We start from the raw sequence: 142823 nt of genomic DNA, 5'->3' as shown, positions 1-142823 counted from the left end.
CGCCATTTTTCATTTTCAGTGTGACAATCGTACGGAACGGATGTGCGTCAGTGAGTGCGCATAGAAAAGCTCAGTTCCAGCGGGATTCGCCATCAAAGTCAGTTTGCAGAATAACCACATATTGGCCATTCTTGTCCAGCAATAATTATCTGTTGCCAGATATTAACATTTAGAAGACGAGTTACTGTATGAAGCGTGGAAGTCATTTGCATTCCCTCAAATTGAGTAAGTCAATCAGCCAGCTGGAGCGAAGAGTGTAAAGCGAACTACTAAAAAGTCTCCACATCGCTTTCAGGATCGCTAAGTATCAAAATTCGATACATCGATAGCATCGCATTGATTGCTGATACACTTGGTAAGTGTTCTAGTCAAGGAAAAGCTAATTACAACGACGGGACTTTCGGGTTTCGGCTTAGCTAAGGTGGCGTCGGATCTGCTTGTGTTAAGTGGAACACGGTCCGGACCTGCATGTGAGGCGTGGGTTTGCCAATTTGGTTTCAACGCATTTGTTGGAGGATTCCTACGAGAGCCCTTACCTATGTGTTTCGCGGCAATAGGATCGTATATCTGTTTTCAGTTCTGCGTTCTTGTGGTATAACCTCAAACTGGTTGCTGCCGTAAGCTGGTGCTTTAGGGCGGCTGGAGGCTCGATGCTCAACCGCCATCTTGTTTTCAGCGCTTACTTCTTTGCCGTTATTGCTCTTGGCGATTGCGTCCATTGTTGCCGGCATAGCCAACGCTGTGATAATTTTGTCGAAATGAAAATATTCGTAATCTCTCTCTCTCTCTCTTCAAGAAAATACCTTTTTTGCTTCAACAATCAATTGTCGAATCAATCAATTTACTTTGCCAAGGATTAAACAAGTATATTTAGTTACTTTAAGTTTATGGAAAAGCGCAAAAGCGTCTACATTTTTTTTCATAAATTACATAAACCTCGTTTGTTGGGCCATTTTGTTTTGTTCCGCAAGTCATCGTTCCTGCGTTAGTTCCTTTGCAAAAAAGGAACTAATACGTTTCGATCCACAAGTTCCTGGCAGCCTATTAGCTCTACCCCTTCATTCGAAGTGTTTTATGCGACCGTTCGCCGTTCGCCGTTCTATGCGACCTATGTTTGAAAGTAATGTTGTAATGTCCTCCAAAAAGAAGGTTTTTTTTCATTTTACAGTGAATCTACTACAATTTACAGTTGCCAAAGAGTTGCCCTATTGACGGACCTATAAAAACTCTCGTCGTACACGATGGTGGTAGACGAGAAGAACGAAAAAACCACCGCCCCAAAGGTCAGTACAACATTGTTATAACAGAATCTAGTTTTCAACGACACACTACTGATCTGGCTTTCTTTTCCGATAACATGCCTTCGATAGAGCGAAACAAGTAAGGCATATACGAATGGTAAACCTACTTACGGTCAAAAGTACTACAATCGTTCCGAACGCCACGAACGCCACGAAACAGGACATGTTATCAGCAAGGACCGCGACACAATCACGGTAAAAACCAACGTAAACGGTGTAATTATTCTCGAACGCGACCAAACACACATTACGTTCGCCCCGGAACTCGGTGACTACGTAACCCTCTTTTGCGGCCTACCAGGCAGTGCTTTGGACGATCGGAAAGGCCATGTGTTAAACATCAGAGCAGTCAAGCCCTTGCGCATGATGTCAGGCATCGGCAAAGTGATGGTAGGTTCCGGGAATATTGGTGAAATTGACGACGACGAATTGAAAGACGAATTGTACTACAATGCTTCGTTGGTCGCAAACTTTAACCCAAAAGATGGCGACATTGTGCAGTATCAGGCCGTCGAAAACGGATATGTTTCACGCCGTTGCATTAGCGTGAAACTTGCTGTGCCATCCGTTCAATGCAAAAACGGAAAAACGGCAAGTGCTCAAAAGAAGATTCCAAGCGAACTCTTGAAGTGCAAGCCGGCCGCTTTGAATAGTCAGCGCAAGAATGCCTTCTTCGCTCCCACAATGTTGAAAACTATTGCCACCATAGCCATTCCCGAGTATGATGTGCCTAGTGAACTGTTTAAGCTGGTTAGTGATACGAAAGATGTCTTAGTCATCAAGAATTGTCTCTATGCACCACCATATAGCTTGAAAGATCAACTGACGCCTGCAAATTATTATCAACAGTTCCACACGTTCCTCTATCTCGAAGAGATTCAGGAACAAATCGAGTTTACCGGAAGCAAGTATAACCGGGAGAATGCTAAGTTTGCATGCCACAAAGAGTTTCTGACTTTGTCTCTGGCAGGTCTGCACAAGTCAGGGAACTCGTTGCCCGTCGGGACCATGGCGTACGCGAATCGAACCGGCTATAAAGACACTGCTTTTCAAGGCTCTATAAAAAAAATAGAGCAGGACAAGGTGTACCTTTTATTCGATCGCAAATTTCATGACAACTATAAAGGGGAAACTTATCAAGTTCGTTTTGTTTTGGATGAAGGGATGAAAGAGGTGTTCCGTAGGCAGCATCATGCACTGGAAAAGATAGTCCAGGTGATGGGTCCCGGTTACTTGTTCCCACAGCGTATCAAATTTAACGAACCGAAGCTGGATGTGCATCTGAACGAGCGAGAAGAGTTGGTGTTAAAACTCGGATATGGTAAGAGGATCCTTCCATGGTGCAACGCAAAACTGAACGTGTACCAGAAGGCGGCCATCGCGAACGTGCTACGTGCCGAAGCTCGCCCTTTTCCGTACATTATCGTTGGACCGCCCGGAACGGGTAAGACGATCACAATAATTGAGCTTATCAGTCAGCTAGTGATCAACATACCGGACTGCAGGCTTATTGTCGCCACGCCTTCAAACAGTGCTGCATATCTTATTACGGATCGCCTTGTCCGAACTGGTTTGCTACCGCCAGGAGAGCTCATACGCCTCGTCAGCAACAGTCAGGTAACCCAGAGACGAATTCCTCCTAACCTCACCGACTACTGCGCCACAGTTAGTATCAGATATTTGAAAAAGAAGGCTGGAAAGAAGATAACCATCACCCAGAGAGAATTGCAGGAGGCGGAGTTCGTTGGTTATAATCGGGTAACGATCAGCACCTGCTGCTCCATCGGTACGCTGTTAAAGCTAAAATTTCCCTCAAACCACTTCACGCACATTATCATCGACGAGGCTGGAATGTGCCTAGAGCCGGAATCGCTCATCCCGATCTGTTTGAGCAATCGCACCTATGGCACAGTGGTACTGGTTGGCGATCCCCAGCAGCTCGGAGCGGTCACCACGAATCGCTATGCGACGCCTCTACACTTGAAAACATCGCTTCTCGAACGCTTACTCGAGTCCATACCTATGTACGCTGAAGATAAACTTCGCTTCCCCGAGACGGGTGGTTATGATTCGCGGTTGGTCAGCATGTTGCGCATCAACTATCGCTCAATTCCCTCAGTGTTGTCCCTGTACAACGAGCTATTCTACGGTGGCAAGCTGATCCCCTTCCTCTCGGAGCACAATGAATCGCAATTGAAGCTTCTGAGCATCCTGCATCTTCACCTGGACGTGAAACGTGGAACACCCGACTGCGGCGTCTTTTTCCACGCTGTCGATGGACTCAATAGTCGGTCAGATGGTAGCACCTCGTGGTACAATCTTGAAGAAGCGAAAACCGTATGCTGGCTGGTACTGAAACTGCTAGTAAAGGGCTATAAACCGCAAGATATCGGCGTCATTACGCCGTACAAGTTGCAGATACATCATATCCAGCGCAGGTTTCAGCTAGTCCAGTTGGACGACGCACCTGAAGTCGGCACTGTGGAACTGTTTCAGGGTCAAGAGCGTAACGTTATGATAATGTCGACAGTTCGCTCACCTTCGTCCTGGAGTGTACAGAACAAGCAGCAGGCACTAGGCTTCGTGGCGGACGAAAAGCGAATCAACGTGGCTATTTCACGTGCCAAGGTCGCTTTGATTATTGTCGGCAATCCGAAGCTGCTGTCCCTTGACCCGATTTGGAAGCAGATCATCGACCGTGCCATAAAAAACGAAACCTACACCGGAAGTGCGTTCGGTGCCACGGCAACGCTCTAAGATGAAAGATGATTCACGTGAAGATCGGTAAGAACGGTACCAATAATTTGAAACATTCCTGACCTCGCTGTGAAGACTTGCGTTTGAATAATTTTTCCTCTGAAATGTGAAATAAAACGTGGTTGGTTGGATTAATCATTTGTCTTTTACTGTATTGCATTGTGTGATTTGAAGATGCAGGGCGTATGCAGGAAAATGTGTTGGCCTAATTTGCAGAACAAAGTACAAGTTTTGATTCGAATAACAACACATTTTACATCACTTGACGGTGTGGGTACACATCGGATCGTACATATAGAGTTAGCTATTCCCGGTGTGCGTTCCCACGCCTCATTTCTCGATGATCCGCCGTTTCAGGAGATCGGACTTTCTGATGTCGATTTATTATTATTATTATTAATTTATTATTATTATTTATTTATTTTATTATTTATTTATTATTTATTATTTCTTATCCGATCAGCTTCCCTCGTTGACGGTTATTCACCACGCCATGTGTTCACCAGATGCTTATTTTGCGATGTAAATTTTATTACAAATACATTAGCTGATTATTATTACTTACACAGCAATTATCTATTATCCCCTACATAGCTGGATCGCATGCTCGCTCAACGTATTTCGTGTCCACATATCGGTTGTAATTCGTAGGAACGGATGTCGCGAGTTCTTGTTCATATCAAAATTGGTTAAAGGGAATCATTAATTTCTTTTAGGCTTATAAAATAATAACGATATGTATATTTTGCATTCATATAGCTCTGGAAGATTGAATTTATTTCGCAACGTTCGTTGTTCACTCTGAAACAGAAACATAATTCGGTATACACCGCAAAAAGCCGTCCTTCATCATCCGCAGCTTTTGTGGAACTTCGCTTTTGTCATTTTTGGGCTGGTTTTTTTTCTAAGTTACGTCACAATTCAGCCTATTACATTATTGTAAGGACGGTAACAACCCAACGATTTTATTTAAATGAATAAGCACATCAAATGTCATCCAAAACGCCGGTTCAATTGGCATGTCTACAAGATGGTTGCCAACACCTATTCTCACATTGCTTGGCTTTGAGAATACTTTTTGCACACTTTCGATCATTTTGTTTGTTTGCATCTTTTTCATATTTATGGTATTTTTAGATTATAAAATGCTGCTTTGCCGTTCGTTTATATTGCATGTGGAGCTAACATTAAAGTCGGATTAAGGCTTTACGGGCTTTGCGAAAAAATTACAACCGCCACTGCACGAGGGAGAAGACAATAACGCTAATCAAAGGTCAACTACTGTTTCTAACATGCCCCGTTTACGTGCGCCGTCGTCGTCAAGACAGACCCGTTCACTTTCGGAGAACCGCTTTTCTTGCCCTTCTCTGGACTGCTGGTCGAACCATGCTGTGATGCGCTTTTGCTATTAACTCGCATCCGGCCTTGCTGTTGTAGATCATCATCGCTGGAGCTCTCGCATGCCAGTAGCTGGTGGTGGTTTTGATTGTGAAGCTGCTGAATCTTGTACTGACCCGTCGCTAGATAGTTGTCAAGCTTGCCAACCGCTGCCAAAATTAGCCCAAGGAATGCCGGTGCTGGTTTCAGGGGGCGCGAAAGATACTCCGGGTGAAACTGGGTGGCCACGTAGTAAGGATGGCCCTCGAGCTCGATGATCTCCATGCGTTGCTTCTCCGAGTCGTGGCCAACGAATCGCATACCGTTATCTTCGAGAACGGTAACATATTCAGGATTCACCTCGTACCGGTGACGATGCCGTTCGTCGATCTGGTCCACGTTATTGTACAGTTTACCTGCGCACAAAGATCCTTAGCGTGACACGTACGCGAAAAATAATTCGGATAACTTACGAATTTTACTGTCGCCTTTGAAGATGGTGGTCCGCGTTCCAAGGCGCATCGTGCCACCAAACACCCCGGTGTGATGTTCCGGCATGTCGATCACCAGAGGATGGGACGTACTTTCATCGTTTTCAGTCGAGTCGGCGTCCTGTGCACAGCAGATAAAACTCGTATGAAATTATGAAACTGTCTATTTATACTCGCTAACGGCAAATTTTGCGAAAGTTACTCAAATCACTCTCAAATCTTCCACACAATGATGAATGCATTCCTTCAACTCACCTCAATTTTCAGTACGTTTCGTGCGAACTCTATCACGGCCGCCTGCAGTCCTAGGCAGATTCCCAGAAATGGCTTGTTGTTTTCACGACTCCACTGACACGCCCGTATCTTGCCCTCCACACCACGTGTACCGAACCCACCCGGAACGACAACGCCGCTGGACAGAAAAACAAAACAAAATCAGCAACAAAATCGACATTGGCTATCGGTCGAAGGATTGCAGTGTGTGCGATACTTACTGGCTGTTGGTTAACGAATGCCACGCTTCGTAGTAGAGGTGTGGATTTTCGCGTTTCGCGTCACGCTCCAAATGACACGCCTCGATAAACTTTAACTCCAGCTTATAACCGACGGCAATGGACGAGTGAATCAAAGCCTTCGAAACCGACGCATAGGCATCCTCTAGTCGCGTGTACTTACCCACCAGTGCGATGTTCACCTTTTTGTACACATTCTCAACCCGCTCAGCCAGATCGCGCCACGAAAGCATGAACCCGGCCGGCCGCGGAATCTGCAGGTTAAGCTGCAACCGTTCGTTAAGGATATCGACCACACCCGCCTGCTCCATCAGCAACGGCACGTGATAGATCGACGACAGGTCCGGTATGGTGATCACCTGCTCCGGCGCAACGTGGCAAAAGTTACTAATCTTCTCCTTCACCTCATCACCGATCGGGTTCTCTGAGCGACACACGATCAAATCTGGACTCAGGCCCAGCCCTCGCAACTCTCGCACGCTCGCTTGCGTCGGTTTCGTCTTCGGTTCCCCGGTAGACCGCGGCGAAGGTACAAGTGAGACATGGGCGACGCAAAAGTTTTCTTTCCGCACGCGGAATTGAAACTGACGGAATGCTTCGACGAAGGGCATTCCCTCGATGTCTCCGATCGTACCGCCCAGCTCGACGATGCACACCTCTGGCTGGATATCCGCCTTGACGGGTGTTTTCGCCACCCTTTCGACCCACTCCTGGATCGCATCCGTAATGTGTGGCACGACTGCAAGGCAGAGTAGGTGATCGGTACCAAGTGTAACGGGCATATTGCCTCTCACTGTCTTACCTTGAACAGTTTTTCCCAAATAGTCACCGATCCGCTCCCGATCGATCACCATTTTGTACACCTTGCCGGTGGTTATGTTATTGTCCCGGTGAAGAACCACGTCCAGGAACCGCTCGTAGTTGCCAAGATCCAGATCGACCTCACCGCCATCGTCGAGCACGAACACTTCACCTGCGGAACAACAGTTGGTAAACAAGTAACGGCCAGGATAGAGTCGCGTGGTAATGAGGCTGCGCGCCACGGGGTGTGATTTAAAAATATACTATCTCTGTCGCTGCAAGTATGACGCGCTTTTGTTTTGTTCGGGTCTGTTTATACGTCGTTTTGATGTGTTTGTATGTGATTTTCTATCAACTTTTGTTTTCCTTTGTCAGCTAGTCCTATTCCTTGCTTCCCAGAAGGAACCTTTGCTTACCGTGTTCGTATGGTGAAAACGTTCCGGCATCGATGTTGATGTAAGGATCGATTTTGATGCACGTTATCGGTATGTTGCACGCGCTCAACAGTGTCCCGAAGGAGCTGGCTATCACACCTTTACCCACGCCACTAATAACGCCACCAGTGACCAGTATGTACTTCATGGCCGTCGTTTAAGGACTTCTTCTCCCCGATACAGTATTTTGAGTCACAAAAGTAAATTATGTGCGCGTCACACTGGAAATGGCCAACAAATGAATCGTAACTAGAACAATGTTTGAATAGAGGCACACTCAGAGCGGGGCAGATACCTTTGCGTGAGGCGTCGTTCGTCCTTCGCTTTGCGATTTCTCGTGTTCTTGTAGATGTTCGGTTTGTAAACAACACGGCACCGAACTGTACCACGTTCCCCGCGGTCACTTCAAACACTTTTTAATGGGAAGAGCGTGTTGCTGATAGATAAGTTGAAGGCGCAAGGCGGATTCGAAGCTGCTGCGTAGGGAGAGAAATGTGCTCGCAGGAACAGTCCCTCGCAGTCACCAATCACACCTGTTCAGACGGCAAAATAGCGCTTACGAAAGAAGTACACTGTTGCGAAAGCCCGGATCGTAATATGCACGCGAAGAATCACTGTTTTAGTGCATAACAATTAAAAATATTGGGCCAGTGCAACGGCACGCGGTTTGGAACGGCGGCACGCGGAATTCGAGCATTGGTGACGTTTGACGGCCAAGGAACTGTCACGTGGTGGTAAGAAGAATCTTTTTCACCGGACTTACTACGCAGCGAGAGGAAAGACATTTGATTCGGCCGAGCTTGCTTGAAATATTTTTCATAGCAGACTCCATATTGAACTGTTTTTGTCCAAACTAATTATTCTGTTCACAAATCTGCTAATCTGTAAATCGAAGGTTTTATTCAAATGTTTAGTTTTGGTGTGCCGCCGAAATTGCATACTGGGAGGCCACACGAAGCGTAAAATAAATTTGCAATGCCAAATCGTTTACGCTTCGTGAGGCACAACAAGAAAACTTAACGGTGATACTATCCTTTTACTGAAATGACTGAATAACAGATTTTAACAATTAAAACGCGCGACAAAACTTTGCTTCATTCGCAGCGACGATTGCTATTATGTTGTTATGTTATGTCAGTCGGCTTTGGCGCTTTTCTTCATTCATCGAAAACATCGAAAACATCGATCATCGGCAAGCGATTAAATAAATGGAAGATTTGAACAAATTAAAAAAAAATTAATAATGAGAAATAAAAAAATTGTTCAAATGCTCAAAAACAGGTGTTGTTAAAACTTTGACCAAACATATTTCATTAAAAAAATATAAAAACGAAATGTCAAACGTGTTTACATTCGTGTTTTTGGTCCGAGAAAACAGAAATAGAAGAGAAACAAATTGATTTCTGAATATTTTTTTCGGTTTTTTCGATTTTCTTGCTATACAAGCAAATACGAACTTAAATTATCCTCTGTTTGTAAACAAAGCATTTGCTAACAGTGTTTACGGTCGGATGCGCGGTCGGCCAAATTATTTGACGCTAGTTTTTACGCTTCGTGTGGCCTCCACAAACAATTTCCTTGATCAGCACGTATAGCAATCCGAACTTTTGAACACGTCGTAATAAACAGAGCTCAATCGCGTGCTCGCAAATGACAGCTCGTTTCATGTTCAGAACAAAGTTTCCAAAGTTTTAACAAGTTTCTGGTATAGTTCTTTTATCGCGATTATAGCGGGGTTCAACGCAAATTTATCTCCATTCGGTGCGGCCAAGAATCACGCCCAACGATTCTCTGTGAGCCGAGAAAACGACAATGTCCGGAATAAACGTGACACGCAACGAGGTGGTGCAGCTCGTGGTCCGCATCTCCCTCGTTTCCATCGTGACCTATTACTCGGCGAAATGGTTGATGAAAAATCTCGATCCCACGAACAAGAACAAAAAGAAAGCCATCGAACATGCGGAGGATATTTTGAGGAGGTAAGCGGAAGCAGCCGAGGAAAATGCGCCTTGCATTGCTGCGGATGAATCGTGGCGCCACTTTGCGCCGCTCTAAACCTGGTTCTACCTACGGTTTACAGTAGTCACGATTGCTATTTTCTGCGACCGGCCTTTAGACCGTGTCTGCAGTTACATAACCCGTGGCTGCACGCTGCCGATGGCATGACCCTTTGGCGCCATTCCTTTGGGAGAACCGAATCGCAACAACCCATTGACCCTTGTTTGACAGCCGGTTCTGGCATGAACGATCTAACTGCTACGATTGTTGATACACTGATCGATGACTTGCTTTATTTCCGCAGGTTGGGCCCAAATATAAAGAAAGCGGCGGTCCAGAGTCTAAATGACTACGAAATGGTGATCGCGTCGCATTTAGTCGTTCCGGATAACATCACGGTCAGTTGGGAAAGCGTCGCTGGGTTGGATCACGTGTGCCAGGAGATCAAGGAGAGTCTCGTCTTCCCCGTGTGCCACCGGGATATGTTTGCCGGATCGGCCCTTTACCAAGCGCCCAAGGGTGTGCTGCTCTATGGCCCTCCGGGTAAGTGGCGATTGCACCGACTCGCTTTACTCGGGCACTCGAATGAGACGAGCGTTTCCACCGATTGAATTTCGTTGCAGGTTGCGGTAAAACTTTGATCGCCAAGGCAACAGCCAAGGAGGCGGGAATGCGCTTCATCAATCTGGACGTGGCCATGTTGACCGACAAGTGGTACGGTGAGTCTCAGAAGCTGGCTTCGGCCGTGTTTTCGCTCGCGGTCAAGATACAGCCGTGTATCATCTTCATCGATGAGATCGATTCATTCCTGCGCGCCCGCAACTCCTCCGATCACGAAGCTACGGCCATGATGAAGACGCAATTCATGATGCTATGGGACGGACTGAACACCGAGTCCGACTCGACAGTGATCGTCATGGGAGCCACTAACAGGCCGCAAGATCTCGACAAAGCTATCCTGCGTCGTATGCCCGCTCAGTTCCATATCGGGATGCCTAGTGAAGAGCAGCGGCACAAGATTCTAGAACTTATTCTTAAGCGGGAAAAGCTGGCACCCGGAGTTGACCTGGTACGGTTGGCTGGGATGACGAATGGGTATTCAGGTTCAGATTTGCGAGAAATCTGCCGTACAGCTTCGGTGCACCGCGTTCGGAAGGTTATGCGTGAGAAAAACAAGGAAGTGGCAGCCGCGGTGCAGGCCGCGAAGGCCAATGGGTCGGCGATGGTAGCCAATGGCGGGAATGGTTTGGTACCAGGAGCAACTCTGCTTGACGAAACACCCGCAATCACGATGGACGATTTGACTGAATCGCTGCGCAGCATGAAGCATTCGAAGTACACCACGGGTGTGTTGAACGATGCGCGGATCGATTTGGATTAGACGGGCGACAAACTGAGAATTTTGTTTGCTAAAGTCAAATCTGATATCTTGCTTGTGAATGTGTGAACGGTAGGTGGAACGGCCAAAGGCCAGCGTGTGCTTGTTCTTGTTCGTAGTTTGTGATTCTAAATTGGAGCAAAAGCGGCACACAACGAGAAAGTAAACGATGTTTTGTTATCGTTATTTTCTATCGTTAATTAACCCTTCGTACAGCTAACAGCAAACACATATAGAATAAGAGGTGAGTTGAGGGACGGGAGTCGTTGAGACAAAATAGTAAAACACGAATAGTAGAACGTTAAAACCAAAAGAACTAGCACTGATCAGGACAAAACAATAGTCATTAGAAACAAACGATTCGTTTAAGAGTTTGCAAATCCAGCACCACAATTAGAGCCGAGAAGCTTAGCTGTTAATGCTACTGAACGATATTTATAGGATTGTTGGCGGAATTCAATTTGCAGGAATACTTGGATCGTACGTAAAATCTGTAAATTGCTCGTTCGAAATAGTTGTAGATATGGTAGCTCTGATGGTGATAATTTCAGTGGGCAAATAATTATCCTCAAAATAAAGACAAATATTTAAAACAGAAGATTGTCTTCGTTAAAGGTTGACCCGGGCAGTTGCGGTTTTCACAATCACTCTGTCTAATCCTATCAAAAGTAGTTCCATGCTTCAAAAGTAGTTATCGTTGGTACATAATATGTGGCATGGTATACAGTTTACAAAATCAAGAAAAAAAAATAAAACGTGTCAATCACCCCCTTCAACTTTCGGGTGCAGAAAGATTCCGAAAAGAACAACTTTTAGTTTTCCAAGTTGTTGGTATCATTTACCTTAAGTAATTAATTCCGTTTTTAAATCGGTAAGGATTCCACAACCGGCTAGCGGTAGTACACGACAACCCCGAAAAATGCAGGAATCACTTCTTATTATTTTATGCTGGTGGGATTTAAAATTTCATAGTTCATACTATCTTCGTGAACCACCGTGCGCCTCCATCCAAGAGGAACGAATATATTCTGGACATGGGTAAAGCTCTGTGTAGTTCTGAATACACGCAGTTGTGTATTCAGTGTAGTTCATAGGATTCGAAATGTAGTCCCTTTATTTCGTATGCAGCGCCCTTTATTTCGAAGGAAACACAAATAGACTAAGAGCTATATCTGTTATCCGACCTCCGGAAAACTTACCGATAGGAGTTCCGGTAAGTAACAATCAGTAACAATTTGATTTAAAAAACACGATGCACTAACGTACGCGTGCACAGGAATAGCTGCCTCAGAGGTCAAAGAATGTTTCCCGGTGACACCTCGAAGGGGATTACGGTGACTTAAAAAAATTATAATAAGGAGTACAATTTAGGGAACATAGAAAAAAATGAAAACACGCAAACTTACACGCGCTTGCTGCCGAGAGGGAAAGCTTTTGGAGATCGGCTCTCTCTCTGGAGCCCGAGCCTGAAGCATCCCTTTGGCTTCGGTAGCGTTCGCCACCGGGAACCGAAATCAGGGGACAGCCGGACCAAAAGTCCTTGCCGAGCAGCACACGAACACCAGAACGCGTTCGGTATCGCTAGCGTGTGGTTGTTCGATTCAGCCGTTTCTGGCACATCGAAGCTTCAACGGTTCGTCAGTGCTCCTTTTTTTTGTTGGGTTGTCCAAGTGTTCCAGAACTGTGGAATAAGGATCGAGCGGTTCAAATTTGGGATCTGGGTTTTCGGTTGCCTTTTCGCTCTAGTTCTTCCGTTTCCATTGCATAGCGAGTGGCCCAATCAAATTGTTTCATTTACGGAGACCCTCTGGTGTTGACCTCTTCCATCCATCTCGTCCTTGGCCGCATCTGTAGATTGGCGATTATGCGCGCCATTTTCCCGAGTTCATCACATCTTCAATCCTGTCAGAGACTACTGCTCTGCTGGCGGCTGCTTCTGTCAGGACGAAGAGAGAATACAGGCACCAAACCAACTCATCCAGCCAATGCCAAGCGACGTTCCTCCGAGCTGGTTCTTCGGCCGCCGTGTGTAACTCTGTGTGTATCCGTGAAAAACCGCTTCGGCTTTGTACATGTATTAAAAAAGCTAGTGCATGGCTGTGTGTGCGAGTGTCTAATACAAGAATTTGCAAACAGCAGGACGAAGCCGACGGGTTGCGTGTATGTATGTGTGCGTGCCGTCGTCCTAGTCACCGTTTTGCAGTCATTTTTCCGAGGCATGCCGACGCTCCGAGCTTCCGTACTATATCCGTCATGCCGTCGCGGCTGCTAGGGTCTCCGGTGTGGCGAGGTGCTTTTGGCGCCTCGAAGAGTGTTTTATGGTGGCACGTGTGTATGCGTGCGAGCGTGTTTGTAATTTTGCACTCCTTGCTGCCGCGTTCACCTTCACAAAGTGTTTCCGTCCGAAAGGGCACAGAGCACGCATATCTCGGGCGACACTTTACGGACACTGTTCCGTAGATTTCGTCCGTCCGTTTCGCAGAAGCTTGGCGTCGAGGCCTCACAACGCACAAACGCATAAGGCCTTTTGCAGCATCATTTACTGACGGCACAACGACGCAGATGTGGCCGCAGCCGTAGCACGAGACGTTTGGCGTGCCGCATTTCATGGGCGCCAAGTCGTTTGTCTTTTTGTTCCCCACCCCAACACGTTTGGGGATGAATTTCTGGCCGGGGTGTGAAATGTTCCAAATTTTCGGCCGGTCGCTAAGGCAGTTAATTAAACTAACTACACCGAGTGGTGGACGCTCGGCACGGGGCGACAGAAATTAATTTAAATCTACCGATTTCGATAGAAGTGATTTAGATAGATTGATGAATTTATGGATGGATGGATGGCGTTGAATATTTAGTTTTGCTGTTTGATTTGAACGAAGAGTTTGTCTTTTTAATTTTTTTCATTAAACGCTGCTTGTTTTAAAAGATTGAAACAAATATCACAAACATTGAATGCTGAGCAGGCTTTGAGTAAGAACGTTAGCTGTACACCGTTTGCACTTACAGCCACTAGGCAACGACCTTTGTCGATACTCCCAGGATCGATGTATGGCGTAGTAGGTGAATGTCACTTTTGCCGCATTTTGATGCAGAAACCCGATTGTAGTAAGCGGAGTGCTGCGCCATGCTACGTACTGTTACGTGCACCAGCTATGGCTAGGTATTTATGGGATGGGACGATATGGACTGCACGTTGTTCCGTTCCATCAGATGTTGGCAAAGGTTTTTGCTTTGGTCCAGCCAGGCAACATAGGAATGAACAAAAAAATCGGTATATACCAGAGAATGTTCCGATTGTGACACAGAAGATGGAATTATAATCTTTTCCAGTAGAACAACCAATCGCCTCACTTGTTCACGCTAACATACGTAGCAAAACTCACAACCCTCACTTTCAAGCCACTCACTGACTGGTGGAAAACGTAATTATTGTCTAGCCCAAACTTCTGGTTTGTTTTGGGGTTGTTTTCGTATCATGGATTCCGAAAGCCGATGGTTTGAGGGGATTCTCCATTATTCGATTTGAACCGTTGCCATGACGAATGATGTGGGTTGTCAGATTTTTCTCAGTTAGTCCACTAGATTGAGTAGACATTTCCACGTATCAGTAGGCATCTGCAGACGTCAAACCTCGAATCACTTTTAACTATCCTTGGGAGGGTTCTAACTTTTTGTGGGGTGTGAAACGGAAGCGAAATCCAATTAAAAATGGTGCATAAAACTAGACCCAAAACTTGCAGTAGCGAGTCGAATTAAATTTCGGTCTATTTCATCACGCAGCCCCGTGTTCAGGTGTTTTACGGTGTGTTCTGCAGATTATTGGTGAGCCAATTTGATGGCCATCAAAACGAAGTGAAACGAGTCATATTGTTGGACCGTTCGGTGCTGTGCAGCAGCCGTGATTTTGTTTTCGGTGGACCGAGCGAGAAGAAAAACCGGCCAAACACGTGTGTATCTGAAGAGCAACGTAAACGGCAGGCGTAAAAAAACACCTGGTAAGTAGTGTGGCCGATGGAAAAACTTTCCGTGCACTGCTGTTTAAAGAAAGAAGGAGAATGAACCGAAGTAAATTGGTCTTATCCGCGTACCAGCTGCAGAGGCTGCAAATCGACCGCTTTTCCTTCCCCAGGAGCGACGGCATAATGCACACAACGGTTTATGTTGCCCTTGGCGCTGATTTGACCCTACCCAACGAGCTCTAGCTCTCCCAGTGGGTAGGTGCATCTTGGTGGAGGTGATCGTTTAAGTTTACGCTCACGATGGTGCCACTTCCCGTAAGGTACTCGGCGAGGACTGCGAGCTAAACGAAGCCTGCCGGTCGACCTCGCTCGCACAGTAACTAACGTTGATTGCAGATTGCAACTGCAGTTACGGACAAATTATGTGCCTCGAAGGGGGAGCGGACGTAGAAAAAGATTCCGAACCGAGAACTTTTCTGTCAACGTCCCTAAACACACAGCTGACCCATCGTGGGCGCCTGAAGAAGTTTCTTGCTCAAGATATTTCGACCATATACTTGAGGCCTTCGGGACAATGTTTCTTTTCGTCAATCACCCTGGCAGGGGTCGTAACGATTTATTTAAGTTTCTGTGTCTCAGGGCACCAGCTTTTATGTGCAAAACAAAATGAATGGTCCCGTTTTATTGACACCAGTGAAGGTACTGTTCAGTCGGTAATAGCAGGTTCGGGATGGAAAAACTTTGAAATGAGTATGGGTTCTGTTCTTCTGTTAGGCACACTTACATTGTGGTGTTTTAAGATTTTATGAACCAAAATTAGTTAAAAAAGCATAGTAAGTTTCAAAGCTCCACAGAAAATCTATCATAACTTCTTTTGTTTCTAGCGCTTACAAATTGCATCGGACTGTTCAACTAATGTTGTGTTTCCTTCGATATCGATATGATTATCAATTTAATCAACAAAAGGATTCCATAGGAAAGCTATTGAACGTTTGAAAACTCCAAATTAACCGGTCCTGTGGTGTAGAGACTTGACCCCAGCTTCAATTTGAACCATTTTCTCCCCTCGGATGAACGTGTCGGTGTGATGCGGCGCGCCAAGTGACATTGATTAAATTTTGAATATGCTGACAACATGCAGCTCCGGATGCAGTGAGTTGCATCACCCTCATCATCAGCATCATGGACAACCCACGCTTCATTTACCGGGTGAAACGATGACACGTTGATATCATCAGCACATTTATCGTCTTTACCCAGCGTCTGCTCACGTTCCGGCGGTATCTTTCGAACCGCGTGCCTCGTCCCGGAATGCATCGCAACGTGTTATTTAACCTTTTACTGCCATTTCTGCTTCGCCTCACATCGGCAAAGGATTATCGATGGCAGTGCAGTCCAACCGCCAGGTGCGATAAATGGCCAGACACTATCCCTCTTTAGTTCGTAAAGATCGTATCGTGCCATAATTTGTTTTTAAATGCAAATCAGTTACAATACTGAAGACTATGATGGAATGTTCTGTAGAGTTTCATTCATAACTTTGCTCTACATTAGGTGCTTTAGATGGTTCAAATGCTATGTTGATTAAATTATGTAATAAGATCTTCATTAACAAAAGATGCCAAATCGAGATAAACAGCTTCAGCAGCCAATACATCGGGATATTTCCAAGGCTCTACATTGAAGGGTTAATGGAAATTCGGAACCCCTGCCGCTGCTAACCACGTTTGGCCACCCGGGCGCACTTCCCGATCACCATAAAAGCACGTCTATAAAATCGTTCCCTGATCAGCGCTCGGCGTCGCGATGCTTGTCACCGGCGGTTTCATCCGTGGCCAAAGATAAAATGCAACGTGGTTTAGTGGTGCATAATTTATCGGCAATAATGGAACCGGGCAATAAAATACTACTCGCAGCTCGTTGCGAGAAATGTGCAGCTGCAGAAAGTGGCACAAAAAAGACAGACGAGGCGTGAGTTCGTGCTGAGATCGTTCGTGCTCCTGAAATGTGCTTTAAAGCAGCCCAATGTCCTTTGTAGGAAGGGCGAGAGAATGAAGTAAACTACCGCATAACTAACTTAGTTGATGAGCGTTCAAAAGTTACCTTATTATAGGGCGAGAGGCAACGCTTCAAAAAAACCACTCAACGTAGTGGTTTATTGTAAAAACTCAGCCACAGCCACAGCCGTCGGTGGAGCGCACAATGGGCCCTCGAGGCATTACAAACCAGTTGATTTGATGTCGGAAACAGGAAGCGAGAGCAGCTCCCAAAACGACAGCACCACTTTCGAAAACCCGCCCTAATAGCTGTCGTTAAAATTTAATTATGATTCGAACCACACGGTGTTGCACTTGCATCGTGCTAGTTTTATTGAATTACCCTTGGCTTGGGTGAATTACCCGGTACCGGTTCGGTCCTGCGGCCCATCGGGCCATGGTACTCTATCCACTCGGTTTGATTTAACATGGTTTGAGGTTATGCATTTATGGAGGCTGTTCAAGTGATTTGTGTGCTCAGAATGGTCACTTGTTTCAGATTGCCGTACTTTCCACTGTCGCTGCCAAAAATTGGTAAAGGGTGTGACTGAAATCCAATTTTAAACATTCAATTCTGTGTTGTGCTTTTATATAGGACTTGATACGACTGAAAACCTATCGTTATAAAATGAAACTATCGATTCTGAATCCTTTTATTTATTTATTGGCGAACTTGTTGCCTGATTCTTAAAAGTAAATTAAGCCGCAGTCAGCCAGGCTAGGCCAAAGACACTTATAAGCGATTAGTGTAGTCTTTACTTAACTTCTATAGTGTTGTACTCATAATAGCAGTGCTGCTTTGTGAGCGATTTCTTCTACGATTCGTTTCGTTTGATTGTTCTGATGGACTGTCCGTGGACCGAAATAATTACGAAACCATCGTGCCTTCAACCGCTTACAGTACTTTTAATACCATTACTTACTCTTACGAGTTATTTCATCAGTCGATTGATGCAAAGTTTGCATTAGACAATGTTTCCCTGCTCTAAATTAGGAGCAAAGTCATATTTAGAATATTTACAATTACAATATCACAATCTCAATGTCTTATTACAAGAACCTCTTAGCATACAAACGATCAAGCTATTGGTTTGTCGTCCTGGAATGTTCCATATGAGTTATTCCTATCAATGATATCGCAAATATTCGGTTTGTTCGCGAGCACATTGTTCACTGAATTGTTTTCGAATGGTCTTTTCAATTTTTAATTATATTTTACTGGTTCCATTCTACTCGTGGTGACACTAATTGTAAATCGGTTTTTATCTTGAACCAATGATTGATAACGCACTTGACCTGGCTTTTGATGGACCACTTTGCGTGCAGCCGTCGGTGGTTCGATAAACTGGCGCATAATTAATGACGTCAGTAATCGAGGACGACTGATTGTGAAACGATAGCTTTCCGCGGCCGCGTTTAATTGAAGGGCGCGTTTTCTTCCTGAAACACCTTGCATGACTTGATGTCAGCGATAAAAGGTGTTAATCGATATGTCAAAAGGGCGAAAATGTTTGTCTCGCTCGTCAATAGAGTTGCTTTTCCCCCCGTTCGGCTTCCATTGGCATCGTACTGGAAGTCCGGTTGAAAATTCCACTGGGAAATAACTCACGTTAGCGGTCAGTCTTCGTGATTGAACAACCTATGATTCCAGGATCCAGGATACGGGTTATGCTTCGGAACTACCATGCCCGCACACGGGTTCAACACGTGTCATGTGAGTGTACAATCGTTCTCGTGAATGGATCAACTTTGGTTGCAGTGATTTGGATGGCGTGCATCACGCCATCCCGCCGGCTCACGAACACCGTACACTTGGCTGTACCTGGTATCTTCCTCAAGTACACCGATGTACTCTGTTTCAACGGAAGGGATAACGGATGTTAAACATTTACACCTTTCGTACCGGACAGGTCCCAAGCTTAAACATCCGCTTCACCGATGGAGGCGCCCGCTGGTGTCTGTAACAAGCTGCCATGCTGGGGATTTGGGAGTTACGGTAGTGAAACGAGTGAGCTTTTCTTTATCTAGGATTTGTCGCGTGGCGCCTTAATCAACGATAGTACAAGCTGCATTACTCTAATGGCGTATTATTAGTGAGACCTATACCAATGCTTAAGCCCAAGATAATGGAAGAGATTTCTGGCTACTAATACGCTTAAATTCGGTACAGTCTTGATGTGTTACTGTTGTGTAAACTCTTTGCAATTTCATTTTAAATATATTCAATCGAGGTGTGGTTTTTGTAACAAAAATGTAGTTGAAATGTACATATTAATAATCCATTTTATTATTTTGTTGACAAATTTGTCTCTGCATTGACTGGAGCTATTCAGATTAATCAACCGTTCTTTTCGCAGAAAACAATTTCCAATACAGACCACACTCTATCAAATTAAGCTGGTGTTCACACCGGTTGAAGCGGCTGTTGTGGGAATTGTTTATTTTTTCTATTTGAGCACCGCATTGAGCCTTGATTGTGCAACGCCAAAAGCAAATAATAAGAATGCCAGCCTATTAGCCACGGAAATCAAGAACACCTTAGCTAGAAAGGAAGAAGTAGGTCCCGGCTCCATCAATGACGAAAGGAACACAAACAATAAAAATGCTCGACAAACTCGAGTACACTCTGTGGCTTACGGAATCCGCCGTCATCGTCGTCCTTATTGTGGAGCATTCCTTTGGTGTTTCTCGATACTTCGAACTCTGTTGGCATGCAAAAAAGGAACGTATTCCCAAAAGTGGTGCCTCGACCGCATGATGGTACTACCTCCTGATGGTGGTGCGCCGGTGTATCGTGTTACGTTATTGATTGGGAGTTCCATCGGATGGGGCGCTACAAAGCACACTGGTGGGTGTGTAGAAAATTGCTAAAGAAGAAAACCCGCTAATGAAAATAATGGATTATTCGAAATGAACAGCGCGCTCTCCTAATGCACTGCTGCTGATTCAAGGAAAACGGAACAGAATGGAAAAATGATTTCATACGGAACCCTATTTGTAACATCGATTTACAGTCCAAGTAATAGAGAATCCGTAAAAAGCCAACGATCACAGTTCAAAGTGACCTTTTCCCTGGGTTATGTAGGGTCAATGATCACTAAATAACAGAGTAGTGCTTTTGAGCTAAAGAAAAGAAAAATTATTTATTTTTAAAACTTCTACTTAATGAATTTATTGAAATGGTTTTATTGAATTCGAATATGTTTTTACGAGCTTTTTATAACGACTTAGTAAGCAGTTTTGTAACTAAGAAGTCATTTATATAAAAATTGAAAAGACTCGACTAATTCTAAAAACATTTTCACAGCGGTTCTTGGAATACATTCGGAAGCAATTGATAGTTTTAGTTAGTTATCTTTTGCTGCTATATCTAAAATATTTTCACCAGAATCTGATAAAAAAGCTTTCTCAGGACTTTTCCTTAAGACAACGTAAAATGTTGGATTTTAAACATTTCACATATATTTGCCCTTCATTGCGTACCTCATCAGCGTAAGAACGTTTAATTTGTTTTTTTTTCATTGGTTTCGTTCATTTTTTACCTTTTCAGTTAGGTTGCAACATATTATCTATTAACCAATTGGTGTAGTTTGAATATAAAGTTGCTAAAAAAATTGGGTTTAGTTATGCACAAAAGACGCAGAATGCCACATTAAAATCTGTGCATTTTCGTTCCAAATGCATTAGATTTTGAATCCTTTCCTGCTCGCTTCCTTCCTTGAAGAAGGGTTCCGTCTCAGAAGAAATCGTCCAACAGATGTAAGCGTTTTATATACGCGTGTGATGCAGCGAAAAGGACACGGAAATAATCTATCCCGGTCGCAATCGTGTAGTAAGTGAAGCGATAGATTGTTGGCCCATTCTCCAAGCCACCCGGCACTTAAGTGTATGATAAATGGCATCGGTACGAGCCCGGGACCTTTGTTACCTTCCCGGGAGTCGCACTGCTATTGCGTAAGTCGGGTGTCAACCCACGCTTTGCCGGTGTGTTTGTGTGTGTGGGTCGGTTTGCATATCAATCATAATAAAGCTGGTTCTCTTTTTTGTCGGAACTTTGGTTTCATCCTTTTTTTTCTTGATGTTCTGACGCCATTACGTGGTGATTTATTTTCAGCTTCCGGTCCCGGTCTTTCAAAGTCAGGGCATACTCTCAAATGAGTGTCACTTTCAGCTTCACGTGCCAAACGTGGAGCTTGATACACATTTTGCAAGTCACCACAGGGTAAAGGATGATGGAATTTAAATTCTTTTAAACTGAAAATAATCGATGCTCGATGATGTCGATGTTGTCATCGCCCTTTTTTGTTTGCATCGGGAGTGCCGAAGGGTTCAAGTTTTAGAACCTTCTCTCAAATTACTAACGATATAACAAACAAAACAAAATATAAATCACTTTTAGTGAGTGATATTTGCAGAATTCAAACATTTTTTTCTTCCTATAGCCTGTACCCGTCTTTCAATCGTATACGATATCTCCAGAAGCCTACGGACGTAGAAAAAGTATTCACGGAATGCTTCTCTTTCCAGTGCCTCTAACAATTCCCGCCAAAAATGATAAACGTTTACGGTCCACTTACATCTGTACAAACATCGGGAGGCTTAGCATTTCCGTGGTTACTCCATATGCATTTCAATCTAACATGGAAGCTCTTTGCCGTGTGGTTTTCAACGGCTCTCAAGCTGCAGCCACTGAGCAGCCCCGTGTGGGAACTGGGAACCCGTGTTCCCCAGAGAATGCCTAGAGGAGGCATTCTCCTACTCTTCGTGCGTTCGCTTATTTGGGGCACGTTCAGGTCGTGAAATTTGCTTCCCGAAACGCAAGCTGCATTGCAAATGTCGGCAGCGGCCACGTATGTTTACTATTGTCAGAAGCGCACTGTTGGGAAGAAAGTTGGGCAAAAAGATAAAACTTGAGCTCCTTAAACATAAGAAGAATGATTGCTTCTTCTCTCAGCAATTTTTAACGCTCTGTCAAAATCTTAATCGCATCAAAATAAAAAAGTCATCGAAAGGATAAATTTTAATTTGATAGGCAATCAATTAAGGATTTACTTTTATTTAAAGTGTTAACGAAGTGTTTGTTATCGAAATTTATTATACCAAGAAAAATATGTTTTCTTCAATGTTTGTTTTACATTTTCATTTATATTGTTATTCTGGGCCACACACGTCACATCATCTAATCATCGTAAGAATGTTCAAGTTAGTCTTATTTCGGTATTGTATAAACCTAAAACTTCGTCCGTGGATTAACCGTCTGCACCACGAAAGACACGACGTCAAAATCATCGTTACTGAGTTTTGATGCCATGATCAAGTAAATGCTGCTTTTTATAAACTCATGCATTTTTACCTAATACATTAGAATTGTCCTAATAATACAAATATACTCAAAATCGTCACCGCTTAAACAACAATTTGTGGACAGAGCTCTTTGCGAATAGATATTCCACTGTCCCTTGGTGCTGCTCGAAAGTGCATTTCGCCATAGTCTAGAGGCCAAATATTGCAACCACTTACAGCATTGCTAAAGTGGTATTCATGCTCTTATGTCTCAAGCCATGCAATGGCAGGAATTTTACGGAACTTATTTTTCATGCTAGTTTTTTTTTGTAGCGTACATGAGCCTCCTGTTTGGTCTAACGGCGCAACGACCCCCTGAACTGCAACCCACTTATGCAACTGGCGACTGCCGCTGTCGAGCAGCAGGAGAATGTAAAGCAATGGTCCAACCCGCTACACGCTATGCCTGCATATTCCGTGCTGCTGGAAAAGGGCCACTGCTTGAGACACACTCCCCTGCACTCGGCGGGCAATTTTACGTTCTTGAAGGAGCGATGGGATCGTTCCCCTGCCCGGGCCAAATAAGCCGAACCACGGAACGACGTTGTCACTGCCGCAGAGGTTTACGACGGCGACGACGACGACGACAACGTTGCAGTTGCCGGGAACGGGGAATTGGTTGTAGGAAATTGAGCTGTTCGATTTTGATGGCAAAATAGTGCTACTTCCCATCGAAACACGCGAGCGTCGTCGTCTGGAAGGCCGCCGGTCACACGGCCAATCGAAGCTATTCATATTTTTCGTAGATCATAAAGTCGCGGAAACATTTTACTCCCCACGGTTCAGGCCGCCTTCCGCAGTGTGTTGCCTTTTGATGGCCGTGGAGGCCACCGTTTCGCGAAATAACGATTCAAGCGGTGCCGGTATCATAGACACAGTAAGTTATCCACAAGTTTAACTGTTTCCGTTCCGTTTGCTTGATATTGGGTCGCATCGTCTGCCTGATCCGAAGCCGCAAAGTTTCGCAAAAGTATTCTAACACCTAGATCTTTATGGCGTCGCTATCATCGACGGCCCCGCGGACGTTGCATTAAAACGTGAAAATTCGCTAAGAAAACAGAACGGGAAGTAGTTAGGCAAACTATTCCGCCCAAGAAGGTATGCCGCCCCATATTCCGAAGCGTGTAGCAAAAGTTTTACTTTCATCACGCGTTGACCTGTTGAAAGGTGGTAATAGATTTCTTGGCGGATAGCCCCATTACATCAGGGTTTGGGAGAGTTTTGCAAAGAAAGTCATGCCCGAATTCTGTCCCATTTTTTTTGTGTCCGGCGCAGAATGAACGAAACGGAGCTAACAAAAGAGTTACGGTAATTTGGGCAATTCACTTAGCACCGGTTTTGTTGCGGTTCTCAATGGCAACCCGAACCCGGTGCTGCAAACCCGTGCACCAAATAAATTAAAGTTTAATATCATTATCCTGCATAAATTATTGCCCATTAATTCGCGTTAGCTGGCTACTTTAGCTTCCAATCAGGGGGGACGGTAGTTATGTGTATGTGCATTGGAGCATATTTTCCAAACCATTAATCTCGACATCAATTCATAATCCGCCGGCATCCCGGCATGCTCGGCCAGCCGGGGCCAGCCAAATGGTGTCAGAAAGCTAAAACGATTTGGCTCGTGCTGAGTGGTTGAGATTTTCAACATTTGGAGCCACTTTTCTAAACTACAGTTTGTGGTCCCGCAACTATTGGAGAGAAATAAATCCAAAACATTATACAAATAAAAAATCGGAATGTCCGTTTATCCGACGTGATCGAAGCTGATAGGCCGCCCGAAAAGGCTTAATGTCCGCTGGGGCGTCAATATTGGGCCGAAGCTGGAGCCACACTGCTGACCTTCAGTTTTGCTCGTGTGCTCGGATCTGGTTTCCTTTTATTGCGTTTTATGTTCGTTCGTTTTTTGGTGCGTGTTTTGGGGCCGGAATGAGGAAAACAGTGGGCGACAAATCCAGTTAAAGCACCGAAACCACTAAACCGATTTTAGATCAAAACTTTTACCCCGTACCCCGGTCATAGCTAGAAAAGAATGTTCAGCAAATGGGACCGTTCGGACGAACGAATTGGCTAGGATTTATACGCCCGAATGCGGTGCGGCTCGTTGGGAGAAAGTATCCCCGGAAAACCCCCCATAAAAAGATGTACCTAGCTACCTTGGCAAGGCCTAGCGGTTTCGGAGCAGCAAAAGCCATGCGGAGTACGGGATTGGGACGGCTTAGCTGTTCCGTGCCAGAAAATGAATTAACTGGAGCTCTTCCCTGGACAAGGCCATAACTCATGTGCGAAAAGTGCAACCGAACATAATCTCGATCAGGGGCGAGACTAGTATCTCGCCCGGTACCGAGTACTTACCGTTGAGAGGCGTTCGAATCGCTTTCGGGTCCCGACGCTGCCACCGGAGTTCTTTTGGCAGCCTTTTTATTTTTGGCTTCCAAAAGTTGTGCAAACTGTCCCGTCCTAACTCGGAGATTCTTAAGCACAGCACAGTTACAGCCTGGGGAGTGCCCTGCTTACTGTCAGGAAATTTAAATCATTACCACCGTCCTCGCGATGTTGCTGCCGTAATTATTTAATCCGCTCTATATTTTCCGCACCACGCTTCGGCAAGCACGAGCGGGCGTATAAATTATTAAAGGTTCCCCGAGACCTTTGTCGAGTCGAGCGTGGGACGATATTTAAGTGCGAAATTATAAAAGTGGCCAATTTAGTACCCGACGGCAGAGGAACTTGAATCCTTTGAACCGGTTCGAGCTGTTATCCAACATTGAGTTGGTGTAAGCAGAACAGCAGAAGACTGTCTATTTCAAAGCGTTCAACGAAATTTTCTTTTATGCTTCAGTTCTTCGTAATACTAGTTTTTACAAAGGGCTGACTTATTGGTTTAAGCGGAAATTGGATTTGCTCTCAAGTAGAATAGATTATAACAAGAAGCGGTATCTCCTTATAAAGGACCGGTTTTTGGGTTGAATTGGCGTATGCCTTCACTTGTTTATAATCTTTATGATATAAATATAAAGTAAACTGTTTTGTCACATTTATTTTCCAATAACATTATTGCAGTGATCTGACCAAGTTACGTGGGCTTATGCAGCTGTATTCCTATAAAAGTATGTTTTGGTTTAAAATGTACGAAAAATATCATTTTAAATCCCGAAATTTGGAACCATTTAATAGCAAACAGAATAATGGTGACCCTACACGCGAAAGTGTTGTGTGAGCAGTCTCCAGACTTTGTTTGTGAAACCGTATACAGGGAGCATGAAAACTCATTTGGCCGAAGTGCACGTCGGCACGTGCCCTTAACTGTTTCTAAAATGTCCGTGTTTGCCGTATAAATTTCAATCAATCTCACGAGCCGACCCGTTTTCTGGGCCGCCAACTGATGGCACACGCTCGGCTCGGCGTAGTAATTGAGTTTGTAGCTGCAATACGCTGCACTCTGCCAGTGCACGGAGAATAAGCCTGTGTGCTGGTGTCCGGTCGGGCACCATCCAGCTGTTGGGACAAGTAAATTAATTTATTTTGCACGCATCCCATTGAAGAAGCCATTAGCTTGATTGAGCATCGAGTGCAGCGTGTAACGAGCGAGATACCCTGAGATAATTTGTGTGCCGCTAAGAAAGACAGACAGAAAGAGAGAGAGAGAGAAAGAGAGTGTGGGAGGAAGAAGGAGGTGTAGGTGACGAGGTTTCTAGGAGTCTGGCTAACCACGAGTCGGCTTTCAGTCCACTCGCGAAAGCCTCCCACCGATTGCCTAGCATTGTTGTTACGGCGAACAATGAGCTTCTGACGGTGGCATAACCTTCCTCCGGTTTCTGTGATGAGCTTATCCGAACCATACCGGTTCGCACCCGCTCCCGTCGTGGTGAGAGTGGCGTGCGCAATCAATCACGAAGGATAATGGAGCGATTCCATCGGCGAGGGATCACGAGTTGCGCGAAACGCTGCGAGTTGCGACGCTGCTCTGGCCAAGCGCCATCGCCGTGTCCTAGCACGCACCGGCCAAGCCTAGGAGGTCATTCTTGGAGTGTGTTTTCAGATCGACCCCCGAGATCCCCGCAGCATAGCATTGAGATACGAAACGAAAAGGACACACATCGCTCAATGTTTTTTTTTCTTCGTTTTTCCCGTTACGCCATCAATGGCAGGACCAGATCGATGCGGCCGCAGCCCAACCGAAAGACTACGGAGGACTTTCGGAGAGAGTATTAATAGATGAGGCGTAGTACAAACATTTATTCAGGCATCTATCTCGGGGCGGAATCTGAAAGCAATCACTATGTCACGCCGTGTGGTCAATCGATAGCTCGTCGTCCCCGCGGTGGTTCCATCGGCGAGCCACTCACAAGCGCACATCTGGCATCTGGTCGTTTTTGCTGTGTGTTAAGGAAATGCAATTTCATAACATCGTGGAACACGCCGTGATAACGTGAAGGAAAATCTAAGATTAAAAAAGTCGGAAAAGTCCATTGACTAGTTATATTGATTAGCATAATTGATTATCATTTTTAGTTATCATTTTTGAGTTTTAATTATTATAAAATCATAAATTGAACGTGTCTTTAAATCATGGCCAGATGTTAGCCATCTTTCTAGTAACGGGTAATGGCCGCATTCAAAGTCTGCCACCTAAATGTTTGAAGGTAGCCGGTGACCATTTTAGCCGAGCTTGTCCGGGATTTCATTCCTTAGGAAGTTTTGTAGGAAATGGCCCTCTCTAGCTATTGTTAATTTTAAGCTTAGAGTTAACTGTTCTTGTTGAACAAATACGGCCGTTTGTACGTTTTCTTAACCAAGCGAGACACTTTTCACTCCCAGTGTGCCTCATTTTGATATCCGGTTGGCCTTAGAAATTGATAGCAAATGTCAGGCCCTCCAGCTCCAGCTATATTGACGGGCTCCTCTGAGGAACCGTGTGTGTATGATTTAGTGCCGTTAACACGCCCATTCCAGTGGCGATGAATTGACGGTCTCCATAGCTCACTGTCCTCGCTAATGGATCGGGTGTCATATTGCCCTGGGAGTTCCTCAAACCGCGCCCGGCACGGCACAGAACCGGCTCTGGCTCGGTAGCTAAGATATACCTACTCGACGGGAGATCCACTTCCCACGTGCCGGGAAAGCGCACGCAACGAATGGAACGCAAGGCCCCAAGACATCGCAGCGGGTTTCAAGGATCTAGAATTACGCAGCATTTCTTTTTCCCTTCTACACCATGTCGCCATTTCAGAATCCTATCGCCCACGATCTCATTGCACAACGTGTCGATGATGGTTAACCTCCCATCGAGTCACATTCGCTACCGTGGCCGTCCCTTGGCTGCCGAGTGGGGACCCTACAACCCATTAAATATTATTGACGAGCAAACAGCATCGTATCGATGTCGGACCAGGCCTTGCCAAAGCCCCTCACGAGCACGGAGCGGCCCGGAGAGGCTTGGGGCCGCTGATAAAACCGACATCAAGCACACATGAGCTCGCATGAGCGGCTCGAGTTTGTTTATCCTGGCACGCACTGCTGCACTTTACGTAATCGAATGAGGTCGTGGTCTGGGCGCTGCCCCTAAAGGGTCCCGGCGCTGGCCAACGTTGTGGCCCGGGGGCTTATGAAACATTAGCAAACAGCCGTTCTCGGGCCACCAGCACCGGCCATGGCTGTTGACGATTGGGCTTTTTGCGTTCCAATTATGGAATTATGGATGTCAAATACATGTTGATTTTTTCCGCTTCCCACTGATGTTTGTTTTGTTTCTTCCGATGCTTTCGGTGTTGTGTTAGAAAGCGATGCCACTGTGCCTAATCGGACTCGTCACTCGTCCGATTACAATTATAAATCACATTTGGTATTCATAAATCCGTTGGGATGACCTATGAACACACAGGTGGTAATCATTGAACATCAAATTTTTAAAATGGATGATGATGCTTAGATGATGATGCAGGATTTTTCGGGTACAATTGGAGGCTTTATTGAGCACCGATTTCGATTCCCACGATGCACATATTTAGTAGTTATTAGAGCGTCTTTTTGAAGATAATTTACGGCAGATAACAAGGACAATCAATGCCCATTTCCACTTCTTAAGGCTAGATTAAAGGAACAGGAACCCGGAACAGGGTGCCGAATTGAAAGCAGTGGAACATTTCGGTTATGTTCAGCACTCCAATATATAAGCATTATCGCGAACTGTTAGGAGTCATATTCTAATTATAGATATCTTCATAGATTCTTGAAAACACAACTTCGAATTGCTTGTACAGAGGTTTATTCAAAATTAGCTCTTCAATTGGAAATATTATGTTAACATATTAACATAAGAAACATATAACATAAGCAGATAACATAAGAAAATTAAAATATTTATGTGGGCGTTTGAAAATTCATAAATTGAACTTTTTTGAAATATTGTTGAGGTCCTGTCTGTCCTTTTAAGGACTTATACAACACGCATACCAGCGAATCAGGGTGGTTATTAAGATTATCATTACTTGTGATGCCAAAAGGTCTAATTTTGTTTGGCGCCCGTTTATGTTATCGAAGTTTTCCACTAATATCTAAATTACAAAAAAAAACATTTATAATTCATAAGTATTAAGGCATGTTTTTACATGGACTGATGAACGAATTTACGCAAAAACTAATGATCAAGTTGACAATCGCTTAGATTAATAAGCATGGTTTGATAGCGAGTCTTTCTACGCTAGATACATCACTGGCAAAATGGTATTCCAGTATAAATATACAAGACTCGCTAGAAAATTCCACCGCACCATGAATTGAGAACACAATTGTGTAGCCTTTTGAGAAGCCTTTTGAGAGAGAGCTAAACTGAGGCCGTGAGGAGCATGGGCAGGCGGCTAATATTTAATGAACGTTCAATAGCTTCTATCTGTATTAAAAATGAGTTTGTCTTGCTTATCGCTTTTCGAGGTGATGGTGTCCCCTAAGTTTTCGCCATTTTAATTGTTTTCAAGGCACAGTTCAAGGTTTGCGATTTAGTTGGCACTATAAATATAACAGCAAACATACAGGTTGAACATCGGACTCCAACATGAACATCGGACTGTTGAAAAAAAAAATTAAATGTTTATAACATTGCAATTAAAAAATTACTTTTTATTCAAAGTATGTGCCATCGTTAGTTCCTTCAAAGTATGTGCCATCGCATTTCTTCCATCTTTCGGGTAACTTGTGGATTCCCAGTAATTATGATATAATTCACCTTTCGGGCTAAAGATGTCAACCCAAAAAAGCGATGGACAGTCAGTTAAACTTGTTTAAAAATAACTTCACTCCTGGGCAGTAGATTAATGCTCATTTAGCGTTCCATTCCTTCCACTATCGACCAACGGTGGTCATTACTCATTCGCGGCTATCCCATGCCTGGCGCGCATTCTGGTCGTCCTGGTGTTACCGAGATAGTAACCGGATCGAGAACCGTACTCCCACAATGGCTTACAGCATTTCACCTTCAGCATTTCAGCTCTTTTTCAGTTAAACTCTCGCGTAAGTGGTAACAAAGTAGATTGCAATCTTCCAACTGCAATTGCCAGACGAATTGCGCCATCGCTTCGTTCGCCGCATTTCACCGAACTCGCTTGCGTTATCGGTAAAAGGCTCCAAAACACCGGTTTGGCGAATTCCGAACGGCCGGCACCTGGCCGGGCGGATTGGACTCGAAAATTCAAATTAATTTATGATGCCCGCGTTCGCTCACCGGAACCGGAACCCGGTGGAACGGGCGATGAAATCACTTTATCCACGGACCACCACGGACAGCGCACCGTTTCCGGACCACGCTGAAAGCGAACCGATGTTTGGCTGGTCTTTCCCTGTAGCCCCGGCCCCGGGGTTCAGATGGCAAACATTTTGGTCTGCAGGATTTTCCCTAAACAGCGTTACCATTTGAAAGCCCGTTTTTGAAGGCGGAACTTGGGGCTTCGGTATAAATCTTTCCACGCGCCGGCCACCGCGTTGAAATGGAATTTAGGTCCGATGAAGGCGGTCGAGATTCCGGGTTCCGGTGGATCCGCATGGCCGGGCACATTCGAGGTGCATGAAGGGGATGCAACAGTGTGCTGGCTGTCCATTAATTTATCACCCCTTCACGAGTGCACCTCCTTTGTGGCTTTAAGTGATTTCACCTTCCTTCTTCCGCTGTCTTAGCCGCGCCAGAGCTCCACTCCAAGATCCTGCAAGAAGTTGTCCAGCACACGGCCCATCGTGAGCCTTCCGAACTAGGGCCATCTTTTATTCATGGCGTCGTACAGGCTAATGAAAACCCGTTAAAATTTCCTTCACTTCCGCTTGCTGTAAGCCAACCGACGGCACGACCGTAAACACCATCGCTCAATCCGTCGTGGGGGCTGCTGCTGCGCGAGGACGCGTGCTGCGCGGCGCCTATATGGCGTCCCGCGTGTCCTGTGTGCACGGTGCTCCGGCCACACAGTACGGCTTCCAGAGTGTGCACTCTTTAATGTGAATTAAATTGCAAATTGGAACTAAATTGAATCTTTCCCTTGCATGGCCGAGAAAATTAAGGATCACGCCCGGACCAAACGCAAACAGCCGGGCGTCATGCGATTTCGCTCATTTTCCCCAGAGAGAGAGAGAGGAAGAGAGCAGCAGAGAGAGGGAGAGAAGTGTTACTGTTTGCGACGGGTCTTGCCTAGGTGCTTAGTGACCCGGATCTCCATAAGGACCTGCGCCCATAAATGAGTTGTCGTTCTTCGTCGTCGGCCGGCGACCTGGCGCCTGGCGTTGGGCCGAAAGTATTTCCCGTTTTCAAAGGAGTTTTTACAGGATAAAAATAACTTCCCACTATCCTACTTTGTGGTGAGCGAACAGGACTTTGAGCCACCCACACAGGCGGCGGTCATCATCTGGCGGGCGTAGGAGTAATTGCTTAGCATACAAAACGACAGTCGGGACCACGCTTCACAAGCCAAATGTCAAGGTACGGTCAAGGACACGCACTCGCTGATGGTAGCACTGATTGGTGGACCCCCAGGCGTGTGTATGTGCGGGCCATTTAACGACTACCGGCGTAAATGAGCCGCACACACAGCGTCACTCTTACCGGTCCTCGGGAGTCGTTAAAATAATTACAACCTAATGCCTGGCACACGGAACGCCCCATACTCGCTCGGATGAGCGCTATTTGTTGATGTTGAAGAGGGTATGCGGCCACGGAGTCGACTTTCCGCCGGTTCTGGCTCCCTGTACCGGCGGTCCGCGGATTGTTGAGACGTTTCTGAAGTTAGTCCACCCATTTAGACGTTATTAATGGGGTGCGCCTTCCGATGGGGTGCGCTTTTTTATGTCGCCTTGTCCTGATGCCGAGACGATGCCGGTCGCTGTCCGCGAACTCGCTGGCCAGGGAGTGATAAGTTGTTTGGTTTTGCGTTTACCGCAGCTAATCGGTTTAGTCGGCGCAATGCAATCGCAGCACTTCGTTTGCAAATGCACTTAGCGGTGCTGCCCTCTCAATGGCTTTAATTGGGTTTGGGCCTAGCCTTATGTCTTCGCCGTCTTCGAGATGGTTTACTTGGGGTTTGTTAATCCGAACGGCTCGTTAGATTTTTATTGTAACAAGTCACCGGTTTTATGAGCCTCTGTGGCAAACTTGCGAGTTCTTGAAAGTGCCATTATTTTACATCCCATCTTGAAAGCGAACGAACGAGCTGCTTCAAGCCCCATGATGCCGTTTTCGATGTGTGCTATTAAACCGGCACAGGCACATCCAGTTCCCCGGGAGCTCAATGATGTCGTTTCTGGGTTACGGCACAAGAAATGATAACATTTATCAAGGCAGCACAAATTGAAACTAATGATACGGAATCCAGTGATGGTACTGTTGCCCGGGAAATGTACCTGTTATGTTTTCTGGAGTTGAGAAGGTTATGAACCCGAGAGCTCGTCGTTTTACAACCTTAACCACAGAACTCAGCGAATGGCGAAATGAAAGTAGCTTAAATGAAGCGTGGATTACTGTGGGTCGTGGGTCTGTCTTAATTAAATTTTACTTTTATTTTGTTGTAATCAGAACGTTCTACGAAAAAGGCAGAATTTAAAAAAGTGTGATAATCGTTGGGCAATAATAAAAGTCAAAGGAAAAATTAAGTCAAAGGAAAAAGTAACCACTCATTTGGTGGGCAGGCACTGGGCCAGTAATAACATATGCAAATAGCCTGACTGTGTTTTATCGCATTACGAATTATTTTTTCTACAAATAATTGACAACAAGCTCCTCAAGTTGCTCCTCAAGTCGTTAGGACTTTTGCTTTGACACAATATAGTGTCTAATTAGTGTATGATGATTTAATATTCAATTAAACCAAACTAGATTTTATATTCACTTCAACACAATGAAGCTGTGTTGTACACGAAAAAGGAATTAACTGACAATGCAAGGGAACCAAACTACAGGGCCAGCAAATTGGAGTGCACTTTTTCATTTGCTTACAAAACAAAAAAGGTCCAATATTTTTCAATGCCTGAACTGTTATTTGAAAGATTACCTCATGACATTTGTTATGAAGGACAAATTTTGGTCAAATGTTCACCATGATTGGCTTGGCAGTAGCTCATTCGGTCGACCTATTTTTTTGAGTACATTTTCGATTGTATCTGGTCCTATTTCGGCAATAGAAACTTTAATTTGGGTCTTGAGGTTGTCAATAGTTGCTGGTTTGTTTGCATAACATAGATATCGATCGTGGCTGACGCTGTATGGTACGTAGCGCCGTCCTGTTCAAACCAAATGCCGTCCAAACTCTCAGCTTCTATTTCGCCGAAGAACCAATTGGCCAAAATCGGCACCAAACAGTCACTTATTGTAGATGCATTGGCTTCTCTTGCACGGTATGTAGGTTTTCCGAACCACAATACTACTTATTAACTTATTAGCAATAGCCACCGAGGTGGAAATGAGCTTCAATGAAATGTGCTTTTCACGAATTAGTTGACGAAATACGACTTTGGTGATAAATTTTCCATATTTTCCAATTCTCTGCAACCAAAATATTATTGTGTACATAAATGTCAAGAATCAACCTTTCAAATAAAAATTGAAGCGAAAAATATTTAGCCGTTTTTGTTTTATAACCAAATGAAAAAGTGCACGCTAATTTGCTCACAATAGTCCAAACAAACAACTGCTATACAAAGACCAAATAAGCTACATGAGCGCAGTGTCTAGTGTATAGAAACTAAAGTTAGTTTTGGGGAGTGTCATATCAACGAACCCAACCTGATAGCCAAATACAACGTTTGCATTGCTATGCGCTGTTTTGATTTAATTAGCGTTTCGGTCTATAACGATCGCTGGACTTGAATCATGTTTTCATAACATTAGTGCTGGCGAGCAGGACACGCAGCACGATCCGTGTTTTGCTTCCTGTCAGAAGCACACCAGCCCACATCATTCACACCACCAAAAACAAGCACTAGAGCCTCTAGACTTCTAGCCCACCGAGCGCGTGGACCAAACAAACATAAACCAATGTCAATGGTCACATCGCAAATAATAGTTCCAAAAGGATGCCATCCATGCCATGGCGCACCCGTTTGGGGGTCGCAGTTTGGGCTTACGCTTAAGAAAATTATGTCACTGGTCCGCTGGATGATTACGATAATCCGTTTTGCTTGTCCTCTTCCACGGCCCTGGAGGTTGAGCATTGGTCACCCACCCAGAGAGGGTTAGTGCAAGTGGTGGGTTCACAAAAGCCAACCCAAATTGTGGGGCAAACTATGGTCAGCTTTTTGACCACCGCGTCGCACACGGGGAAAACTTTCCCGTTGATCGCTGGAAAAGTGTAGGAAGAAAAATGAGAGCGAGAGGGAAAAAGTTTAGCCTGGTGAGCTTCTCATCTATGCAGATTTATTGGTGGTGCCGGGTTGATGGAGTCGAGAGCAGCGACATCCGTAAGCATCCGGTTTCGATGTGCATTGTCGGCAATCGATCGATGGAAAACTTTGTCTTCAAAACCAAACTTCCTGTGGCCGCTGGGGTGCGGTTCTGTGGTTCTTCAACTTTCGGGTTCCAACAGTTTAAATTGTTCGCTCACTTTTCAGCAGCGACACAACTTCGATAGTTCGATAATGAAAGACCGAAGGGATATCGTGCCACTGACATGGACTGACTTGGCTTTTCGTGTGTTTCCTTCCAGGAATTTCGAACCATCCGGAACGGCGTCAGTCACCCAACGGGCGAGATACGCTGTCCTGTGTGACGTGTCTGCCAGCCAGCCGGTGCCGTCCTAGAAAGCCAGTCAACTGTTACGTCTGGCGCCCAGCGATTCGCGCTGCTGCAACCATCACACGCATATCATCGTAACTCCTGGGCCGAGGACGTTCAGCATGGAGGCGGTAGCGAAACCATCGTCCACCCGATCGCAACAGGTGCACCAGCAGCAAATAGCGATCGAAATAATCAGTGAACCGGCAGTGGCTCCACAACCGCTGCAGCACCAGGAGCTACAGGCGCACACGCTACTCCAACAGTGTCAGCAGCAGTCGCAGCAGCAGCAGCAGTCAGCACTTCCGACGCCGAACGTCGACATCGTGCTGCGCGAATCGACGCGTGGCAATCTCGTGAGCCGGAAGAAGCCCTCGGTTGGAGCCGACGGCCGGAAGAGTTCGCACAAGGATGGCAAGGGCGACGGGAAGGGAGAGGGCAAATCCGTCTACCGGAAGTTCTTCAAGCGCATCAAAACCATACTGGACGGTGCGGACCCGGCCGCCAGCAGCAGTAAGTCGATCAAACTTGGCATAATACCTTGACGTCAACATTTTCATCCATAACATCCATCAATAGCTACATATCGTTATTCCTCGGTGTTGAGAATACTTTGGACCTGAAACGGGATTGTTGCAACGTACAACGGTCTCTCTTGAATCGATACTTTTCATTTTATTACACCAATAATCGCCTGAATGGACCACTTTCCTGAACGATTGTGTTATTATTTGCGTTAATTTTATTACCAGCCATTAAACGGGCCCTAATTAAATTGGTTTAATCGGATTGATTTGAGCTCTTTCATAGTTACAATATTTTTGTGCCTGTTACTAGTATGCTGGAAATGGATAGGTTAAAGCGTTAATGAATGGAGCGAAAGCGGTGTGCCTTTTGTTATTCTTTGGTCCTCGTTTGTGTATGTTCCTGAAACCGATGCAGGGCACGTCTACAGTTCGGTGGGTCCGATGCTTTCAAGCCATGGCATTGTCGAAGGTTGTACCATTCATTGCGAAAACCGAAGAATGTAATCGAATTAAAAGTGTGCCTCATTATGAAAATCATGAGCATAAATTGTTTTAAATCTATACAACAATTTATTGCGTCACATATCAGCATCAGGGCAGCATATATCTAGGGGCACAATTCCGAAGCGGTTTGATCGTATTCACGAAGCAGTTGCTTCTACATGCAAGATTTTTCACAAATTGCCCAATATTTTCAATTTTTAATGTTGCTGCTTGGAGAGAATTCACATTTACATAAACATAAAAGTAACGTTTTCACTGTCAATTGCGAACATTACTTTAAAAACAGTTCTCAAATAGACAAATAGGTTCAAAATGTATTGCAAACACCCCGCAGGAAAATATGTGCCTACAACAGCATCTTGTTTAACTAGCGAACTGCTTGGTGCTTCCAATCAGGGCCCGAAAGAGTTATGTGTTAGACTTTTAAGTCGTAAATATCGTTCGTTGCATCGTTGTTGGTTTTTACAGCCACTTCAACGGCCACTTCTCCACAACGGCATCGTCCTGCGTGCGTGCCCAAAGATAGACAAGAACAACGCTCCGCAATACTTTGCCGGAACGGTTTGGCGCAGCTCCGAACGCCGGTTGAAAAATCATTCGTCAAATTGATGGCTGAACAGCGCACCGTGCGCACCATCGGCGATGTGCCAGGATGAGCGGCAAGCTCCATAAATCACCAAACTTTCCTAATAAACGAATCGCTCCCGAGACCCCGCCAAACGAAGCGATGGAGGCGCCTGGTGCTTCACTTGAGTTTTCTTCAACAAATAATTTCAACGTTCAGCGAAGTCGGCCAGCGGCCCCATTTCTCCGCCGGCGACGGGTTAAAAATGTGATTTTTGTTCGCCCCGCTCACTTGCGCTTTTCACCCCATCAGTCAACTGATTGGAAACTTTTCCTTTTCCCACTGCTGTCATTTCTTTTGCATCCATTCAAAGGGGTTTAATCGAGCTCGAAAGAAGTGCCACAACACCGGAGGTGCGCTTCCATCGGAGCTTCAAGAGCGCGTTTACACTTCTCTTGATGGCAGTCGACGCGTGACGATTACAAGAACCGCTCAGGAGCAAATCGATGACACACTTCATTAGAGGGGGCGCTGGGCACACGCCGCCCGGTTCTGTGGAGTGTGTGAAATCAAACGTGGCGGGCGGAGAAAAGGATTTCGGAACACTACACACGGTCGGTGGAAAAGTTGTCGGTCGATGTGGCAACGCATCCTGCGTTGGCTCCAGTCCGTTGATGGGCCGCTGATTGGAGGACTTGTGATTGTGGGCTCGTAGTGACATGCTGGCGCTGATAAATTCTGTCCGCGAGTTGCCCGCGTTTGCTGTGACATGCTAAAGAGCTCTTACAAAACCGCGCGACATGTCTCTCGACGGGGCGATGTTGATTGAATCTTTCATTCCACGGCGCATTCCGATTATGGCGATGGCTTCAAACACGTAAATAAGCGATTCGATTTGGAATGAGTTCCAAGGTACCGTTTTTTTTGAAAGCAAGTTACGCAAAAATGAGCCCTTGAAAGTGTCCAGAGAAAAGGAAAAACAACAAGTTCTTGTCATTATATCAGCTTGTGAGCAATAAATCCTACTTTCCAAATCTTTGTCCGTAGACCTGCAAAGCTTGTAAAAAAGGTGTGCCTTAACTTAAAGGTTTTTAACAATATTTCAAAAATTAATCCGGCATCCTGGCCCTTCTCGTGACAGGCTGGACTTCTTGAACTCGCTTGGAGGGTACTGAAACTTTCTTTAACTCGTGGGTCCGGGCATCATCCTTCGTAGTCGGTACACCGTCTTCAGCAAGCCTTCTATTTATTTAATCGACTTGACCTTGTCAGCGTTCCACCATTTTTGGTACTTTTTTGCAAAATTGCTACCGAAAGTTGGGACCGGACGTGGGCCCCAATTTTTTTGGCTCCGACCGACCAACACCCACCGTCCGCATCTGGTTTCGCGCCTCTTAAAGACCCTGCTCAATTATTCACCATTTCCGTCCCGGCGAGGAACATGAAACAGTGAGCGAGTAAATTTGTCTAACTATCTAATCCATTTTGCTGGCACGCAGATAAACAAACACTTGCCGGACAAACACCGTAAAGGAATGGTTTTATTTTTTCGACCTCCTCGACCCACTGCCGCCCGGACTCTCGGTGTGTTTACCCACAAAACATCCATATAAATGGCGTTACATAAACATTGACCCCCGGATACTTACTGGTGGCGCATCGGTCAGGCTATCGGTTGCCGGCGCACACACTGGAGCGGCTCATTTTGGCTTTAAAACACATATTTTGCACCAGATTTGCCCCGCCGTGCTGGGAAGCCAGCAAATCGAAGCCTGGGTGTTGGCTACGGGTGACGAACTTTCAGGGGTCGACATGGGTATGTTTTTCTACCATCCCCGTGCTGCTCCGGTGGTTCTACAGTAAGCCGAAAGTGGCCGCGTGTTAGCAAAACAACTCAATTGCTAAACGATTGATTAATGAAGACACGGCTCACTGTTGACAACTGGGGCCTCGACGACGGGCCGTCTGCCGTTAATGATTGGGTGTTGAAAACGGGGGTCCTAGCTGGTGGGTCGTTCGGCCGACCGGTCGGTGTTGGTGACAAAATTCTCGTGAGGTACTTTCTTTGCGGCAGCTTCGTGAGAAGAAAAACACCGTATAGTTAAAGGCAAAAAAAATAACAAGAACAAAATATTGCAAGTAAATGTTAGATGGACATTTTTTATCCATGTTTCTTTGAGTAACCTTGTGAAAACAGGAAGTTTTCACAAAACCACTTTAATTTAAGGATAGAATTTTTACTTAATTTTGTTTGGCAATTTGACGTACTTGTACACTTTTCTTGCTATACATTTCTCATTGTGTAAATCTTCCAAATGTTCGTTTCATTGTAATTGTTAATTGAATTAATCAATACGTGGAATTAATGCATTAATTAATACGTGGAAATCACATCGCTTTGCCAAGCGATGGAATGTTTCTTTTGAAAAAATACATTAAAAGGTTTTTTTTAATCTTACAAGAACTAAAAAGGCCGTATTTACTAGGCTTACTTGATAGTGAACTTAATCTAACTTAACAAGATTATCGTTATCAATAAATGGATTTTCCTCCACTTCAAAAAAGCCTTATCCCGGCCTAACTCGGCTGTACATCAATAGGTGATAGGTGTTAAATTTAATAATTAATAGTTTCAATATTTTAAAATAATTATTTTCATAAAATGTACTAAAAATTGTGAGGAAGTGGTTATCGACTGTTAAGTGCTACTGAACTACAGCTCAATTGGTCCACGAATACGAATATGTGGGTCAGTGTTTGTGGATTGATGCTGTCAATAATGCTACCGTGAGTCACCCAAGTACGGCATCATAAACATGAACAAAACATTACACTAAAAATGGCCGCCGCAGCTGGGTCCATGCTGCACAGTACAAAACAAACAACATGTGTTTTCCCGCTTTCGGGTCATTTGTTTTCCGGCGGCTCGCGGCTCGATCAGTGATCCGGACTGTAATAGTGGTGGTAACGGAGAGGCCGAACGGAATATTGATACTTAGTGTGTCGCGACAGACACCCGCCATCGACACTGGGTGGCCAATTAGAAACCCAACTTGTCAAACCCGTCCAGGGGTCAGCTCGGATTTGTCGGCTTGTGTTTTTGTCAGGTGTGTTTTGTAGCCACTGATACGTTGCCGAACGGCGAGTGAACGCCCGGTGCTGCCGGTGCTGGCTGGTTGGGGTCGGTCCGCTGCTGGGACCGATGCTCAATCGCCACGGCCTGCCACGGCCGGAGCACAGTTCAAACGGGCCAGCGATCGCTGGCGGTCGCCAATGTGTGGACGTGCTCCTGGTTCGGCCGTGTTGGAATGGTGCACTCGAGCAGTTGTCCGGCTGCTCGTTCGCTCGTCAACCGATGATCAGCAGCAGCCCCACGATCCTCCAACCACGGCCGGTGATCGTACTGCACCCGAACCAGTGGCGCCCGAAAGGCCCGCGGCCGTGTCCAATGGACGGCACCGGCACCGTCGGGACGCGATCGCACTCGAGATGCTGGCCAGAAAAGGTAAGCACACCACGAGATCTCTCGCTCGCTCCCGCACGATCGGTGGCAGGGGTTCGGTCCAGTCGTGGATGGCGTCAGTCAGTCGTCGTTGTCAGTCAGTAAGTTATTGGTTCGTGTCGGAGCCGGACGCGTCTCGATCCGTCGTGAATCCTGCACCCCGGATACGGTGTTTTGTTGGCCGACTTTCGAGAAACCGTTGTATGTGTCGTCCCCTAGTGTGATGAGTGGACGCCGCGCTGGTGATCAATGACGGTGATCGGTTCCTTCCACGAATTAATCAGCGCGAGCGTTTGGTGCAGAGATTAGACTTTTCTTCTTCTCGGAGCGCACAAAAGTGATCTGTTTCTTGTCTCGGTTTCTTGGAGATGGTAAATAATATAATCGCCCGGGCATGTAGAACGAACGGTGTTTGGGTAAATATTGTGGCCAATGTCTGTCGGGCGGTGGGACCGTAATAAAACCTGCCGTCTAGCAGCGGACCAAACAGATTCACGTCACTGGCTGGCAGTTGATTGAAGCGTGGTGCAAGTAATGTTGTAGCTGAAATGTTAACAACGTGTTTTCGTTGCCTACGAAAAATAAGTATTCACCCCGCCAGTGTGGCATTTTACAGTCTCGGAAGCTCACTCTGTTACGTAAAACGTGGGCAAGCATTGAGTGGAACAAAGTAACGTCACCGATCATCGAGCGTACTGTTCACTTTCCTGTTCTTTGCTATCCGAAGTGATTCGCTTCGTCAGCTGATTGCCTCAGGGCTTTGATCGATGAGGGCGATGGAGACACTCGCAGTGGCTGACGTTAAGTGATGGGCGAATCGAACTATCTGGACAGTAATTACTTGAAACAATATTGAGACGGATTGGGTTTCCCAAAGTGCCCAAAGTGTAAGCTAGAACAAGTGGAGATACAATACGAAGAAAATGGGTATTTTAAATATTCGCCAGTTTTACGGTAAGTGCAGCTGAATCGTTTCACTGGCTCTTTCGACGTATCATGACGCTTCGGAACCAATCAAAAGGAATTCGGAAATAAGGGGCAACGGCAGCAGACAATTTCAAATATTAATATTGAATTTAAGATATTTTTTGTCGGTTTAAAGAACACTAGTTTGCTTTCACGTGACGCCCGTAGGCTCTTATTTAAATTTTTGAGGTATGACAGTAAAGGAGTAGATTGATTCACTAGTTTGTTACTGAGAAAGTTTCGGCTCGGTACGTCCCATCAATTTATCCATTTTTGGTCGGGCGCCTTGGCTATGTTTGTTCAAGTGGAAAAAAAATTGAAAGGATGTTTCTCAATACTATAATTTATACTTACAAATGTAAGAATGAAGAAAGTGTACTCGAAAGAGCATCGTTTATAACACGTGAAGATGATAGAAATGGGAATAACCATTATTTGCATCAACACCCATGAAAATTTACATTTCCATCCGCGCAAATAACCACCTACTAATGAGCGGTACTTTGCTCGCATGTTTCGGATCATTTCGCATTTTGGAAACACTCCCCGTGGAGCCGTTAGTTGCAGCCGACCCTCACAACGGTCTCTCAACGGAAGAATTTGGCCCTTTTTTGTTTCTCGTTCGTTCCTGTTTTGCGCACCATTCATTCGTACTTCCCTGCCGTACTGGCTGCCTTGCTAAACTCTCAACATTTGCATCTTTCGTTGCAGAACCAGAAGCGGAAGATCTGCCGGTTCCGGCCCGCTACTATCCGGACTCGCTCGTCGAGCTAACGCGCACGGCTCGCTTCACCGAGGACGAGATCAAGCGCATTTACCGTGGCTTCAAGGCCGAATGTCCTACCGGCATCGTGAAGGAGGACACGTTCAAGGGCATCTACTCGCAGTTCTTTCCGCTCGGTGGTGAGGATAGCATGTAAACAGGGCCATCCGTAGATGCTGCTTCCCAACCCATTCACCATTCCTTTCTCACACTGTCTCTCTCTCTCTCTCTACGTCGGAAGTCGTTGTCCCGGCTGTCGGTCGGTTTCTTCCGAGCTCTGGTTTTGGGACGTCAAGATGTTCGCGAATTCGAACCTTTTGACTGCGGCCCAGCGGTGTCCGGTGCTGCCGGTGGCCCGGGGCAAATAGTCGTTGCAAGGCTGAGGCCATGCAGTTGGGGCTGCATCATTTATGGATGACCCATTTTTCACAACATCACTTTTCCTTTTTTATTTCTATGCTGTTGCGCTCGAGCTACTTCGTGTTTAGAGCTTCAGACGTGTTTTGTGAGTTTCTTTGCGCATGGCTTGCTTATGAATCATGGGCTACTTATTGCGGGCATACTTTAACTGTAGGTTTCTATTAGCATTCCTCACAGTTTCTTTAAGAGTTGTGGTTTTGACTATTTATTATTGGCTGTTTGACATCGTTGTTTTAGAAATATTTTCAATGGCTTTGGCTTCCCTTTTGAACGAATCGATTGTGAAAACACCTTTTTTGTTGAAATGCCACCGAATCGATAAGTATGATTGATTGATCGATATACTGGGTAACTGACAGGTAAAACAGAATTCGGATTATTCGGACACACGATGATTCTCCTGAACCGAGTAATATCGACGTAGAAATCGTGCGTCTGGCCTGCGAAATAACCGGACCATCATCACCTTGGGTTTTGGGTTCGATTCGAATCGGGTTTCGGAAAAAAAGAAGGAAACAGAAGAGTCCCCATCTGTGGGGCCAACCGAAACGCCAGCCGGTGGCGAAATATGTTCGCCGTAAAGGAACTGTAGGAAGCAAAAAGAGAACCAACGAACATCTTACGGTAAACGTAACCATTTGTTTACTTTAAGTTTGGCGCACTTCGACACCGACAACGCTTGGGGGCCGTTGTGAAAGACAGGATGGTTGGAGCCGGCGAAGGAACGGAACCGGTTTCTTCTCCTTCCTGTTTTCCTGCCGCGGTCCTTCCGATAAAACCCCCCGGTTTTCCCATTCGTCCGTCGGGGCCGTTCGTAACAGTTTTGGGGGGTAGACAGCATGCGGACAACCGCATTTCTGGCACGCCTTCTGGAGGTGCAATTTTGGTCATTCTTGGTTTCGTTATTGTTTTCGTTAAATCTTTATTTTCTTCTCCGTCGGCGGAGGTTTGCTTTCCTTTGGCTTTCCCCAAGCCAACCGTTGCAAGTTTACTTCGAAAACTTGCTGTTTATTTTACGAACTGACCGACGGCCACGGCTGAACTAATTACTGCTACGAAAACGATACCAGGCACCTCCGTTCAGACGGCAAGCGTACAAAAAATGTACAACCAGCCACCACTATAACAAAGTTTTCACGGCCACGACCAGCACGGCGGCCGATTGTTGCGATAAACGGGTTTTCGGGACGGGATCAAATAACCACCGCAGGGAACTCGCGTTCAAAGTCGTTTCGTTTTCGAGCAAGTTTTACTAAAACCTGCTCTGGTCGGTTAACGAGTTTTTATCCCGATGCCCGGTGAAAGATTGTGGGCTCGACATTGTGCTTTAACGATGAAAACAATTTTTGGGCAAGTTGTGAAGTCCAAAAATACACGATCCTGTGTGTTCAATGTTTAATTTTAGTTTATTTCAGTTGTTCGTCGAGCTATATTATGATTTAACTAATATCTAATATCACATTCTACATAACTTTGGTTCTCTTCAAAAATTTTCGTTTCATTATTTTATTGCTTTTCTGAGCAAACCAGCCTTTTGTATGTTGGTAAACGGGTTGCAATAAGTCGATTGAAATGGGTAGTATTTTTTTCTCTTGCCTTGGAATCGTTTCCGTTTGTTGTGAAACATTCAGTAAACTGGCTGTGGCCTTAGCTGGTGTATACAACGCTTAACGGAGCGGCTTCAAACGAAACGAGTCACGGAAATACGAGATGCACGCACGCGGCGCGCCACTGTTGTTAAAATAAATCTTACTTGATGTGGGAAAACGAACTTCAACGTGGCAGTAATTGTAGCCTGCACGCCACGCTCTATTTGAGCGAGAGATACTGAACGGTCTTGGGCTTGGGGATAATAATGATACAAGCGCTTTCCACTTTTCACCATACCGAGGCGAGCAGAACCGCTCAATTATTCCCTAACAAGCCGGCCCAGTGCACGCTTTCGTTGAACAGTTTCGCATTTTTGGCAATGGGAAGCCTCTGCAACGAAAACAAAACCCCCGGGAGAAACCCGGCCAAAAATTGGTCCCTCCCTCTGTGAAAAGGGAGGAAAGTTTTCCTTGCAAAAGTTCCTTGCCAAAAAAACCGCAAAGAAAAACACTCCGACACCGACGATCGTTACCACACATCATCAGCAGCATCCGGAACCTGCGTGCATGTATTCTGGAAACTCGTGACCGTGGTATTTTGGTGCTAAATCGTACGTGTAATTCAATTTCAGGTCCGTAAAGTCTTCCAAAAAATGACCATACCGAGAGCCATTGAAAAAACCTTCGATTTCTTAAGTTTTCAATGATTTTTATTTTTTACATTTTCGTTTACTTCGTTTGTTTACCATTAGTTTCCCTTTTCCACGTCCATTAAAATAATTCTTGAGCAACGCTTCGTTTTTTTTAAACACGTTTTACAAAAAATAAGCCAAATTTTTAACAATTTTCGATCTAAGAAGTAATATGGTCTATGCGTTGCGAATCGGACTGTTGAAAAGATGGCTCTACCTGCCGATTTGGAGTTCCTCGTTTTGCTGTTCATTCATCAATACCTTGTACCTTGTTTGGACATCTGTTAAATGAGTTCAGGTAGAAACAAAAATTAAATCAGTTTTCAACCGTTCTTTGAAAGGGTTGGACCATATCAACTTTTGTGCCTGAAGCAGACGTTTCGCGAGATTATTATTTTTACAACAAATGATCAATTTGAACCATGCATTGATTGAAAAACGACCAAAATGTCATTTCTAGTATTCCTAAGTGGAGGCGCCTGGTGCCCCATGGCCCGGCGCTTCCATGACCCAACAAGCAAAACTGTTTCAGGATACTATCAAATAACTTATATGGGAGCTGCTATCCCTCCCCGCATTATTCACCAGACTTGGTTCTTTCCGAATATCAATCATTTTCATCGATGGGACACGAATTGGCTGAGCAGCCCTTCATTTTTCTACGAGGAAGTCGAAATGGGATGACTAATTAATTTACTTTAAAGGACGAAGAATTCTTTCGTCTGGGAATCCATAAATTACCCGAGAGATGGGAGAAATGTATAGCTAAAATGTATTGTAAAATGCAATGTATTAAAATGTTATAACCACTTTTGTGTGTTAAAAACAGTCCGATTCTGAACGCATAGACCTGTATATCTATTTTGCACATAATATTTTGATGGTCTACACAAATATCTTCTTGTCGAGTGTTTGTCAATGTTTTCAGACAGTTAGTTAACTAATCAATTTGACGAAGATGATACAGGTTACGAATTGGCGCGTGTTGCAGGCAACGATTAGATGATATATGAATATTATCTAACTTGTCCGATCCGATGCGATTAAGGTGTTTGTTGTTTAAACCGTCCATAATGAATATACTAATCCTATTTTCGTGAACCTTAGGTTTTTAAAAAATATGCTTCCTTTGGTAACATACTAGCTTCACTGCTTCATAAACCCACTTCTTACTGCGGTGCAAGAGCTCGGATCGATGTCGGCGCACCCACCGTCGTGGTAAGCGCTAAATGGTGTGCTATTGTGTTCGTTGTGAGGAAATTCAATGTGCGACGTCGTTATCGTTGTCATCATTAACCGGCCGCTTGACTTTCATCGACACCGTGACATCGGGGAAAGTTAAAACCATTTCATCAAACCACTTCACCTAGTCCGATGGGTCAGTAAGTGATCATCCGCCGACTGCTGCGACTTCTCGATGTGTTATCGCCCCGCTAATGGTTTCGGTCGGGTGTCGGGAATCGGGGTGTCGCAAGCAAAACAGTTAGCTAACGATGTCATGGCGGCGATCAGGCGTGCGATTATTGGAGAAAATGTCGACGATAGCGACGCCTGCCGACAGTCCGACCGGGACGCAACAGTCGGACGATTGCTCCAATTCACCATTCACCGGCCTCCAATGTGGGGGATGCTGATAAGAATCGGTCAAATCGTTCCTCGTTTTTTGGGCTGCTCGTAGGGAAAGCGAATTTCCGTGCCAGAGTCAGAGACAATAATGCCCCTAGCGCCATTACGGTTGATGGTATTCATTAAATCACATGAATTGGTTTGCGCTCCTTCTGGGAGGACGGAAAAAGAATTCCCCACTACAAGCCCTCCAGGCCGAAAAATGGTTATTTGTGTGATATTGACTGTTTCCCATATTACTATGGCCCGTGCCCTCCTTTGAGCCATCCCCCGCCGTATAGCCATGGGAATTGATTCGATGAACACTGTTGACTTTCGCTTTATTTTATGTCCATGTTTTTCTAGTTTACATAGTGTCGTAGTTTTACGGGATATGGTAAAACAATAGAGTGCTTTTGGAGCTGCTCGTGGGGGGCCGCCGGCAACAGGTTAGAGAGCACAGCAGAGCAAATAAATAAATCGATTCCGAACGGTTCGCATTAGTTGATCGAAGGAATCGACGTTTCACTGTCTGCGAAGTATTGGGTCGTTGTTTGTCATATTCGTTGTGTGGTCAATCGGATAAAGATTTCTTCTCATGATACGTCGATTTTTGAGCAGTTAAATTTTCATTATTTTTTTTTTGGTTTTCTTGATGTTGGATGAGTCCTTTTCGGAGTATTCAACATGATTAGATTGTTTGTTTCCTTGCGTTACACTTTTTCTAGATTCTGGCGACCATAATCGAGACCATCTATAATTGAAATCGAGAAGAGTTCAAACCGTGCCAACCGATTTTACTTTTCTATTCAAATTTTAAGTAAAGGCATATTGTACGCCACAATCGCCACGGCACATTGTACGCCAGCAGCACTTGAACTCTAATTGCTCCTGCAATCCGTGCTGTCTTAAGTAACTCAAGCAATATTCAATTGGAATCTTCAATATCGTTCAGCATCGTTCGCCCCATCACGCAGATGAAGGAATGTTACAGTGAGTCGGCCGACGAGACGTAAGAAAATCTCACAAAGCCCCTTAAGACGTAGACGTGTAGCGTTTCGCGCCGCGGCAGCCAAATTAAATGAACGGAAACAACATTTCAGTGGTCGGTTCTTTAACTTTACGGTGGCGGTTCTAGAAGAGCGACCGAGCGACGACGAGAGTAAACTCGAAAACCCGGCAGTAAATCATAAATATTCATTCGTCGTGTTAGCTCCAGGTTCCATCCAGGGTTGTTGTTACTACATGCGCGCGGCCAGTATTTACATAAACTTGGCACCTCGACGTTATTGCTGCTGCGTCGGTGACGTGAAAATCAATAACCGAAACCAGGAGGACGGAAGCCAATCGGAGGCACATATCTCGTGCGTGAGGAAGAGCTGAGTTTTTCCTTTTTTAGCTCCGGCCGTGAAGAACCGTATTTATGAACCGTTGGTTTATTATTTTTCCAATTTTTCGCCTTTTTTCGGGTGAGCTAAGTTTCCTCTCGGAAACCGCAAAACTCACGCGCCGCTTTCGGATTTCAACTTCGTGCTCCCGGTTCCCGGTGGACGTACGGGATAGTAAAGTCTGGGCCGCTGCCGCAATCAACTACGGCTTTTGATGTGAACCATTTGCCAGCGAAGTTCCCTCAAATTAGTTTTTACTTTCCACACATTCCGTCGTCGGGCATTTCAACTCCCTAATGGATGGGGTTCGGAATGGAAGCGTTTTACATTTCACATAAGTAAATACGATCCACCGGCAGTTAACAAGTTTTGCTACAGTTTTCTTGTTTCCATTTGGTACCAGCTCGCTGGGCCGGTTGCAAGGTTTTTGGTCGAATTTTGGACCCTCCGAACGGTTTCGTAGAACCACTGTATGGCGCAATGGCGGTTCGGTTTTCCTAGGAACGACACACATCGCGACTGGGAAAGAAATTTAACACGTGGAACCGTGTGTTCCTAAAAAAGGGGAGAAGAATCGGTCGAATGAAATAGTAAAAAACACGAACAAGCATCCTCACAGACCCCGACCGAGGGATCGTGTAATCGTCGTTGGGTTGGAACCAACTAGTCCGATTTTGTTTGTTTAGTTTTTGCAAACTTAAGCCGGGCCGCAGAAAGCGTTACGGATTGAGAACTGTCGACAGGATGGTGAACGAAAGTAACCCCTTTAATACTGCGGGAAACATGCCTTGTGCTACAGCCGAGGGTTTCGACCATGAGTTGATAACGGTTTTTGCAATGGAGCATAAATTGAAATAACTCAACGCAGCGTTTTTGCCGTACAATCATCACAATATTTATAATCCCGTGTGGAAATCGGTGTCCACCGGAGCATGACATCAAATGTTTCTTTCCTATTTGACAAAACTGTAGATTTATGGTAGGACTGTAGGTTTATCAAATGGAACGGTTCCGCACCGAACATCTTCGAAGGTCCTTGTCACGGAGGATTCGGGATGCGTTTTTTGGTGGTTTTATGGTACCACTGTGGCGTGTCCTGTCTGTGGTCCTGCCGACTTCCAGCGTGACAGCGACACAAAACTACAAAACCGGAATAAATTCATTCGATAAATATTCATAAGTGGCCGTCGTTGGAAATGAATGACCATACCCGTGTCCCGGCTCCCGTGTTTTTGTCGCCGAGTTCGCCCGATTTTTTTATCGGCTGGTCTACTGTTCCATCACGATCCTGACCGGCGGTGCGTGTCCTTCACATTTTTCGTGTGCTAAGAAACGCCAAATGAATCTCCCATTTTGGCCCCGGGAATGGGTGATGTGATGGCCTGTGATCAGTGTCGTGTCTAAACGTGGTTCGATGAAGCTCGCGCCACGCGGGGCCCATTCGGATGATTCATGCGGCTTCCCCGGGGAAGTGGTCGGGCATAATTATGTAAATTGTGATTATTCAAACACAGCGTCCCACATGCGACCTTCGCAGGGCCAGGGAATGGAATTGAACACACTCCACGCTTTCACAGCGGCCACGGCCGTGATCTGGCTCGAAACATCTGCTAATCCTGTCGCCGGGGTCGAGACAGACGGCCGCAGGTTTCCCCCGGTTTTGAATGGGATTATGGGTCCGTGCAACATGTAATTGTTTGGAAATGTGGCTTTAATTAATTCTCCCCGTCATTAGGGAGACTCCAACCGCTAAGATGCGGTCACTCTGTAGCGACCGTTCCGTCGATGCTACGATTTAATGAGGTTAGCTTCGGCACGAACCACGGCTTGGAAATGAGCGATTGCGTTCGCAAATGGCGCCCACTTGGCGGTTTATTAAACCTCGTTTGGATGCAAATTTATTGAGAATGGCCACGGGCCTAATGCGCCCGCGGGCTTTCCGGAGACGTGGCATATTATTTGTCGTACGGAAATATGTTTTTTATTTATAAGAAACAACATGAAATGTGTGTTGAAACTAATAACAGTTTACCAGAAGCCCTCGGTTTTTCTTTCTGGCTGGATCTAGAGAGAAATGTTTGTGGAAAATCCGGCCTCTGCCCTTTAAAATATACATTAATACATTAGATAAATGAGTTTGAACTTTAATAATTCTTTAATAATAATAATTATAAAAGATCAAATTTCATTGCCTTAGAAATTCTGTTCCAAAAGATATTTTGTATCGTAAGGACCTATGTCCAACATCCTCTTGCAAAAGAGACAAGTTTTCACATAGATCTGTCTATAAAATGTTTTTGTTTCATGAAAAAATATAAACTAAATATTTTTTTCAAAAAACCAATATAATTTTTAAATTTCCAAAAACACATTACCGTTTTCGACGTGTCATTGAATTCACATTACACATTATATGTAGGGTACCGTCAAATGAAACGTCCTCAAAGACGATTAGATTAAGTGAAGGGTGCCGGTCGAATCGTGACCATTTAAGAACCTACACCTTTAGCAACCTTTGCCCACGAATCGGACTCGCAAACACGAGGCCCATCATCGCTAATGGCCAATCCTTTCAAGGGTTGGCCACAACACCTTTTAATGTGCTTGTGTTTGGCGAAAATAGCGTAACATGCGCCCAGTTGGAGCCATCAAATTGGGCGGGTACGGAACGTGAAACATTAACAGCTATACTGTGTCGAAATGGCCACCACTAGTAACGGACGGCCACATCCAGATGCGGAGGTCATGAAATGGAAAATTTGCGACCGTTCTCGGACAAAACACGGAATTTCACTCAATACTCGTTCGGCGCCAAAGCGGCACCTGCCGGACAGCGATTTTGTGCCGAGCGATTGGCCGAGGGCTTAAGCTGCGAATCGGTTCGCAGCTTGGTGAGGAAAGGATGAAGGCAAAAGGACTTTCGGCTACATGTTCAAGACCCATGGCCGAACGGGTGGGCGCCAGGCTGAGAGACTGAGCCAAGCGTAAATGACACTCAACCACGCAACAACTTCCGTTGCGGGATTGAGTCTCTCTCTCTTCCTTTCTCTCTATTATCCTTTCTCCTTTTTTCACAACCAATCAATCGCTCAGGATCATTATAGGTGTGACCTTCTTGCTGCTTCGGGTGACTTACTAACAGTTCTTACGCTTTGTTTCGTCTCCATTGTTTCTCCATTGTTCATCCCATTTTTTGCCGTCCACCCGCGCTTCGAAAGGTCGTTGCCATGCGGCCAGCAATGCTCGTAAAATCAAAGCTCGATGAAACGTAAACGTCCGGCACGAGTGGCATCATCGTATCGCTCTCTTATCGCTCCGGCCACGTGTTTGTCGCCACGTTGCGAGTCGTAAAACGTAAACCTAGTTTCTGTCTCGAAGCCTTTGTCGCACGAACGGAAACCGGTAAAGGGTCCATCGACCGGCCACTGCAATAAACATAAACCATTGCCCCCGTGAAAACATCACGGAAACGGGTCTCGTATCGCACGAACTAAAATTCCTTCAGTTCAAGTCCAAGTGCAACGAAGTCCATGGAGCCACCCTCAGATACGGCGTTTGCAAAAACACGCAAATCAACGACTGGAGAGTTCAGAAAAGTGTGGTCAAAATGCTCTATTAAAAATTAATCGCGATAGTCGAGATAGGCAAAACCGTTTATGGCAGCGTTTGGGCAACGATGGTAGGAACAGGTTGACCCGTGTGGCCACAAGTAAGTGATTTCCGCCATCAATTTCCGGTTACTACGAACCGCCACGACCCGAAAGTACGCCTCACGGACAGACGATTCGAAATCGTCGCTAATCTTGGCGCATAAATTAAACACATCCACACGGCTGCCTCTATTCCAGTAGCTCCGCTCTCTCCCTTTCCAGTAGCGACCGGTGGCTGCCCTCGGGATGTGTGCCGTGAAGGATGTTTGCCGAGCGGGGGGCGAATGATGGCAACTAAGCGGTTCGTTCGTTTGTTTGTCTGAACGACCGGCGGGCGACGACCTGGGACTCGAAAAGTGGTCGACAGCTCGAGCAAGATGTCAATTTCACCGTCAGCCCCAAACGTGTGCTCAATTGTGTGACGTAAATCTTCGTTCCACCATTAATCTTGCTCACGGCTGCGGCCTTCTTCGTGCCGGGCTTCCGAAGTATGCTAAGTACGGGAAAAAACGGGAACGGCGTAATTTCACGGCGCCGGCGCTGGAACTGAAGACTGGATGGCAAGAAATATGCTGAATTTTGCAAACGTTATCGAAAATGCTTCGAATGAAGGTGCGGGTACGGGTGTTGCGGTTTAAATCGGCCGCCTATTGTTGCAAAACCGTACCGGATGGAGACGCATGGTCGCTGGTGAATTTATTAGTGTTGGGCTGCCGATTCGCGCTGAACAAATTTGGCTTATGTGACAATTTTCCAATTTTCGCATACGCTGCTCATTTGTAGCATTGCGTGGTCTGGTTGTTTCCAAACGAAAGAGCGAATTTGTAGAGTTCGGCACTATTTAGGATATTCAAATGCGTGTTGGTATTTCTGCTTGATTCATAAGTTACTTTACTTTATTGGCTTTAAAATCGTCCAGAGTTGTATAATTGTGAGCCATATCTAGATGTATCGGTTTTACAAGCATGAATTTCATTGATTTCGTTGCTGTTGAAACGTTGATGTTGTAAGGTCCTGTTCGATGTCATATATTAATTCCGTTTCAGATAGTTCCTTCTATTAGGAAACTATTTGCACTTAAAACGCCTCCATCCAAAAGATATATTTTACGTGCATGGTTTGTGCTATAGCAACGTGCTATATCGTAGCCATTAGCAAAGGTGTGTCTGCTGATGACGCATACAGCCTTCAAATCATAGGGCTTACATGCTAAATTTTAAACTGCGATACCGTCGGCCACAAGCAGTAGGGAGTAATTTTCATACGCGGTTTCGGTGAATCCTAGTCGTTAGCATTTGGGACACACCACGGCGCCGGATGGAGACGCCCCGCGCTCGAACCGCACGCTCCATAAACGGTTACAAATTACTTCATTTAAATTTCAAAATTTCGTCTACACATTCCGAAACGCTCGGAGAACCTCCGTACGTTCGTTCGTTCGGCCCGTGACCCTTCAACTCCCGGGGTGGCCCAGATAAATACATTTTAATGGCACCTGGAGACCATTTTACCACTGCCCGTATCGGAAAGCTCCCGAATTTGGCTACTGTCGTGTCCTCTAGGTACCCTTTGCAATCTCATCCCATATTTAAGCACGGAATTAAGCATGGCTGAGAGAAGCTGGACTGTTGATTTAATGGTGAGTCCGGTCAATGACGCCTCCTGTGATGTCCTGGAGAGAATTTAGAACTTTTACAACATACGCGTAGCTGCTCTTGTTGCTTGTTGCTCTCATGTTGCTCTTCTGACATTTTTGGTATTACCGCTGGTGGACTTTTAGTACACAAAATAGTATTCAAACAAAATTCTACAAAAAAATCGTAGAAAAAGGTCTTTATTGGAAGAAAATGCAAACTAGAGTCATTTTTCAAAGAGCCGTAATTTAAACGCAATTCCAATCTGGGTTTTAAATTCCGAAAGAAGGCCCTCTAATGCTTTCTGCCACATCGCATTTAAGTAATGCATACCTCGCCCTTTTTTCTCCAAGCTGCACCTTTCTCTCGTTTTGTCTGCGAACTCATCAATCTTGTGCGTACACATTCGGTTTTATTGGCCTCTGTTTAGCATGAAATGGCTCTGTCGTTGTTCTTCTTCTGCTGCGTTCCATCTTGGTTACCGATTGTAGCTAACAGTTTGGCTACGTTTTTTTCTTTCCTTTTACTGCATTCTTTGTGGCGGTCTTTATTTTTCCCTTCGACGATGATGATGACGATGCCGACGAGCCCCGGCGGCCGATACAGCCAGCAGTGGTCAGTACGCACACTACGTTTTCAATTCCATCGATCTGGACCGGAATGGCTCACTAAGCTTTGAGGTAACACAACGCACCACTTACAGTTCGTTTGCTTCACGTTCATCAATTCATTTTTTTCTGCCTTTGAATCCATTTCTGGCTGGCCTGAAGGAGTTTGTCGCCAACCTGTCGATCCTGCTGCGGGGCACCGTGGACGAGAAGCTGCAATGGACCTTCTCGCTGTACGATATTAACGGCGATGGGTGCATCACGAAGGAGGAGATGAAGGAGATCGTGACGGCCATCTACGAGCTGATGGGCAAGGTTCCGGAAGGTTGCGAGGAGGAGCAGGCCATCAAGGATAAGGTCGAGCGGCTGTTTGAGGTAACCGCAGCCGTCCCCGTTCTGTCACTTTTCTTTTGTTCTCGCCCAATGTGACACCCTGTATTCTCTGTATTTTATGTTTTTCCTGGATGACATCCGCTGTACAGAAAATGGATCGCAACTGTGACGGAAAGATTACGCTGGATGAGTTCATCGAGTGCTGCACGAAGGACGAAAGCATCCGCCGATCGATAGCCGTCTTCGACACCATCTTCTAAACCCCCGACGATGGACCATCGGGCGTTGGACACGTCGGACCACGTGTCCCTCGTTTCGTGGATATCAGTTTCTCTTACTAGAAGCCCATCCTTCAAAGCAGCTTTCGGGCCGCGCCACAACGAATACGGAGTGTAACTCCAAGAGTTCAAAGAAGATGACACACCCAGAATCTTCCACGTAATTCGTAAACAGTGCAAATCTTTTTACAAACTTCATATCCGATCGCTGGTGTCCGTGTTGGGAGATCGGACACAGTTCGGGGGTAATTCAGACCAGCCTTCCGATTGTTTCCGAACCCAGCGCGGTGAGCGCGCAGGTGGCAAACGCGATCGCAATTTTGGTGTTACACATTCTACGTAATCTATCCTGTTGCTAGTTGATTGTTTAGGAAACGCTCCGCTTGTTTGCTCCGCCTTACGGTGGCCCCCAAACAGGAAACACATTCGAAGCATGGCGCTTAACTTGACTAGCAAGATAAGTAAACCCAACTCCGTGCGATGTAGGTGTTCCAGGAAGTCACCCGTGCCGTAGCAAAAGCCAGTGACCCATTTTCACTCCCTCTTCAAACGTGATATTTGCTGTTGTAAACTTTAACACTAACAAACGAAACCTTATCGAGACACGCAGAATTCGTATCCGGGCCTGATTTGTGCCGCGGCTGTTTTTGTCGTTTTACCATTATCATTAGAAAAAGAAGCACGATCACTGTCGAGCCGAAAGCAAATTGTTATGCTTCCGTTGGTATAGATGCAGCCCGTAAAAAGAGACCGTTCTAGCAACAATGCACCCTAATCTGCTGACACTTGAATACTAGATACATGTTGATACTGTTCTTCCATCTAATTCGATTCCTTTACCGTTACACACAACCTGTTGCCGTTCCTTAGACGAAGTTCTCCAAATTACTTACTCGTTCTTTACGAGGTAGAGATTTCTCCAAAACGCAGCCAAACTTTTGATGCTAACGAATCTCTCTTTCGGGTTCTCACTTTCTCAAACTTATATCCACACAAACACGCACTCACTGTTTGATCCAAAACAATCAAAAATAACTTCTTTCGACTCTTAATATAATGTTAACTCTTACACATTTTAACTACCCAGCGGGTAAATCGAGTTTCGACGAAGACCATATAACGTTACTGTTGCCAATTGGTGCACACCTTCCGATGCTAATCTTTTCTTAGTCGGTTGCCGCACCATATTTCGCTGACGTACTCGCTCTATGTAATTACTCGTGCTATCCTGGACAGAGAGCAGTACTCGGACAGAGTCTGAAATTTCATATAGGTTTTGGAGTGTGATATTTAATTTGTCAATCGACTCCTTCCAAAATGACTGGAGGGATGCAGAAAATCCAGTTGTTTTCCATACACTTTGTTATCGCTTTTCCTAAGGAAAGGCGTTATGCTGCACCCGAAGGCAGCGACGTTAAGGGTATATTGATAAACCAAGTTTACAGGAAATGAAATGATATAAACCATTTTTCTTCGCGAGACAATTGTTATTTATTTAATAATAAATACATTTCTGTACCACAGTACAGTAATAGATCGTGCGGTACGGCGAATCGTATTAATACACACCAAACCTACGTGCGTGTGCTAAGTCAAATAAGCAAATCACAATACATTTTGAATGTCTGAATGTTTCCAATTGTTGTTGTCTTGATAAAAAAAATGTATACATCCAAACGCCACTGCTTCGTGTACGTGAGTGAAACGAATAAATGTTTCCCCCTTAGACTAAGTAAGTGATATGATCCTTCGAGGGAACAGAAAAACACAAGACACAAAAAACGAGCCCAAGCATACATAAGCTCAGACAAACAGACACAAAACACTAACTCAAGACCAGGCACATTTCAGTCCCCATTTCAGTTGTTTCGATGTTTGTAATATGAAATCTGTATTTCCATATAATACATATAAAAAAGTCATTGAATAAAATATCCTTGTACAAAAACTTTCTCTCCGGTTGCAACGATTTTCTTGAGCCAACGAGCATCATGGAATATAGCATGCAAATTTAGTAAACCACGCACATATAAATTATATAGAAATCGGTCTATTATTAGTTGTAGTCTATTACACAAAAACTATTTACAATTTTATGAACAGTTTCGCGAGTTCTGTTCGCGAAACTTTTATTGTAAATTGATTTCACTTTTTCGCAATAGATGGCTCTTTGGCGAGTGCTTTTTGTTTTGGCGGGAGAGTCATTTGTTTTGGTGCAAAGTTCAGTTTCGTTACAATTATGCCGAAACGTTCAATAATAACGCAACTCGATCGTGATCTAGAGCAAGCACAAGATGGGGCAAATAAGACTCAAATATGAGAAACGCTGCGCGGGAAAACATAGGAAAAACGCCGGATGAAGAGGCAAAAACATGCGAAACTCGATGTGCAATTTTGAAACGTATAGCATCAGGAAAGAAATTGGGTTGTTGCTGTGTATGTTTTGGAGGCATGCAACCAACCTAGGCTTCGGCGATCTGAAGGTAAGAAATAAGAAATAGTTAGTCAATTATCGCACGCACGCATCGTTTCGCATCGTTTCGCATCGTGCCTGGATATCAGCTCTTAGCAGTAGTTTTCGCTAAATCCGCCAGATGCGCTAGTGGAACGGTTGCGTTAAAACATTCAAAAAAATATTTACACTGCTGGCCCAATAAATAGGTGAATAAGGCGAATTTTAATTAATTGACACGGAAATAACAATATATGTATGAGTCGTATGCGTTGGTTAATAAAGAGTAGAATTCCTCTTTAATGTTATCATCTTTTTCCTCCGTGGGAACATGTGCGTTTATAAACCATAAACCATCAATATCCGTGTGTGACATTACGATCGGTGTGCCGGTAGTAATTCCATCGTCATCACCACCGATTCTACGGATCGATCATAAGGGTAAGTTTTTAATTTGTTTATGAATATTAGTTATAGTTATTACTAGTGGTTTTCCTTTTTGTAGTTTCCATGCCGTCTAGTCAAACCCGCGATTCTGCAGATTCGAAGGACGAAAGGTAATGAAACTGCTGGTGTTTGTGATCGAACAAAAGTTTCTAACGATCTCCCCCCTTTCGCAGATTCGGACAGTTGTCGCCTACTGCATCGCATTCTGAGGTAAAAGACACAAGCCAAATGCGAAGACTACACAAAGCTGCTCACGATAGCAAGCATATTTATTTCATTAGCCAAAAGGACAGCAACATTTGGTGGGCTTTGATTGTGGTGTTTACTATCGACGCTTCTTCCCGTCCGTATTAGTAACGGATTGTCCGCTATCGAGGCTCGTTTCCGTTGGAAACAGTTGATGATTTCTTGCTGCGCTGCGTATTGCGTTCTTGCTGCGTTTAATTCGTTCAGCACCTAATAATTCAATCGATTAACCGACGATTATTTGCCGCTACGCGTTTTCAGAAAATATATTTTGGATTTTTTTAGCAGATTCGTCCTTCTAAATGCGATTTTCCATCGTCATCTTGATTGTACTAAAAGGTAAGGGAAAAAGAATTTGATAAGAAGATCATAAATAATGATTGCATCATGCGTCCATCAATTGCTGCCTCATTGCTTCATTGCATCATTTACTTACTCTATGAGGGCAGCGAACTTGTTGTAATTTTATCCTTATAGAAACTTTTAAAAAGCAGCAAACTTGTTTCGGCCTAGAAGCCCCAATCCGCGGGTATAAACGGCACCACAAGCCGCGGGTATAAACGGGAGCGTTCTGACAGTCGCGATTCCTCGGTTTTTACCAACAAAGTGAATACTACTAAATAAACTCGTGCAAACGTTGGCTAAATATGTATTTTTGTAACCGTCCCGATTAATTCCAAACACCAAAGTGTCCGGAACCGGTCGATTGCGGAGAGAGCACCAACAGCAAAAAAATCAAAATTACATAGCCATCGAACCATTTGACAGAAGTGACGTGCGAGACGGGCATTTGTGCAAAGTGTAATTTTAGCTGCGGGCTGATTCGGTCCGTCCTTCCGGAAATCCGGAAACGCTCGGTTCCGCCGCGAAGTGTGTGAATGAGGGTGTGCAGCAGCAGGGCAGAGCAAGCCGGAACGTGGCCATGGTGAAAGGAATTGGCGTCTGGCGCCCGGATCCAACGAACTACGGTCGGTAAGGATCGGTGCGCTTTCCGCAGGCTTGGACCGCAGGCCGTTTTGCCCGTTACGCTCAAATTTAGGTCTGGCGTGGCCGTATCCGTGGTGATTATCGGATAGTGTAATTGGGCTTTTAATCAAAGGGGGTTCGACGGGTTAAGAAAGGATATTTGCCGCGATGGTTGGCCTTCTTGTTCGTCTCGTTTCGCTTGCAATGTGGTAGTGTGTTAGGGTTGTGTGCGGGCCCCTAAAGGTTCGGGCCAACCAGAATTCGGACCGCAGGGAAGGGCGCAGCGGATTCAGGTGTTTTTCACGGTCAAGTTCGTTCGGTTTCGTAGCATTCCAATCATGAAACGATATGGGAAATGTGATGAGAAATCAACGCACTATTCGCAAACGCACCAAATCGGTCTATGGTGTGAAATCTAGCATTCGACGACCTGACACACAAACACACACATGCCTTGCCTGTGCGCATTTGGTTGCCGGCGAAGAGTATGCGTGCCAGCAGTGGATGGTGTGAGTATGAGCCGGTGAGATCGCGTTGCAACAAGCAGGAGTGTGCGTGACTGGGAGAGCGAGTGAGTGAGAGTGGCCTGTGAGTTGAGCTGGGTTCGTCTGCGATTTCTCGCAAGCGTGGTGAGCTTTTACTTCCTTCGCCGTTCTGTGCCATATTTCGCGTGCGTGCGTGAAGCGAGCATCAATTGCGTTTTGGATGTTGCTAGCTGCACACCGGAAGCTATGGTTCTTTGCAATTCGCCCGTGCAATAGTTGTGACCATGCTTAGTGAACGAACTGCGCGTCGTGTGCAGAGAGGTTTGTGAAAACCAAGGAAATAGCAAACATTAGCGGTCACATTGGGACGTTTAAGTGCCACCCCAAAAAGATGTGGTTTTCGTGTGGATGTGCGTTTGACTGTGACGTACCCGCTTGGCGTTTCCCTTTTTCCCTTCCTCGTGGGCAAATGGACGGGCCAAGAGATGAACCACGAACGACTTTTACGTATTTGATCGCAAAAAGCACACAGTGATTCTCGATGGCGAGATCAAAAGTGAGCAGTGAGCACAAAGTAGGCGGCCGCTGTGGAACATAAGAACGCGGATCGAAAGCAGGAAACTCGAGCGATGTGCGTGTGCGTGTGCAGTTCGTGTAATGAAGGCTCTTTTCCTATCGGCAACTTGTTTTCTTTTTTGCATTTGTTTCTGCAGCTTTATAGATAAAAAATCGTAAAAGATGAGGTTCCCGAAAAGAACGGTCAACCAGAGATCATCATCTTAACTCAACGTGTATTGCAATGATCAGCCTTCGTTGATGCAACATGTCGGCAAGGGAGCTTTGCTGGCGAACGGAGAAAGGTAAAGGCTGATATTGAAAATTTATCTTAAATCATCGCACTAATAACATCCAAAATCTCCACAGTCTAAAGACCATCTGAAACGAATTTTTAATAAGCGATTACCAACGCAATGACTTTGCCAACAATATTAGTTCCCATGTCCTTGGGAAAGACTGGGTATCCGTAATTCGTGGGTCCTAACAAGCGATGTGTGCAAAAAGGGCATTCGAGCCCCAACCTGTGACAGCAGATGACAGAGATGAAACTGTGGCCCAGGAAAACCGCAGACCACAGACTTGTCGCTTGTCTTGAAAAAAAAACGTTGCCGCAAGCAGCTCCAGTCAAGGTCCGTTCCCTTACAGTAAGGCAACCTGTTCCTAAACTTCCGACAGTGGCGTAGCGAGAGGGTCGTTTTCGGGGTCGTCACACGTTCGTAGGTGAACATTGTAGTTTGATAGCGAAAAAGAAAAAAAACACTTGATAATGCGCCCGCGTGTGTGTTTATGCTAGGAAAAGAATATGACGGAACGACAAGGAAAAGTGCGGCGCGCCATTCGCAAAGTTCAACAATCTGCGAGGACAGGAAAAAGTGAAAGCCAAACGTGCGAGATTGTTTCCCGCTCCGCTCTTTCTCGCGTACCGGGAATACTCTTTCCGGAAAGTGGAACCGAAAGAGTTATCTCGCTGCGTGCTCACCTTCCGGAAGCAGCGCTCGCGCTCATTTTGTTATCCGCAGATCTCACTTCGCTGGTGTTCTGTGGTTGTGTGCTGTTACCCCAATTGCTTCTGCTTTCGGCACAAACACACACACTCACACTCCAACCGGCAAGCGGTACTCTTTGTGTCGATTGTTAGATGGCAAATACATCTATCGACTAAATGTTCAGTATCCCAGGACACGTTCCGAGGACTATGACTAGGCCCTAGTAAGCACTTTCCAGTCAATCCAGAGTTTAGTCAATTACCAAACATCGTTCGGTCTATTTTCTGAACAATTTTCTCCCCAAACTGCCCTACCAGTGGGGGGGAAAAGCCTCTAGCTGTTTATTATCCTTCTTCACGACCCAGGAACCCCATCCGTTGGAATGCTGATTGAATCGTTCTGCGCAAAAAAAGACCGTCACCGCTTTACTTCGTTTACCGGCAAATCGTAGACTCTCTGTAACGCACTCTCGCACACTACTGCGCGCGTGATGTGTGGGTGTGTGCAGTTTTCCTACAAAACTGCACACTCCGAAAAAGAGCAATAAATGTATTTTGAAAATGCGCCTGTGTGGGAGCATCGAGAGAGAGACAGAGCGAGAGAGCGAGAGATAGCATCCGTCGAAAGTCGCGAGGGAAATGCGTGAAAATGACCACGTTCGAAACAAAGAACTGCTGTGCGGCTCACAAACAACGGCAACTACTACACGAAACCCCAGCTGGTTTTGTTTGCTGGGCCACGGTACACCCACTAGCTGTCAAAGGTTGGCAGAGAGAACGAGATAAATTGTTAGCAAAACAGGGGTTGCCAGAAATGCGCATGAGTTTGTTTTCGGTACAGCGCTATCTGTTCCGGTTGTTGTTTTGCCGTTTGCCGGGAAGACAGCAGCAGGACCGGCAACAATTACAACGTGCTTCTGGCGGTGGGTTAAACGTGCACCGGACTGATGTGAATGGACTTATAAATCAGTAGCCGATTACCGAAGGGATTAAGTGCGAGACAGCGTGCACTTCGTGTGACACTTGCTAAGGTCAATGAAGGCAACGAGGATGCTACAAAACAGGACGATGTAACTAACCTCTTGAAAATTGAAACAATAAGAACCATCGGGGGAATATTGTGCGCCACAAGCGACCAGTAGCAACTTTATGCCGTGCTAGTTACGAAAAATATCTTGAAGGAAAAGCCTTTGCTGTGATCGATTTTTCATATAATAAGAAACACTTCTGTACCGGGTGCTCCAAAATTATTTAATTTTCACATAAAATTATGATCAAACATGGTTTCAGTTTACACCACACTCAAATGAACATTTCAATTGTAGACATCTTCAAACAAAAGTCAACAAACGGTGTACAAAAGTACACCGAATTCTTTCAGGATCCATTCCGTTGTTTGTCGTCGTCTTCTACTGTGTTGCTTTCCATCGTTTCAACATCCTGTTTCGAAGAAATGAAGGGGTTTGTTCGCAACCGATCCTCTTGCAGCCTTACCTCAGCCAGATCTCCACTCATCAACATACTGTGTGCGTGTGGTGCACGAATGTACATGGCTGGATTCCTGTGGCCGCGTTACGTTAGGTGTCGAAAAAACTGGGCAGCATCCTGCCGTAACACCGGTTAATTGTGAAGGAAGCACTTGAAGAACACCAAGAAAAGAGAGAGAGAGAGAGAACAGAGGTTGCAAGGTGCGATCATCGATCGCTCGGTCCGCTTTGGTGATCCTTCGCCCATTGAATAATGCGATCCCGAAATTTCCAATTGGTTTTTTAAACCACAGCGGGCGCGACCGACAAGTGGCCAGCGAATGAGCCTCTTAGCTAGCAGAAAGGAAGAAATCGTTTAAACGCACACCAACCCGAACGTGCTTCTCGGTTCGTAGTGGTTCGCGGTTATCGATAGTGGGGTGCCACACGAAGCGATAAAAAAAACAATTTGACAATAATCTTTAACGCGATCGAATTTGACATTAAAGATCACATCACCCAAGCCGCAGATCTGAAGGAATTCAAGCGTTTGTGCTCCGCATACACAAGAGAGGTCGTTTTACTTGCGTTTAACTTTAACAAAACAGTAGTTACGTTATATGTTACATGTTGTTTCTGTCAAATCTTGGATCTTGTGGAGCAATATTTGTCGAGACTGTGCTTGTCATCATACGCTTTGATTATGATGATGATAAGATTAAAAAATATTGAGGAAATGAATATACCAAAATAATAATAATATTTATAATGAAAGAGATTAGATCGATTTTAGACACGCGCGCGCAAATGAGGAACTGTTCCGTACGAATAGAATCGTTGGTGTCAAATAGCTAAAAGCAGATGATCAGCTCTTGTGCTTAATAGTGGCACCACATTATCAACCAATGGTAACTGGAGGTGTGCACTACAAACAGAGCAAGAGAAACCTTCTGAGAGTTGGAAACCTGCAGAGTTTGCTCCCATGCCCCCTCTCGCTACATTTTTGTTATTTTGTAATTATCTATAGATAAATCCGTCCTTCTCAAACCTATGCAGGGGTAAGAGGTTGGACTTATCGTCATCATCATTAATGTCAAATCGTTTTTTTCGCTCCGTGTGGCACCCCAGATAGGTTTGATTTGTCCTAGGATTTTTCTTATCGTCTACTATCATTTTCTGGGTGACACAAGTGTGCTATCGAATTCATGTTTTCCACAAATATTCCGATCGTCCTGATCACTGTGTGCGACACAAAAGTCGATACAGTTTCTGGCAATCGACTTATGGGAACAGCTGATGGCGATCGTGGGCCCGTTGGCGACGGTCTGTCCGCTTCAGCGCGACCCATGGCCGCGGGAAGGCACCACCAACTCATCTTCTTACTATTCCTGCTATCGTCCGAGTTGCGTTCGATTCCAACGGTCGTATGTAAATTCGAAGGCAGACACGAGGGCACGCGCGAACACCGCCTCGCGTAACGCGCGTGCCGCCATCCGTTTTGTAGTTCCTCGCCGTCGTGTCGTCTCCGCTTCGATGGCGTTTGAATGGAGCGTCGTCGTCAGCGGCGGCGGCGGTGTGCGATTGTGTAATATGAAGGGGCACACATTTCTTTATGACATTGGTGATTTTGCGTGACTAAGCTTCGCTTCCCACCCATCGCGTCCCAGCGCTACCCGGCGCGGCGGCTGGTGGCTGGCACGCTAACGGAATGAATTTGGTGACGCGCGCGTGCATGGCCAGCGCAGCGTATTTGCGAAAGGCTCAGGCAAAATGGTAATTAAAAATCGTTACACTGTGTGCGCGCAGCGTTTTTGGGCAGCTGGTTTCAGTTGGTTGGTTTTGTTTCTTTCGATTTAATTTCAGAATACTACTCTCCACACTCAACAGTCGACGAAATTGTGAACACTTTTGGCAACAGAACCAATTCACTGCTGCTGGTGGGACTGTGGCACCAAACACCCGATCTTGATTCATCTGTGTCCTTTTCAAACCGCCTCACGAAAGCACGAAACGCCCGAAGATACGCGATTGAAGGAAGGAAATGCAGCGAAGGCGAACTCTTCTCCCCATTAGGAGTAATTTTCCTACCATTAGACCACATCGACCACATCGAGAAAGAAGCAGAAAGGGCAAACCAAACCCTACAAACTTCGCTCTGTGAACTATCGTTCCGTTTTCCTTCGACAGGGACTGTATCTGAGGTGAAGATTTTTCCAAAGATCACCGACAACATGGCGGGCGGGATGCACGTTTTTTTATAAAAAAAATCTGCTCCGCTTCCCCGGTGTTGGTAGCGATGAAAGTCGATTTCTCAAAGTCGTCGATGGCCTTGCGCAGGCCGCGCAGGCGCAAGCGGCGCGCTACCACCACAAACCCCCAGCTAGCGGGCGGGCTGTGGGAAGGAGGAAGAAATTTTGGGAAGGAACGAAACCATTACTAAGTGAGAGAACCCGAAAACAACGCTTAAGCCTACACCGGGACGGCGGCGGCTAGCAGAGGTGAAAGGATGGGCGGCGGTGAAACCATTGAGAGACTTCCTTCAATGTCAAGGTCATTTGAGTTGAGCGTCGTTGTCTGGAGTAATTTGGGGTTGCCTAATTCAATTTACATTTCGCTTCCCATTCGTCCTCCCGCGCGTGTGTGTGCGGTGATGCTTCTATTTTTGGACTCGGTTCCCCCATTTTCTTTTCGCTTTTCCACAATCGCTGGCAAAACGCGGCACCATCGTTGGAGACTAGCGAGAAGAATTTAATCTTTAAGTGATGTTCCTGCGATCAGAGTTCGGAGATCATAGAAGCGTTTTCGTCGGCCCGCCGGAGATTCGCTAGAGGGCTTGATTGACGGCTTTCGAATCATTTCGAAGAAGTAGAGGAATGCTATTGCGTTACTACGCGTCACAGCGACGCGAAAAACAGTTTTATGTTCACTATGGAATCTCTACTGGTACAACTAAATGCTAATCGTTGAATTGCTGGAGTATTTAAGAAAGGGTACGCCGAATCAAATAATGTTTTACGATGTCCACGATGCGTGCTGTAAATGGTAGCCAGAGAGATATTAACCCGTCCTGTACCCTTAAATGAATGGAGTTGTTCTTAAATTTCCTCCGCGGGTTACTAATTTTCTTCGCGATCTCGGGACATTGGAAAAGGTTAGTTTATCCGCACCCTCTGTGGCGCAAGGTCGACGAAGATACATGGCAAGGAATCCCTTGGAAAATTCCATCGCTACGCACAATCACCCCTATCTTTTGCTGAAGACAAATGCCGATCAGCCGACCGGTGGGTCGTGATTTTAATGGCACTCAATCCGTCACCCGCGGACGCGCGCGTTCGCAGATAACCCGCGTTTCCCTGTGTCTTCTTCTACCACTACTGACCCGATTCGTGTATTCTTTTTCCATTAGTCTCCACCGGTTTCGGTTGTCACACACCGGTAGTGTGCGTGCGCGGTTGGCGTTTACAAATGCGTGCTATTAGCGTAGAACCATCGCAGCGTGCTGTGTGTGCTTTGTTGTGGCCTGCTTGAAGATACGCTGTTATAACTCTACGTCCTTGAAAGCCGCCGCGTGGTGGTTCTGTTGTCGAAGGCACACAACAACGGAACGGATAACGCTCTCGTCGGTTTGGAATAGGCACTTTTGCTAATTATTCTATAAATTTAAATTTAAGTTGTTTTTAACATAAAACTATCTACTGTGCACTGTGGTGAACTTTTCGGAAAATGGGCATACATAGCGTTCTCAAAGTGCCTGGGCTTTGCTCTAGTGAAGCTTTTCTACTCTCCTATGCAGCATCAAAGTTCACTGATCGTTTGTAATATGAGGTATAGCAGCGTGTCCGTCAAAAGCGGTAGTACTCACCGGAAGAGCAACGGGAGAACAATTTTACAGCCATTGCACACTTAACGGATGAGGAAAAACGGAAATCCCTTCTTCATGTGGGCATCAATTTTTCATTGTGGATAGGCGAGTGAGAAAAGATACGCTAGCCGCGAGCGCCGAGAAGAGTATCTCAGTTAAAGTGAGTGGCAAATGCTTGGCGCTGAGCTACTACCACAAATTCCCATGCTCCGATCCGTTCGTTTCGATTCGGGTTAGTAGATAGACTGAACGCCGATTGAAAAGGTTCTTTCCGCGGCTCGTCCCGAGTGGCAGGGTAGTGCAAATTGTGTGTTGAAGAAAAACAGAAAGTTACAGCGTTAAAAGTAAGAGTATTTTTTAGTAAGATGCATCATTCACCGGTGTTGGTTTTGTTTGTTATCAAAAAGGTCCCGATAGTGTTTTTCTGCAGCCATGGTCTGGTTTGCCCTGCCGTTTGTCGTCATAGTCATTATTCGATGCAGCTTGCCCACCAACGGCCTTCTGCTACATATTCTACCTTTTTGGCAACCAAAATTTCAATCCGCATACAAAATTCAATGATACTTTGTGCCATGTCGCAAATACTAATTGACATTGGACACAGATATTGGTGACGGCGATGCCAACTTAGAAATACAAACATTCACGGTCTAGTTATGATTACTTTGATGCTATGCGTCTGGTGTTTCTAAAAGAGTTCCGCTGTGTTTGGTGTGTTAAAGCTCCGCGAGTGTCATACATTTAATGAAATATTTCCTTTTTTTTACGTCTCTTTGCAGAATCATCTCGTTACTTAAACACCAGTGCAATCGAATCGGAATAAAAGTGTGTGCAATCTAAGTAGCAATACGCGTGGTGTCCGTTGTGTATTTGTGATTATAGTTGTATTATTTTAATGAAACAACCTGCCTGCCTCCTGTCCAACGGAAGGAAAGAAATGTAACGCAACAGATAAGGGTTGCCGCCGCTACCCCGACGTCCTTCTGTTGTCGGCAGCAAGTGGCGTACAGCGTCGGTGGGTGTTTTAACGTTTTTTAATGCTTAGAAAGTGGTAGCAGCGCTGGAGAGGCTAAATCGAACGAGTGTATTGTGTACCGCACGGTTTCAACAATAAACCGAACCGCTGTGCGGGTTGGCTTAACGCGTGTGTGCGTTAGAGGATCTGCTTGTTGTGTTGAGTGTATCAATGGCGTGTCGAAGCCGCACGCTGCCGCACACATTCCTATAATACCGCGGTGTGATCGCCTAGTGAATAGTGCCGGGTGCGTGAGAAGCACACTAAGAGGCACCGACTTCACCAGGATAACTCACGGCTCACCGTTCGTGCTCACTTCAGTTCGCAGTAGACGCACGAACCGAAAGCACGTGCTTGCGATGTTAGAATGATGCTGTCCTGGGGCACAACACGATTTTCCGCGTGAATGCTTCGTGAACAGTGAGAAACAAAGGCAGCAGCCGCAGTGCTGTGTGAGTCACTCATTCTTCCAGTGGCGTCGGTGGCCTGTGTTATCTCCTGCCAGTGTGAAGTCGTATGCGTGTGTTGCGCTATCGTGAGATGTGCGGCACAGCAAAAAGTGGCCGCATGGTGGATCTTTGTGCTTACCCCCGCCGGCAGCCCTCTTCTGCCCAGCACCACCAACGAACCACATGAGAGAGTTGGCGAATCGGGTGAATCACAGTAATGATGGCTAGTGGAAGTTTTAACATCACTACGGCGACCACCATTACCGCCGCCGAAAACAGAAGTAGTAACAACGGCACTGCCAGTAGTGACACCATGGACGACATTCAGGACGATCCGGCCCAAAGGGTTACTGCCACCGACTGCGGAAGGCTGTGAATTGGAACGAAGTTCAATCGTTGTTGCCCCCGCCGCCCCATAGGCCCGGAGCCACACCGAAGGGTTGTTTATTTGTTTAATGTGTTTTAATTTTATTATGTATAATGGTGATCATTACACTTTCCGATACACCACGTGCAAAATCCCCACGATTGGCCAATTTGCGATCGACGAAGGAGTGTAGTTGTTTCGAAATGAGCGTTTGACGCGTGACCCATCAGAAGAACGGGCTTCTCTTATCAACCGGCTCACGGGGCTAGTGAAAGAGAAGTGAACAGTGTGCAGATGAGTCGTGCAAATAAGTGAACCAAACTCAGGGCAGGAGAATTTCGATGACAAACCGATCGATCGCCAGGACGCCGTCGCTCGATCCAGCAACTTTCAATCAGCAGAGCAGCGAAGCTGAAACGCTTTGGCCGCTTACAATCCGAACGAACGTTCTGCTAATGAACATAAACCGCTCTTGCTTGCATAAGTGGCAGTAACGGTCACCATTTTTAAACACCCCCTACCACCCCCCTAAAGAAACGACTGCTGCGCGAGCGATCGCGATCGGTTGGAGAAACTCCTTCACGTATGCCCCTGGTTGGTGGCAAATAGAAGAAGGAAACACCCGAAACACGGACCGCGAAGAGAGTGCAGTGAGCCGGGCAAACCGTGTGTTGCACCGGAGAGTGGCGCAGATGGGCGTCGACTCTTTATGCTGCTGATCAACGTACAGGTTGATCCTTTCTTACGGTCGGAACGGTTGAGAAAGAAACGCCGAATTCATGGCAAATCCACCCAACATTATTCGGAAGATGGTCAGCGGGCAACGGATACGTTTTACCGAGGATGGCTACAATCTGGATCTTTCGTGTAAGTATTCTTATGCTGTACTTATTTACATTTGTTCCGATTATTCTCCGACCTTAGAAAGGGTTTTATGGGATAAACTGTTCATAGTGTTGAAAGGCTACTGTCTTAGGCTCGTCTTAGCGATTGATAAACGATCCTTCGGAGGACGTACACTAGTCTAAGCTTTCGTATTTGCTTCGACTATTTACGACCACTGGTTACACTGGCGACAATGTTGCATTTGGATTGCCGTAAACGTACTGCTGGTGCTCAGTTTACTGTGCCTCGCTGGCGGACAGTTACGTCATTTCGATTCGCTCGAAAAATAGAACTGATTTCTCGGGTTATCCCGGGATGGCGTTGTGTAAAATACGCCAACAGGCTTTCGCCGTACGGGAATCGCGTTCACAAGTGAGTGTGCATAGCCATCGGCAGAGAATCTGTATCAGCCGTGGTGAGAAATTCTAGATAAGCGGCCGCACATGTGCATTTTCATGATTGCCAACCGCGTGGCGTTTTCACTATCCTTCAGGTCCTCGCGGCAACACCCGGGAATTTACGGGAAGGTTCACAGGTTGTCCCCGATTATCCTTTTTCATATGAAACCCGGAGCCTAGGAATATCCGTGAAATATCATCAAAACGGTTCAAATCTCATGTTTTATTGAAACAAAACTTCGAACGCTTCCTCCAAAGCAGCTCTGGTGGTTTAGGTACGCAAACCGGTCTTTTGCATTTGAAATGGAGCCACGGTGCTTTGTGTTCTATTTTCAATCTCCACACCGGCTTGTGTTTCCAACGTGCGGCGGCCTAATCCAACCCCAAACGATGCCGAGCAGAGGCATCCACATTTGCATGCATGCAACAGCCTCTCTGGGCAGCGCTGCCAGTTGACCGAGTTAGTTTTGTGAAAGAGAAGAAAAAAACGCATCTACTACCACAGGCACCACTACCATCACTAGTACACTACCCTGCTTGGGCGCAACGGAGGCAACATGGACGGGCGGGATTTGCCCTCCAAACTCAATGCCGACGGTATCGGTCGTAGACCCCCGTATGCTGGCTGGTTGGCCGCCGCCTCGTTGCGTCTAGTGAACCTCAGCGGTCGGAAGGCGCGCGAGAGAGAAATTTCGATACGTTGGCATGGCTTTCGGCCATTATGAGCGTTTGATGTTCTTGCCGTCCTTGAACGGACGGAGCATGTGTCACGCGCTCCACTCTGAGACGGGCGGATCACAGATCATTTGCGCGAAATGGGTACCAAATGTGTGGTGCTACCATTGATTGAGTTATAAAATTGTACGTTAAATAATTTGCTACAGTATAAAACAGGAATGCATGTCTAATTAACATTAGACTTACCAATGTTGAAAGTATTGATATGTTGCTCCGTAAAACCGACATTCAATCCTGTTTTATGTTACATTATTCATGGCCACATATAGTACTGTAGCATGTTGTTTAAAAAGTAACGTACAATTTTATACCTCAATTTGAGACAGATTTAAGGTATTGAGGTGTGTGTCTGTCATATAACTATCTAATCTAATTTTTCCACTCTCTAGAGTTCTCTTTAAATCAGAGTTAGAGAGTTCCGCTGATCGTTCTTTCCAGTAAGGCACCGTTTCCCGCCTAAACGGACCAGAGGGCTGCCCAGAGTTGTGTGGTGCTTCCATAAGTGTGTTGGTGCCTCGGTTTCCATGGTCAGCCTGCCTCTCGTATAGCTGCGTGGACACAAACCATCACAAGCCGACGCGCACCGACCGATCAAACGGCCGCGAGATATCGCATTAACCTGATCGTTTCGGTCATGGACAATGTGGAGGGCCCAAGATCAGGTTTTCCCTCCCCACACCATTTTGTTATGCTTTTCTATGCACTCGAGCCACCCAACCGGTTTGCACGCGACGGCAGTCGACTCTATGAACCCTGGCTGGTGGCCACGAGAAGCGGCAAATAGCTAGGAGACACTCTGAATGTCATGCGCGGGAGAAGAGGCGCCTATATTGCTAATTAGTACTAATTGAGCATGATGTCGCGCGGTGCGCGCATAAATGACAGATCGTATGACTATGACGAGCGGCCCGCGCAACTTAGTGCTCCGCCGGGTCGCTGGGAATCCAACACGAACCGCTGCTACACTCGGTAACGGGTTTGCGTGTGCATTGGTCAATCGCAGTTCGATCTTGTTGGAATAGAATCTAACTCGGAGCAATCCGTTTACTGGGTTTACTAGAATATGCTGCTTTACATGTTCAGAACTAAACCGTTCGAAATGAAATCCGTTCGCAGTGATTTGAAAGAATAGTTTTTATTACTTCTCACATTCTTCAGTCCAGTATTTTTTGAAACGCTTATGACTTACGACGCATTTCAATCCGGAACTCTGAATTTCTGAAGTTCGGAACATTAATTTGAATAACATATAGTAAGGTTCTGTTAAATTTATTCCTACAATAAATCCAAATCTCAATTCGTGAAATTGAGGTCTGGCGCAGACCATTCCATTCTGGGTGTTCAATAAGTTTTGCAGTTCAATATCAGAGGGTAATGCTACGAGTCCATTTTTTAATTGTACCCTTTTCAAAAAAAATATAAATAATAATAATATGTACGTGAAGTTTCAATCGGTCACCTAATTTTTTTACAAGCCATTTAGAATCGATGTGTACAACGGAAAAAATCAACTATTGTTCAATGAATCAATTTTCAATTTTCGGAAGGTTTAAAAGCAAACGAAAATTATGAACGAATGTTGAAAGTGTATAAAGATTCTTCGTCTTCAAGTATTACATTAAAATTAGGGTTTCTGAATTTAACGGTGTTCGTACAAGCCTTCAAGACGATCCATGTCCGCCGTTTCAACAGCGGAAATCGTAGAAAAAAAAAGGATTTTGTAAATTTGGAAAATTTGAAAATCGTCGAATGACTGAAAAAGATATACATAAGGCATAAGGCAAAGGCATCTCATTGAACAGTGGAATCAATATTGACTGTAGTATTGGGTTGCAGAAAGCTGTGTGCAAAATATGTGCAGCATTCGCTAAAAATATGACAAAAATGCATTTGTATGCAACTTTTTCGGTAACATTTCGATCGTTTTAAGCATAAAGCATAAAGTGGATTTTGTGCGTTCATTCATCACTATGGATGAGACTTGAATCTATGACCATGATGCTGAATCAAAATAAAAGGCAAAGGAGTGATGTGAACCTGGTTCTCTGGTTCCGAAATGGGTTCGTGTCCAGAAATCGAACAAAAAATTGTTAGCATGGGTTTTTTGGGATGCAACTGGGACCTAGTTTGTGTTTTTCGTATCGAACAGCAAAACTTATTCAACACCCCAGTACTATCCTTTAATTGTGGTTTATGGAGTAAAGCCCTGCTTCATGTCAGCACCCCAATTCTTGCACTGCTTGGACGCATACTTTCCTCATACGGCACTCTCGTTACTGAAAGAATTCAAATCAAAACAATTCTCCTCAAACAAGCGCGCTTGTGTTAAATGTTGCCCCTATGCTCATTAATTCCGATCGGAACGTTGTTAACGCATATTTTCCACAATTCCGATCCTGGTCCACAGTGCGACCCAAACATCCCTGATTTCATAATTCACTTCACTTTCAAACCAAAATTATGCCCCGGAAGGTGTGTGGTATTCGGGGTGCCGTTACTGGGAGAAATAAATAACACGTGGCAGTGGCCCCTTGTGTGCGTCGGTCTGTTTATGTGCTAATCAGCGATAATTAAATATGCAAATTATATCTTCACTGTCAGAAGAGCCCCCGAGCCCCCAGAGCCTGGTGCTGCTGCAGTATTATGCATTCGAAAAAGTATCAGCAAAAATCAAGAGACCCTCAACTCTGCGGCGACGGCTGCTGCTGCGATGCTGTAAATAGTGGACGCATGCACAATTAAGCCGGTGAGCGGATGCAGTTTTGTTGCACATTCGTTTGCGCCAGTGCTGTCTCTCTTCCGCTCCCGAAAAGGGCTGAAAAGATGCTGCCCGGACCGGCGGGCGGTGCACGGCAACGAATTGTGTCGGGCGGTGTTTTATTTTAATTTACATCACCCTTTCGTGCAGCAAGGGAATTTGTTCCTTTTTTTTCTTCTAGATTTTCTGCACACACATCGACGCCACACGCCGTAACAACATTGCAACATTTTGAAGCATGACTGGCGGCAACGATGTGTGTTGCTGATTACAATGTGCCCTCGCGGGGGGCGCGCATATATTTCATTCTCGCCACTCGCCAATCATACAAATTAAATTTGATTCAGTTCACCCGTCACGTGATGGTGCTTCTCGTTACCAGTATCGAGTTGTTAGCATACATTATTATGCTCGACCGAGTATCGTACCTGCCCTGTCCTAGGAAAAGAACTAACGCACCAGGAGTCATTTACGCTAAATAGGATTCACATTTTTCTTATGTGTTATACCCTCTTTGTTTGGACTGCTACCGAAAGCAGCTTCATTCGTTTATCTAGACTTTTCACATGCTTCTTTCTCTTCCTTTTTCAGACATTGGCGACAGAATCATTGCCATGGGCTATCCGGCGGACAACGTGGAATCTATCTATCGCAACAAGCGGGGGGATGTCGTCAAGTTCCTCAAGGAGAAGCACCCGGGCTGTTGCAAGGTTTACAACCTCTGCTCGGAGCGTACCTACGATTCCACCCTCTTTCCGGTAAGACCCCGTTTTCGGGTTCACAAATAATAGACGAGCGACGTACCAAGAGTGTATCGAATATTGATTATCCACCTGTGCATTCATCCGTTTCCCACGCCAAAGAGCGCATGCGTTCCGATTTGTTTGCCAACGGGTCAACTAACCAACCAACCAACCAATACACGAGCTCCTTTCGCCGAACATGCGATGTCCTTTCGCAAGAAACCACTTCCGTAAACAAAGATCATCACACCACACACTATCTCGATGCGTTAGAGAATCTCTAATGCGCCGCTATGCTGTGTATTTTGTTTGGTTGTATTTGCGTGTGCCACACACAGCTAGTATTCGAGTCGTTATGTTGTGGGGCCAGCTGATTTTGACGTGCAACGCTCGCTAGCTCCTTTAGCTCCTTTTTGGTGGCAGTGGCCCCCTAAAGATTGCTGTGTGATCTTCTTACAAATGATGGCAATGGTTTAAATATGAATAGGAATTTTTTATAAAATTTCATTTCTTTTCCCATTTCCACGATAAACTTCTTCATAAACTTCTTTTCTAAGTCAATGCAAAGAATCTACCATTCTTATTGTTTGCGTCATGAGTGGCCCCCAAAGTGCCAACATTGGTAATAAGTAAACGATTAAAAGATCGCATTTCACACCCGTTTGGGAGGATAGAATTTAAATACCAGTCAGAGGCTAGTTTACACCCACTCATTCTCCCACCCACCTAGTGTGACAATGTTGCGCAAAAGGTCAAAAACCTGACAAGGCGACAGCTGACGTGCGCGCACCTCATATGTTCCTGGTGGCGCATGTCCGTGGGGAGGGAGCGGCACTGCATATGCAACAGTGACAGAAATATACACATGCAACCGGTGACGGCGGCCACAATCTATTATCGCCGCGTGCGAGCTACGGGGGATCGCGACGATGATACAACAATCGCAATATGATTACGATGCGCACGATAGTCGACGGCGACTCACGCTTCGCACATCAGAGAAAGGGGCGTCCTTTTAGCGCTATTTAGCGTTAAACGATCCCTCCCGGGTGTGCTATGATCGGATTCGATCGTCTGTCGATTCAACACTCAGCCGGGCCGACTCATTTTCTCATTTTTTTCCCATCAGCAGCAGCAACAAAGCTTGTCTATCGGCGGCGGCCTAGGTTAGCAACAATGCCTCGCGGGCACGGGTCGAACCCGAGAACCGCCTTGCGCATCAAGTGCATCATCATCATCATTGAGTAAGGGTGGCGAATCGGCGGATGAAAATGACGGAACACCGGCTTTTAATCTGCACCCTCTCTAATCATCACTCCGCGACACGAGAGATTGTGTGGGTTGCGCCTGGTGCTGCTGTTGCTAGGGCGAAGCGAGTCTAGACAAACGGTAAACCCGATTGCGGGCGGGATGTTGCAAATAGAAAATTTTCCTTCCTGCATTTCCGCGAAACCTGTCGCAACGAGGGTTGTGCGGTGCGTTTCTAAAAGGCGCCACGCCAAGAAGGATTCGTCGTGTGCGGCTGAACTTATTTGTCGCCTGCACATTCCCACGCGTTGGTGCAGACTTCCGTCGACGTTCGACGGCCGAAGGACGATGTTCGTTCATTCGTGCAATTGTTCACGGCACGTCATAAACAATAAAAATTGGCGGAACGAAGCTTAGTGAGCATAACTTAGTAAATTGAGATAGTAAATTATAAAACAATGTGTCTTTGACAAAAGCTGCTTAATCGAGAGCAGATGCAACACTATGCGCCGCCCGAGAGTGTCTTATCAGTTGTAAAAAGTAAAAAAAGCAGTCAGAAATCACCTCCAACGACCTGGGGGGTCCCCTGCAGCTCGCAGACACCCTTTCACTCGGTGATGTTGCATTTTCGACCACTCCCCAATAAAAAGGCGATGCAATTTTGCACACGTTCTTCATTCGCGCAGATTGATACAATTCTGGGGAATAAAAAAATTGTGATTGACAAAACATCGGGCCGACGATGGTAGGCTAACGATAAGGCTGAGTTACGGTTTGTGAAAAAATAAACAAAATTAAGAAAAGGGCGCAGCAATTCAGTCTTCGTCGGCTTTCCTGGTCTCTGCTCTGTACATAGGCAAAGTGCATAGGCTTAGAATATGGGCTTTTGTATTCGCTGCATATTAAATGTAATACGAAGCGCTAATAAGCATATGTATTAAATTTTGCTGCGGTTTTATGACCTAAAATGACCAACATTTTATATTGTTTTACAAGTTGCCCTATTATATCGTGTAGAACCTCTCCAAACGTCGTTTCTCGGACATCAAACTTACCCTGTGTGTCCTACCTTACACTGAACGGCAGAAGGGGAAGACCCTAGCCAACCGGTGATCGTCATGTTTTCAAACATGCAAATTGTGTGCGGCTTCTGATGTCCGGATTCCTCTGGTCCGTCTACACTGAGCTTCGTTCGTGTGTGCTGTTGTGGCCCTCCGAGATGTATGGGGATCGATGCAATAAAACAAGTTGCTGCATCGTCGTCCCCCGCAGAGAGTGCACCGTCGCCGATGCCCGAGATTGACGTTGAGCTGCTTGCGTCGCTCGCGTTTAATGCGATTATATTATAAGAGCTGCTTCTTTGCGAGAAGCCCTCCGTTTTTCTGGTGTGCGCAGAGTGACATTGAATAAAACGCCGTGATCCGATCGTGGCTGGTTTAGTAATGAATGCAATTTATAGTTGCGGGCGGTTGCGGACCTAAGATACTATCCAATGCTAATCTTTTTAATTCGTTTTTCGAATCTAATTCCATCACTGGGTTCATAAAAATAATTTTATTGAATTTTAACATTCTAATTCTCAAAACAATGTACGTACAAGTTCAGTAACATGGGGTCTTCGACAATGACGCATAAATTAATGTTCAAAATCTTTTAAAGGAACAAGTCCTTAATGAGGGTGTGTAAATTCCATTTCTTTAAGTACTATAAGGTAAAAAGTAGCGATAAAGAGAGCTTGTCATTTTCTTGTTTTGTTAGTTCAGTAATAAAAGATAGCTTTGGTCGAACATTTGCTGATGAGAATGAGATTAGGGTTCATTGGCATCAGATATGAATGCTGTTTTGCAACAATATTATCATGTTTCTGTAATTCATATTTAGGGGCGATGGCGGTGATCTACAAGCTCCTAAATCCGAAGCTTTAATCCGTGTTCGAACGACAATTGCTCGTAATACAATTGTACGATGTACGTGTCAGACGGAGGTAAAAAATGTCTGATACCAGTGAAAAATAATGCTAATGCATTATGAACGTGAGCTTATCTGAACATTTATGCAATTACATACGCTTCCCTTAAAATATTGAATTATTGACGCAGATCTTCATTGATTTTCATTCATCAAACGATGATGCTTGTTCATCATTCGTAATAAACAGAACGAAGAGTCTTTGGAACATTGCCATTGCTTTTATTTCCCAAAATCATATTCGGGTGGAACGAAGTTAGTGACGTTGGCTGTTTAGACAAAGAAACTTTGGTGTGGAATTTGATGAAGATAAATCTGTATTGATAATTCTAGTTCATTGTCAGTGCTCCATCTGGCATCTTTCCCGTATATAAAATGTACCCACACATTAAATAGATTTTCTGTTTTTTTTTATCTAATCCTGACAGCTGTTTTGCGTCATTTTGGCACTCATTACATGAAGCTGTAATTTATGCTCCGTGATTGATAGGCTTCAACCCTCTCGAAAATGAAGTTTGCCACTTTCTGTCCATCCGTGACAACTCTGTTTGACAGCTCTCTGTAGGTGGTTTGGAGAAAATTATGTTTTTACAACATAGCAACCATAGTGTTTGGGTAGAGGTTCAGGGTCCAGGCGTTACTACTGGCTGACATCTAATCGTCTACTGTGATTTGCTGTTGATTGTTGCTCGCTTCGTGCCGACCACCACCGTCAACTCCCGGAACTCTTCCGTTTGAAGCGCTGCTCTGGGGCGAAGATTATGATTGATCGTCATAATTATTCCGCGAACTGTCGCTTATCTCTAGCAGCGCTGCTCGGAAATACGGTTTCGTGTGGATTACCGGGGTTGCGGAGGGTGTCTGTCTTATCGATCGTTAGTCGATTTGTTTTGCTCGTTCCGTTTTTTATACGCTCTTTCTACTCTTCAATCGTGAATTGCAACTGAGAAGAATAGTTTATATTTATCGAAAGTAACAAAACTCGGTGAAGTTCTATTTCACGAAATTTATTTGTTTTCCCAGTAGCAAACTTTCCTTTTTGTTAGCGAACATTCTAGTTGGTGGTCAATTGGTATACACATTTAAAATATTATAAATAAATAAATAACATATGAAAGATAGCTAATATTTTTCCTTCTAAGTTAAACGGTCCACAAGATCTAGGAATTGCGCTGTTTAACGCTATATTCTTTTTGCTCTTCTTGTGTCTATCTTTCACAGCATTACGCCGAGTACCCGTTCAAGGACCACAACCCACCAGACATCGAGTTGATTAACAAATTCTGTGAAGATGTGGACACATTTCTGCGAAGCGACAGTCGCCACGTCGTGGCGATCCACTGTAAAGCTGGCAAGGGACGCACGGGTAAGTAAACGCTAACCTTGTGGGGAAGCTCCCAACTCAAAGCTATCCTTAGTATATAAGGTATCGCTACTGTTAGATTAACAGCACGCGTTAACGATGAGTTCAGTGTTGCGTGTGCCGATATGCCATGCACGTGCGCTTTGCTCTGCTGGGTTAGACAAAATATGCGAAAAGGGCCCCTCTAACCTAATGATTCGTAGGGCAGAAAATTTGCCCCACGCCACGAAAAGTATTGTTCTTTATCCTCGTCGATCTAGTGAAGCGATAAGTGCCGTGGAAGGTACAGTTTCCTTCATTATCGGCGCTCAGTAACGGGCGCGCGCATTGTATGTCACGTTGGCGACCACACCCCCGATCACTCCGAGGTTTCGTCGTCCGACCCCTTCAACTCCCTCGATCCGTCAAAAAAGGTGTGGCGAGAATAACTGAATGCGCGAAGTGCGCTTTACTGATGTCGAGTAATCGATACCTCACTCCATAACTGACTGATCTTACGCAAAGCGGCAATCTTGACTCACAAAGCGGTATCGTATCACAAGCTACAGTGGACACCAATTATCGATGTAAAATTAATCTCCTATTCAGCAGGCGAAACCTACCCTAGATGATTTCGATACCCTTTTGTTTTTTTTGAGCACATTTTTTAATTTAGTGTGAAACAGCCTACCTATTACCTATCGATCGCTACTTATTTTCGCCGTCATCTGCTGTCTTTTAGGTACAATGATTTGTTGCTACTTGCTGTACAGCAACGCCTTCCAGACGGCCAACGAAGCACTGACATACTACGCCGAGAAGCGCACAAAGGACAAAAAAGGGGTGACCATCCCATCGCAGCGACGATACGTCGAGTACTACGAGCAGCTGTTACGCGGCAAGCCAGGACCCTACCAGGACGTCACGCTTTATGTAAGCTTTGTATTGAAAACGAAATGGAACAAGCAGAAACGTTAATTGATATTATTTTCTTCCCCTGCACGCTGGACAGATATGCGAAATTCACATAAGTCCGGCAGACGTTCCGCTCAAGTCCGGTACGATCAAGGTGAAGGGTAGTAAGGAGGCACATCCGCTGACGGAGTTCCAGCGGTCAGAGGACCACGTTACAGTGCAGCTAAATTTCTGTCTCCCGCTAACGGGCGACGTAAAGATTGAGTTTGCGCGCTCGAAGCTGCAGGACAAACGGTGGCACTTTTGGTTCAACACATTCTTCGTGGAGCGAGCAGGACACTGTACGTAGTAATGGACGTCATGTGGTAAGAATGAATGTTGAACGCACTTTCTCTAACGCTCTTGTGTCCATCGTCTACCCTTAGATGACTCCCAAAATCGGTTGGTGCTGTCCCTGACCAAAAAGGAAATCGACGATGCCCACAAAGGAAACGCCAAAAATTGCCCCGAACAGGTATATGAAGATGATACCAAAAACAAACAATTTCTTGTAACGAGGGCCCTGTTTTTCTATTGTAGGTGATTGTTTTTCTAAGGCCAGTACCGAGCAGTGAGCGCAAGAATGGTGAAAAGCAATCTCCAGCGAACCGTGAGCTTTCGACAATACCGACCACCCAACAGGCTCCCTTGGTCGACAGTGGCAATCAAAACCATCACCATCAATACTACAGCAATCAGCAGCAGCTACAGCAAAGGCATCAATTCGCGCAGATGGAATCGATTACCCAATCTCAGCAACAGCTACTGGCGCAGCAGCCGCAGCAGCAGCATCGGAGTAGCGTTAACAATCGGTCATCGATGGGAAGTGGCCAGCTAAGCAGCTGCATTTACGGAAACATCGGGCACCCTGACAGTGGTGGACTCCTCTCAATCGCCAAACCTATGGGAATGAAGCAGCAGCAGCAGCAGCACCACCACCAAGCCGTCTACGCCGTTCAGCAGCCTGATGCAGCTTCCGCTTCCTCTCCCACGCGCAAAATGAGCTACAAAAATCAGCAATCCCCGGCGACGAACAAGATGCCACACAAAGCACCGCAGCAGCAGCAGTCGCAGCCGCAGCAACATAACCATTCCGGTGGCTCATCCGAGGAAATTTCCGGCACCGATTCCGTCGAGGAGGAAGAAGAGGAGGACGACGATGAGGAGGAGGAAGAGGAAGAGGAGGAAGAGGAGGAAGGATGGGAGTCCGGTGAGTGTCAAACAGTAGTCTCAGATTTGTGCAAATCCCGACCAACAGCGACGTCCACCACAACAACACCAACATCCTCTTTAAAATCCAAAACCAAACCCGCCCAAAGTAGTAGTAGTAGCTCCGTTCGGCCGGTGCCTTTCGCTACAATGGCAACAGCAGAAGCAACAGCAACAACAACAACAATAATGACCACGAACAACGCCACCATCATGATCCCAACCAAGTCCTGCGCCTTTCCCTCCGTGTCCGCTTCACGTTACTATAGTGACGAAAACTATCTGCTCACCGGTAGTCGTTGCCTCATCGGTAGTGGTAAAGGTAGTGGCCCTCTTCCCCCTGCTGGCGGCACCCCGGCCGACGAGAACTGTCGTGGTAGTAGCATGCATAGTTTTAGTAATAACACCAACAGTCGTACCAACTTTGTTCAGTTCCCGCCCCGAAGCCTCCCCTCGACCGATCTTCTTCCGGTGAAGTTAACTGGTGGGGACGGCAGCAGCAACAGCGGTGCCGACGGTGACCATAGCAGCGGGACAGTGTTCCGCCGCGGTCAATCTTTGCGAAAGTCCATCCCACCCGGCACCACCGGAGTTGGCGAGCGGAAGAAAAATGATCATCGTGAGTTGATGCTGTATGAACCACGATCATCATTTCTTCCCTTTCCCTCTGGCGGTGCGAGTGTGCTGGTGGAAAACTACGATGATCATGAACTGCAGGAATCTCACATTTTGCTATCACCACCCTGCCTTCCAAACTCCTTGCCCAAAGGCTCGTCGCCTTCAAATGCCACCGTTCTTATCGGGACTTCCGGTAGAGCTGACGGAGCTGCTGCTAGTGGTGGTAGTAAGCTAACAACAACGTGGTCATCGCCGGCGTCCTCATCTCTATCGCCCTTCCGGCGGTTCGGTATGGCAATGAAACGGCGCAAGAAAAAACGCGGCTCGTTGAAGCTCAAACATGGTGGTGGTGGAGCCGCGGTGGCGGTGACCATTGGCGCGGGAACTGGCGGCAGCAACCCTCTCTATGGATCATGTGCCAGCAACCTATCGGCCCTTTCGGGCGGCAAGGGATCCGAGGGCAGGACCCGCACAAACAGTGGCAGTGCTGGAGGGGTGGCCAACAGCGGCAGCGGCAACGGTGGCAGAACGAGATTCCGTTTGCTTCGGAACATGCGTAGCAATCCGAGCCTGAAGGAAACGTTAGTGAAGAGTGTGAAGGTCCGACCGGTTGAAATGAAACACGACGAACGACCGGAAGCGGAACCACTTCCGTCCTCTTCCTGTGCTACGCAAATACCACGCAGTCCCACGACCACCATTCCGAGCGGTAGTGGAAGTTCTTACGCTCGGAGCACACCCGACCATGGTGGGCGACGGCCAGCTACCGAAGGTGGCACCAGTAGCAAGGAGATCGCCAGCAGTACCAGCAACACCAACCATCCCACCGATTACTACTCATTTCTCTGTGATAATCAGCTGAGCTACGAGTCACCTAGCAAAAGTCCGGGCCATTTCCTCGGTGGCGGTGGCGGACTGATGGGCCGTAGACCGTCCACCATCGAGGAGGTCTTGCTGAGTGACAGCACAGCGACGACCACGGCCGCCGCCACCGTCGAGTGTAGCGTGGTGGTGAAACCGAGGGCGACGAATGTAAAAATAGGATTCGACGTTGGTCCGCCAGCTCCGTCGTCACCGGTAACTGAAACGGATGCTGCCGCTGGTTCGCCAACACTCGAAAGTTCTTTCGAGATCATCGATAAGTGTGATATTGATGATGCTATGTCGGTAAAGCACGACAAAACTGAACCTCCCACGACAGACCAACCGTTCGGAGGCGAGAAAACTGAAGCTACCAGCTCTTTCGGTGACTGTCGCCAAATTGACGCGCGATGTGCTTTCAGTTCAAGCGAAACTCAAGCTCGACGATCAGTCGAACGCTCGGCTTCAACGCCGTCATCCGGACGCCCATCGGTAGTGAACAATGGTGTCCTGACCGCTGCTACAGCAAACGGCCCCGAGGATAGCAACAGTCCGATTCTTGCCCGTAGCAACCGCTGCGCTCCGTTCTCGTTTCGCGAGATACGACAGGAGCTGCGAGCGGCTATGAAGTTGCCACCAAAACGGACCCAATCTGCGGCGCTCGCGCCAACGGTCACCGCCGACAGCAGTTCCGTTCTCTCGATCGAACGCACACTGAGTGCCCCTGTAGAAGTACAAAGTCTCCGCTCGGTTACTACTACCACCACCACTGGCAGCACCCCAAACAGTAGTACCTTCGCCGAGGGCAGCGTTGCTACTTTAGCTAATCGCCCACTGAACCGATCGCTCTCCGAACGCCAACTGGGTAAAGATCGAACGGATCGTTTGTCGAAAAAGTGTTAGAAGTCGTTTACAACGCATAAGCTCACATACACACCCATACACATTAAACACAAAGTAGTGGTCTAAGGATGCGCCGTACAGCTTCTTCATGTACCTATTATGCGTGTATCCCCAAGAGATAAGTAGTGCAAAATGCAAAGTAGAACTATTCGATGGCACAACTAAAATATACTCCGTTAAACATCTGTCTATTAGATTCACTTTCCTGTTTCTCGGAAAACGTGGTCAGCAATAACCGTGATCGGAGGTGTTTCTTTCCAATGTCGATGAAGTCGAGTGATAGGTTCGTTTTTGATTGAAGGTTCGGAACATGGAACCATAATTCGCTTCGTTTTGGGACGGGGAAATCAATAACTCACCGACAGCGACGCGAATCATCATTCCTTTTCATGAAGGTGTGTTAGACCATAAAGACACTTGAGACAGACTTGAGACACTGTTTACTTTCAACGTTAGCTTGGGTTTTGGTGTATTTCCCAAACGAGACTTTGAATGTTAAGCTTTATTCGTCTCTTTAACGTTACAAATCAACTGCTTCAATGGAATCCTTAAATGCTTAACTCTTTTCACGATAAACTGATCGGTAGATCGGTTTTGCAGAACACTGAACAAACGTAGAAGGCCAATCAATCAGTCTATTGGCAGCTATTGCCAGGTGATCCAGTTAGTTAGTGAGTTCACGATTGTGTAGCTGTGTATGTGTGTATATGTGGCTGTACGATTGTTTCAGAACAGGATGAAAGTATCGAAAATTAAAAGAAAACGGAAAACAATCACTGCGAGCAAACCTAGTGCTGGACTGTGCCACGGACTGTGCGTGCAACGTACGAGATGCGAGATGTGTATTTGAAGTGTGTCCTGCAGCAGCAGAATGATGTGACAAAAGGTACCTCAGAGATCAACCTGTAGGGAGATTAATTACTGATCGTCGCTTGCTGTGTGTATGGTAGTAGCTGTAACAAGGCAAAAATCATTGTGCTTACGAAGGCATAGGATAGGAACACGGCAAAGAAAGAGAGCGTATCAGATTCAGTAGCATATGCAAACGACCGTGCTCTGCAGGAGATACACACAGCCTACTAGAAAAGGAGCACGCGGGAAGCGTCATTGCGCTCTTGTGTGTTGATCGATCGAATCTGAATGACAAAATTCATGTGAGCCTTTTTGTTATGTATTGTACTATTTTGTGTTTATTTCATTCGTTGTACTTTTATTTTTAAACTAAGCGTTTCCTTCCTTCCTTCCTACTGTCCACAATGTTATCTTTTAGCGTATTTTGAATCTGTAGGACGACGAACCAATTGAGAGCAGCATTAAAGGGAACGGAAGAGAATGTTAATGGAAAAAAGCTAAACAAAACATCTGAATGGTTATCGATGGAAGAAAGCGACAAAGAAAATCAAAGCCCTTGGCAAACAAAACGAGAAACCGTGCGAGTAATTTTATTTTGTGGTTGTGGTTTCGCTACGTGTCTCTCGAACGGGGTCAGCGACGGGAGTGAAGATGTTCCGCTTTGGCCTGTTCCTGTTCGAGGTTCACGAGCGGCGCCTACTGAGAAATGGTTGCTGGATGGTGTGCTGTAAATAATCTTCGTAAACTGTAACGGAAAGGTTCTCGTGGTGCGAAACGTTTTCCATACGCACGTTGTATTCGTTGTTAATTGTAAATTACGCTCATCACTCAGCTACTATCTACTATCACAAACTACCTACCATGAGTCAGCAGCACTACCACCACTGTTACCACGCTACCATCTTTTTCCATTCGTCGATAGACCAAAACTATCAGTTCGATAAGATCTACCACTACCGCAAGCGCTCACCAGCATGAAACTCCCGCTCTAATGTATAGGAATTTCGCGCGGCGATCATCAAACGAGATCGTTAAGTGTACATTTTGTCGGATAGTGTCTAAACAGATTAAGCAACCACATCTCTGAAGCAATATTCTCTAACACACAACATCTTCGGCTCACGTAGGCGCACATTGTATAAAAAGAACATCGCTGCGTATCGCAATCTGCGGAACCGTACGATTGTTTATAAGGGGAAAGGTTGTTGAGGCTAGTTTGCGCTTCGATGTCTAATACTTGCGTAAAATGCACACCACTTTCGAAACCGTCGCATCACTCTCTGACACACATTTACACTTTCTTTCATCAAATTCCTAGCATCCAAAATGACCCAAACGTCGAATCATCACCAAATGGGGCGAAAAGATCGCTCTCCACTGCCGGATGCGTTGAGTCTTGTCTGTTTCCTTCTGTAAAACTTCCAAAAGTTGGTGGTGGATTCGTTTTACTGCTCCTCTTAATACGAACTCAGTACGCAAGCTCTCTAACACTCACTTGGACTCGGATTATCGGGATGATAACCACATTTTATTCATCACAATTATCACTCATCTCATCATCGCTACTAACAATTTGAATCATCCGATCCACGACGATTCCGATGGTTTTCTTCCACACTTTTTTGCAACGAAAGAAATCGATTCCTGTCCCGACACTCTATTCCTTCATCATCGCGTGTAAAAGCAAAGGTTGCGCGTCGCGTTTGGTTGTGTTAGCAGCGTCCACCGTGAGCAGGAACAACAGCGCAGCCACACAGTGCCTTGTTAGCTTGCACACTGCAGAAAGAAAAACACTTACCAAAACCATCCACCCTGTACCCTACCTTACCCTGCAGGTCCGACAACCGTTGCCACTGGACCGTTAGCACCAGCACAGCCTCTATCACCACCCGTCCGAGCTGAAGCATTTTCCTATCACCCGCCTTCCTTGCCGCCGCTCGCTGGCGCAGACGATGGAGCCATTGAGCTACTGGCGGTCAAGAAAAGTCCTCTGCCCACGGGTGGCGTCATTAACCGGACGTTCAAGAAAATGACGCACCAGCTGTTCGGACTGATGGGTGGCGCAAAGTGTAAACAAGACGATTCTGCTTCAACGTGCCGCATCGAAGCGCCCTTGAATGGTGGCCTTGCGGCTGAAGCCCGACCATCGGAAACGACGGCGTACCAGTGCACGAAGACGACACTCAGCGAATCGGAGTTGAAGATCCTTTCGTTGATGACGATGAGGGAAGCCACCGAAGGTCAGCAACAAAAACAGCCCTATCACCATCAAGCGCCACCTCTTCACCCGCTGGCACTCGATCGCTCGTCGTCATCCGGTCAGTTGCGTCCGTTGCACCATGATAGTTCGCTCGGTCTGATGTCCTCGGATGCGTCGCTTGCAACGGCCTCGTCCAGTGCTACCTCCTCGTCGTCGCGCTCGATCCGCGATCCTGTCGTCGTGAGCGCTAGGCGCCCCGGGGTGCATCACGACGAACTGCACCACCGACAGCAACCACAGCATCAGCTGCCCCACCTCGAGTACCGTGGCGGAAAAGGGGCGACGGTTTCACAGCAAGCGTTCCGATATGGTCCACGAACGGGATCGGTCGATTACTCGTCGCTGCTGTCATTTTCTGCCGATGATCTCGAACGCCGTCAGCGCTTCAGCTTGGGGATTCCTTCGCGCGACAGGACTCTCCCTGTTGTGGTCGTCGGTCGTGGCTACGAGCCACGGTGCCATGAGACTTGTGGAAACAGCCGTGCGGATACCGGGATGAAAATGCTTACAAACGCCTCTGGGAAAGCTTGCGGCGGCGGCGGCGGCGGCCATCTTACGGATAGCGGGTGCAGCAGCAACGAACTCGAAACTCCATCGTCGTCCTCCAAGCATAGTGTTGACGACGAGCAGACTAACGTCCCCTTTACTTAATCACCCACGGTCGGTGTCCGTGCCCTGTTTGTCGCGTGTGTCTTGGGAGTATTGTTTCTCCGAAGGAAGTCGGTGGTCGGTGGAAGCCGGAAGAGGCTCCCATCTTACAAATGTTCACTCATACGAAGAGCCCACCGGGCAGAAAAGTCTAAGTCCGAAAACGATTGGGTTCGTCAGTTCTTCCAAATGTTTCCGTTTTTAATTTGTGCTCTGTGCGTACACGTCTTTTCTGCTGTTGTTTCTGTTCTCCAACACAGCATCTTTCATTTTGCTCTTCCGCACCTTGACACGGTGAGCACTCTTGTGATACTTCTAATGGTTAGTGTAAGTTTTAAAGCGCTCGATCATCGAACATAGTTGACCCTAGGAGAATAGAAATATTCATCGCGATTAGGGGTTTTTTTATCCTCCGCCAGAGGACCATTTACGTAGCAAAGCAACGTAAACTGCAATGCAATGTGGCATACTTCCTTTGACGGAAGTATGCCTCTGATTAGGGATAGTGAAAAATAATAAACTGATTTCACAAAAAAAAGCATTACGCAAATGAATGAATGATTTTCATTTACGATTGTTTTGTGACGATTTGCGTAAATTCCTCAGTTCGTTTTCAGAAAACTAAACGCAACACATAGTACAATGGTCATTCACCCCCCAGTTAAAATGATCATATTATGTTATCGATATTTACATGTTGAAGTTATGTCCTTGCTACGTCGCTACGGCGACTTCACAACGAGGTGATTGGTCGAGGTGTGTGCGCGTGTGATTTGTCGAAACGACGCGGTTCTCCGTGGTAAACTATCCAACATTATCGCCCCCAGATCCTTCCACCCCCGATCCCCAGCTCGCACTCGTCTCAACTGTAATCCTGCTACTGTAATTCTTCTGCCTTTCCGCTCTTCCGTGTAGTGGTGTGATGTTTCTTTACTAACGATTGTTTTTTTGCTCTTTTTTTACATGCATTTCTCGCTCGATTGTGTCGTCCGTCGTGTGGAACTAACCGGGTTGGCTTCAAATCGGTTCTCGGGGTTCGCTATCACGCGGGGCCGGGTTCTTTCTAACCAAAACATCATCATCATCCCCGCTACTGCTACTGTGCGCTATGACTGACTCACTAACACGATCGCATCGCTACTAATACTTCAACCACCCAAAACAACATTCATCATTCAATCGCGGGGTTGTGTGTTGTGTTTTGTTTGTATGTTGGTTTGCATGCCTCCCTTCAACGATCATTCGATTCACCAAACTGCGGCCCGTGATCCGTCGCGCCCCAGTAGAGTCACCGGAAAGTCTTGTGCGCTATCGTTTGCTGTCGGAGCCGGAAATCGTGAATCTGCTCTCTTCGACCGGTGGCAGTACCGCTCTCGATCGGCAACCGATACGATCGCCGGAAAATTCTTCCGACGCGAGCGGTGGCAGCAGCAGTACCACAACCTCCGGATCACCGTCCACCGCAATTGTCCACGCTGCCGGCGGTGAGACGGCAGACGTGGTCCCAGCGGATGGTTCCTCCACCGTAGCCACTGCTAACCGTCGCCCTCCAGTGTCCAAACCGCCGGCAGTGCGCCTGGCAACGGGTACGAGTCTTCGTGACAGTGATCTGGTCCACGTGTAGGAATGATCGCCGCTCCCGCGCGCCCACTAGAGGATAGTCTATGAAGTGAACTTTTGTCCGAACTTTTGCGCTTACCAAACACATCACATCCATGCAACAAGTGTGTAAAGCGAGGAAACAACATAAAAATGAATCTTTATTGACAATAGTTCGGAGGAGGAACAACCGTTTGGTGACAGCAAAACCGCAAACCGCAAAGCACATTAAAGCGCGGCCGTCCAGGAAGAGTTTGTTGTAGAAGAGGTAGCACACAAAGTAAATGAGTTAAATTATGTTGCATTGCGACTGTTGTGTTCCGAGAGAGATCATCTCACACAGAGAGAAGACGGGGACCACTGGACCACACTAACCACTAACCACGCGGGCAGGCAACAGCGATCGATCGCGATTCGTTCACTAACCGCTTCGTTTCGTAAAGTAATTTGACCACCCTCTGTTCGGTTGTAGTTGGTTGTTGGCGTGGTTATTTTTTAATTTTGACATCCTTAAATCGTATCCTTCACTGTTCGACCCAACTCTCGCTCCCTCTCTCTACAGCCACTAGGCATGGATTGGTTTATCGAGTTCCCTTGCTACCTAAAAGCCCAGGATTTGCTACGTCGTCTTGTTGTACGAATTGCAGAGCACATTTTTTAAGGCAATCCTCTCTTTACGTTCCTTCTTCCGCAGGTGAATCGACGCATCTCTGAAAGCACGCACTCTCTTTCCATTCTTCCCTATCTCTGCACGAACCATCACGCGTCACGAATCACACACAGTACATAAATCCAAGCACATGATCCCCATTCCCAAATTGCACGCCCGCGCACCATCACCGCCATCGCCCCGCCGCCTTCACGAGTGTCACGCAAGAAGCAACTCTGTGCAAAGACACACGCTCGCGCAACGCACAACGATCATTGTAAAACATAAGCCATTTTCTAAACGATAGTCTTTCTCACATCACCGGCCGGTTGCGGCTCAGCTGTGTAGCCGGTTACGCGCGTGTTGTGAGTTCCCGTGGACAAACCGTTGTAATTTGTCTATGTAGTTTTTAACATTTTTATAAAACTCTTTTTTTTTGTGCACCACGCAGCTGGTGACCGATTGTTTGTTGTAAATCTGTCTGACGAATAGATTCTATGCGGCGGGCCGGGGAACATGGATTGCGTATAAAACAATCCTTGACGCAACATTGAGTTTAGAAGCCCACAATTTGAAGCCTGCTTGGTATTGTTGTAAAAATATAATCCCTGCCGCGGGCGGGTCTCGCCGAACCTTACTAGGCGGCATAAATATGCGGTTCTGTGTGGGTCTCTGTTTCCGCGTAGAGTTAAGACGTTGTGTTTAGCCATTGAGAGCCATCTTGGGGGGTCGGCACTTCATTATACGTCGTTTGATTATAGGATGACGATCGGAAGGAGAGAAAAAAAACTCAACACGGTGGTAACAATGTGGCAATGGAATTCCCATGTGTTGCGCCAGTCCATTTTGCGATTTCTCCAACGTTCTGTTGAAATGCCATCTGGAGGCTGTAGCGGAAAGTGACCACGGCGTCATCGCAAGCCGAGCCGAAACAAAGGTAGGCATGCAACGTTAAACTAGATTAGCATGCAACTAACAAAAGTGTATGGCTGTGGTAAATAAATTTAAGTCTCTACAGCGTTGTAAGCTGTATTTGTTTTACCTAGCAATAGGTGGTTAACGGTGAACACACCACTCCTCGTTCTTTGTACTTCCTTTCTTTTTAAAGAATATCTGACCCGACGAAATGTAATGCCGCCGTTTGTAGCGTCTTGGCGTTAGTTCGTTCTTTGTTTTGACTTGAACCCACTGCCCCGCCCTCACGCTGAGGTGTTTCGAAGCTTCCCCGTCAACATGGAAAACGTGAAACATTTTAAATCCGTTATGTTATGTTGACTAAGTTTTAACAATATTTAACGCACCTCCCTAGCGCGCTCGGTTAGTGTTAGGAGGTTGGGTGGTTGTAACAATGTACAACCTTTTCCAATGGACTCATTTGTTGTACGTTTCCGCGATCGCTCGCGATGGGAATAGATCCGCCAGCCAGCACACAGGCTTGCGGTAACGGTCTCACAAACATTTATGATAGATTAGTGCATATACTGTTTAGATATATATATATATATATATTAGAGCATTTTCGCTTAGACGATCAGCAGCCTGCTCTTACAGTTCCCGAATGTGCGCCCTTCCTTTGCGGACAGGAAGAAAGTGTTTTTGTATCCTCTCTCTCCCCCAGAAGTCTTACACTGTGTCGTTTTATTGTTTAAATACATACTCGTAAGCAATGCCATGCCATGTGAACGGTGGGGAAAAGGTCTGTTTTCTGTCCAATGTAGGCGAGGCGCCGGCCGGAAGAGCTCTCAAACATCACAAATTTTGCCAGCGGGCACTAGTAAACGCCACACAGCATTGCTATGCTGTTGTTAGTAGCGTTAGAGATAAGTCGAACGTTGTAGCAAAGCGCGGCTCCCTTTCGATCGCGGTACTGCGCCTACGCCACAGAGCTGCCACTTATTGTACATATATTACGCGATTAAGCTTCATATGGATTGTGCAACACAACAGTGAAAAAGTAAGTAAAAGTAAAAAGTAAAGTAAGGGAAAATTCGAGACAAAAAATGTACAACTCTCTATCGTAAGAAACAGCGTCGTCGTTCGAGCGTAACTTTATTCTCTGCCTGTGTCAACCACCAGGCAGTGCGACACAACTTTCGGAAACTTTCGGAACAACAAACAAGGTGTTCGAAACCACACCAGTAAAGAAAATAGTGAAGCGATCTTATATAGCAAAAAACAAGAAAAAAAAACACTAAATAATAGAGTACAAACAACAAAGTATGATAAGATATAGTTCGTGAAGAAAATAACAAAACAGAAAAGTGAGCCGGGAAGAAAACAGAAAAAAGATAAAGAAAACAAACTGGGCGGAGAGAGGCAATAGGAGATAAATAAAAGCTATAATGTGAATGCAATATGATTAAAATACTTTAAACGAAAACATAACGGTAATCGTACGAGAAGCATTCGAACGGTCAGGGGATTTCATTTGTATACAGATTCGCTGCCGCCGAAAAGGAAAATGCCAGTAAAGCTCGGGCTTCGGGCTTCACCCTACCCGATTCACCAAACACTCAATCGCCACTCACGCTCACGGAAAATTACGAACGCATCAAAAAACGATCGCTTTTCTTCACACGCATAAATACGTACTTCATTCCGCTGCGTATCGAATATAGCGTTTGTCGCCTTTTTCGGTTCGCAAACCAACGATCGGGAGCAGCTTGTGTCACTTGATTTCACAAACCAGTGAAAAACAACACAGTAAAAGTCGTAAAATGTACTGCTCACCATGAGGCAATGAGATAGGAACTTTGAAAATGTCCACTTAGTTTATCTTTGTAGAAATCGATACGTGTACAAGTGAAATTTACTTGATCCATTCTTTCTGGCAAATACTTTCATTCAAAACTCCTACCATAACCGATAGCGCGATCCGTTTGCCGCATTTTATTTTGTTTTTAATTCACGCCAGGAGCTGAGCGTAACATCTAATGTCCAATGTCGCCGGTCGAAACACTAGGATGCACAAAAAGAGCCTACAAACCCACAAACCAACACCAACTGGAACTTTATTTGACCACAAACAACAGGAAACATTCGTTTTAGATAAACACGTGTTACTCGTAAAACGCGAGAGCGGAGAAAGTGCATGTGGCCGAATCTAAACCACAACATATTAAATGGAGAAACAGTGAAATGAGACAGACCGAAGAACGCAACTGGAAGTTCGCAAAGGAGGATAATAAAAGTGCGGCTATGAAAAATACTTACCACGCATGTACGTAATTTGTGTTTTAATTTTTAGCCATCTTTTTCCCGGGATCGCTTTTCAGGGTCTATTCAGTACGGTAGGTATTTAGTTGCTCGTTAGTTGTATCGGTGAATAAATAATTGGTTTATAGCGCCATTATTTTCTGGTGCATCAATTTCCTAGAGAAAGATTTCAGTTCATACTGTCCGTCCTAAGAAATGAATATTAATAATTATAGTACGATTCGAATGAAAATCCCTCCACCCCGAATATCAAACATCATTTAGTTTATCCTGTCACATTTCGCAGAATGTTACTCTCCCTTTTTTAAGCCAGCGAGCCAGTCGTTTTGCCAACGCATCTCGAGATCGGTGAAGTCGATCGGACGGTCATTTATAGAGCTTAGTTTTCTGATTTCTTGACCAACTCGCAGCACGAAGATCGCGTCCGTCTCTTTGATTAAGATCAGAATCGATCACCGCCGAAACGAACGAATGTAAGATTTACCCAATGTCAACTGTTCTACGACCCGTTTCCAACCAGTTGATCGTCCGAAGGCACTGCCGCGTGGACCGTATGCTTCGGGGTGACTCTGTTCCGAAATAAAATCTACTAAAAGAATGAGTAAATAATATAAAATAAATAAAATTGTTTTAAGATGAGATTGAAATGGAAAACTACGCGTTTCAAATTTGGGGGAAAGTAAAAATTGTATGAAACATTCGGTATCGGTCGAAGAATATTCACTTTTGATACGCTTGCGCTTCGACCCGCAGTGACGTCACCGTGGACGATAGGCGGCATTCGTTCGCTGGCCGGGCTCCTTCCGCGTCGCTGTCCACGCGCCAGCGCTACCTCCCGGCACTCGCTGCGCTCCTGGTACTGATTGTGTACCGTGTGGACGACGACGCCGCGAGTGTCTGCGTGCCGCGATTTTACGCGTGTTCCCTCCGCCGCCGGCGCACGTGGTGATGGGTGTGTGAGCGCAGGGGCTTTTGCCGTTCGTGCGTTGAAAGGGGAAGAAACCCCTCTCTTTTCGGCAGCTGTAGCCCCGCCAGAGAGTTTTTGCTTCCCTCTATTTTACTAGGAGAGCATGCGCGGCCACCGATAGCCGTTGAAGGTTTGTCGGCTCGGGCCGGACGCGTTCGTGTTGCCATGGTAACGCTCCGTCCGGCTGTTGGAAGGGAGAACGACTCGACGCCACAGACCAGCTATCGCCTCGTCCCGTGCGCTCCTGGTAGATCGTTAAAAATCTTTCGCAAGAAAATTCTAACTACATTTTCTCCCGGCCGACACGAGCACGTGTGTCCGGTACGCCAAGCACAGTTTTTCGTGCTGAATCGTCGTCGTCATCGGTTTGCGGGAACCTGCGCACAAATTTGCCCGTTTCGATAACCAACTGCACGGCATCGTACGAGGAGGCCAGCCCCGTCCAGGAGGTAGCCGTCACACCCGCAGCGTACCCGTTATCGTTTTCATTTCCGCTCGGGAACGCCTCTTTTCTGTGCCCAACGGACTCGATCGAAGGGGCAAGAGGAGGGAGGGAGGAGTGTGGCGTTGTGTTGGCTTCTTCGTCGGTAACCATAGCGGCAATGTTTTCTTTTTGTTGTTGGATGGAAGAGGACGAACGCGCAATACCAGGCGCGTAGCCAAGAAGGGTAGCCCGACGAACGGCGCCTGCGCAGCGTGCCCATGGCAACGTACGTTGCTAATACCTGACGTCGGAAAAGTATCGTCGTCCGACGTGAGCTGTGAAAGCAAATTTGTTCGAAAATGACATTATGTTATTAATTGCTGTTTGGCACACTTATATGTGTCTATTTGTTTGCTGCCGATTTATTACGGGCCCAACAGCTTAAATACTAAGAACACGACTTTCATTAGTGCAGCCGTTGATTATCTCGCCGACTGTTGCACGGCTTTCGTCGAATATCATTGCATTATCATCGATTCTTTCCCCGTTTAAGCTCATATTCATTTCACGTTCGCCATCGATTAGTTTGCAATATTTCGAGTTTTTCCCATCTTAAAAGCTGAGGAGCAAAACAATTGTCTTGGTTAATCTTCATCGCGCAGTTTTAATAATTAATTTTGCATTTTGAATATCAAAATATATAAAACATCACGTTATTATTGTTCATAAATACCTACATATATTTTCCCTTGCTGCTATCATAACAAAGGGAAAAGATGCGAAAAACCCAAATTTCAAACTTCAGACTTCAAATTAGCTTTGTTTCGCAATACTCAAAACGTTATTAAATTAAAATGTCTTTTAATCGTCACAATATTACTCTTAGATGTTTAAAATAACATTCCCAATTCAAAAGAGCGATTCCAAGAGAAAGTATGATTCATACACATTTTGTAGAAGCAGGAATCACAAACATTTTTCGTCAACTTGGCAGCTGATAATTTAACATACATGTTGTTTCTAAGCAGGAAGAGAAGACTATAAACATTGTTATCAATTACCCCACTAACAATAAAATTGCAATGCAGAATTGTGAATGGTCTTTCTTATAGTCCGATGCAGCTTTTCTACAATCAATGCTTGTAAGTTACTATTTAGCTATGCATCTATTAAAACAATTAGATAATATTATAGTATTTAGAACTTAATTTAGGAATAGTTCTTCTTGCCACTGCATAAACATATGATTCGAAAAGATGAATATTTAGCTCCCTTCAGTCGTTTCTAATGCAATTAATTATTTTTTTTTAATGTAGCCGAATATTGCGGCCTTAATATTTTGCTTACTCACTTTGTTAAACTATGAGGTCAATCTCTGACAGTTTCTCAGACTTCAACATCGGCTCCGACGAAATAAAAGATCCGCTTTAATAAAAGTCACTCATTTATGTTTCTTCAGTCTTCTGGCGTACATTAGATGTGCCCCTAGTACCACCCCCGATAAACCATCGATTGATGGAAAATATGTAAACACAACTTACAGGATTTCATTTCCATAAATTTAGCCCAAAATGCATGCAACACACGCAAGCACACTATACAAATGATTCGCAACACCATTCACTTCCAGCTGGCTTCAGATGGCCGACCGTTTCATCATTCCGATCGATGCCACCTTCTTCAGCAATATCTAAAACGAAAGGATTTTTTTCAATACCGAACGGGAGCGGGTCCCAGGGTTTGGTACCTCATTTTCGGAAGCAATTTTTCTCTGGACCTTCTTCCGGTTCACGGCAGCACTCGTGATGCGCAACGCGTTCTGGAAAATCGACACGAAGGAGAAAGGATCAAGGGAGCGTCCAATCCAAGTGGTTTATTGGAAAAACGTACGTTGCTTTTGGACATAGCGGCCGACTTGGGGCTTTGCGCCGGCAACGTTGCCTTCGTGTTGCGGATTCGATGGAGAAGCATGTGATTGTGGCGCTCAATCTCCTTGACGCGCCACCGGCTGAACGATATGTTGTGCTGCTGTTGCTGGGGTGTCCTCTTCCCAGACGGTCCGGTCCTGCTAACCCGTTGGCCACCGTGAGACGAGGACAGTCGGAATGCCTCCAGCTCGTCGGTTATGAAGTCGATGTGCAGCAAATGGCCCTCGGGTGCGAAATCTTTCGGCCGGTAGTCGTACACTTCGATTCGGTTTCCATGTAGTCCTTCGTCGCTCTCTTCACCGGGCACCTCATCATGGAAATCGGACTCAGAGTAGTGTTCCTCGGTTTGCGGTTCCTCTTCCGGTGGCTCCGTTTCAATCCGTTTCGATGCCACCGTTTCAACCGGCGAAGGTTCTTCTTCATCAGCCGGCGGTTTCGTATGTCGCTTCCCATCGTTACGTTTTCCATTCTTGGCGGACCAACGACCAGCGCCCACCATGGTTTCTGGTGTCGTGATTCTGTGAAATCTTTCGACACTCATACCGTTTTTCTTTTGTGGTGACTAACACCGGACGGCACACCGTAGCTGAAAAAAATCTCTAAAACTTGCACCAAACGTGCGAAACGTTCTCACGCCAAGCCAACTTTGTCCAACACTTTCGATGGTGTGTAATCGTCGAAGAAAATCGAAAACGAACGCAATGTTTTCGCGTTTCCATCGCCATGGTGACGATTGGGGCGCAGGATGCTCGATTATGTGTGACGAACGTTTGGTGCATGACTTTCGATTTGTTTGTCCCCTGCGACCTGTGCCGAGGTATCAAATAATGGACGGCACACCAGTGGTGAATGTGGCCAAAATTTTGAATGCTTCTTTGTTTTACATGGCGGGCATAAGTTCATTTAAAATTAAATTAAAAGAAGGTATTTTTGCAGCATATTTTTGCTTCAGTTAGTCAAGTTCAATGTTTATTGGCCAACCCTGGTACATAAATGCTTCAAATTGCAACCTCACTAGTTGCACAATGTCAGAAATATTTAAATACTATTTAAACTTAATTGTTTAAGCAATTGTACGTGGAAAAACTAGTTGAAAATCCGCTTTTATGTCAATACGACAATGTGAAATCATCCACAGTTCCTCGATCGATTTTTTCGAAATTCCCTTTCGCTTTCTCGATCGTTTGACGATCGATTTGATCGATCGATTGTTTCGTTTCGTTTGTTCGTGTTGTCAAAATGTTTGAACGAAACACGAGACTTTCCATCAAACGTGCCACCAAAAGAAAAAACTAACTTAGAAAAACGAATTTACTAAAACTTCCATATAAAGTCGTGACGATAAAAAGCAAAACATGTTCACTGTATGAAAATGAACGATAATACAAACTTTGAAGCAGGTTTCTGATGTAAAATTTCTCACAGTATTACATCTTGGAAAGGTCCACAATCACTTTAAGAGCAAAACGTTGTCAAAGTTTTGAAAAAGTATATGATTTTGTTGGTTCAATGTAGCATAGACAAAGAACTAAAAAATTAAGAACTTGGAGCTCGACGAATCAATAGGTTTACGTCACAGAATATTTGCAAAACTCGTCCATTACCTAATGTGCCTTTTTTAGCCACCCAACCATTTAGCATTATTTGGTTAAGAAGAGCGCATGATAAGAAAATAACGTTTACATTACGTTGAAACGGTGCAATCCTGTAAACGGTTCCGGCGATAAAGTGACCGGAAGTACTGAACAAAAATCTTAGAAGAAATGAACATAAAATTCGGGAATGCTATTGTAATTTGTTGATGATGAATTATTCCTGGTTAAGAAAAAAATTGAATTTAATTTTTAATGTAAGTTTTTCTTGAGTCGCCGTCTCCGATGTGACTAAAGATATGTTTCTAAAGATAATAATAACGATGGGAAGTGCTGTGAAATATGGTAAAATATTGGTATCAGTAAAAGTAATGGGGAAAAGCTAAAGTAGGTTGCGATCGTTGCGCGATGCGAGTGGGAGCGCTGCGATCGTTGATCGTGGTGTGATGAGATGAGACGCGAAGCGACCCAGCGCAGCCCGAGATGAATAACCGACGATCGAGTAACGGGCGAGCATCCCACTGAACAAGCGGACAGGTTGTTGCGCCGCTGCGGACTTAAGCCGTAACCGTACTCAATGGAAGAAAGGCCGTCTCGGGTAACGCTCGACTGAACACGACCGCGTTAGGGAAAGTAACAAGATCGAAGCCGAGATCGTACACGAAGTCTGCTGACGACACGGCTACGACTGACAGCACACGATCAAGTGAGACTGGGTGATCAGCTCGATGCGATGAAGTGAAACTTAACACCATCCTCCACGATCAGCTCACAGGGCCGCATGCGCCACGGCAGATGACGACGACGGCTCAACCGTGAGATGAGCCGCGGATCCGAATGAAACCCAACAAACACCATGCTCGGAACGCGGCGTCTCTGGTAGATGCGGGTGGCGCGCCCGCGTAACGTAATCTCCAATTTCACGGTTCAATGAGCACGCGAGATGAGCGTGAGCAGTGAACCATGGCAGGAAGGAGGAAGCAACCGGCTCAGCATCAGCCCGGGTCGGCATCATCTTTTCACTGGAGCCCGCAGCTTCTCATATCCGATCGCGACCCGGAGTCGGTTCGGTCCAAAATCCCACGCCAATTGCCACGCTCCATTTGAGTGTGTCTCTGTGTGTGTGGGTGTGTTTTTCCCTTTCTCTACACCATTGTGTCCGTTTATTTGATGCGGCTCTTTCCAGCACACACCATCATCACCAACCACCACCACCACCACCACCTTACTGTCCTATCGTCTGTTGCGTTGCGTAAGTGTCCAATTAACTCTAATTTATCCGACCAACTCAAGCGCGAAGAAGAGACGCCTGGGCCGCGTAATATTGCTGTTGCTGATGCTGCTGCTGCTGTTGCTGGTGCTGTGTTCCTGTTGCTTGATCGTGGTGCCAACCGACGACGTCGATCGCCCCCGGCTCGGCGTCACAAGCAGATCGTCCGTCCGTCCGTCAGGGAAAGAGAAACACGCCCGGATCGTACTCCGCGAGACACTTCGTCGAGTAGAACGTTTTGTCGCACGAATCCTTGTACTGACCCTCTGTGGAGATGAAATTGACAAAGGGCATTAGGGACCTGCGAAGGACGAAGGTTGAGCAAAGGTGTCTTACGTGTTTCGCGGCACGCACGGATGGCTTCCTTCGCCTTGTCGCGCATGTCCGGCGGCAGCATAGCGTCCATCTGGGCAAGCGTTTTCTGGATGTTGACCTCGCCCTTCTTGGTCATCTGCCGGTCAAACGGGAAGTGTCACCCCGCAGCACAGGACCAAACCAAACGGTCAAACACTTACCGTGCCCGCCATCTGCGCTATGCACATCGTGTAGCACTTGAGCTCGCGATCTTCCACGAAGATGCCCTTCCGGAGGTTATCCAACGTTTCTGTGGAACGAGTTACGACGAACAAGTGCTATTAAATTGCCGGGCGACCTGGCGAAGGAATGTTCGCCGCTCACCGGTTGTTACTTGGAACTTGGGCGCACACGCGGATCGCATCATGTCCATCGAGCTGATGAGCTGCTTGCGGGTCATCTGTGAGGTGCCGTGGGTGGTAAGAAAATTCGGTTCCCCAAAACATATTCAACATACCGCACACTGGAGCGGAATAGGTTGCATCCACAGGAGGAGTCCAATCACCAGCAGCCCCGTGGTCGTTGTGCGGCAGCCACTCGCCAACATCACGTTAACGAGGATCGCGCATCGCTGGACAGTTTCGTGTCGCTAAACCGGTGCAGTGAGTTGGCTGCCGGTTATTTATGGTGACCGATCAGCCTCGATCGATGATCGGATGATCGGTGTAATTAAACATCATTACAGCACTGGCAGGCTGTGCGGGATGCCGACAGCAGCAATTAGCACGTCAACTTGTCAAGCGAGAGTTAAAGAGAGCTTTTAAGCGAAATTAATCTTCCATTCAAATTCCGTAGCAAGATTTCAATGTGATGACCAACGCATTATTCTGACCAGCTTATTTCTCCAAATATACAATATTTTTATGTATCCTCCTTTTAATATTTTTATGTTATGATCTAATTATTGGTTCTTGGTGGAAAATCCAACTTTACAAAAACTGTATTTTAAATGTTTAGATAATCTATAAATGTTTTGGAAATGACGTACACAGGCTCTGAGCACAGAATTATTTCGGTGGTAAATGGCATTCGGTCATTCATCGAATTTTTCGGTCATTAATTAGTTACTCCAATTGGCAACATATTTGTGAGAAACTAAACTGTGAGAAGAAAGCAAAACTAACGAATTCTAGGACGTTCGCAATACAAATAATTTAATAATTTCTTCATTCATTCGCGGCCGATGATGACCAAACGACCGATGAGGACGTTGTAGCCAGACCAAAATCTGCACGAAACAGTCAGTCTTTTTGGGTGTATTGGTTTCTCTTGCACGATTTGTGGGTTTTCCGTTCCCCAAAAACGACAATTCTGCTTCTTAACATAACCACCGAGAATGGAATAAGCTTAAATGAAATGAGCTTTACAAATACCGTACCGTTTGAGTCGAAGACCTACCACTTTGGAAATACATTTTTCACATTTTCTGCAATTGTCTGCAACCAAAATTGTGATTTATACATAAACTTGAAAAATCAATCTTTCAAATAAATGTCCAAACATCGAAAAATGAAAGGCCAAAATTAGATTAGGGTCAAAATAATGTTTTGCACTCATGTGAACATGCTACTACATGAGGCAGGAACATGTTCATCCTTATTTTCAAAAAGGTTAATTCATTAAAACAATATGGTCAACAATAATTAATATCGGAGCACAAAAAAAGGCTATTTGACAATATCGACTGAGCGCAACGAAATGCATTGCGAAAATGGCGAAAATTTGTCTTGTGTTTCAACGTTCTCTGCAGCAGGAAATGCAGATATATTATTTATACGACTTAATCGATGTTTTCGATTGAATTTTGATTGACTAGAATACATTTTTCGTCCGTCCTTAATACCTCTAGTCATTCTCTGTATCTCTCCGAAACAAACTTTGTTTCGCTTGCCACGGAATTACTTAGTGAAATTTTTTAGCATTTTATTTGATTTATTATTATTAGAACGGAACTTTTTCACTCATGTTGATGCAATTGTCAGGCGTTCCAACTGACGTCCTTTTCTTACAAGCCGATCAATCGGTGCAGCGAGATGAATGATCTACTGACACTAGGGTCACTTTAGGTACCTAAATCATCTCCAACGGCATCAAAATAGAAGAGTTATGTTCAATTGTTAGTCAATGTACGATTACAATATAACCGTGCTAATTGGACCGATTTTGATCATCTGACATCAACCAAGGTTATGTTTGAACAACGAAGTCAACTACCAAATTCATTAACAAAAAACCTTAGCAAACAAAACCCAACCTCAGATCTAATAATCTCAGTCCCACTGTGCTCGGTTGCATCGTGACGGAACGCGCAGCCCGTTCTCATTCTCACTCTCTCACTCGGTGCCTCTCTCTCTCTCTTTCCCTCCCACACCTGCGGAAAATCCTTGACACACAAAGAGGTGCGCGGTGCGACCTATTTTTCGCGCGAGCCCGCGCACTGCAAAATCGAGGACAGGGCCATGGACGTCGAGAAACTCCCGCGACCGCGCGCGCGGTGACGGTCAAGGCGCAACCTTCGCCGTCGTCAGGGCGAGAAGCGAAATCAGAGGCAGCCGAGGGCCCGCCGGTGGAGCAGGGAGGAGGACACTCGGCGGGCGGCAGGCTTACACTACATGACCCACTTTCGCGGCCGGGATCGCCGGGACACTCGACCGATCCGGGAACGGTTCCCAGAACCCGGGGCCGGCCCCGGTACTAACCGGACCGACATAACGAATTTGTTAGTAAAAGTATCAACCAGCCGACGCGGGCCGCAGCACGCCGCGGAGGTGGCCACCGGTGCCGGTTTTACTACGCCCCGAACGAGCGGCCAACCAGGCGCATTGCCAACGTGCAGCGCGCTATCCGAGTGGCGTTCAAGCCCTAGCGTGACTCCTCGGTCATCCGATTTGCGGTACATTCGAGTAACGGTGGTCGGATCACTCGCACCGATTGCAATACCTTTCCGCCGGACACCGAAACGTTCCGAACCCCACGGCATTCCGAACCGAACAGCAGCTGCGATACCGGGTTTCGAGCGGCTTCGCGCTACCTGCGGCTGCTGCTGGTCGCCTAGGAAATGTACATGAATAAGGTTGTGGACTTGTCGCGGCCATCGGGTTCGCTCACCCTGAAAAGTTCAAGGAACCCAAACCGGGCGCCGATCTCCCTTCGCTCGGCCGCCGGCTTCTGGTCCCCGCTACTCGAGACCCGTTCGATGTCTGATTGTGGGCGCCCGGCCGTGTGGTGTCGTAGAACTGACGACGTCACACACGGGTTTACCCGGTTGTCGGTTGTCGCGCGCTCTGAGCCCCACACAGCAGTGGTGAGTCGTCGCCAACAAAAGGGTTTTGTTATTATAAACGAGGGTCAGGTACGGGCCGCTATATTGTACTAGGGTCGCAGCATCCGTCCGCACTGTGGCACGGGTAGCTCGACGGCCCCACACTGGTGGCGGCGGCCCCGTTGATCATGGCCCGGAGCCAAGCCTCCTCGTCCATCGGCCAATCGCGGTGCTTGGCAACGGTTCCACCCGACGAACGAGTGTACGACAGAGCTGGCTGCTGCTGTTGATACGGTTGCCATGGGGAGCGAGACAGCGGTAGAAAGAGAGAGCGGAGCTCTGGGCGCGTTGCGTAGTGTACAGTGCGTGACCAATTTCGGTGAGCCCCCATTTCCATTTCAATAGTGAGTAGTGGAGAATGTTTTAATTATTTTACAAGAATATCCACGTCCACAAGCTTGATGTAATTTTATTGACCGAATTTCAAATATCTTTTCACGCGGCCTATACAAATCTTCAAAATCTTTAAAGAACTAGGAACCAAGTAAACAGGACGATTGTACCCAATTAAAGCACGATTGTTCTTCTTCGCCCCAAGTTGTCAAGTCACAGCAGAAAGCACCGGGCGAGGATGTTCCGGGTCTCCAATGAAGACACCTGACAGCGATTCTTTTAAGGCGTTTTTCTTTACTTTCACTGTTTGACCACTGCTTTTAGAATTGGGTGACCCACAAGCCACAGACGCATATTCAGTAACAGACCAGACGTTTTGTCTACAAGAAAGAGTTTTTAGACACAGAGGGTCAATTGTTTACTTGCCGAAAAGAAGGGTACAACTTAGCAGTAACTACTACTAAATAAACCGATTTTTTCTAAATCAACTGAAAAATGACAGAGTTATTTGACATTTAAATAGGTCCTGTCACTATGGTGCACCCTGCATTTTTGTACAATTCCGATAAGCTTGCCTAGCAATTGGTTTCGAAATCCTGTAAATCTTTCAAAATGTTTGTATCGAAATCCGCAGAATTCAATTTGAGTTGGAACAAAACAATAAAATATACTCTACCTTCATTCCTAAGCATAAGGTAGAGCTTCTTCTAAATCTCACGATTCAGCACGATATCCTGTATTTTGTCTACGATTTCATATTTTGTTGCTTGGCGTGGATCATCTTTATGGCCACGATTAAGCTCAGCAACCAATCTTTTAGGTGCCCTACTTGAAGGCGAAAAACCCTTACATACTTTCATAAATCTCCATTATTATTAATCCTTCCAAAACTACAAATTCAATCACTGACCGATCACTGAATGATACATTTTTGGCCATAAATGGCTAATGGCTTGTAAAGAATGAAAGGACAGATTGAAATGAAACGTCACATACGTTAAAATCTAGGGAAACAGATAACCTCTTCAAACAGTCTGGTGGCGGGGAAACTTGCACGGCACTGTTGTGTTACACTTTTTATTGCCCAACAGTTTATAGACGAATGGCGCCGAGTGCGGCCCGCCGAAACTTTGGATGATGGATTCGTTTCGGAGAACCACTGCTCCACTGGCGCGTATGCCCTCCTGGTCGAAGTAACGTTTTGTTGACGGTACAGCTATAAATCATCGAGCTCCACCGAGCCCCCTTCCCTGCCCGTCCGCCCCGTCGTTGACGTGAACGGTTCTAATGCCTCCCGCATTTTTAATGCCTGCAGAGGCCACGGCTACTGAGCTGAGTTGGGAAATCGATGGAGTACGGTTTCTAAACACCTGCCACATGAAAAGTTGGGCCAAGCTGTTTTTTATTGGGATCCCACTAGTGGCACTAGGGAGCATAAAACGCCAAACTATGGGTTAACGGCGTTCGCCGCTATTTCTCGACGCCCGAGACTTCGACTCACCGCCCACGTGAGATCACTTTCCCGAGGAGCCACCTCGAAACTCCGATACGGTCGGGAACGGGTCGCGGGTGTGTGCGCGCGCGCGCGCCAGGCGTGGCCACGTCAAAAGAAGAGAGAAAAGTGTCCCCAAAGATAACAGGCGCGCTGGAGCGCTGGAGCTGGAACCGAGTGACAAACTACACACGGACGAGCACCCACACAGACACGTGCGCTGTGCGCGTTGACAACCCGCTGGAGAAAGCGACCTACGGGTGGGGTGGGGGGCTGTGTCGTCAACGAACCGGAGGCCCCACCCTGGGCCGACGACGACTATCGTGGGTCGGGTTAAGCTTTTTGGAGACTTCCAAGCAAGCAGATTTCGCCGCTTTCTTTTCTCCCACCACTGGCCGGAGTCGAGTCGTCGGGGCGAAAAGAAGGTTTCATTTTTTAATCCATCCAACGCTACCCAGCGCCCATATTTTGGCCCCACCGGGCACGGGGAGATCCGAGCGGTTGCTTGAAGCAAGACAGAAAAGGCCACGGCACGGACCAAGGCGGTGTTTTGGCGCGCAAACCGATGACTGATGTGAAGACTGGGCCCCTACACCACACACCAGAGAACCCTTCCGACCTGCCGGACGGTCAATGACGTTCTTTTGCGCCGTGTCGGGGGATTCTAGTTCTTAGTGAGCAGCAGCGTGGCCGAAAAAGTGTTTCGTGAGTGAAGACGATTTGTGTAATTGTTAAATAGTAAGCGCCGCCACGACCAGGCTGCCATGTGGCCCGACAGTACCCCACCAGCGTCGTCGGGCGGAATTTATCTATCCGACACGTCTATTGCTTGGCCGGCACGCAAGCGACCGAGAGGGGTTCGGGTTGTTCGGAAAGCGTTGCGGTCATGGGAGCTTCAAAAGATAGGCGATGCAAGGGATATTGGGAATGGTTCTGGGGTTTGTTGTACAAATTATGGCCATCACATAGTATAATAATGGGCCAATAATTAAAAAAAAGGATCGAGTATAAAGCATGAACGGGACGTCGAGGGTTTACTTTTAAAAAGCATAACAAGGATATTCATAACAAATTCATTTAAATAATTTTAAAGGTGTGCCTCTGAATCGATTAAAGGCTGGAGAAGAACTGATTTGCGGGCTGTTGTCTAGATCTTTCGAACGGTTCCCGCTCTGCATGATCGTTCCTCAGTATCAGTTGAAGATATTGTTGTCCAATGAGTTCAAAACACATTCATTCTTCTGAATCTTTTCAATTACACAAATTTAGCATTTGTTCTGCCAACTTTCGAAGCGGCCTTAAAAGTACTTTTGCACCCAAATGGACCTAAAAGTACGTTCAGCCGAATACGCTTGATGCGAAACGATATGGGTCAAGTTTGTGGTGAAAGGATCACAAAGAGCATTCTTTGTTTACAGTTGGGCCGGTTGGAAGGATAAAGTACCATATCACGATAACCGAAGAAAACTGTTCTCCGATTTCTTTTTTTGTCTCATATAGTAGTCCCTATCCCTTACGAGTATAGTCCTCAGTTATGAAGACCACTTTGGACAACAGACTCGAACGATACTTGTGAGATGTTTTGAGCAGGCATTCCAAATTGGAATTTCGAAAGCATTCGAATTAGATCATCATTTTTACCCTAATAAATTGTAGTAAACGTTTCTCAAGATTAAGCCAAATTCACTTAATAAAAAAACGGAAACTTCCCGATAGTTGAACTATATGCATATTTTGAATAGCGGCACTTTTCTTACTTTAGCTTAGATTTCTAATTTACCTTTCTTTATAAAGCGAATAAAAGTTTCGTCATTCGAACCCCTTTCCGATGCACCTTTCGGACAACCCAACACACCGCTGCATTCCATTCCACTCGCGCATGCCCTGCTTTCCGGTCGTTGCCCTCTAACGTTCGCCGCACAGCCGCTTATGTACTAAAACCGACAGTCGGTCGTACACGATGGTCTCTCTAGCTCCACCGGCAGCTGGGCCCCGGGCCACGGCATCGGCAGTTCCGATGATGGCGTCGCTTGGCTTGGCCGGTCTCCGCTCGAAGCGCGCTTCCGCCTGCCGGCCGGTTGTTGGCCGACCGAAAAACATGCGCTCTTCCTACATTTTCCTGCAATTACAGATGGTATAGCTGCTGCGCCGTCCCGTCTGCTGGTTGGTGCTGCTGCTGCCGGTAATGCGCTGAACTCGCCCGTTGCTATGGCTTGGCCGTGCAATCGAGCGCGATGCTTTCGAGCATGCTTTTGGCGGATTTTGTAACGTGTTCGTTCTGCATCCGAAGGGCGAGTACCACTCTCTGTAGGCCCGGCCAGGGGTGTGCTTCCGTCGTTTCACCCCTCAGTGTTTCGGTAATTTTTCCGACCGACCGACCGGCGATCGGGTTCGGATTTTCCCACTTCGCTGCCCTGCCACGCGGAGGGATAGATTCCCGGGTCTAGGCATCTAGCTGCGGGCTCGGGGTGGTGGCTGTACGGTTTTCCCGTGCTGCTGCGGCTGCTGTTTGCATTTGGTGTGCTGGTGCCGGGTGCTGCATGGCGGCGGCCTCCTCCGAGCATAGCAACCTGGGAAAAGTTTTATCTCATTCACTCGACCGAGATGCTGGTTCTCACGCATCCCACGCCGCGGCAGTTTTCGCGTGGCGATCGATATAAAGCATCTCCCCTCCTCGTTCGCTTCGTAGTTGCACCAAAGTACCGAGTTCATTGGCTGAAGGAGATGTTCCCCAACTACGAGAAATGACAGATGAAGAGCCATCATGAAGATATTATTAGAACGTGCCGGATCTGGGTGATGTTTTCCGAGGGGATGCCGGAGCATTTGGCCACTGGCCAAGCGCCGTGCCGTGTGTGAGTTTCATCTCACATCCATGGATGTACGAGCCGATCTCAGTTGGATAGTTCCCCGTTGATAGGTGTGCGATGCGGCTACTGCTGCTGCTTGGCTGAAAAGCAGAAAAAGAGGTTTTCTATTCGGTTCCTATCTTTCGCACTTACCTTCTCGCTAAATCCATTGCCAGGGCCGCAGGAGCCGCGAAGAGGGCGCTCGCCTGCTTAGATGATGATTAGAAACTGCACGGGGCCGAGTGAGAGAGCGACAGACAGCATCAGCAGCGTTCATTTCTAGCGTTCCGTTCGGTTCCGCGGATCGATGACGCGCCGGCAACACACGCGCACTAGAAAAACAGCACCACACCACACACCACGCCAGACGGGAGATGCGACTAGACGCGCACAGAGCCTGCTGCTGCCTCCTCGGCGGCCTTCGACGCTAGTCAGTGCATTAGACGGTCGGATCGTGTGCTGGCTAAGCGTTCGCCTTCGCATCATCTAACGCTTCGGTCTGGGCAGGCGGGGAAACGCGTTAGACGCGACTCGTTAGGCCGACTCGCACAAACACAGGCACACAAACTGCTCGCTCGCTTAGCGGCCGGATTTCGGGCAGAGATTAATTCCCCAGCCGGATTTACGCCGCGCGGCACCGGTCCGCAGCATCTCTGCCCGGCCGGCCAGTGTCCGGGCTAAGCTGGCAACTTTATCGCTCGTCTCCGACAGCACTCGCTGCGGGCGGCTCTAGCAGCCCGAAGCTGGTTTGAACTGAACTTAATCAGAATCTACTCGGCGACCAGGCGGCACAGAAGGTGCCCGTGAAACCCCTTCGTTGTTGTGCCTCGCATCAGACGGAATTTGATGTGGCCGCGGCCCTGGAGCCCTAGCGGCGCACGGGAAGCTTTTCTTAGTCGGGTGCCGTGCAGAATAATTCGGGGAAATCATTCTGCGACAGGCTTATTAATTTTCTATTTTCATAAAAGGACCTTAAGAAATCACATGAAATATTCAACTTTTGATGAAATATTTCTTTTATCATACAGTTTGTACTTTGCCATTATGCGTGAAACACTGACTGTCCATTCTGATAGGATTATTTTGAAATAACTTTTTCGCGCATTTCGCAGGCTTGACGAATGTTATTTTTCAAATGCTCCAAAGTTGCTCCAGGCTTGACGATCGACGGGCAAAGGAGCCGCATTTTTGTGGTAGGTTTTTATAATTTGTTAACACGTTGTTTTGTTGCTAAACGATTCGTTTTCTAAGATGACAAAACTTCACTAAAAGTTTGAGGTTGACAAATACATTCGAAATACTGTGATTTCAAAACTACAAAATGGAAAGCCCTGTAAAATACTGGTATTGGTTGTCCACCATTTACGAAGTCTTTTAAAAATTTTTTTTTGCTAACTGATTGTATCAGAAAGCATTCGAATCGATAGCTCAGTAATCGTGTAATGCTTGCAACAAGTGCTTCAAAAGGATCACTCTGGTTCGATCCTACCGAAATTTTTGAATAGTATTAAATATTAAATATTAAATTTGAAACTTTATCAGACGTAAATGCTTGATTACGTAAGAGTACAGATATATTCCACTTTGGGATTGCAGCTATTTAATATGTAATATGTAAGGTCTAAGGTACCAAAATGATTAAAGTGAAAATGTTTCGAAGTAAATCTATTTGAATTATATGTTATGTGGCATTGAGTATTTTTGAATACTTAAATAACCCGTCAAAGCACAGACGCCCCGTTACCGGCGTGACAGTCACTGGCGAACTCTGCCCGGCCACCAGACACGCAGGACCAGGCGAAGCGCGAGGATGTGGAAAGTTCTAACCGAACACTGGGTAGGCTTGGCGAGAGAGAATTTCAGCAGCCAGCACATGATTCTTGGCGGCGCCGTAAGGAACAGCCTGTTACTTCGCTGAAATCTGCTTCCGACTACAACACTTCCAACAGATTCGCCGATCGAGTCCGCGCGTATGTGGCCAGCGTGTGCATCCTGGCGCCGACGACGACAATATAAAAGAAATTGAGAGAGAGAGTTAGGAACATCGCCGACCAGGGCTGCAGGAGCGCTGACTGGGAAGCTGCGGGTAGCGCGGTCTTTACGCGCGGCCACACAGGGGAGGTGCGCGTGAACGTCTGACGTCAGACGACGTGTCTGGCACATCGGGCTTCACCCCACCCGGTGGTGGCGGTCTGACCGGTCGTGGTGCATTTGTAGTGAGAGATGTCCGGGAAAACATGTGATTTTTTCTTCCCCACACGGTGCGGGCCGCAGCATCGGCAGTAGGAGCAGCGGTAATCGTGACGCCAGCAATGACGGCAACAACGCTAGACGCCAGAGGCCGCGGCTTACGAGAGCTCCTTTTGGCGCTGCTTGCCGGTTTGATCGCGGCAACAAACGTGTTACGTGTGTTTGAATGGCGGCTGCCAGTCATTTCGATTAATGCAAATCTCAGAACCGGTTAAGCGATTCGCGGGGAAGGAACCGGCTGCTCTTGGCTAGAATAGAAATTTTAGGAAACGTTCCGCGGTGCAATAGAGTTGGGTCAACAACGAAGGAAATTTAATGTTTTGTTGTTTCGTTAACTTAACATTTTTAGAGCTCAGATCACATATTGATTGAAATAGCTTGAGTGACATTGAGATGAGGAAATCGATTTTCAATCATTTTAGCAAACGCACAATATGAATGATGGTACTTTCTGGCTCCCGAAAACTATTCTGAAACAGCATGACAACAAACGGGTCAGTGAATGTCTTTTTAAATGTACTTTCTTGACGATTGACTCTTGAACAAATTGTTTTAAAAAGAGTTGCAACGAAGAGCTACAAACGTGTCAGTTTCGGGAATAACACTGTGAGTTAAAATTAAAGTTGAAGCACGTATACAAATAAATGATAAGAAAAATATCTTTAAATCGGCTTCTTTACACTGACCATCACACTTTATCCGAAAGTTTGGCATCGGAACGTTTCTTGCCAGAACCCGACCTTGGGCACAGTTCAACAATTCAGTAGTTTTGTGCATGTTTCTGTCTATGGAAAAAAATATCAGAAAATGTAGAAGGTTTACTGATTTACTCAATTTTATTGCCTGAAAGGCATTTTGGAAGAGGTTGAATCATTTTGCAGTCGCTATCCGGCTGCTGCAACCACCGAATACTCATGATCAGCAATTATCAAAATAAACTATCGACTGTTATGTTATGTACATTTAGTACGGAATGTACGATGGTTGTAGAAAATGTTCTTATCTGTGCTTTTGATTTTTTACGTTTTGTAAGCTTTTGAAATTAATAAAATAGTTTTGTTACAAACGTCAGTTAGAGGCAGTTCATGGAAAGGTATAAAATAATTAAAAAACAAATTAAACTATCGAATTTTTAAATCGTTTTGTGATTAAAACCGAGTCAGACGCTGCATCGCGGAAAGACTGTTTTCTAGCAAACGAGCCCGTATTCGCCGCATTTCGATTCGATGCCACGATGCGTCAGTTTGCGTGCCGTATGTCGCGATGCGCGGAACGCGAACGAGCGAACTGGTGCTTCCCGTTTTGGCTATCACCGCGCTTGCCATCCTGGTACGGCGCGTTGCAATCAAAATTTTTAACGAGTTTCGAATTCCACTGTGGCCGCCACGGTCGCCCGCGATGATTGTCGTGTGCCGAATGGTGTGTACCGTCAATGTGTAGCGCTAGCCGCGATGATGTTGCAGCGCCGATTACGCGCATGAAGTTATGTAGTGCGGTGTCTGCGGAACGCGCGGTTCGCGTATGAATGTTTAATGAATAGTTTATGTTTTAAAACGGGATGTGTATTTAATTCCTGCGTTCTTCTGGAGAGTGGGACTACTGTAGGCAATTTTGTTATCATGGTACTTCGAGCTGGCCATAAGGTTTTACGTGTAAATCAAATGTGTTTGTTGAAAGTAACGTCCCGAGCTTTACGAATCTGGTTTGGCTCGCACTGGGATAGCGTGTCCCTTCGGCATTGCTGGATAGAATCAGTGGCTTGCGCAGGCCTTCGTCTCTGCACTCCAAGCCATCCAATACATTCTTTCACAAGGAACGCTGGATAATCGAAAAATGAGGATGAAATCAGGCTTTAATCGATTAATTACAGTACATCAATTTGAGTGCAAAACTTCCATAAGAGCGTCTCAATCAAGTAAGCTGTGCAAACAACGCGTCGGCGTTTGCACTGACGACTAAAGGATTCGATTTAAGGATAACGCAAACTAAGACATTCATCTGCCATCTATCGTCATAATCTTCTGCAGTTTAGAATGTAATTGTAACCAAGCCCAGCCCTAGGCAGCCCTGCGTCCGTGGGCAATTGATTCCGAACCACCCGCTTCTGTTTGAGGTTTCTAATGCGGACAGCTTCTTCAAACTAGTAGGCCCATAACGAATTACTGTCATTGTGAACAGTTAAGCTGAGCTGAGCTGAGTTAATTATAGTGCTTCTCCTTAAGTCCCTCGACCTGTATAATATATAAAAAAATTTCTCTTAAAACCGCAAAGCAGTCATTAGAATTTTCTTTATTTCTGCTGAAATTGGAAAGAAATTGGCCTCCGAAAGAAATGGGGGAAGGAACGTAAGGTAAGACTCGTAGCAATGCACGAAAGAAAGCAGTTTTCGTCGAAAGATTCAGGGAAAACATTTAGGAAAACGTTACTCAAGACTTCGCCGTCTTCGATTTATTCGAAAACAACATCTGAAAAAATCTGAAAAATCCGAAATTTGGCCCGGGGAGTAGGATCGACTGGCAGGTAGTAACGCAGTTTCGGACAGAAATAGAAAAACAAAAACATCCTAAACCATTATAAACCTACTTGCTTTATTGGAAAAGCATTTCCAATATCACACGTACCTCTACTCGCACACCGGGGAACACAAACGTTGTATAATATCGTTAATATCACTACCAAAACACAAGCTATTTCCGTTACACATTCCAACGCCTAAAGTAAATCGATAATTGCCATTACGATTGCGCTTGTTGCGAAACTGCAATCCATCCGAGCAGAGGAATGTTGCGTTGATGAGCCGACCACGGGAGGGATGGTACCCGGGATATGCGGACCGCAATTTTGTCATTAACACAGAAGGGTGATGGTACCGTTGTCACCACCAACGAGCATCATCCGGTTGAGGGGTAACAGCGCAAAGCTTGTCAGCACTCCTCGGAACGTCTCCGAGCGCAGCTTCGTGTAGGAGTACGGGGTGTCCGGCGTGATCGAGGCGTACACTCCGATGCGGTTTGTTGGCGTGCCGACGATCAGTTCCGGGCCGCTGTTCACCATGCAATGCACTGGTTCGGGGCGATTTCTGGCAGGTGGCATCGATCGGATACGATTTAATGAAGCAATAAATAAAATCAAGCATCTCTTAATTTTCCTCCTACCTCATATGATACTGCAAATGGCCCGTACTCGGATTCCACACGCTAATCATCTGGTCCAGGCTGGAGCTCACGAGCTGCGCATCGTTCGGTGCGAGAAGCTGCAAGAGATCGTTATCGTTGGCACGCCACGACGAGATGATACCGCCGGTCCGGGCGTCCAGCACACCGACGTGGCCCGAGTTGAGTCCCACGGCAACCCAGTGCGAACCGGGAGCCACCGCTATCGTGCGCACGGTTCCGAGCGGACACAACGCCACCTTCCACTCGTGGCAGTAGCTGAAGGTGCGGGCATCGATCAGCTTCACCGAACTGTCGGCCGTCCCCGCCAGCACCAGACAGTTGGGCGAGGGAAACGTCTTCACCACCGAGACCGGAGTATGGCGCGGCACGTCCAGCTGGCCGATCTGCGATCCAACAAACGGATCCCACAGGTGCACTCCGGAATCGCAGGAGATGGTCAGTCTGCGGTGGCAAGGAAAATCAAGAATGTTGAGTGAATGAAATTCAAACAAAGAATTACTGACTTACCGCAATGCCTCGAGGAATGCCAACGAGTGCACCGACTTCCGGTGGTTGGCGTACGTGAACTGACACGAAGACACCTTCGACCCGTCGCCTTCGCTGCGCAGCGACCACAGCTTGACCGTTTTGTCCTTCGACGCGGAGATGAAACTGTTCTCGTTGTCCAGCGCCAGCACCGCTTTGATGGAGCTCGAGTGGCCAGTATACGTTTGCAGCTTAATCTGCTTCAGGTTCAGGTGTGTGTCCTTTTCCGAGCGCCCAATCTCGTGCTCCCAGTACGCCAGCCAGTTGCCGCGCAGGTTCCGTGAACTGTTTACGTTGTCCAACTTGTACGTCACCAACCCGAGCAGATCCTTGTGCTCGAGTTTCGTCGTCGTCGTCGCAGGCACTGCGGTGCCCGTGTGCCCACGTCCCGATTCGATACGGTTTCCGATAATGTTCGATCCGAAACTGTTGGAGCAATCCAAACTGTCCAGCTGGTGCTGCTGCTCATCGTCCTGCTGACAGTCGTCCTGCGGTTGGTTGGCGGTCGTCGCCGACCGTCCATAATCCATCTGCTCGTGCTCGTGGCAGAGATTAAGGATGAGCGGCAAGTTGCGTATACAGCGGGCCATCTCCTGCTGGCCGAGGTAGTTCAGAAACGGCACGAAGCTGTAGTACGCCAGATTGGGCGTAAACACGTCCCGGATCTCTTCCATCGCTTTCGCGCGCCCCACATCCACCGAGGCGATCGGTACGAGAAGGTCCGCATTGGCCTGCAGCACACTGGGCGGTGTGAAGCTGCCAAACGGGTGGTCAGGTACTTCCGCTTCTGCTGTGCCAGCTTCTTGAACGAACGCTCCTTGCCGAAGGTGCTGCTGCTGCCGGGCATACGCTTTGTCGAAGATCAGGAAAAATCTCTGCAAAGCCGGCACACAGATATGTTCGCGTGTCATCTCGCGCCCGATACGCACCGAAATGACGTACAGTGCGTCGATCAGCTTGCGCGCCAGCACCGAGCGGGCAAGGAACCCGTTCGGCATGGTGTACTTGGTGGACTCGAGTAGCCGCACGGCCGGATGTAGTATCTGCCGGAGGAACACTTCCGCCAGCTGCTCCATCACGGTCGAATCGTGCAGATACGGTACGAGACACTTGACCAGCTGCAGCGTACTGATCAGCCCTCCCTCGAGCGTGGCGGTGATCTTCTTCCGGCAGAGTGCGATCACTTCGCCGGCGTGCGGTAGGTACTGCGCCAGGATAAAGTGCTCACCGAACAGGGCCGAGATGGAGGTCAGACAATCGATGACCCGCAGAGCCGCTTCATCACCGACGACGCCACCGTCGGTGATCGAGAAGTGATTCAGTCCTCCGCCGGGGCCACCACCCATCAGGGGTGACGATCGGTTTCGATCACTGGCACCCGATTCGCCGGGGAACAAGTTCTCGGCCCCGATGTAGCAAAGCGTCAGCATCTTCAGCAGGTTCCTCGAGAGGTAGCGAGCGGTCAGAACGGGCCCCAGACGGTGCGACAGCCAGATGATACTTTCGGAGCTCATTTCCGAGATACGGTTCGAGCGCGTCTTATTAGAGTCGGTCGATCGCGAACGGTTCAATTCGGATGCGTTCGGGGAGCGGCCCGCACTCACCGGAGCCACCGTCTCCTTTGGCACACCACCGGCCGCGTCGGACGGTGTCTTCGAGAGGAAGTCCCCGGAGTCGACACTCTTCTTGCTACCGATCTCACACCCAATCGAGTTGAACTCGATGCTCCGCCGGAACGACGATGGGATCGGAATGGTGGGCGACTTCAGTTCCTGCTTGCCGGCATTCTGCTCCTCACCACCATCCTCTTCGAGGGCTTCATCGGCGTGCGAAACGTTCAGCTTTAGCTCGAAGCTTGTGCCAAGATCCGCGTCATCGTCAATGATCCGTCGCATCGCTTGCTCGACGGGAACCTCGTCGTCCTCGAGCATGCTTCGCCGCTTTGACGATGGTGCGTCCTCGTCGAAGCAGAACATTTCCTCGCTCTCAACGGTGGCCGCCCTCGGCGCCACGTGGTGCTCACTCGCCGGCTCATCATCCATCGGGAAGCTGCCCCTCCGGTCGGCCACAGTCGGGGAGATCGTTTTGTCGGAACAGTTGGGTGATACGAGCGTGTTCGAAACGGATCGTGGGTCGGCCTCGCCGGAATCTTCGCCCCTGGCAGCCGAGACCGAGTGTTCCGAGTTGCCATCGTTTGAGGTCGAGTTTAGCTTAAAGCTACGGTAGGAGCGCGATTTTCGAAACTCGGCCGACCAAAGCGTCGGCTCGTGGACGTGGTACGAGGGCTGAAAATCCCCATCCCTGTACCCACCGACGGCTTCGACCAGCGGCACGACGAAGTGATCGAGAAAGCAGCGCAACCCGAACCGTACGATCAGTTTCAGCAGGAAGCTGTGATGGTACAGTTTGACCGACTTTTTCGACTTAAACGACGTGTAGCGAGGGGTGAACTTGAGTGATGAGCCGCCGCCGCCCACTGCCGCACCCATCCCGGCCATCGGTGCCATTTCGCTGGACCTATCCGGAAGGGGTTTTCCCACGGCCGGTGGTCTATTTCCTCCGGGTCCGGCGAAGCCATCGGCATCATCCGAGTCGTACAGAGTAAGGATCGGTTGTAGCAGTGCATCCTGAGTCCGGCGTATACCCAGTGCCATGGCGAGCGGATCAAATAGGTTCCACGCAGCCGGAATCGATGTGTCGTCCTGGCGGAACAGTTCGATGATGTGCGGGAGAAGCAGGTCCACCACCGAAAACTGATCTCCACCCGCCGGTACCAGCAACGACGGCTCGACCAGGGCCACACACGCGTTGACCTTACACTCGGCGATCAGCCGCCGGTACTCGGTGCGGGTTCGATCGAGCGATGCGTAGCGGGAACAGTTTTTGCCGTCGCATTCAAAGAACGTTTGCAGTTCGAGTAGCTGAACGCACTCATCGAACGCTCCGAGGACCCGGATCGCACGGTGCAGCCGACCGTAGGCCGACGGAAACGGGATAAGTGCACTGGCGAGCAGGGGCTGCAGAAGTTGGTGCGGTGTGGCTGGCGGTAGCCCGCGAGGATCGGTGACGGCGGCGGACGGTTCGACTCCCAGGAGCTGGCGTACGATGGGCAACAGAGCGGGAGGAAGGGCCTTCGGATCGTCGTTGATGAGTCGCTTGCAGGCGCCGAGACGCTCGTCAAAGTCCTGCCGCAGACAGCTTCCGAGCGGTAGGAGACGAGGCGCAAGAAAGATTTCTACCACAAGGCAACCGATCACTTGTAGGTCCTTGGTGCGTTGGTGAAGCAACACCTGCTTGAGGCTGTGGCGCTGGGCTTGTGCCGTTACGGTGTCCTGCGTCGGGTGGCCCATCTCATCCGTGCGACCGGTGACGGAGCGTTCGTAAGCTTCGCTGAAGATACGATTCACGAACGCATTGCCACCGATCGTGGCCGCTGGCCGGGCGTCTAGCCGCGAGCACCACAAGTCGTACTCGTCAGGGCATCGCTGCACCGGGCCAGATGCTTCTCCGGACGCATGGAACACCTTCAGACGAAACGCACCCAGGCTCTCGACGGTCGCCAACTGTGCCGTGGGATTGTAACCCCTCGGAAGGCTGATCGTTGCCGGCACTTTCGGCTGCACGTTGATGTGGTAGCTCGATTCCGACTTGAGTGCGTGGTATTGGGGAAGGTTCTGGGTGGAGCTGCGGTACGCGGGCGACGGTGGACCATCGCCACCATCACCATCGCCTGGCGTGCAGCGAAAGTCCAGCGGAGCCGCTCCGGAACGCGTGAGATCTTCGGTGCTGCGCGTTAGACGACGGTTCGCGTCGGGCTGCGGGTGCAAGCGGGGAGGTGTTTTGCCACTCCAGGCGGACGCAAACTGGCGTGGCGGGTGCGGGAACGCAAACAGCTGCACCACGCCCCGGTTGCACAAATGCTGATGCTTGTCGACGATCGAAAGACAAACGTTCTTCGAGCGAATGGCGGCCGCGCCGGTGAGTTTATACCCGAACGTCAGATCGATCCAGTGATGCAATCGCTCGGACACATACTGGCTTTCGAGCAGCTCCCGGTGCTTGACGACAAAATCTTCCGGGCAACTCGACCAAGCCGGTATCTCGAGGTCGGGCAGATCTTCGTGTGTGCTCTTGAACACAGACGGATCGGAGAAAAACTCCGGGATACACTCATCTGGGGTCCACTCGTACAGCCGCTGGATGGTGGCCGGGTACTCGGCCGGCACCCAGATCGGCCGCACGTGCTTGCAAAGAATGGCTTTCGGAGTGCGACGCGCCAGGTACACGTAGTAAGTGATTTCCGACAGCACGTCCGACACGTGATGGGGTACGGTGCCCGCCATCCCCGGAGCTCCTCCGCCGGCACTGGCCTGAAACGTTAGATCGAGCTGGGCGTCTCCTTTGTTGAGCCGAAACTTGGAGCGCTTCAAATCACGCCACGCGTGCCCGGAACGGGACGAAAAATCGGTCACCCACGGCATGATATGATGATACTCGGCACAACCCAGCCGGCGCCCGGTTAGACTGTTGAGGATCGTCAGATAGTCAAAGTTTGACAACTGCCCATGACACCACATTTCGCAGTACTCTCGCAGCGAGTAGTGCAGCTCGAGTCCCATGGCCGGGTTCGGGAGCCGCACGAAAGGTACCCGTGTTCCGACCGACCGATCGCCGGGGTTCGCACCGAGCGTTCGCAGCAATTCCTCGTCGTACTCGTGTAGGTTCGTTTCCAGTCGGGGCATTACGCGAATCCACAGGTTCTCTGTGAGGTAGATGTCCTTCAGCGTGATGTCGCCCACGTTCAGGCCCCGATCGTGCACGCTGCGCATCATCTGCAGCAACTGATAGACGATGAACAGCGGTTTGTTGTACGATCGCTCGACGATCGCCGGGCTGTAGGTGACGCAGTCGAGCAACGAGTTGGGCAGATAGCGATCGTAGATTACGTAGAACGCACTGCCGGTCTCGAGTGTGGCCAGCGCGGGGAATAGGTTGGCCGGCGGGGCCTGCTCTCCCATGCGATCAGCTGAAACCGGATTCGAAGCCGGGATTCCGGGATCGGTGCATTCTTTGGAGACGGCTGTGGTGCCTGGGTGCTGCTGAAGCACCGGGCAACCGAAGATGCGATGAAACACCTCCCGAAAAACGCTGTCGTACGAGAGGATCCCAGCATTGGCTGATATGTGCACAGTTCCGCCCGTTGGTTCTCCTCCACCCACCGGTGGACTCTTCTTTGTACTGACAGAGTGATGATGATGATGCTCACTGAACGCGCTGCTGACCGAGTTAACGTTTGGGGCGAAGGAGACGGTATCGGGTCGTGAAGCCCCGTACTTGCGATAGGCTGCTTTCCACGCATTTTTATGATTCGTCGATGAAACGTACTGTAGAAGCTGCGAATAGTGCAGCGGATCGTCGGCACCGTCTGTGCCGTGCGTTGCAATTGAATCGGTGCCCGAGCCGCCCGTCAAATGCTTGTTCCGTGGCAGTGGAATAACCTTCGTTGTTTGCTTTTGATAGATCTGTCGAGAGGAAAGGGAAGCGATAATTATTAGTTGAAATAAACGATCGAATCTTGAGATAATACTGCTAAAGATTAGGACAAAATAAATTAGATATATTAAATTTCCAACAAACAGCTTTTCCGACATTGAGACAGACTGCTTGTCATATTCTTCTTGCTGGGTCACAATTGGCACGATTATCGAAAAAAAATATGCCCTTTTCTAGTGCAACATGAATCATCGAATCTTTCTGGAATGGAGTCTTTCTAATGAAAATATTTCATTCGCATTTCGCATAAGTATTGCGAAAAATTAATAATATTTTGCAGGAACTGTAATCGCGTACCTCGCATCGCGGGATGTTTACGTCGAGTTTACGCATGCAAGAAACGCACACCAATGGGAATGAGCGTGTGGTGGTGTGTTGGCCACTCGCTCCGATTGCGGCCATCCAGAGAAATCGCTTTGTTTTGATGCACGCACGAGTGCACGAGCAAAAGGCGTATGTAAACCAAAACAAAAGCAGGAAAACTGTGTTACGGAACCGTACGGTTCCATGACCCGCGCGCCACGGACTAACGGACTTTGGATGTCCGCGCGATAAAGCCGCCCAACCGGAGCGCCGTAAAGATAGCGAAGCGGGGCCCATTTCGGGCGTAATTAGAGGAAGAAGTAACGCTGCTGAAGCTTACCGCGGCATACACTCTGCTCCATGGTCCCGTTTCGTTTTCGGGCGGCCACTCGAGGGCATCCGCCAGCCCGTAGGTGGGAAACTCTTTCGGTACGCGGCCCTGCGTCAGGCTGCGCAGCCAGGACTTGTGCACCAGCAGCACAAACCGATTCGGGCACCATGTTTCGCGGATTTGATGCTTCGGGATGGAGAACTCGTGCATGAACGCGTCCATGCTGCTCTGGCCGCTCGGGATGCTCGTCTACTGAAACAGATGCGTTGCGAAAGAAGCGTGGCGCGTGGGACTGCAAGCGTTGGATTCCATGATTGGGCCTACACCACGCAGCGATCAGCGTACGATGCACAAGCTGACGCCATTCGAGGACCCTCTTTTGGAGCGCGTACACATCAAACACCACAAAAACACTGCACCCGGAATGGTCATGGAATGGTTGGTTGCACTTTTATCGCCCGCCGAGCACTGAAAATGACGATTTACATCGTTTAAGCCCACGCAACGGGATCACAAACATCGATTTTGCTGCCTTCGTTTGACGTTTCTCTGATGATTGGCGAAACGAAGCCAACGTTGCACGCACACACACGCACGGAACGTAAACAGCTGATCGGTTGTGGGACCTGTCGACTGAGCTGTGGCTTTTGTTTTGGTTTGTGCTCGCGCGAGTAGCGCCCCCTAGTGGCGGGTACTGTAAGCTTCGCTGTGGTTGGGATGTTCAAAATTGCACCGTTTTCTAAATAAACTGATGGTAAAGAGTTATTTTGAGTATTTCTGTTTGATATAGGAGCCTTACACTCCTGTCAACCACCTTACAATGACTGTTCGGATATTTAATTGATTAAATCTGATTTATTTAATTGAGATTATCTTACGCAAACTGTAACTTTCAAGGACCTTTAGAACCATAAATCGGTTGTGCAAGATGCAATATTCTGGTGAGATACGCTTGCCTCGTGCTACAGTCGTTAAACAGCGGTCATTATTTATCGCAGTAAATAAATTAACCGCATCAAAACACTCCGAACCTTCCATAGCACGTATTCGCTGATGTGCATCGTTCATCATCATTGGTGGTGGTTTAATCCCTTAGGATGTTCTCTTTTGTACCGATCACACCAACACTTTCCGGGAGCTTAACTCATTGTTTGTTTCTTCTTTTTCTCTAGGTAATCTGCCTCCGCACGGTGGCCCGGAGTTTGCTATTTAGTTCATGTTTTCGTAAGTTAGAACTTTCTCTCTACGTTATCTCGTCTCTTGTTAGAGGCCACAACAACGGCCACGGATCACCACCAGGCGGCCGACCGACATGACGAGACAACCCGTGGCACGATGGAGGTCAGCGTAAGTTTCCGGATTTGTTCAAAACTAAACCGGAGCCGAAGCCGGAGCGGTCACCGGCAATCTTGGGAGCCTTGGTGATCCACGTAATCGCTTGGGAAGCTCGTGTGCCGCGCGCCAGCCGTGTTATCAGTTAAGCGCTGAGTCAATTTGAAACCATTTCCATCTGGCCTCCGGACGTTCGACGATCGCGACATTTGCGGGCACGGGCAAGCTGGAGCAGGTTTATTTTAAGCACAGAAACACTGGCCACATCCCGCCAGTGCCGTCGCTGTGATCCGTCCGAATCGGTTGTGCCCACGTTCGAATGTGTAGCCGGTGATACAAGGATACACGAAATGATAAAAAGTATGCGATCGTTTGATTTCGGAGTGGCCGGACCGTCGGCGGAACGGCAACCGTTGCTGGGACCGGGCAAGGATCAGTGGCCGATCGAGTTTCGGGAGGGGAAACACTGTCCCAAGCCAGGTTGGCTGCTCGGTTACGGGGCTGAGGTGCGACATCCGTGGATGGAATGCCTGTCGAGAGGTGAGTAGCACTGAATTTTCCAATTTCGTTCTCTATCGGTTTGTGATTAGATAATATATTCACTCATAAATTAAACCCAACTCAATTAATAATAAGGACACAAACTGACTTGTGAAAAAGCAATGTTTGAAAAATGGAGATCTAACGATTTGGAATAATGAAAAATATAATACTAGAATATACAGTAAATGTGGCGATTATACTAAGCTGAGGATGATTTTAAATTTTGGTTTGACTTTCTAAATCAAACCATAACTTTGTTCAATTTTAAAAGTAACCGGTAATGGTTCTGCTCCGAGTGAGGTGCCTGATTCATTCATTTTCACCCTGACCATTCGACCTGGGCCAGGTGTGCCAGATCGGCCCTGGCCTTAGCACCTATGTGACGTCGTATATTCGGGCTAAAACAGCCTCTCTTATCGGACGAAATTTATACGCGACCGTGGCCTAGTGAAGAGAAAATCAGTGAAAAGTTCACACGCCGGAGAGGACGGACCGGTGGGGCCGATAAGATTGCTCGCTTCATTAATCTTCATCCTCTGACATCTTCATTCGTGCACTTCCGACATTCGGTATACACACTGGAACTGGAACGTGCCGCTCGCAGCTCGGTCGTGAATCCACCACCCGAAGGTTACACTTGGCTGGCAAATCCTTGCGCAAAAAAGTCATCGAATGCTAATCGACCGAAGACCGTGCGAGCCGAGAAAAGCCCGTGTGGCCAAATGATTAAACATTAACGCCGTCGCATTATCATAAATTTGCCCATAAACACCCACTAGAGGAGCACGGGGGGGGGCCTTTGAAGTCTCGTCGTCGAAGCAACTGACCCATGGACACACCGGTGTGCGGGTTGATAACCTACGCGTCCGAGGAGCGTCCGCGCTCGCGATAAGCAAATTGGTTCCCGCCGTTGGCGCCATTTTAACAGGTGTATTAGTGTCACTAATCGCTCTAAATTAGACCTAAACACGTCTCCACGCTCTTTTCCGCTCACTCACTGGTGGCCGGCTAGAAGCTTCTTTCGGTCACACCGCACTCGCTCCAAAGTCTCATTTGCATTTGCTAGAGCCGGGCTCCCCCCGGACAGTTACGCACGTGCCACCCAGTACAACGCAGCTTGCAACATTGGTTTGTGCTATTGACCCAGACGTCGACATAGCGTCGCCCGACGACTACGACGATGAATACTAACCACTTGGCAGTTTGGTACCGCAAATGTCACCGTCACCGGAAACCCGGAAGAAGAGGCCCAAAACAGTCCGGATTCCTCGGCCGTGCTTTACGCCCCATCGAGCAGAGAGTAAATTTAAAAAATCCAAACCGGCCACTGCAAGGTAATGCCGCTCCACACAGGTCCTTTGCTTTCGGACGTGCTGGAGAGCCGTTCCGAACGATTCGGCGAACCATTCCGCCCGTCACCGTGGAACTGCGCGAATGATCCTGACCAGCCGCAACTACCCGGCAGCCCGGCAGCAGCTGGTAGTTCCAGTTCCAGTGGTGATGTTCCACATTCTCCGGAGATCAACCCGCATATCTCCGGCACTGCACCGGCCGTGGCCGAGCATCCTGCGAGCGAGCCTGAGATCCTGGTACGGGCCGGGCACGTTCATCTTTGAAGTGAAAATATCAAAGGAACTCCGCAAGTGCCTTTGAAGTGCGTACGGCGCGCACTGTCTCTCTTTCGGTTGCCAAATTAATCTGATTCCGTTTTCATTAACATCAAACGCTTTGCGTCCGCCCTTCTCTCTCTCTCTCGCTCTCTCTGTCTGGCTCATTCCTTCTCTCTCTCTCTCTCCCTCCGGGGGTACCTTCCGATGGACAGAGACATATTTACTTTTGCGTCTCGCGCGCGCTTTGGTTGAATGAGGTTTGTCTATTGTTTCCGCTTGTTTCGGTTTTGTGCTGAGGAATGTTGCCACATAATGGGACTCAAGAGTGGCCCGGCTCCCCCGGTGCGGGGGAGACGAGGACGCGCCGACAGGTCCTCGCTTACACGTGGGGTTAACTTTTGAAGCGTTTGAAGTGCGACAACGGTTTGGGGAAGCTTCTTGCGCAAGCAATGGTTGAGGTTTTTTTTGTGAGCAAATGCCGAGTATCGACCAACCCTCGGGGCTGCTTCCGGTGGCACTGATTGCTTGTGATTGTTCTAGGGAAGAATCAGGAGACTGAAGAAATTGTGCGGAAAATGGACAGTAAGGACCCCTATTTCAATGAGTTTTTTTTCATGAAGTATAGAGTAAATATAAAAGGAGTTTATTTGAATTGTAACATTTTGAATTCTGTGTTCTAGCCTAGAACAACACGAGAGCAGTTTGATTTTTATCCAGTACTGATTTTAACTATGTTTAATAAATGTTGTATAATAGACGTCCTGTTTTGAAAGTTTCTCGAAGTATTGTTACAATACTTGAGCAAACCTTTAACCTCCTTTGACACTTCAATCATATAAACTGAAGATATCGACTCTCACTATGATCTGATCTGGATAATGTCCTTATTGTTACTTATGACAAAAAAATCACCATCAGTTTTGTTACTGCGCAAATCATTTCCATAACCGGGTTGTGACTTAGAAAATGCTACGACACTCAACGAGATTACAGTCAGTGAAGCTCCTAAACTTTTGCTCTGAAAACCCGGAGCCAGAGGCTATTTTGTCTCCTGTCGATGGCGAAGATGACACAGCGACCCTATCTCACTATATTGACCGCGGCAGGACATTGATTGATACGCGTACGGCAGACGAATTGGCCTTCCTGCATCGGACCGATAGGCCCTTGGGACGGAAAGCCTTCGAGAGTGCCACGGATGATACCCATCTCTGAGATACGGACAACTATCACGACCTCCAAGCGAGGCCTGATGGAACTATCTCTTACCGGGGGTTGCGGCCACCCCTAAAAAAAAAGCAGGGTGAATAAACATCAAGCATAAAGCCAACGATGGACGATTGACTTTGATGTTTCAATCAGACGCCGGAGTCTTCAGACCGTGTGTGTCGAAACACGGGGTGGCCATCGGTGGGCAATATCGTCTCGCCCAGATCCTTCCAATATTGACCGATTCACGGGGCCCCGATAAGTAGGGGCCGGTGTTTCATCTTATCTCATTAGCCAAGCATGTGCCGACTTTCTTATCGGCCCCCTTTCGACACGATCCCGGCACAATGGGCAATTGTTAGGCGCATGGCTCCTGTCTCATCACCGGTCCGGGGGAGTTTCGTTGTTGCAACGATGCTAGTTCCCGTCGTCGGGTTTTTTTTAAATATTCAGCTCGCCGGTGGAGCGCTCCTCAGAACGAGTACCGTTTTACATCTTTTTGCCCCATTTTGCGAACGAGCTCCGGAAGTGGTCCCGCTTGATTTGCGTGATCCTGATTTCGAAGTGATTCCGTTTAGCCAATAAATTTCCTTTCAATCCTTTATTGCCTATCTTTGTCCGACTGTCTACATTTTATAGGTGCGCTTTTTATGGATGTTTATCTAATCGGGACCTTCATTCTCGTCCCGGCTTATTGAGTCTGGTGTCCGTAAAAGAATAAACGATCGCGTTTTGAAAGTGAGCCCCAGTTCGGAAATCGAATTCGGTCCAAGGGTGGGACGTCCGTTTGAGGCAACTTTAACCAGTTTTCATCAGTAATTTCTCTCCGAAACTAGTCGCGGCTCGTTTCGGTTAGCCGGCTTGTGGGGAATTTTGCGCAGCCCCCATACCGGCGTAACGCACTTATTTTACATCGTCACCGTGGCGTGGCGTGGCCGTACACACATTTTCACCCCAAGCCATAAGATATTGCGAGGCAAGCGAAAAGCATCGCAAAGCATCATCCCGGGCAACAGCACGTCGATCCCGTATCGATGATGTTGGTCTAATTATGGGTCTTTAGCATGTGGCACCGTCAGCTGAAGACGAACTGGCCGTGAGTTGACGTTTCGTTGTCGGACGGAAGTCACTACCGGAGCCCATCATTGGAGGATGATAATAGACTAGAAAACTGACACTTTCTATAACATGTTCTGTCCAACATATCAAATTTCCCAAACTCTTTCCGATCTGACCCAAGGTTTTCCACTCTAGCACTGTCACCTTTTGAGGGAAGGTGCTGGATTCGGTCCACATGGCGACAGGTACGATTGACGATACGATACGGCAGATTACAGACCCTTTCCCGGGTGTGACATTCAATTACACCAAACGGAGTGGGCGACCACCGATCGGCGCCGTGATTCGATTAATCAGCATCCGAGCCTCATCATCGGCGCTCCGTATCAGTGGCAGGATGCGCGCGTAAATTGGGTGATTGATTTATGGGATCAACATACCACGATACCGGGAGCAAGGACGTAAACAATGAGCTGTCCAAGACCATCGAGAAAAACTCGAGCAAGATTCTCGTTATCGGACTCACCTCTCCCCGGTCCGATACAGTTTATCAATGAAGGGTGCTAAACCACAGTCACGGTGGAAGGTCATTATCTGGCCGCGGGATGACCCACTCGATGGGCGGCCGTTCACGTTGGCCGTGAATTAGGGCAACCCCTTGAAAGCCGCGGGGTTTTTGTCCGGGAAAAAATCACACATAAATCCATTTATTCAGCCGGCTTACGAATCCATAGTTGGGGGATGACCACAATTTCACCGGCAATGGCAAAGAATCTTTATCAAATTTTGTGTGAAAAACGAAATTAAAATTGCAGACGCATTTGAAATGTTGACTGTGGCTTATGGTGAAGACCCATGACCCAAAGCAGCATTCATCGGAGGTTCAACATGTTCTCAGAGGGCACAGAAGATATGTGCACGATGAAGAGTCAAGTTTGGTGGAATGTGAACAGTTTTGCTTACAGTTTTCTTCGATTGCTGGGTCGTGGTGCATCATGAGTTCTTGCCAAAGGATACGGGAACGGTCAATACGGAAGCAATCCGCCATAAATATCAAACCAACTCACTAATGATGTGACTTTTTCTTGTTCCGGACAGAACTGAAGTGGCCCATGAAACGATGACGCTATGATTGAGTAGATAAAGACGGCTTAGCCATGACTTTTTTTAAATACTTCGAGGATTAGATAAAACGCTGGAACAAGTGTATAATTTCTGATAGGGATTACTTTAAAGGGCACAAAACACTATTTTTACACGATAATACAAACGAACTATTTTTAATAAACCCACAAAGTTGCGAAGATTTTTTAACCAACCACGTACGGATCGGCGCAATCGGATCCTGGATGCGGGACGCTCGTGCTACCTCTTGAAGGGCCCTCTTGAAGACGATTGTATCTCTTGAAGAGGGCCGTTGGAAGTTCTTATTTTTCCATTGGCCTACTTCAGGAACTCCAGCAACTTGTAGTCGGGTCGAGAGTTGGTAACACAAATCTAACGATCTGAAAGGGTGGTTTAATGATCGTACTGGGCCGTTTGAAGTTTTATTAGTTATTAGTTGCCAATAACAATGCTGGACTTTGATGCGCTATTGACAACAATGGCGCACATTCAGAGCGAGTGGAAAGCGAAAACAAAACATGCCGAATTCGTGCTAGAAAATTTGGCACAAAAAATCCAAACAAATCCCAAGCTTTTATTTGAAAATAATTTGCATTATGTTTTAAATGATTTGGGGAAATTGACGCTAACGAGTCCGAACTCACTTCCAATTGGATCAACAATGCGCACCGTGCTTTAGATCGTGCCGAATACCTTGCCAACATCGGCCCCCAGCATAGCTCACGTGTTTGCGGTCTGCTTTTCGCCGCACATCGTCTGTCAACCCCGTGGGCCCAACAGTAATGTGTTTGCCCATTGTGTGGTGCCGCCTGAAACATTCTGTTGCGCTGTTGTGCCGTTGTGCGCCTGAAGCGAAAAATGTGTGGCGAAAAAAAGGGGTCTGAAGCTGGGGGTGGCGGTGAACGCAATCATTTGCCTATCGCCGGGGTGCTACTGTCATCATCCCAGCCCCGCCAGTCCGCCAGCCCTCCAGGGGCCACCTGTTTTGGAGTTGCCATTTGCGGAGTGCGCGGTTTCCGATAAGCACAGGAAGAGCAGCGAGGCACCCCGCACACACATAGAGACAGCGAGCCACGCAGACAGCGGCGTGCGAGTGCGCGAGCCACCTACGCCAGCCCCCCACTCGCCCTACCACCCCACCAGGGTGATCCACCACCCGGCGGCTAGGCTAGCGGTCCGGACAGTTATTTATGAGCCATACCTGCGCCGGTGAGCGGCTCAATCGGTTCGCGGACTCCGTGCAACATAGACGCCGCCGCGTAGCCCGTGATACCAGCCAGTCCGCTTTTTTGCGAACCGAACGCGTGTGAGGCATTCGAAAGTGACGACGGTTGGTGACTTCATAATCCATCCTTCCGATGCGTGGTGCATCGAAATGTGTAGAACGGTTTAAGGGACGGCGCTGATCCTTCGAACCCGATAGTGGAAAAACAGAGCTGAGTGAAACCAGAGGTCCCGATATTCTTGGGCGCCCGGTTAGGAGAACACGGGGTGAAGGCATTGGCGAAAGTGTTACGCAAAGCTACGGTGAGACCCACCAGCAACTAGTGAGTGGCTGGCGAATTGGCGAAAGTAGTGTCGTCGTCGAGCAGCGTCACCTGAACTTCGGCCAAAATGTACAGCAAACCATGGCAGCAGCGGATATCCCGACGTGAGTAGTTCGGGTTTGAACTGGTTCGAAACAGTCTTCGGGATCAGGCTTCCGATTGGGAATCGATTTGAAAGATTGTTTGAGTCACTGGAAAGTAGAAACAATCGAATCCAAAATATTGTGCACTTTCTAGGCGCGCGCGTTGAGGTGTCCTTAAACCGCCAGCGTTCAAGGCTCCCTCCGGGGAGAAGTAGTGAACAAAGTGTCCGGCGCGTGACGTATTTATGCGCCGACCATAAACCATTGACCGCGAGGTGGATCTCCTGGGGTTGGGGAGATAAGTCGCGAACGTGACAACTCGGCCAAACCGTTCAATGTCACATCGGCCTAACAACGATGCAATGAGCATAAATAACGCCACCGTCGAGTGATCGTCAATCGCTCAAGCCGGCTTGGCGGGCTCAGCTCTTTGATCACGCCTGTGACGCTCTGTGTCGAATCATCCCAAATCGTAAACCGGGGTTTGTCTCTTACTCTGGTTGAAGTTTTTCTTATTTTTTCCAATCAACAACACAGCTTAAGGGGCTTATGGGTGATAGAAAAATACTGCACGTGCCGTATGTCCTCAAAAAATTGCACGTGAGTTTGATCAGCGTTAAATGGCGATTTGTAACGGTTAAACGTGTGCGGAAGACAACGTGGTGGTGTCGCAACGATGCACATGCACCGATACCGGGAGAGTGTGTGCGGTGGGGAAGTTACATTACATCAATCCGTCCCGTAGTGCCATGGTGTTGGGTTGGTGGTGTGTGCTTTGAATGCGATTTTCCACGCCATAAACTGCTGCTGTTTCGAGTGATTGAGCGTGTTTTTGAAAGGTCTAGATTTTGAGCCCAAATATTGGGTTGGGCGAAAAAGTTATCGCCATTACTTTTGGGTGGTAAATTCAAAACTTTTGTTTAAGATCCGTTTTCGATAGTCAGATTTGCGTCAAATATGAACCATTTTGTTGGAAAATTTCTTACTGTTTTAAAGGCAAGGCTTCATAATGCCTCTCTTGTAGAAGGCTTGGTCGTTATTGGCGAGAAACTCGGGCAATCTTTTTTCACAATCCTTTCTAGATCGCAATTTCTCATCACTCCGTGAAGTTTTGCAATGCATGAAAATGGTGTCGATCGCTTCCGGACTATATTTCGTTGTCCTGGTGGAACACAACACCTTTTCTGTGGGTCGATTCTGACCGTCTCTAGCTGTTAGTGGAGATCAGAATTTAGTATTTGGCTACACGGACGCTACTCATAAGAAACGGTTTCTATTCAAGTCCCACCCGGTATACCCAGTAGAACCTTTCTGGCAGTTAGTACCGCTTTGGCAACCGGAACTGCTGTACTGCTTCACTACGATTAGATGGATTACTTTTTCCCCAACCCAATACTTGACACATTGAAGCCGTTTGAGTAGGTTGTTAATAATAATAATTCAGTCAGTATTTGTGCTCCCTCAGAACCAACGTACATTATTTTAAAAATACGCTCTTGCTGCGAACACCTAAATGCTGATCGCAAATGATCGATTCGTGTAAAAATATGGCCATTCTTTTGAACCGTCTGTAAACACCTCGACGATGGCGAAGCGATAATGGTGGTTGGTTCATAAAATTCGGTCAAATGGGTTTAAACTTAGACCCTGTTGACTCAACTGATTCAGCGCTGGAAAATGCAAGAAATTCGTTCGCCAAACAACCGCTTCCAGTATCTTCCCAAACTGCCGGATAGGTGCGCCCTGAAACCGTTGTAGGCCTTCGGCTTCGGCTCGGCTTCGATCACCCGGCCATTTCCGGCATACGAAATGGCAAGCCCAGATCGGTTCGATCGTCTAACCCTTTGGGCCACCCGGAGACGGGGAGCTGGCGTAACGACGAGAAGACCGCGAATGGCACGTCACTTTGTTTTATGCTTTTTATGCGTTCCCGGCCATGGCGCGGTATAACAATGAAAATACCGGAACGATGCCGTCATACGCCCCCAGGGCGGGGGCTCCATTGGTTTGACATCTTTTTTTTTTGGTTGTCAGCAAACCAATCGAAATGAAGGATGTAAACCAAGTGATTGGTGACGGATCAATTTGTACGGCAGTTTGTGTTCGTTGCTTGGAAAAAAGCGGAAAATGCGAATCTTTTTTGGGCTCAGAGTACACGGCACGGATTTGCTGAATATTACCCAGCAGTGGTTCAAGTTCCGGTGGTCAACCAAAGGGGGAAAAACCCGAACACATTTTTTACGATTTCACAAAACGGCCACCAAATCGCCGACGGCGATTGTTTGTTGTTTGTTTTGCTCATCGCGAAACCTCTAAAACAATGACCGCCAGTGAAAACGCGACGCATCACGCACGAACCACTGACATACTCACGGGGTGTTGATGCTCACCACAACACCACAGAAGGTTGCCTCCGGTTCAGGGCCTCAGGTTGGTATCAGGTTTTCAGGTACACCGTAAAAAATGTCTCACACTTTGGCGAAGATAGTGGTCCAAAAACATACTGCTCGTAAAACCGATAATATAGGGTGTCCAAACTAACGTTATTTTTTCATTTGGCTTTAAAACGAAAACGACTCAATATTTTTCGGTGCTTGAACACTTATTCGAAAGGTTGATTCTTCAATTTTTTTATGAAAAACAATTTTGATCAAATGTTCATGTTCTCAGCTTCAATTTCGCCAAAGAACCAATCAGCCAAAATCCACACCAAACAGTCACTCTTTGTGGATGCATTGGCTTTTCTTGCACGATGTATGGGATTTCCGAATCCGAAATGATCTTTAATGAAATGTGCTTTTGGCGAATGATTTAACGACTTACCAATTTGGAAATAATTGTTTCATCTTTCCCAATTTTCTGCAACCAAAACTGTATTTTATACATAAACTTTAAAAATCTACGTTTAATGTTAAGCATCGAATGTTTATAATGTTTAAGCATCGAAAAATATTTGGCAGTTATTTTATAAAACCAAATGAAAAAAGAACGTTAGTTTGGACACACTATACTTTAGCTGAAGCTAAAATTTTCTAGTTCCTCCTAATGCCAAAGTCCACTTCTCACCTTCTCAGTGGTGGTTTTCCGGTAAATTATTGTAAGGTACTGCCTCCGACCAAAAACCACAAATCACTTCCACAGCACTAGCACCTGGGAAGAAATATTGCTACTCCGTCTCAGATCGATCCAAAATTGTTTCATGGTGCTGTTAATTGTTTGTGGTTGGCAGGCAATTTCCCTGAAGCTCAATTTCGAGAACGTAATCAGAAATCTCATAAAAAAATAGTTTAACCGTCAGGCGTATCGTACCCAGTGTTGACTAAAAGTAAAAGCTCAAACACGGCCGCCGTGGCTCAAGTACGTTCGCCACTTGACGGGAATCGACACATATTGTAGAAAACTGGAACAGGTGGCCAAACCCCGGACAGCTCAGTGGTCAAGTGGCCGCAGAAGACCCTGGAATCGGCTATCTGGACAGCCCTGCGGCACTTGAATCCTATTGGCTAATGTCCTTACCTTGGCATCGAAGATAAATGTGGAGCGGCACATGTTCGACACCGTTCCCAATGTTAATCTTTTCGGCTCAATCAACAACATTCTACCGGAGGGGTATTCCCCAACCAGGCTAACCTATTAATGACGGGTGGTATTTACTGTGACATTCCTTAAGGCTCATTAAAGATGCATGGTGTTCCGCAACGGATACCGCGACCGCGTGTTGACCGTGACCATATAAGTTGGGTAAATATTTTGCACCTTCCCCACAAAATCCATAGCGATTTGTGCGAAAAATTACTGGGGAATCCCCCCGGGGCGACGCACGAAACTCTTTCAAAGTGTATTTACATATGTTCGCTTCACTAGCGATGAAAGTGGTTTGCGATGCCGGCATTGAATCGCAATAATCACAGAATGCCCCAAAGTCCGATAGGCGGTAGTACTCGAAGGACTCGTCCGTTGCTGGGCCACAATTCGCCTATCGTTCGTTCGACCTTAAAACCTACTACCCGTTTACAGCCTATTATTAGCATTATCTGGATAATTCTATTACGACTCCGCGGAGATAACTGTGCTCCTTGGTGCCGGACCCCCCGCTGGTTGGTTGGGGTCCGGCACCGATTGATTAACCAAATCCTTCGATCAAACCGATAAGGAAGTGATGGCGCGCGACTTTTGTAAATCTTATCATCCACGGACCGGCTTTTCATCTAGTACAGCTCCCGGCGGCTATTCTACTCCCCATTGCTGCTGATAAGCAGATATCAGCACACGCCACGGTGGCCTTCACGCCATACGCTGGGAGCGTCGAGCGTGGATCCATGATTGATTGAGCTGCGAATCACACTGGGCTGAGCAATCGATGCTGGAGATGCCTATCGCGGGCCTTTTCTAGTTGATGAATTTATGATACCCAACCCTAGGCGGGTGATGTCTAGTTGGGTGTGATTGTTCTTGCCAGCACTGAGGCTGACCTGTTGCTTCTCGCGCATTGTGAGTAATCAGCTACCGAACAGCTGATGGGAATTATGGGAAAAGCACAATTCACTTTAGAATGCAAAACTGAAAGTTCTCGAACTCGAAACGCACCGAGCCAGCGTGGCGTGAATTAATTAACACGCAATCGCCGTCTGTCACAAGCTTCACTTGGTTGGCTTTGTGCTGTCAAGACGTTGTTAATCGTTCAATTTGCTCGATGATCGTTCGCCTTCATTTAGTACCCAGCTCTCGCGGTTCTCACGGCGTCGGCAGCGGTTCTACTTTGTTTGTTTTATGCAACGACCAGCTGATTCCAGCTGGTAGTAAATAAAATCGAAAGGTTTTCCCCTTTGTCGGGACAGGTGCTTTTCCATGTGAGACAGGAATTTGGGAACAGAATGCGATCGGTTACGGTGTGTTTTAATGAGAAATACCTGTATGCAGTGTTGATGGAACCGTGGCAATGGCTTTGTTTTGAACAACTATTCGTAGACACGGAATGCATGCTCAAAGAAAGCCTTGTTTTATGGCTAAGACGTCTGACCTTTGTTGATTTGAAAAAGAATCAAAGCAAACAACCTTGTTATTGAACATTGCTATGAAGACCCCAGACTTAAAAGTGAATAATTTCTCATGCGTGAGGGATAACTTTTAATATTTTTCAATCTGTTGAATTAACTACTTTACTGGATCTACATCTACAATTAATGTGTCTCTAAAATTGTTTTGAAAAGACAGAAAAGTGTAGTCTGATAAATTTTATGAAATTGTTTACCATGAATAAATCATGTCGATCGATAGCACTGAGGCTTCTAAGCCGTCTTCTACATCTAAGGTGTTAAGTCCGAAAATCTGACAGTATTTACCGATGTCAAGTCGTTTATAGTTGAGTCAATCGGAGAAGGCTTTCGTCTATCAGAAAGGCAATCAGTTGCAAATCAATCGAGTGATGTGCCGGTATAGTTGCTTTCGCTTAAGTTTCGTACAAGCATTCTAAATATTTTGTGTCAAAATTAACCCATTTCCACACGATGCTGGAATTTCTAAAAGGTGTGTCCATTTTATAGTTTGTGTTTTGTGATTTAAACAATCGGTTGTAAGCGTTCTACGGGAATTGCGATTGCCAGTGGCCAAAGGACATTCGTGAGAATATTTGTAGTTGCAGCCTACGTTGTTTTTTCAGTACAAATTTTAAACAGGGAGAAGAATGTAATGAACCACGCGAAAACTAAAGAAAATACCGGATAAAAGTCGTGTAATTAACACGTGTCGTGTCGTGAAATTTGGCCAATTTGATGATACCAATCTTCGAATCGAATCTCCAACGAATGGTTCCAGAGCTCAATCTTTTAACAAGCAATTTTTCGTTTCCTCCCTTCGATCCAATTCGAATCCAGTTTTTATCATCCCGCAACGGGTCGTCCTGGCGATCATGGGCTTCCTGGCGATCATGAACGCGTACACGATGCGCATCTCGCTGTCGACCGCCATCACGGAGATGGTGAACAAGACGCACGGTGGGTCGGAAGACGACGGAGGCGTGTGTCCGATCGACGAGTCCGCGGACCCGGACGACTTCACCGGCGGTGAGTTCGACTGGGACGAGGAGCTGCAGGGCATCATCCTGTCCTCGTTCTACTGGGGCTACGTCATCACCCACATCCCGGGCGGTATGCTGGCGGAGAAGTTCGGCGGCAAGTGGACCCTCAGCTTGGGCATCCTTTCGACGGCCATCTTTACACTCATCACCCCGTGGGCCGTTCAGTCCGGTGGCTCGACCGCTCTGATCGTGATCCGAGTGTTGATGGGGCTTGGCGAAGGCACTACCTTTCCGGCGTTGAGTGCCTTGTTGGCCACCTGGATCCCGGCGAAGGAGCGCAGTAAGCTGGGGTCGCTAGTATTCGGCGGTGGTCAGGTCGGTACGATCCTCGGGAATCTGCTGTCCGGGGTGTTGCTACACAACATCGACGGGTGGTCGTCGGTGTTTTACTTCTTCGGCGGTTTGGGGATTTTGTGGTTCGTCATCTTCGTAAGTATCTTCACAGTGGCACATGGCACAGGATTGATTGACGTTCGGGCTGACATTCAAGTTTATCGACACTTCCAGACACTCATCTGCTACAGCGATCCAGAGTCGCATCCGTTCATCACCGAGAAGGAGAAAGAGTACCTGAAGCGGGAGCTCGGAACACTGGAGCGTGATCGTACGCTTCCGCCGACGCCTTGGCGCTACATCCTGACGAGCGTTCCTATGATGGCGCTGGTGTGCGCCCAGATCGGTCACGATTGGGGCTTCTTCATCATGGTGACCGATCTGCCGAAGTATATGAGCGATGTGCTGCGGTTCTCGATCAAGGACAACGGTCTGTACTCCTCGCTTCCCTACCTGGTGATGTGGATCGTGTCGCTGTCGACCGGTGTCCTCAGCGATTGGCTCATCACTTCCGGTCGCATGACGATCACGTTCGGCCGCAAGCTGTTCACCACCATCGGTAAGTCCCGGAGACGACACCGGAAAAGGGTTCGCAACTGAATCGCTTCCTCCCAAAACATATTCCAGCTTCCGTTGGGCCGGCTTGCTTCATCGTCGGTGCCTCGTACGCCGGATGCGAAAAGGCGATCGTCGTTATGCTGTTCACCTTCGCCATGGGTCTCATGGGAACGTTCTACCCCGGCATGAAGGTGAACCCGCTGGATCTGAGTCCAAACTACGCCGGCACACTGATGGCCATCACGAACGGTATCGGTGCCATCACCGGTATCATTGCTCCGTACGTCGTCGGCGTAATGACGCCCAATGTAAGTATCAACTGACTTGACTGCTTTTCGGTGGATATCATTTGATAATTTTATACTTCTGAAGTAATACGATAAAATGAGGACTTTGCTGTAATAATTACTATTTAATTTATTTATTTAAAAAAACAGACAGACAGACAAAGACTAAATGACAGTTAACAACCTAACATAACTTAGAACTAGAACTAACAAACTAGATCAAACTCTAAACGCAACTGAGGAAACGATCGCAGAAGCCGGTAACGAATACAAGAATTTAACAGTAACATGGATTAAAACAGTTACTAAGAAGACATGAAGGGACTGATGAGTGAAGAGAAATTGAAATTGCTGATCACTAGGACACTTACTGCAAGAGTAGCTCTACTATTCTAAAAAAGATTAGTTTATAATAATCATTTAATAATTTTGACGTAATTGGCCTCGGTTTCGCACAGCGTTTTGCGTACTTATAATAGATTCTCTTACATTCTTGTCATCTTCTAGCACGGATTGGACGAGTGGCGCATTGTGTTCTGGATTTCGTTCGCCATCTTCAACGTTACCAATCTGGTGTACGTTATTTGGGCCTCGGGCGAGGTGCAGCCCTGGAATACGCCTCATCTGATGAACCAATCGGTCGAGGCCGGCGAAGGAAACGAGTCGAAGGCGGCCGAGGCGCAGAAAAGTGCACAATCTCAAGATGCCATTAAAAACTGAAAGAATACGATAGGAAGCACATCACTATCGGATGTGGAATCAGAAGGGATCACTAGGGACCTCAGATCCCAGAACGGTGTGCCAGCAGGTGAACTATATTTGCTAGAAAGCGTCTGGCGACGGTCGACCGCAGGAGAAAACACGGGATGTGGAGGAAGTTAGCGTGATATTCGAACAATGCATATTGTAAACCTCATTTTAGTGGCATGGCGACTTACGTCCCCCGTGAGTTGTGTCGCGACTGTTGCACTAGGAGCTGTGTAGACTAACGCTAAACGCCAGGTTTGATAAGACAGAAATTGTGTTGATTTATTTATACCACCATCACCCTAGAATTAATCCTAGTTTAAATCTAGATAAGCACCTAGAGGCAAGGTGAGGGGTCGGAACCTCTTCGCAGCCGCGCTTTGCTCGGAACAACATCGTCTGCTAAGCAGAGGTGCGCTTCCCGGTCGACGGGAACCGTTTACTCCTAATATCAGTTTCAGCAAGGTATGAAAATGATGTTCTACTTAAAGTGTAATGGAAGAAAATATAAAACCATGAAGAAACCGTCAATCTTGTGAGATCGAGCGTTAGTGGAAGTTACTAGCAACCACACTTCCACACGGCTGAATCTATAAATTCGAAAATATGCCTGTCGTATTGAATATGGAACCATCCGCGTGGTTATTGGTATTTTGTAGTCATAATGGTGTAAGGTAACATGTTTAGTGGCTGTAGACTACAGCTGTTCCCAGCTATTGGTGTATCATTGAAGATGCTACTTTTTCGGTGCTAGGTGTCCTCGTGCTCCGCTGGTTGCCGCCATTGCGGCGTGAGTTTTGAAGGTTGCTCATTTTTAGTGGATGACGGATAGGAGCGTTGGAAACGCAACCATATACTCGTATCCGCGTGCAGGAGAACAGCGAACTAATAGCTGCAGCCAGCGGAGAGCAGAAAGAACTATGAGATGGCCCCGTTCCTTTTCTAGTGCTTCCGAGTGGAGCCTGATTGCCGGGCACGACTGGGTTCCTTTTGTGATCCTCACGGATCTACCGCAGTACATGAAAAGCATACTCCACATGTCGATCGAGGATAACGGGCTCGTCACATAAAATCATCCATCCAACATCCTTTTTTCTTAAAACAATATATTGGTTTTAAACTAACTAATGCTATTACTGGTATTGTTATCATCAATGAAAAATTTGGAAATTTTCTAAAAACCATTATTATTTTGAACTTGCTGTCCTAACCCAATTGAGTCTACAACACTTTCAAAGATCGAAAAAACACTGACCCAAAATGTACAATTTTTTAGCGAAAATTCAGAAATATGTTTCGCTTAGAACGACTGGAAATATTTTTTCATGTGATAGATTTATAGGTTTCGAAGTTTTCGATTTCGCATTTCGAAGGTTTATAAGCTAGATGGATGACAGAACGCTGATTGTCTATTAAAATTTCCACTTTCAGCAAAACGAGAATGTTTTTAATGATCATCGAAAATTGAAACAGAATACTGTAAACTTTACGTAAATTCATTCATTGGTGGCATCATAGGAAAGATAATTGTGTGTTCACTGTGATTGTGGAAATCACAGTCTATCTATATGACAAATTGGGGTTACAGATCGTCATAGGATAACCAGAGAAACCATAAGCCGAAAGCAGCCATTATTGCCTGGCAATTGGTTGTTTCAAATCCCAACCTAAACCATGAACACATGGTCTGAAAAGTGCCGAGCCTAAGAAAGAAAACGCTTTCTTTATGTTAAAAAATAGCTTTATTCACTAAAGTAATCTTCATCCACAGGGCCACACAATCATTCCAGCGTCGCTGTTTCAATACCACTTTTGTAGAACGATTTATGTTTTGCCTCAATTCGGGACTCAGTTTTAGCCTTCAGATAACGATCGTTTTGATTCCGGAGTAAAATAATTGATCCATGCTTCAAACAATGTCACATATCGACTCCAAAATTCCGGTTTTTTACGTTTAAACAATGCCAATGCAATGCTCAGGATCATCAAAACGTTCTTATTTTTGGTCAACAGTCAGCAAACGCGGAACCCACTTTGAACAGAGCTTTCTCGTAGTCAAATGTCCTTGTAATATAAAACCCACACATTTTACAATTTCACTTAAGCCACGCAACTTCTCCTTTCATTCGCTGAAAACGATTTGGGGATTTTTTAGATGTTTTCTTGTGTTACCACTTCAACTGCCGCGTTCTGCAACATCGGTGTCTCTATCGGACCACGTTTGATGGAGCGGAGTCCTTAGACATTTAGAACTTATGAGTAGAATATCGTGAAGTTTCGAGAACTTTCTTTAGAAGGTTTCGTACTAAGTGAAAAAGCGGTTAATGCAATAAGACTAGCGCCATCTATATGTTACGCCTTTTAGTTCATGTTCATTTAAAAGTAAAGCCAGTCAAGTTTTCCAATCTAACAATCATTTAATCATCATCATACTGTTTAAGAATATTATAAATGTATGCCTTCACAAAGTCTTTCCATACCAAATTATTCCTTCTTTGTCTTAATTATCCCTCCTAATTTATGTTTCTGTTCCACTTCGATCTATCCATTCGTCGAGCGGTAAATTGTTGCTCGAAAATCCGTTGTGTCGTCGATGTGTTGCGTGGTGCTCGCGACTCATCCGCTGGTCGTTTTCGTCGTTCTCCGGTTTTTTCTGCCCCGGTGTGGAACTACCCGTCGCCAGTGCCAGCTTCAGGGTGCACACCCGAAGCGGGCCACGCGAGCCCGCCAAAATTCGCGGTGGCCACGGGTGGTGTTTCCAAAAAAAACCGAAACCGAGTTTCCTGCGCTCTCGCTGTCGGGCATGGCCGCCTGCTATGATTTCGTATTAAAATTTCTCTCAACCTTGAACCGTGAGCAAAAATGGGACCGCGTGACCAGGAGCTGCCTCACCGTGGGGACCCGCGTGTGTTGGGGTTGGCGGATTGCGTTTTTGGATTGGGTCGGTTTTTGCCGGGCCATATGTAATGTGTAGCAGCGTGCGATCGTGCGGTCGCGTCACGGCCGTCGTCACAGCGCAGCGCAGCGCTCATGTGACTATTGCACCAGGCGAGCATGGCGCGAACCGGAAGCGTAACGCAGCGCACCCCGCCAGCGGCCGAGCTCTGTCTCTCTCTCTCTCTCACTCGTTAGTTCCTTTCGTCGGGTTTCGCGCCGTGGCCCGTGTGTGGTGATCGATTTACGATGATGCGATAACAGGAACCGAAAACTTTCGACGATTAATGACGCTCAATTATCAGCTTGTCCGCCAGCCGAGTGTCGACGACGCCGCGTGTGTGCGCGACAGTCATCATCGTTTGCAGTCGATCGGGCGATTAAACGAATGGCTGGAACAACCCGTTCTTATCGTGGCCGTTGCCGTTTATGCTGGCCGCGCTTTCCCTGCTGGTGGTGAGTGGGACATTGGGAGGGATGGCTGACGGACGGGGCCGAGACGGGACCGAGAACGGAAGAAGATTGATGGCTGCCAAGCGTTACGTCAGTCAAAATGACGCATGGTGTATTTCTAACAGGAAACCAGCACCACGCAATGGTCGCGCGCCCCGATGGGCGGATGTACATGCGCGTCCGAGTGTGTCGGAGGCGTGTGTGTATGTGTGTGTCGGTTTCCGTGTGCGTGGGAGACAGAGAAGGCAGCCCCTTTCTCGCCTGTTGTTTGAGAAAAGCGAATTTTTGAGCCCCGTTTTGTTTATGGCGCAGCTGCTCATACGCCACACATTACTCACTCGGCGTAGCTCGGCCCGGCCGGACACTCGGTCCCGTCGTGTGGAGTTTCCTGCACTTTCGAGGGAAGAGTTCCCGCCTCGAAGGACAATTGGGACAGTCGTTGGGATCCATAAAAAAACATTCTTTTATTGTTTGCTTAATTTAATTTTCCAAATTATTTCAATAGCTCGAAGAATGTTTCCATTTTCATATTATTTCTTGCGGCTTGACCCATTCAGGATCTCGTCCGTCTCATGAAGCTAGTTTTGAAGGATGCACATTTTGTATCGCGTAGATGGAAAAAGAATCCGTACAACCTCCGAGGCAGAGTGCTGTCGGAATCGGTTGCGATACTCCGAGAGTGGGCGTATCGATCGCTCCCACGTCCGGTCCGGCCGGATGCGAGACAGAAAGGACCAACAGTGTGCGTAGTACCTTTTCACTTTGATGTCGAGTCGCATCGAGGGGAAAACTGGCCATCTCACTCGATGACCGGGGGCTGTTCGGGGGGGAGGGTCCACTTTTCCTGCAGTCAGGACCACGTGCCGATGAGCGGTGTTCGGTTCGAAGGCAGGAAAAGTGTCGTCCCGGAGCGCCCGAGGGCGAAGAAGAAAGTCACAGAGCCTGGGCTGTGGCTCTCTCGGGTCGCCGAGATGTCTTGCCGACCAGCACCAACACTCGGACCGCGTTGTGGGGTTTTCTTCGTCGTGGGGGAGGATTTCTTCTCGAATCTCCACCAGTCTTCGGAGGGAAACCTTTCCCGGCCCATGCTAGCCTAGTAGACTGCACTACAATCGGTGTACCGCACCGAAGGCCACCGGACACGCGCTCTGCTCGGGTCAGCGCGCAAGGATTCCGCGGAAAAACCCATTCCGATAGTATAGCCATTTCGGTCCACACGCGTGGGGATTTTAAAACATTTAAACAAACTAAAAAGCATTAAACGGCGGCGCGCGTGTATTACACCGGATGCTATAGGAAATTAATGTTTTTATGACGTCCTGGCGAGACCTTTCTCAATGCGGCAACGGAAACGAGTCCTTCCGAGCACACGGATCGACGGCGTGGCCAAAACCCATAAAACGTAAGTAACGTTCAGTTTTATAGTAGCACGCACATAAAGGCCATAAAAAAAGTTTATACTTTCAAACGATAATAATATCCTTCCGCGAGGATAATGGGCAAATGTAGTGTGTGCGCTCGGGAACGAGATGGCGCTACCGGAACGGTGACGGAACGGAGTGAAACAGCCTGAACCGGGCAAGGCGCATGTGCCCGGGCCCGGGCCCGACCCCTGTTCACGAAGCCGTGCGCAGACGCACACTCGAGTTTCACGTCCGCAGCTAAAAATAACGGATCACTGGCGGCCACCCCTCTGGCGGCGGATGGTCGGCTCGCGAAGGGACACTTGTTGATCCTTGCGCGGTGCCATCCGCCGTAGAAATCCGCTTCCTCTGCCGGCTCCTGCTCGGTTGGTACCGCTTAACGGAAAGCTATTGACTGAGGAAAATGGTGAGAAAACCCAACGGTCCTGGAAAAGCCGAGGTTTTTCACCGTTGGAAAAGCCGCCAGTGGAAAACACTATCGGCTTCACTCGTTCGTCGATGGTTTTGCGCCCGATCGCGCGCGGGCCGCGTACGCCGTGAGAGAGAATTTCCCACCATTTCCAAATGGTCCGCGGAGCCCATGCGATGCTGCTGGTGGGTTGGCCCCCGGGCTGGCGCGGCTGCACGCACGACGTCATCGTGATAATCCACACGAAGGACCCGGGAGCGTGTGTGCGAGAAGAGAGGGTGGAAAATCGCGGCTGCGTCCTAGCGGCAGAGTGATGCCTTCGGGTGCGCTACTCTTTACGCAGAAGTGGAAACGGATGGTTCGGACGGATACGAGCGAAGGTTTTGAAGCCGTCACAGTCCACAGATTGTTGGTCTGTTTCGTCTACGTTCCCTTCGCTTTCGTTAAAATGTATGAAGCGGTTTAAATGGGCTGTTTTGCTATATTTGAACTATTCTCGATGATCGTTACAAAAGGCGTGGATTTGGATGGATTGTGAGGTTGGTCTATGCTAAATAAATCATCGTGGCTAAATCAACGCCATTGAAGGCCGCAATACAACACACAAAACTTATTTTAATTAATTTAATTTTCATGTCAAAATTTCAAGTTTATTCAAGTAAAAAATTCTGTTATAAACATTGTTTCAGTAGAATAGGAGTTTAGTAGAATAGTTTTAGTAATGTGATTGAATTTGAAATGGTCACAGCACTTTGAATGATACACTACGATGATTTAGCAACTCTGTTTAGATAACTTTTCGATAGCGATTTCGGTAATATAATTGGTAATATTCGATAACTGAAGCATTATGTGAGACGTTGATGCTTTCCTTCGGAGGCATCAGAATATCCTACCGCTCACAATAACATCGCAATAAAAAGGCTTGGCAAAATCAACCCGGAATATCTCTTTCTATCATTGCAGCAAGCATCACCGTGTCCCGGATTGTGACTCAGATTTCTTCGATCACTTTTACACCGAGTACAATTCAATCGGTAGACGTTTAAAAGTTCAACATGTTTGGGTAGTTAGAAGCGTGTAGAAGAAAGTTTGAACAAATTTGCACCACGTTAATGGTAGCACTTATTTGTTTTTTGTTTGTTTCATTACCCAACTGTCTCTGATAGTCCTAAAAAATTTGGTGTCATTTCATCAATTTAGTAAAAATTGCATCGAGTTATGTACACGTACCTCTGAGCGTGTCGGCATTTTTTTATAATTTTAAGGACCAACAGCGATCAAATTTAATTACAGGTTACGGTTTATCGTTTACCAGTTACCACGGCTTGGTACATAGTGAATTCCTGCAACAAGCTATGACACGGTCAACAAGGAATACTGCTTGAATATGTTGACACATTTGCTTGAATCCATCCATCAAAAAACGCAAGGATTTGTCTGCTACTCGTGAGCCTTGCACCACGATTCACCCGATTTGACCCTCTGGGAGTTCGAAACGAATAAAAACACCTCCGAGGCGGACGCATTTCAGCGGTCGAGAGAAGATAAAGGAAAAATCTCAGATGATCCTAATGGAGATACCAAACATAGAGTTGGTAATAAATTTACACTGGAGAACACCACCGAATCTTATCCTAAACCTTCCTGGCACGCAAAAACCATCGTTCGAAATTAACAAACTAAAAGAAACTGAACTAATTATCTGAAGTTCTTAAAGCTAACTAGTTGTAAGATTCTGATAGTTATTTGTTATAAGTAGATTAAAATAACTGAATGCCACATGGCATAACATATAATTTAAATGGATTATCATTAAAAATAAAAGAGAATTAAATCGAAACATTTTCATTTCAATCATTTTGATACCTTGGACTTGTTAAACAGCTGCAATCCCAGTGTGGAATATCTCTGTACGCTTATGTTTATTTATGACGAATAAAGTTTCAATAAAACAAATAGAATTGATACAAAATGGTGTAAGGACATCAAGTAGTGGATCAAGCGTTATCATTTTGTACATTAATGAATTCCGGGAACTGGCTTGCTCAAGGTGGTAGAATCCTACTAATCTGTAGACTGGTTCTGGTTTCTTATTAGAATCCGTTTATTTCTAAACGAATTTGTGGAACCCTCATGAATGTTCAATCGCGTACAAAGGACTCAACAAATACAGTTTAGCTTACGGTGTAATGGAAACATTTATAAAACCCCTGTCACATTTTAAAATCGAGCTAATATGCGTTGAGGAAGTGAATGAACAAAATGTTCTGTTGCGCCCTTGCCAAGGTCATCCGGACAATATTCCTTTCCGTTCAAAACCACGCAACGAAAGAAACGTCTCTAACCGGCCACTAGGTGGATCGAGCGGCCGCGCTTCTGCGCAGCTCTAACTGCCGTGGCCTCGTAAAACGCTCGCCTAGCCGCTCGCATCTCGCTCCCGAGCGGGCTGCGGCCCTGGTACTCGGCGAAGCCAAGTGGGACTGCCTCAATGCAAATCGGCGGCTCCGGTTTGCCCCTTTTCATACACGCCCACATTGTCAATCGGCGCAGCCATCGGGCGTGTGTTTGTTTGTCGGCATGGCGCCACCGCCTCGGTGTACGTCATTAAATCAGAGCGCCCCGACGGGGGGTGGGTCTACCCCGTGGTCCCCCGGCCCACCCCTTTCTCTGCACGGCCGAGGGAGGTCCAATTAATTGCCAACCGCGCGGAAAAAGGTTTGGCAAAGGCTGGCCGGCCGTCGGTTTGGGAAGGAGGAACCGCCAACCGCCCGGCCCCATTCGCCAGGCGGCGGTGGGCGGTGGGCGGTGTGCGGCCTTCGCGGCTACGCTGTGGTCGCGTTTCCGGTTGCGTTGCGTTTCTGTGTCCCAACGGGGAACCCGGCCGGTGGAGGTGTGGTGTAAAAAAGTCGGAACAATCGACGGGGGTGATAACGATCGCCCGGAACGAACCCCGGCCCGGAGCGAGAGCGAGACGGCGAGCGTGCGAGTGAGTGACGCGGAAGCAGTGTACCGCCTTCTCCACACGCAGCTACGTTAACTCTTCTGTGCCAAGCGCGGACCAAACCTAGAAATCTATCGTAAAGGACATCGTGAAGGACGTCCTTAGTGTCCTTTTCGGTTTCGGCTTCGCGGTGGACATGTTCGAGATCGGCGTGTGGACTTTCGAGTTCCAGCAATCGTCAGGATATCGATCCTATTTTCACTCACAGCTCTACCGGTTCGGACAACCGGACCCACCGAAAGGTTAACTTCCGCCACGGCCCAGACGGTGTGGCCGGTGTCTACCGCTGCTGGCTCCTGCGCTCCTGGTACGGGCGGCGTGGTTTGCGAAAGATAGACACATCGTCGCGTTGCGTTGCGCTTTCCCGGGGCGTGTATAGGCCGGCCTCTCGCGATTCCTTTCGATTGTTCGGGCGGGCCAACCGCACGCAACCCGCACGCAGGTCGCCATCGCATTGGACTGCGGCGGCGGCGACGGCCGGCACGTGGCCCGCCAATTGCTCGCTCGCTGCAAATGGCTGCAAGGACTCAATGGGCAGGTTGGGGTGGGTTCGGTCGGAGTTCTCCCCGCGGATTGCCGAAAAATTCAAGCCCACTCCCGAACCCCTCGATGGAAAGCCGACCGGCGC

General features: G+C 46.8%; 8 protein-coding genes across 8 annotated transcripts; 5 read left to right on the top strand and 3 right to left on the bottom strand.

The window, feature by feature from the left end:
- The first annotated feature begins 1241 nt into the window (after positions 1-1241).
- LOC131207741 (probable RNA helicase armi) lies at positions 1242-4058 on the top strand. The gene is made up of 2 exons (XM_058200366.1): positions 1242-1283; positions 1371-4058. The coding sequence occupies exons 1-2, from the start codon at positions 1242-1244 to the stop codon at positions 4056-4058; spliced, it is 2730 nt and encodes a 909-aa protein (XP_058056349.1).
- Positions 4059-4553: 495 nt separating this feature from the next.
- On the bottom strand, positions 4554-8355 carry LOC131211533 (CTP synthase). The gene is made up of 7 exons (XM_058205033.1): positions 7969-8355; positions 7656-7894; positions 7241-7411; positions 6421-7177; positions 6182-6338; positions 5909-6047; positions 4554-5851 (listed from the first exon to the last, which is right to left on the bottom strand). The coding sequence occupies exons 2-7, from the start codon at positions 7819-7821 to the stop codon at positions 5346-5348; spliced, it is 1896 nt and encodes a 631-aa protein (XP_058061016.1). The 5' UTR covers positions 7822-7894; positions 7969-8355; the 3' UTR covers positions 4554-5345.
- A 1003-nt stretch (positions 8356-9358) lies between these two features.
- Positions 9359-11667, top strand: LOC131211537 (outer mitochondrial transmembrane helix translocase). The gene is made up of 3 exons (XM_058205040.1): positions 9359-9652; positions 9976-10214; positions 10295-11667. The coding sequence occupies exons 1-3, from the start codon at positions 9486-9488 to the stop codon at positions 11050-11052; spliced, it is 1164 nt and encodes a 387-aa protein (XP_058061023.1). The 5' UTR covers positions 9359-9485; the 3' UTR covers positions 11053-11667.
- Positions 11668-14841: 3174 nt separating this feature from the next.
- Positions 14842-54843, top strand: LOC131211540 (Kv channel-interacting protein 4-like). Its single transcript, XM_058205042.1, has 6 exons — positions 14842-15041; positions 34555-35135; positions 41398-41589; positions 53034-53107; positions 53198-53410; positions 53518-54843. Exons 2-6 carry the CDS (start codon positions 34745-34747, stop codon positions 53626-53628), a joined length of 981 nt encoding a protein of 326 aa, XP_058061025.1. The 5' UTR covers positions 14842-15041; positions 34555-34744; the 3' UTR covers positions 53629-54843.
- A 12872-nt stretch (positions 54844-67715) lies between these two features.
- Positions 67716-82971, top strand: LOC131207740 (mucin-17). Its single transcript, XM_058200365.1, has 10 exons — positions 67716-67811; positions 72315-72481; positions 76904-77048; positions 77767-77957; positions 78037-78280; positions 78365-78453; positions 78519-78947; positions 79017-79109; positions 79173-79261; positions 79457-82971. The coding sequence occupies exons 1-10, from the start codon at positions 67724-67726 to the stop codon at positions 81567-81569; spliced, it is 3648 nt and encodes a 1215-aa protein (XP_058056348.1). The 5' UTR covers positions 67716-67723; the 3' UTR covers positions 81570-82971.
- A 13922-nt stretch (positions 82972-96893) lies between these two features.
- LOC131212050 (general odorant-binding protein lush-like) lies at positions 96894-97912 on the bottom strand. The gene is made up of 5 exons (XM_058205772.1): positions 97786-97912; positions 97653-97728; positions 97490-97578; positions 97311-97425; positions 96894-97240 (listed from the first exon to the last, which is right to left on the bottom strand). The coding sequence occupies exons 1-5, from the start codon at positions 97873-97875 to the stop codon at positions 97152-97154; spliced, it is 459 nt and encodes a 152-aa protein (XP_058061755.1). The 5' UTR covers positions 97876-97912; the 3' UTR covers positions 96894-97151.
- Positions 97913-110212: 12300 nt separating this feature from the next.
- LOC131210382 (WD repeat-containing protein 81) lies at positions 110213-117684 on the bottom strand. The gene is made up of 4 exons (XM_058203623.1): positions 117472-117684; positions 111258-116797; positions 110730-111191; positions 110213-110653 (listed from the first exon to the last, which is right to left on the bottom strand). Exons 1-4 carry the CDS (start codon positions 117682-117684, stop codon positions 110422-110424), a joined length of 6447 nt encoding a protein of 2148 aa, XP_058059606.1. The 3' UTR covers positions 110213-110421.
- A 1347-nt stretch (positions 117685-119031) lies between these two features.
- On the top strand, positions 119032-134481 carry LOC131208698 (putative inorganic phosphate cotransporter). Its single transcript, XM_058201518.1, has 5 exons — positions 119032-119334; positions 131844-132475; positions 132554-132938; positions 133007-133245; positions 133732-134481. The coding sequence occupies exons 1-5, from the start codon at positions 119145-119147 to the stop codon at positions 133942-133944; spliced, it is 1659 nt and encodes a 552-aa protein (XP_058057501.1). The 5' UTR covers positions 119032-119144; the 3' UTR covers positions 133945-134481.
- The last annotated feature ends 8342 nt before the right edge of the window (positions 134482-142823 follow it).

Source organism: Anopheles bellator, chromosome 2, assembly GCF_943735745.2.
Source record: "Anopheles bellator chromosome 2, idAnoBellAS_SP24_06.2, whole genome shotgun sequence".
In the NCBI taxonomy this organism is placed as follows: domain Eukaryota; kingdom Metazoa; phylum Arthropoda; class Insecta; order Diptera; family Culicidae; genus Anopheles; species Anopheles bellator.
This window is presented reverse-complemented; position numbering and strand designations above follow the sequence as displayed.

Coding starts and splice junctions, on each gene's coding strand:
- LOC131207741 (XM_058200366.1), top strand. CDS start 1,242: ATGGTGGTAGACGAGAAGAACGAAAAAACCACCGCCCCAAAG. Junction 1,284..1,370: donor AAAAAACCACCGCCCCAAAG/GTCAGTACAACA, acceptor TGCCTTCGATAG/AGCGAAACAAGTAAGGCATA.
- LOC131211533 (XM_058205033.1), bottom strand. CDS start 7,821: ATGAAGTACATACTGGTCACTGGTGGCGTTATTAGTGGCGTGGGTAAA. Junction 6,048..6,181: donor GAAACGTACTGAAAATTGAG/GTGAGTTGAAGG, acceptor TGCTGTGCACAG/GACGCCGACTCGACTGAAAA. Junction 5,852..5,908: donor CAAAGGCGACAGTAAAATTC/GTAAGTTATCCG, acceptor CTTTGTGCGCAG/GTAAACTGTACAATAACGTG.
- LOC131211537 (XM_058205040.1), top strand. CDS start 9,486: ATGTCCGGAATAAACGTGACACGCAACGAGGTGGTGCAGCTCGTGGTC. Junction 9,653..9,975: donor GCGGAGGATATTTTGAGGAG/GTAAGCGGAAGC, acceptor TTATTTCCGCAG/GTTGGGCCCAAATATAAAGA. Junction 10,215..10,294: donor GCTGCTCTATGGCCCTCCGG/GTAAGTGGCGAT, acceptor ATTTCGTTGCAG/GTTGCGGTAAAACTTTGATC.
- LOC131211540 (XM_058205042.1), top strand. CDS start 34,745: ATGGAGGCGGTAGCGAAACCATCGTCCACCCGATCGCAACAGGTGCAC. Junction 41,590..53,033: donor GCAGTTCTTTCCGCTCGGTG/GTGAGGATAGCA, acceptor CGGCCGATACAG/CCAGCAGTGGTCAGTACGCA. Junction 53,411..53,517: donor AGGTCGAGCGGCTGTTTGAG/GTAACCGCAGCC, acceptor TCCGCTGTACAG/AAAATGGATCGCAACTGTGA.
- LOC131207740 (XM_058200365.1), top strand. CDS start 67,724: ATGGCAAATCCACCCAACATTATTCGGAAGATGGTCAGCGGGCAACGG. Junction 67,812..72,314: donor CTACAATCTGGATCTTTCGT/GTAAGTATTCTT, acceptor TTCCTTTTTCAG/ACATTGGCGACAGAATCATT. Junction 77,049..77,766: donor AGCTGGCAAGGGACGCACGG/GTAAGTAAACGC, acceptor GCTGTCTTTTAG/GTACAATGATTTGTTGCTAC.
- LOC131212050 (XM_058205772.1), bottom strand. CDS start 97,875: ATGTTGGCGAGTGGCTGCCGCACAACGACCACGGGGCTGCTGGTGATT. Junction 97,729..97,785: donor CTATTCCGCTCCAGTGTGCG/GTATGTTGAATA, acceptor GGCACCTCACAG/ATGACCCGCAAGCAGCTCAT. Junction 97,579..97,652: donor CAAGTTCCAAGTAACAACCG/GTGAGCGGCGAA, acceptor CTCGTTCCACAG/AAACGTTGGATAACCTCCGG.
- LOC131210382 (XM_058203623.1), bottom strand. CDS start 117,684: ATGGACGCGTTCATGCACGAGTTCTCCATCCCGAAGCATCAAATCCGC. Junction 116,798..117,471: donor GGAGCAGAGTGTATGCCGCG/GTAAGCTTCAGC, acceptor TCCTCTCGACAG/ATCTATCAAAAGCAAACAAC. Junction 111,192..111,257: donor GCATTCCTCGAGGCATTGCG/GTAAGTCAGTAA, acceptor TTGCCACCGCAG/ACTGACCATCTCCTGCGATT.
- LOC131208698 (XM_058201518.1), top strand. CDS start 119,145: ATGATAAAAAGTATGCGATCGTTTGATTTCGGAGTGGCCGGACCGTCG. Junction 132,476..132,553: donor TTTTGTGGTTCGTCATCTTC/GTAAGTATCTTC, acceptor CGACACTTCCAG/ACACTCATCTGCTACAGCGA. Junction 133,246..133,731: donor TCGGCGTAATGACGCCCAAT/GTAAGTATCAAC, acceptor GTCATCTTCTAG/CACGGATTGGACGAGTGGCG.